The sequence below is a fragment of the Arachis hypogaea genome, chromosome 13 (genome assembly GCF_003086295.3).
Source record: "Arachis hypogaea cultivar Tifrunner chromosome 13, arahy.Tifrunner.gnm2.J5K5, whole genome shotgun sequence".
In the NCBI taxonomy this organism is placed as follows: domain Eukaryota; kingdom Viridiplantae; phylum Streptophyta; class Magnoliopsida; order Fabales; family Fabaceae; genus Arachis; species Arachis hypogaea.
In genome coordinates, this window is record NC_092048.1 from 136,128,480 (window position 1) to 136,248,145 (window position 119,666).

The 119,666-nt window shown below is 31.3% G+C and overlaps 10 protein-coding genes, 1 long non-coding RNA gene and 1 other non-coding gene across 21 annotated transcripts; 5 read left to right on the forward strand and 7 right to left on the reverse strand.

The window, feature by feature from the left end:
- Positions 1-553: 553 nt before the first annotated feature.
- Positions 554-5,411, forward strand: LOC112791841 (DEAD-box ATP-dependent RNA helicase 22). Of its 2 annotated transcripts, none has more exons than XM_025834840.3 (8): positions 554-955; positions 1,560-1,850; positions 2,200-2,313; positions 2,413-2,846; positions 3,210-3,537; positions 4,357-4,509; positions 4,749-4,800; positions 4,946-5,411. In XM_025834840.3, the coding sequence occupies exons 1-8, from the start codon at positions 650-652 to the stop codon at positions 4,996-4,998; spliced, it is 1,731 nt and encodes a 576-aa protein (XP_025690625.1). In that variant the 5' UTR covers positions 554-649; the 3' UTR covers positions 4,999-5,411. The 2 variants fall into 2 exon arrangements, 1 of the variants encoding a protein (XP_025690625.1); XR_011870251.1 differs by having other exon boundaries at positions 574-955; positions 4,619-4,800.
- Positions 5,412-5,620: 209 nt separating this feature from the next.
- Positions 5,621-5,693, reverse strand: TRNAR-ACG (transfer RNA arginine (anticodon ACG)). The gene has a single exon. It is a non-coding gene; the product is annotated as a tRNA-Arg (tRNA).
- A 3,865-nt stretch (positions 5,694-9,558) lies between these two features.
- On the reverse strand, positions 9,559-12,475 carry LOC112791843 (IAA-amino acid hydrolase ILR1-like 4). Its single transcript, XM_025834841.3, has 5 exons — positions 11,859-12,475; positions 11,114-11,239; positions 10,738-11,034; positions 10,197-10,325; positions 9,559-10,129 (listed from the first exon to the last, which is right to left on the reverse strand). The coding sequence occupies exons 1-5, from the start codon at positions 12,246-12,248 to the stop codon at positions 9,752-9,754; spliced, it is 1,320 nt and encodes a 439-aa protein (XP_025690626.1). The 5' UTR covers positions 12,249-12,475; the 3' UTR covers positions 9,559-9,751.
- Positions 12,476-28,686: 16,211 nt separating this feature from the next.
- LOC112791845 (uncharacterized) lies at positions 28,687-33,245 on the reverse strand. The gene is made up of 7 exons (XM_025834844.3): positions 32,636-33,245; positions 32,120-32,265; positions 31,778-31,815; positions 31,117-31,682; positions 29,956-30,045; positions 29,425-29,487; positions 28,687-29,073 (listed from the first exon to the last, which is right to left on the reverse strand). The coding sequence occupies exons 1-7, from the start codon at positions 32,687-32,689 to the stop codon at positions 29,017-29,019; spliced, it is 1,014 nt and encodes a 337-aa protein (XP_025690629.1). The 5' UTR covers positions 32,690-33,245; the 3' UTR covers positions 28,687-29,016.
- A 461-nt stretch (positions 33,246-33,706) lies between these two features.
- On the reverse strand, positions 33,707-38,304 carry LOC112791846 (uncharacterized). The gene is made up of 7 exons (XM_025834845.3): positions 37,703-38,304; positions 37,073-37,213; positions 36,616-36,981; positions 36,284-36,526; positions 35,103-35,195; positions 34,351-34,551; positions 33,707-34,251 (listed from the first exon to the last, which is right to left on the reverse strand). Exons 1-7 carry the CDS (start codon positions 38,027-38,029, stop codon positions 34,039-34,041), a joined length of 1,584 nt encoding a protein of 527 aa, XP_025690630.1. The 5' UTR covers positions 38,030-38,304; the 3' UTR covers positions 33,707-34,038.
- Positions 38,305-60,869: 22,565 nt separating this feature from the next.
- LOC112791847 (two-component response regulator ARR17) lies at positions 60,870-62,293 on the forward strand. Its single transcript, XM_025834846.3, has 5 exons — positions 60,870-61,232; positions 61,311-61,396; positions 61,511-61,591; positions 61,692-61,762; positions 61,862-62,293. The coding sequence occupies exons 1-5, from the start codon at positions 61,100-61,102 to the stop codon at positions 62,118-62,120; spliced, it is 630 nt and encodes a 209-aa protein (XP_025690631.1). The 5' UTR covers positions 60,870-61,099; the 3' UTR covers positions 62,121-62,293.
- A 9,530-nt stretch (positions 62,294-71,823) lies between these two features.
- Positions 71,824-73,968, forward strand: LOC112791848 (uncharacterized). 3 transcript variants are annotated; one of them, XM_025834847.3, is made up of 8 exons: positions 71,824-71,995; positions 72,101-72,275; positions 72,405-72,452; positions 72,533-72,579; positions 73,233-73,296; positions 73,382-73,425; positions 73,625-73,682; positions 73,776-73,968. In XM_025834847.3, exons 2-8 carry the CDS (start codon positions 72,201-72,203, stop codon positions 73,824-73,826), a joined length of 387 nt encoding a protein of 128 aa, XP_025690632.1. In that variant the 5' UTR covers positions 71,824-71,995; positions 72,101-72,200; the 3' UTR covers positions 73,827-73,968. The 3 variants fall into 3 exon arrangements, with proteins under 3 accessions (XP_025690632.1, XP_025690633.1, XP_025690634.1); XM_025834848.3 differs by having other exon boundaries at positions 71,829-71,995; positions 72,073-72,275; XM_025834849.3 differs by having other exon boundaries at positions 71,829-71,995; positions 72,090-72,275.
- A 5,174-nt stretch (positions 73,969-79,142) lies between these two features.
- On the forward strand, positions 79,143-81,931 carry LOC112791849 (formin-like protein 4). The gene is made up of 2 exons (XM_025834850.3): positions 79,143-80,319; positions 80,401-81,931. The coding sequence occupies exons 1-2, from the start codon at positions 79,391-79,393 to the stop codon at positions 81,560-81,562; spliced, it is 2,091 nt and encodes a 696-aa protein (XP_025690635.1). The 5' UTR covers positions 79,143-79,390; the 3' UTR covers positions 81,563-81,931.
- A 576-nt stretch (positions 81,932-82,507) lies between these two features.
- Positions 82,508-87,742, reverse strand: LOC112791850 (uncharacterized). 6 transcript variants are annotated; one of them, XM_025834852.3, is made up of 10 exons: positions 87,527-87,742; positions 87,046-87,142; positions 86,782-86,834; positions 85,897-86,565; positions 85,285-85,812; positions 85,117-85,181; positions 84,333-84,429; positions 84,149-84,220; positions 83,794-83,880; positions 82,508-82,891 (listed from the first exon to the last, which is right to left on the reverse strand). In XM_025834852.3, exons 4-10 carry the CDS (start codon positions 86,563-86,565, stop codon positions 82,862-82,864), a joined length of 1,548 nt encoding a protein of 515 aa, XP_025690637.1. In that variant the 5' UTR covers positions 86,782-86,834; positions 87,046-87,142; positions 87,527-87,742; the 3' UTR covers positions 82,508-82,861. The 6 variants fall into 6 exon arrangements, with proteins under 6 accessions (XP_025690637.1, XP_072069319.1, XP_025690638.1 ...); XM_072213218.1 differs by having other exon boundaries at positions 85,897-86,568; positions 87,527-87,665; XM_025834853.3 differs by having other exon boundaries at positions 86,929-87,142; positions 87,527-87,665.
- Positions 87,743-89,191: 1,449 nt separating this feature from the next.
- LOC112791852 (uncharacterized) lies at positions 89,192-93,235 on the forward strand. Its single transcript, XR_003197291.3, has 2 exons — positions 89,192-89,752; positions 89,970-93,235. It is a non-coding gene; the product is annotated as an uncharacterized lncRNA (long non-coding RNA).
- A 688-nt stretch (positions 93,236-93,923) lies between these two features.
- Positions 93,924-98,320, reverse strand: LOC112791853 (pyruvate dehydrogenase E1 component subunit alpha, mitochondrial). The gene is made up of 8 exons (XM_025834857.3): positions 97,259-98,320; positions 97,078-97,157; positions 96,184-96,261; positions 95,445-95,540; positions 95,256-95,327; positions 94,648-94,701; positions 94,449-94,514; positions 93,924-94,273 (listed from the first exon to the last, which is right to left on the reverse strand). The coding sequence occupies exons 1-8, from the start codon at positions 97,947-97,949 to the stop codon at positions 94,229-94,231; spliced, it is 1,182 nt and encodes a 393-aa protein (XP_025690642.1). The 5' UTR covers positions 97,950-98,320; the 3' UTR covers positions 93,924-94,228.
- Positions 98,321-103,115: 4,795 nt separating this feature from the next.
- On the reverse strand, positions 103,116-112,133 carry LOC112791854 (paired amphipathic helix protein Sin3-like 4). 2 transcript variants are annotated; one of them, XM_025834858.3, is made up of 26 exons: positions 111,918-112,133; positions 111,738-111,794; positions 111,527-111,611; positions 111,331-111,406; positions 110,855-111,010; positions 110,523-110,709; positions 110,189-110,287; positions 109,877-110,041; positions 109,469-109,796; positions 109,188-109,324; positions 108,957-109,032; positions 108,836-108,865; positions 108,432-108,706; positions 108,172-108,326; positions 107,883-108,010; positions 107,546-107,800; positions 106,771-107,451; positions 106,474-106,544; positions 105,073-105,702; positions 104,851-104,951; positions 104,620-104,758; positions 104,382-104,534; positions 104,094-104,257; positions 103,898-104,003; positions 103,610-103,789; positions 103,116-103,510 (listed from the first exon to the last, which is right to left on the reverse strand). In XM_025834858.3, exons 4-25 carry the CDS (start codon positions 111,402-111,404, stop codon positions 103,634-103,636), a joined length of 4,266 nt encoding a protein of 1,421 aa, XP_025690643.1. In that variant the 5' UTR covers positions 111,405-111,406; positions 111,527-111,611; positions 111,738-111,794; positions 111,918-112,133; the 3' UTR covers positions 103,116-103,510; positions 103,610-103,633. The 2 variants fall into 2 exon arrangements, with proteins under 2 accessions (XP_025690643.1, XP_025690644.1); XM_025834859.3 differs by having other exon boundaries at positions 111,945-112,121.
- Between the last annotated feature and the right edge of the window lie 7,533 nt (positions 112,134-119,666).

Consider the following 119,666-nt stretch of genomic DNA (forward strand, 5'->3'; position numbering starts at 1 on the left):
GGGGACTAAAGTGTCTGATCTAAAATTCTGTGAAGACCAAAATGATTATATACTCTAAAATTGATCATTTTTCTCTTATCAAATTTAAAATAAAATCAATTTTTTTAAGAAAAGAAGTATATCAGAACTAGAATTGTGTTCAAACTTCAAATTCATTGATTAACTAATCTATCAAAATATTCAAAATTATAATTATTATGAACGAGACTTAATTTAGGAGCATAGATTAATTTAATTTTTAAGTGTATTGACTATTGTCAAATATATTACTGTTATATTATTTTTATGGTTAAATTAGTGAAATTAATGAGTATTAGTATGCTTATTAATTTATCTTTTTATAAATTAAATAGGTAAATATATATTTAGAGTGAAAGTTTTCATAGAGTGATCTAGATGAAGGAATACAAAAAAAATTTCACTTATATAATAAATAAGAATTAAAAAAAATATAGGTGGGATAATAGTCTAATAGATGTAATTTTTAACAGAAATTATTTTCAACCGTTAGATTAAACTTCAATGCGAATCAACGGTAAGAAAGACATGACCATAATAACGAAACCATGAAGACGAGAAGCTATGCCTACGAAATTGGAAGTGCAGCGAAACAAAGCTTCCATTTTGCAGCGAGCAAGAGAGAACCACAATGATTCTAACACGTTCCGCTTTGAATTTGATGCTCCATCTCCACAATCCTCAAACTCCCTTCCAATTCTTCAACCACCGTGCTTCCACTTTTCTTCTCCGCACCACCACCACTTCTCTCCTCAAAGCTCGCTTCTTTTCTTCAACCCCTGTAGCAGCAACAGCAGCGTCATCATCTGCGAAAAGTTCAGAGGGTAGAGACACTTTCTTTGCTGAGGATAACGTTTCGTGGAGCTCACTTGGTCTCTCTGATACCCTTTCTCGTGCTCTCTCTAACATTGGCCTCAGTAGACCCTCTCTCGTTCAGGTCCCTTTTCTAGTTTTAACACTTACCACGATGCCCCTTTTTCGAATTATGGTGCCCTATGTGATTTTCTTGGAGATTGAATGACCCATTATATATATATTAAAAAAACTTTTGGTTCTTGTCCTTAAGGTGTTTGTGAAAATGCTAATGACATAAAATGAAATCCAAACTCAGTTGCAATGTCAATATTCTGTCTTAGGCGTGGCAGCAGTGAAGAGTAGTGTGTAATTGTGTAGTGCAAGAAAAGAGAGAGAGCATAAACTGAAACTCCTTCTGATATTAGTCATATTACTAATCAGTTTTTTGTCTAATAATCCAATATAAGGTTTGCTTTATGAAGAGTAATGAGGAAAGACACATAACAGATGCTGTCATTAGTAACAGAAAATAACAGAATGAAAAGTGAAAACCAATAAGGAAACTATGCCAACTAACCTATATCTACACCTACTCTCTTCATGCTGTCTTAAACCAAACTGTGAATTAGGATGCTGCCTGTATTGCAAGCTGATAACTAGTTTTAGGGCTTCAATTTAGTTTTATTTGCATTACATGCTATTGCTTATGATGTGTGCTTTGTTGATAAATAATTCTGTGGGTTCAGGCTTCTTCAATACCATCTGTGCTTTCTGGAAAGGATGTGATTATTGCAGCAGAGACCGGCAGTGGTAAAACATACAGTTATCTAGTTCCTCTATTTGATAAGCTAAGGGACACCCATGAACATTCTCAACACAATGTATCTGATCAAGAAGTTCCTCTGCCCCAAAAGAATGTTTTCCTCGTTCTTTGTCCAAATGTACAGCTTTGCGAGCAGGTAGTCAGGATGGCTAATAGTCTATGTGGAGACAATGGTGAACCAATTGTTAGCGTGGCAGCAATTTGTGGCAGACAGGTAGTGATGCATTAGCTTGTTAATTTGAAATATATTGTATTTCAGGTTGTAGTTGCTTTAGGGTTTTAGGTCAAGCTGTATTAATGACTTGAGTCTTGAGTTTTAAATCTTCAGAGTTTTAATGACTTGAGTGTTGACATTGTACACAATAAGACACTATGCGTTGTCTGTGATCTATCTAGCTGATCCTACTTGGTGGAACATGGCTTGATTGTATTTCAGGTTATAAATTTATGAAGTTGGTTATATGGAATTTGTGTTCTGATACAGTACATGGTTGGTTGTTTCTATACACACGTTTTAATAGTCTGATTTATTATACGGAGAAATTTTTCTCTTTTTGATGCAGGGATGGCCAATTCGTGAGCCTGATATAATTGTGACAACACCTGCTGCCCTTCTGAATTATGTAGACACTGATAGAAGCCGCCGCATGGAATTTATGCGTGGTGTTAAATATGTGGTATCTTTCTTGTTTTATGATTTTATATACCTATTCTGTTCTAGTAAACTATGAGTTGAATTTAATTATAACTGTATGTTTTCTATTTCTAACTGGCAGGTCTTCGATGAAGCTGATATGCTTCTTTGTGGGAGCTTCCAGAATAAAGTGATCCGCCTGCTAAACTTGCTTCGCTTTGATGAAAAGCTCTTGTCCCGTGCAAAAGAATCAACAGGAGATTTACCAGAGAAACCAGAATATTCCTTGTCAGCAGATGATGCTTTGGAAGATGAAGAGGAACATCCTCCCGAGGCCATGTCAGAAGAGGATGATGATACTCATGAGGATATTGTTGATACTAATAATGAAGCTAAATCTGTTAAACAAAAAGACTGGAGGAGGGTCAGGAAAACTTATAAGCGCAGTAAACAGTATATTTTTGTTGCAGCTACACTTCCTGTTAATGGAAAGAAAACAGCTGGAGCAATGTTGAAACATATGTTTCCTGATGCTACGTGGGTTAGCGGAAACTATCTTCATTGTCACAATCCAAGGTGCTTCAATTTCCCCTCAAATTTCTAGTGATTACATTTTTTTTGCCCCCTCTTTGTTACTCAGCTGAAATAATGTCATGTACATCAAAGTACTCAGGATAGTAAAGTTTGTTAACTAACACCATTATAGTTAGCATTTAAAATAAGATGATCAAGTCATCACTTTTCTTCTTTGGAAAAGAACATTTTGGCTTCACAATCAAGGCACAAAGTATTATAATGTCATGCTTTCTCTGTTGAGAATCATATGATGTATATTTAGTGATATTTTGGAATATCTAAGCTGTCATGGCCTGCTGATAAATATTGTTCCTGTTTTTGCATTTCTATTTAGATTCGTTATTGTGGCTTTTCAAATTTTAGGTTGGAGCAAAGATGGGTTGAAGTTACGGTCGAGTCGCAGGTTGATCAACTCATAAAGGCTGTGCGTCATCCCTTCAAGCCAACAGATCTGGATAATGCTGGTGGCATCCAGAGAACAATGGTGTTTGCCAACACTGTTGAGGCTGTTGAAGCTGTGGCAAAGATATTGCTCCGATGTGGGATTGAGTGTTTACGCTATCATAAGAATTGCACATTGGAGGAGCGAGCGCAGGCCTTGGTTGAATTTGAAGAGAAAGGTGGTGTTCTTGTATGTACCGATGCAGCTGCTCGTGGTGTGGATATTCCTAATGTATTACATGTTATTCAGGTACCTTTTTCTTTTACTATAGTTTAAAGTTTCATGTTCAGTTATTTTCTAATTTGTGGATTGCCAGAAAACTATGTTAGTTCTAGCCTTAGGTTTCAATACAAAATAAGGAGAATTCGAGATCAGTTCCAGTAGGATGACCAAATGGAAGCATTGAAGTATATGCACAAAATCAATATAACGCGTATAATATTAACATGATGGAAATAAATCTTTCCATCCAAGCAACCTCACAACCTTTTTCATGAAGACAACTCGTTAGTTGCTTCATGAAACACCAATCGATATCCTTTCCTTTCATAGTCCATATTTTGAGATTAGATTATGCATGACAAACAAGGTGCAAGGAAAATTGCATTTTGAATTCATGGTTTTTATGCAATGGTTTTGTTCAATGCAAGTGGTAAGTTTGTAATGAAAAGGAGCATTTTTGTGATGGAATAGAGTGAAGTATGTCAAAGAAGTGAATAAAGGTAAGTAACCACTGTAGATGTGAACAGAGTTAATAGATCTATTTTGTGCTTGAGGCCAAACTCCTTTAGGAACCCTGAAAAATAATAGTGCTATAACAGTAATAATACAGAAGATCGAGTGAAACGGTAATTTACTTGAGCTTTTAAGACCTTGAGTGAGAAGGGACTGATACAATATGGTAATGAAGAAATCATTCAAGTCAAGCTATTAAAAAAAATTTAAAAACCAATATCAAATGTTCACAAATGCTTTTATTGTATTTTTCTGTTTTAATGTTAATTTTTCGTTGGTGTTATGATTTATTGTATGTTGGTGTTCGCTGTTGCTGTTGTGCATTCATTTCAGGCAGATTTTGCTACTTCTGCCGTGGACTTTCTGCACAGGGTTGGTCGTACAGCTAGAGCTGGTCAATTCGGACTCGTTACTAGCATGTATACTGAATCCAACAAGGAGCTTGTTCGTGCCGTTCGTCGAGCTGGAGAACTTGCTCAACCTGTGGTAAATTTTGAAACCATAATCCTTGGCAAGCGCACATAGATGTGATTTATTTTTAGAAAAACATAATAATTTTCTAATGCTAAATTTGGATCTTCAATTACTTCTACAGTTAATGCTGGTCATGTATGACAATAAGAACCAATGATGGACTATAAATAATTCAGTGTATAAGTTCGAATTGCACATGACATTTGATGGATTCCAAAAATTTGCAGTAATAGCTCTCAATTTTACTGCAGGAGGCGGCATTTAGCAGGAAAAGAAGCTTCCGTAACAAACTCAAAAAGAGCGGTAAAAGTTTATTTATCTCCAGAAAGCTTTTATAGAAATGCCTTTGAATCATGGATCATCTACTATGCAAGCTTCTTAGAGAGATTCAAATTGCTAATGGGGTGTGTCTAACTTGACCAAATTGTCATTTTTGTATTTGTAGCAGGTGCTAGCAAAGTCAGAGATTCAGAAACTATTAAAGAGAGTGTCGTAGCATGATAATAATGCAAAGGCCATGTGATACTCAATATCTAAAACAGCAAGCACCAATGAAGTTCCATTAAAGTTTAATGTGTCATATGGCTGCATGCCTCAAGAGTAAATGCCACACATGCATGCAGCACCTATTGAAGAATCCCTACCAGCTTCTTGGGAATTACAAAGTTAACCTTGAACTCCCATCCAACGAGTTTAATCAATGCAAGACTTTATTGGGATCCATATTGTGGTCAGCTGGTCATTCATAATGAGGAAAGAAAAGTGTCTATTGATCAATTCTAGTTTTGTGGAATGACCAAATATTTCCGCCATTTTTGTTGTGTTTACTGTTTAGCAAGTAGTGGGAAGCAGTCTTTCATGTATTGCTATACTTTCCTTAATAATGTAAATCATGAAGCGTTTGTTTTTGTTAATCACTGATTGTAACTCATATAGTATTGTGGATACAAATAAGGTGGCAATTGAAGGAAAACACTGGTGTAAAAAGTAAAAATTATACTAGAAAGCAACAAAAGCAGCAGAATTTTGCGGCTTTTGATTGTTTATTTAGTTTTTTCAGGTGATGCATAATTCAATTCAGAATTTCAGATTTTTGTTTAGAAAAATAGTAAAAAAAGGACAACGACTCCACTGGGGATCGAACCCAGAATCTCTGGTTCCGTAGACCAGCGCCTTATCCATTGGGCCATGGAGTCTTATACCGTTTTGATGTTGATTTCTTGCAAAGTTTCTGATATAACCTATTTAAATTTGGCCAAAACAAGGCGTATTTTTTTCTTTCCAAAGTGAAGAGTGAAATTCTAATATGAGATCTTTATACGAGAATGAAAAGACTGTTATTTGTTATAAATAGATGGCAAAATAAGGCGTACTTTTTTATTATTAAATTTAACATATGTATTATTTAATATATTAAATGTTCAGTTAATCTTAATCAATGGGATAATAAAAATTAATATTTAAGGTGAAATTCGTTAAGCAGTGAAAAGAATTATATACATAAAAATTTCTCACCATAATTAATATTTTTCTCACTCAGACTGTACTATTTATTATTTTTGACATGGCTTAACTATTTTTATAAATAGTTAAGTTTCATATATTTTTATTAAAAAAGAAATGTATATTTGCTCCTAATTAACAGTTTTTTTAAACTGATAAAATTATAATAAATAAACTAAAAAAATAAACAACCAACAATTTTATAGTTATGCTAATTCTCATGTCCACAAAGTCCTTAGAAAAAACACGCTTTATTTATGTGTAAAGTATTATTTACTTTAACGTTTGTGATAAATTTTAAAATTGTATGTTTTTTAATATTTAAATTATTCTATTTAAATTATTAATATTCTAAAATTGTTTAAATATTATTCTATTATTAGTGATCTACTAATAGAATTAACAGTATAATAGAATAAAATATAAATTATACATATAGAATAAAATATAAATTATACATTTTTATTTTAACATTCCAAAACTTTTTAATATTTAATTTAATTAAATTTTATTTTTAACTTTAAAATAAATTTATATTTTATTTTTAATAATATTAATTTTTTATAATAAATATATATTTTTATTATTTTTTAATTACATCTAAATAAATTATTTTAATTATATTATTTTTATTTTAAATTATTTTTTAATTATATTATTTTATTCTAAATAAATTTATTTTTAATTAAAAATAAAATTTAAAAATTAATTAAATAATCATCTATCTATCATAAAAATATAAAAAAATAAAAAAATTATTTTAAAATTAAAAATAACATTTAATCAAATTAAATATTAAAAAAACTTTACGTATTAAAATTAAAAAATATATTTTATATTTTATTTTATATATACAAATTTTTTTTCTCTTTTTCAAAAATTTATCTACTATTTATTTTACAAACACAAATTTTAAAATTTAAAATATAATTTATTTTATTAAAATTCATTTTTATTTTATTTAATTAAATAATTCTTTTACAATTAATATATTATTTTTATCTTTTACATTTTTATTCTATTTAAATTTTAACGTTTTAAATTCATTTCAATCTTATCCAATTCTATCATTAATTTATTAACGAATCACTAATAACAGAATAATATTAAAACAACTTTAAAATATTATAAATTTAAATATAACGACTAGAAAATACTTTAAAACTTACTCTATACCTTAGAAATAAAATCCATACTTCTTTATTTATTTATTAAACCATTTATACCAGCAATCCAGCATTATCATTATGCATTACAGATAGCATAACATACATAAATATGATAAAACACGGTAGATAGATAATTACAATTTATCAAATACCAAGTCCAGAGGGAAAATAGATATATAGATATAACAATATTATAATAAGAATAGTAAGAAAAGAGGGTTGGACAGCTTGGCATGCATACTATCTTAGATTCTAGGGGCACTTGGGCTTGTTGCCATGAGTAACCATGTCAGTGTAACACCTTCCACACACTTCTCTGTTGCCATAAGTCCCTGGTGGAACACACTTGCACCTTGAACAGCATGTTCCACATGCTCTTATGCATATCTTCTTCCTTGAGTGTGCACTGCACCTAGCCTCACACTTTGCTCCACAATCTTCATTTTCATTCATTATTCATTCACCACCAACAATAATCATAACTATTTTATTTAAATCACAGTAATATTCTATATGATTCGTTTATCCGATTAATAAGTTGGTCTATATTACTTAAATTAAACATAGCTAATAGGTATAGAAGAATATATATCATACCCACAAATGGTAAAAGCTTTTTAGTAGGTCCTTTCACTATCTGAAAAATTAAAAGCACTATTTGTTAGAACACAAATTAACAATTAATTAAGTACCTTATTGATTAGAAGTTAAAACTTATTAGAACACAAATTAAACATGGGATGAATGACATGACATACAAACCTACCTGATGCATGCAAATTAAAATAAATAAATAAATAAATAAAGAGTAACTTAAAGATTATTTATTTAGATTCCTCAACTCATCAATGTTTTAGAACACTACTTGATTAAACCATTATACTCTTTACCTTTGCCATGCAGAAGAACAACATCACAAGCATGATAGCAAGAAGAAATTGTAGAGAAGCTTTCATTTTTTTCTTCATTATTATGAACTCTATGCAACTTGAAATGTGTCTTGCAGCTAACTACTACTAATATAGTTTTTATAGTGCTAGCTAGTTTTCACTGTTGCAATTACAATCACACCCTTTCTTTTTTATTATTGTGTAAAAAGTTGTATTATTACTAAGAATTAACTAATGAATGTCTTAAAAATATTAGACAACAAAAATTTAAAAATTTAATTAAATTCTGAAGGTACTCTTAATTAGAAAATTGATTTATGTGAATGAGTATTATTTAGCGCAAGCAGAAAATGACAGGTGGAATTATAAATGCATCAAGTAAGCATGCATGTAGATTATTAGTTGTACACACACAAAGACATATGTACCTAAAAATAAAATAAATTTAACGTTATGTATCATGTATGTACTAATAATAATATCAATATGTAATATGTATGTCCATATATAAGCTACAAAAAAGTCCTCCGCATGCTTTGAAAGGGCCAAGAATACCGATTCAGGTATTTGTATTTATCCAACTTAGAAACATTTTGTCACCAACCACTTATTCTAAAAATCTATATTGATAATAAAAAAATTATAAATATTTATATTTTTAACATTTATTTAAACAAAAATTTATTTTAAATTTATTTATTTTTTACATAATTCTTTTTATTATTTATTTTATACTATTTTTTATTTTTTAAATTTATTAAAAATTAAATTCTAATACAATATCATAAAATTATATATTTAAAAAATTTAAATTAATAAAAAATAATATAAATAATTATATTTCTAATATATCTCTTCGTTCACCGTCACCGTACCACCGATGGGTCCATATATACCTCAAATTTAGGCATACCACGATTTATTCCATGAATGAAAATATTCAAAAATTCAACAATATTACTATTAGGATTTAGGACCACTAACCGACCTCACATACAAACATACATACATACATACATCTATATCATCAATTTCAATATCCGACCGTACTGTAGATATCTCTTTCCTTGATTATTTCATCTGCCATGCATCCATTCTTATCATCATATCATTTCAATATCACATGTCTGCTTCTCATTAGTCATTAACATATTTTAACACAATTTTCTCAATCAAAGGAGATATATATAAGATCTTCGTACGACGCAGGTAGCTAGAATATCGATTTTAACATATTTTAACACAATTTTATGCATAGACTCTTTTTGGAATAAGTAAAAGTATGCTGACAGTACACAACTTTCCCATAACTTTATGTGGTCAATATTGCTGCTTTGAGATGCTGAACTAAATCTTGTTAATTTTAATCTATTATACATGGAATCCATATATAATTCTTTATAACTGATACTCCTTTAAAACTTTAAATAATGATACCTAACTCTGAATCTGGAAAATTTCCTTCAACCTCTTGTCCTTAATAAATACAAAACATCTGATAGAGTAATCGGATTTTTTCCATTTCTTTCATAAGCAAATTTACATGAAAGTAATCATATAATTCATTGATAAATGGACTGAATTTTACTAAAATACTATACAAATAGAAGAGCAACTGAAAAAGGTTAGCCTTAAACTCTTTCTGTTTTGAGCAAAAGTAGTCCTCCCCTGCCACTGTAAGAATGAATGGAATCAAATGTAAGAATTTGTTGAATAAGAATGGAAGGAGAGAGCAAATGCTGCATGCAATGCAGCACCAATCGGAAGCGCGTCTTCGTCGACGACATAGTAAGGACTATGAGCAGGGTGAATGGATCCAGTCTCATCATTTCTCATTCCAACCAGAACGAAAGCTCCAGGTACCTTCTCCAAGTAAAACGCGAAATCTTCACTTCCGGTGAACACCGGTGCTACTTCTGTGTTCTCCTTTCCTACAATCATGCCTGAAACTTCCCTAACCACTTCATATATTCTCTCGTCGTTTCTCGTCGGAGGGATTGTTGGATGCTCATCGCCGTTGAAAATGACCTCCGCGCTGCACCTGTGTACTTCTGCTTGCGCTATGATTACCTGAACAGGGCTAATTTTGTAAATTAACCATGCAGCGAATTCGCGAGTACAAGAATGTGGCAGTTACCTCTTCTATCCTTTTCTTTAGCCAATAGAAACTCTTTCTGCTGAATGCTCTGTAAGTGCCTCCAATGGTGGCTGAATCGGGGATTATGTCGAGGGAAGATCCTGCATTCACCATGGCCACGGAAAGCACCTGCCATAGCAATAATTTTTATTAAACTAATCTTTCATCTTAACCCATGACAATAATAAAGAAATCTTGCGATCCACAAATTCAATCTTACAGAATACATAAATTATCATCTTAACCCATGACAATAATAAAGAAATCTTGCGGTCCACAAATTCAATCTTACAGAATACATAAATTAAAATTCAATTACAATTTTAGTCTTTATTATCTTATCTTATCTTTAGTTGTTTTTATCTTTCATACGACAATGTTTTATATATATTTAGTTTTATTTTCATAGTTTATAATACAATTCAATCAATCAACAATTAATAAAATTCCTTCGTCTTTTTTTCCTATTTTTTTACAATTTTATCAATTTTTTCAAATCAAAGAAAGAATGGTTTGAATAATTGAGTGTTTGAAGATTTACCTGAGAATCTAAAGGATCTGTCTCCCTTGAAACGATGTTTTGCAAGCTAATCACTGATGTTGAAGCAGCCAAAACAGGATCGAGGCAAGCTCCGCCTTTTCCATTTATGTTAGCTTTGAAGCTTCCACAACCGGCCAAGAACTCTCCCGGCCGCGACGCCACAACTCCTAAGGGATACTCCGGCACCAGGTGCAGGCCAAAAACAGCTGCCACATCTTCCAGCACCTTTTCGGCGATAATGTCCCTTGCTCCTGTGCCTCTTTCCTCAGCTGGTTGGAATATTAGGATCACAGTGGCCTGCGTATGTTTTACAAAGTCAATAACATATATAACACATTTCCTAATGTTTATCGTTTTCAAGTTCTACTTTCATTACCAGCAACTTGTCCTTCATTTCTTGCAATATTTTTGCAGCTCCAAGGAGCATAGCTACATGTGCATCATGCGCGCAAGCATGCATTTTGCCATCAACTTTGCTCTTATGCTCCCAATCAACCAGTTCCTGTTGGCAGCCACCCATTCAATATACCATTCACTCATTTTAGCTTAAATAATAAAATTACAATCTGAGGTAAGAAATCTGAACAAAAAAGAGTAAAATGGAACATAGTATGAGGATACTATAGACTTTTTTAGGTTGCTAATAGATTCGCCAAGATGCCAACTCACACATGTTTAAGTGAACTAGTGAGTTGACCACTCAACAAATCCAAGTTGGTTTGAGGATAGTGATAGACTAATTGAATTGAAGACTTGTACAAAGCATAGAAAGGAAAGTTCAAAATTGATGTCAATGTGACCCTTTTCAGTTAATATAGCAAATTGAAAACTCTGGTAGAGCCGTGGAGATCTCAAATTGGAATTGTGGGAAAGAAAAAGAAATTTCAAAAATGGAGAACAAGTGCGCGTGACTTCAATGATTTTATCCCTACTCTTCCCCTTCTCTGAAAACAATTCTAATTAAAACTTCATGACACCAACAAATATCTTCCAAAGAATGTAGTTCTCAAATTCTAACACCTTCCACTCTACTCTCCTAAGTTGCATTTACATCAACAAAGGCCATAACTTGGAGTAAAAGAGAGAATTTGAAGCAATAATAATAGTTAAAAGCAGGGAACCTGAATAGGCAAAGCATCCATGTCAGCTCGGAGAGCAACAAAAGGAGGATCCCCAGAACCAATCTTTGCAACAACACCAGTGTTAGCCACAGGCCACTGGTAAGAGACACCAAGTTGATCAAGCTCATGTCTTATGAGAGCACTTGTGTTGAACTCTTCATATGCAACCTCAGGGTGTTCATGGATTTCCCTCCTTATTCTCTTCATCCACTTCAACATGCTTGCCCTGTTTGCAAGCTCTACAATCTCATCTTGCAGTGATGATGATGATGATGAATAATAATAAGAATTAGAAGAGGTTTGGTTCGAACACAAACATTCATTGGAGAAGCATGTGGGAACAAGGAAGAAAAAGAAAAAGAAGAGCAGAACGTGTCTTGGAGAGTCCATGTGTGGCCAAGTAGAATTGTAGATATGAAAATTTGTTAAAAAACGATAGATGTATTTGTATGTATGCTATGGTTGAAATTAAAATCATGCTTCTAATAGTAAATTGGATTTCATGAAACACCTCTTTTTTTGTACTCTTCCTATTTTCGTCAAGGATTCCAGTTTTTTTTGCCTCACAATTTTCACATTCGGTTACTGTAGAAAGGCAATAATTTTAAAATTATTTTATTTAATTTAATGTTCATACTTATTTTATATATAATATTATTTAATTATTTCATCAATAATTACTAATTAATGAATACAAATAAGATAAATAATAATTAATAAAAATATAAAATAAGATAATTTTGAGTTTTTTACATTAATTTTCTATTATATCGCGAATATTTTTTTTTACCTTAAAGTTAAAACAATGAATGGAATTAATTATGCTTTAATTAGGAACTAAGGTAGATGACCAAATGAGGCATTAACTAGTTAAAGTAGTAGTGAATAAATTTAACTGAGTAATTGGAGATCTTTTAAATGTATTAAAAGTTTAAAACAAGTAATGTTTTGTGTAAAGAATAACTAACCTAATTAATTAACCGTAAGTGTATCATTTGGAAAATTTATAATCTAAAATAGAACGTGTGTGATCAGTGTCTGACATGTGCATTTCCAACAATGAAAAATATATATTAAATTAGTGAAGTTCTTGTAGAGGGTTACATATATCGATGGCTTCTGCGATTTTATTCTAATTTTGTGGGTCTCAAATCAAATATTCAAAGGTGATTATATTCTTCCAAAAAGAAAAAAAGATTTCCTCCAAAATAAGAGATGCGAAATAAATCGAAAAGGACAGAACACCTATCAAAATGGCATCTTATTCAAACTCAATTGTTTATTATTATAAGGAAATGCAAATTAAGCATGCATTTCAATCACACCAAAAGCAAGTGAAACCTAAGCGCCAACCCTTTATCTTAAAGTAACTTATTATAGCATTTTCTTATTAACTACTTTTTATTTGTTAACAACAATATTAGCAACTTTCTCTGTACTGTACAAAAAAAAAAAGGAACTTTCTAATACTGTAATGCATGCATGCATGCATTCCATGCCAGAAGTGTTTTTTTTTTTTTTAAGTTAGGATTCCATGCCAGAATTTATTATAATAATAATAATAATAATGTAATTTACCTGCGTATCTAAATATATAAAAAAATTATAGTTAAGGATGTATGGGATAGGAAAATGATAATGTTATTCTATTTTATTAATATCAACTTTTTTCTATAAATTTATACAAGTATATAAAAAATATAATTATTAAAAATGAAAATGGAATTATTATTTTCCATTTTTATACAATATATTATCTGGATGATATCTTCTTTGCTTCAATTAATTGACGCTGACCTCTACCTCCATATTGACATTTCATGTCACCGCTTACTCCTCTGATCAATTATTCATATTTAGTAAATGTCGGTCTCTATATCTCATTGGATTGGATGCCTTCTTTTATATATAATAATAATAATAATAATAATAATAATAATAATAATAATAATAATAATAATAATAATAATAATAATAATAATAATAATATGTTCTTACTTATATATAGTGACTTTTAGTCGTTTACAACTCACCTAAATTTTCGTCTTATTCTTATATAAAACTAAGAAAATTACTGCACTTTAATTCATCAGTATAATAAGTCACCAAAAAAAAAAAAAATCATCAGTATAATAAGCATGTGATGTGAATTTGAGTTATTAACATTAATATATTTGGTGCAACGGTTTGCGAGTTTGGCGTATTCTTTTATAACCATAATGTTAAAAAAAATAGTCAATATTTTTTTATTTAGTATTAATTAATTAATAAATATTAAATAATTTTTTTATTATTTTATTATTTTTTATTATTAAATATTACTATTTTTATAAGACTAAATAGTGTTATTTTATTAGTTTAATTTGTGTTTTTTTGTCGAACTTTAAAACTTCTTTTTAGTGGTCGAATATCTCAATTAAGTATAGAAAGCTGCATCTGGTTCTAAAAAATAATAAGACAAAATAAGATATTGATCGAGAACTAGATACAAAGAACAAAGATATAAAGATTAGTATTTTTATATTTTATTTAATAATAAATTAAAATAAATTATAAAAATATAATTTATTTTATTTTTTCATTCAAAAAATTTAGAAAAAATATAATAATAAAAAACATAATTATGAAAAATAAAAAAATACTGAAAAAATAAATAATAAATTGTATTTTTATTAGTATTTCTATATTTTTTTGTTATAATAGATACAAAATATACTAATTCAGTGTCTTTGCACACAATATTTATATTCATATCTCATTATTAAATACAATTTTGTATCTTAATTAATGTTCTTATTTCAGTGTCACATGCCAACAAACAAACACAGTGAAAAAAACACAAATTTATTAACTGTGTATCTTCAATAATTAACCTAACTAATTAGGTCATTATAAAAAAATCAATAACAAAAAAAATTCTCCTTAATTTTTTTATAAAATATAATCTCTTATTATATATTTTTTAAGTGAAATCAAAAAAATATATGAAAAAATATTAAATAATAAAAAATAATACTTTACAAAAAAATTGAGACCATCCATCTTCCCCTAACGCCGTAACTGATCCTACATTATTGTAAGGGTGCCGTCTCTAATAAATAAACAAGGTACTTTTTTGTGTGGGTCTATCAAGCATTGTTCTTCTCCAGCTATCATGGTACGAACCAATAATTTTATGTGTTTTAAAGCCAAACATAGTCACACATTTTAATTTAAATAACATTCTTTCAAGTAGGTTGCAAAATAAATACAGTAGTTAGGAGATTATTCTGGTCAAACTTTTAGTCAACAATTACTTGTTATTTATAATTTTTCAATTTCGGAATCACTCATCAATCAATGTACAGTAATATTCACGTTTCATTATTTTTGCACCATTAGTTTTTTCTTTATGACGCGTAACAATTTCCATCTTTAATTTGTAATGACATTATAACTTTCAAATTTGGAATAAATCTAAAGAAAATAAGTACCTAGCCTAGCTGTAATAATCACGTGTAATTGTACAGAAAAATATAAATATCCACGTTTTAGAAAAAAAAAGCACAAACTTCATGCCGTTAACATATTCACATAAACGATTTAATTACTGACGACTATATCACTATATATTAATAAAGTTAGTTAAACTTCTTTAGGGGTAGCACTTTGACTATTCCAATTAAATTCGTTGATGATAAAAAAAAAAAAGTGTCAATGTCATGAAATAAATGGAGTTTGCTGTATGTGTGTGTCTTTTATATGAACATGACTAAGCTTATTATTCAATGAGTGTTCCATTGGCCAAACTCTAAACCCATATGTGTATGTCTAATTATTAATAACCCAACTACACAGCAAAAAATAAAAGAAGCACGTGCAACTTTTATTAATTATTTATACTATGTATGTACTACTTATATTAGATTTGTTTAGCTGCCTAGTTTGAAATTTGACTCAAGCACACCTATTGTCCATCACAACTTCACTCGTCAAGATTATTTCAAGTAATTAAACCAACGCTGATTATTTTTGTATCAATTATTTTTTTTATATATTTTGCTAAAAATAGTTAGTCCCATAAATTATAAAAGAGTGGACTCAATGTATCACTTTACGTTTTGATAAATTGAGTTGAATAATGTACAAACTATATATTTTTTAGAATATATTAAAAATAGTATATATATTAATATAATATTTAAGTATATTTTATATTGATTTTATATTTATTTAGTTTGATATTATATTAATTCCGTTATTATGATTATATTTTATTTTTTATAGATAAACACTCTTCATTATACATTTTATGACAATAGCATTTGATATTTATGTTAAAGATATTATTATCAATTTTAATAAGGCATCAGAGTTATGATTTTTTTTTTAATTTTCAGTTTTTTTTTTTGGTTGCTTTAAACTCTTTTATGGGAGAATTTTTTGCTTTTTGTCCTAATTTTTAATTCTAACGTAAAAAGAGTCATGATAGAAGATTAGACGTCTATATAAAATGCAAATGAAAATGAAATAACAGAAATGAGTCTTGAGAACTGTAGGTCTTCCATGAATGAATTATTTTTCCACAAATTCGTATTGAGTTTTGATACTTTTTGACCAATATTATCGTTACACGTGGCACCCTAATAAGATGGGCCGATAGGGTGATCCATATAGTGAAGATTTTTATTTGAAATAGGATTTGTGAACTGGTGCAGATAAAGCATTAGTAGTATCCGGTCCAAAAAAAAAAAAGCATTAGTAGTATATCTGACGATGGGTATTTTGGGGTGGGGATTCTCTCTGTGTTTAGAAAATTATCTCTTGTCTCCGTTTTATTTCTGTTATGGATTTCTATTTTGAGATAGATACTCACGGATATGGATATTTATAGATATTAAATTAAAAAAAATGGGATAAGTACGATTTTGGTCCCTAAAATTTAGTGTTAGAATCGAAGTCGTCCCTCTTGTAATTTTGGATTTAGAATTGTTGTTAACGTTTTTTTCGTATTAAAATCGTTTTTTTTTTTATTTTTTTGGACAAAAATTCTCTCACCACTACCAACACAATTACCTCCTCTACCACCATCACCACCAACACCAACACCACCGCCACAACCTCCACAACAGCACCACCAACACCACCACCAGCACCACGACCACCACCAACACCACCACCAACGCCGCCGCCATCCCCCGCCTCCCCTTCCACCCACCCCACCCCGATGTCCCCTCCCCCTCCTCGCCTCCCCTTCCCCCCACCCCAAACAGAAACAGAAACAGAGAAACAAAAATTTAAGTAACAAATTAACAAATTTAAGTACAAAGCCAAATCAGAAATTCAAAGCACAAAGAAGAGATCTGGTTCGAAGAAATTCAAATCAACAGAGGAGCATGTATGAACGGCAGTGGTGAGCTCTGATTCAAAGAGATCCGAGATAGGAAAGAAGAGAAGGACGGGAGAGGGTCGCGGTTGATCTAGACAGGAGAGAGGCAGTGGCGGAATGATAAGACTGCGGCGGCGGGACGGTGGCTTCCCTTCTCCTTCATCGTCATCATCACCAGAGTTCTGAAGGAGGCGGCGGCGACGACGAGGTCACGGCGGCGACAACGGAGGCTCTCCGACGCCGTCCCCCTCCCCCTCTTCCCCTCCCCCTTCGTATACCCTTTTTTTCCCCATCCCCGCCAACGCGTTTTTACGCGTTTTTTTTTTAAATTTTATAAATTTTATTATTAAAATAGGAATATGGGTAGTTTAGGAATAAAACAAAAAATTTTATTGAAAAGGACGATTTTAATACGAAAAAAACGTTAAAGACGATTTTATATCGAAAATTAGATGAGGGACGGTTTCGATTCTGGCTGAAAACTTTAGGGACCAAAACCATACTTAATTCAATTAAAATATATTAAATTTAATTTAATTTATTAAACATATTTAATATTAATAAATCCAATTCAACATTATTTAACTAAATATCTAACATATAAACTAAAATAAAACAAAGTCAAAAAAATTTTCAATATAGCGACATAAGAAATCTTTGTCAACGATTATAATTCAGTGATAATATTCTTTTTCTGTAATGATATAAATTTAAATAATTAATTAGTATATATTTAGATATTATACACATTATTTTTAATTTAATTTGTTTTTAAATAAAATTAAAAAAAAGTTAAATATATATTTAAATAATTTCACTTTAGCAGAATTTAACGAATTTTTATAAGAGTGGCACCTCAATTTTCGCTCCCATTTCTGTTTATTCGTAGAGACAGATCTTCTGTCCTTGTAAAAATTTAATGGATCTCCAATTTTTTTTTCTGTCGCGAGTAATTTTTACAAATACCCGCAGTTCGGATTTTTTTGTCATTCATAAGTATATCTAACTTGGTCCTAATTTGTAGTGTGTTGGCTTTTCTTATTGTTGTTATTCCTTTTCTCTACTAATCTTTTCAAATAATTGAAAGGACATAATTGGTCCAGCAATGGGCATAGACTATATACAGTATATAACTATATATAACCAATTTGGATTGGTCGAGTGGTTAACTCACTCGTCCGCTTAAACAAGTGTCAAATGTTTAAAACTTTAAATTATGTCTTGTGCATAGAGTAATTTATTGGCCAATGACAGATTTTTAAATAGAGTTTAAATTTACGACGAATTAATCTTTAACCTGTTGAATTGGGGGATACCGTGAGAAACCTAACCAAAAAAAAACTATATATATAGAAGGATCATTCAATTGAATTTAAAAAACGTGGACAATAATGCTACAGGACCTAACGCATAAGGCCAAATATATACATACAAATCCCAAATCATTATCCTGTCAAAGATTTTTGGGCTCCACTTTATGTGCATAAATGCTTCATCTCTTGTTGTCCACCACTCCCCCCTGCCATTCATTATTAGTATCATTACCTATCACATGGATTATTTGTTATTTTCTCCGATTCTCATCCAGAAAAAAATGTAATCTACACAAGTATATGAACTACCAGATTATCACAATGCAAACTTTTTTTTGAAATATTTCACCGAAATAAAATGAATAGTGTCTAAAATTATATAAATATCTTAAATAGAAATAAATTATATGTATATCTATAATACTTTTACGAGTAATTCGATTTAACTCTTTATACATAAATCAAATTATGACAATCCGATTTAGCATGTTATTAGAAAATTAAAATAGACTAGCTAGTTCAATTTACTAGAGAGGTGACACGAAAATGTTTGATTCACACTAAATTGAAATAGGTGAGTTTGATTTATAGGGTTTTATAACTCTGAGAATAAATTGAATTAGTTTGATTCGAATTACTTAGATACCTAACTCAAATTAATTTGAAATTGCCTAATTCAATTTAGTTATGAGAATATCTTATAAATACAACCAAAATATTTGTTTTTGATCAGAGTAGTATTCACAATGATTAGTGATAATAGTTTCTTAATTCTTGTACACTACAAAGAGACGATTAAAAAAAATGTGAAAAGAATAAAATTTATTGATAAGATCGAATGAGTGTCTTTATCAAACTGTCCACAAATTTTGTTCAGCTATAAAATACCATAGTATAGAAACTGGGAGTCCATGGTTTCAAACGAGTGGAGAAATTATTTTATTGAATTCTGATTTCTGTTGTGCGAGATGGTGTGAAGTACGATTCTTTTGTAATAGTGAGCGATGAAAATTTGCAAGTTTTGTTTCACTATCGTCGTCAATTTTTTAAGGTGAGAACTCATGAATTGTTGGCCAAGCTTGAAGATGTATTCGCTAGTTCAGGAGGATTGCATTAAAACCTTCAATATAAAGCGATGCCAGAAGCCTCTAGTTCAATGCCTGTTGTAGCCTCTACATCAGTCAATGTAATTGCACCTGAAGCCATGTTGGTGGCATCTCCATCTTTCGCAGTTGATATAAACTCTGTAAATGATAGAAAATTTGTGATAATCGTTCTTTTGGTGAGCTTGTGATTGCAATAGCTAGTTCTCCTGAGATGATATCAGTTTCAACGCGGGCTGGAGAACCATATCCCATGGAAGATATACTGTAAGATGTTGATGTGGAACCCACCATGATAGATGAGGATAACAATAGTGATTTAGGGAGGAGTATTTCAGTTGGTCAGGGTGGACCATCGAGTTTTGAAACTCAGTGATATTCGCCACATTTTTCGACTTTAAACCCTAAACCCATGACATAGTAGGGTTTTTTAGACATAGAATCCAAATTTGAAAGCAGAAATGCACATGATAGATCAACTCCAATTGATTTTCAAGTTAGTCAACAGTTTCAGGGTAAAAAAGAAGTTGTTTTAAGTGTCAAGACTTATATCATTTGTTGTGGGGTTGAGTATAGAGTGTTTGGAGTCAAATCACATCAAGTACTATAAAAAGTGTACAAAATTTAAAAAAATTTGTAGTTGATTATTCAGATCACTCTTCGCTAGTGAAAAGATATTTGGGAGGTCAAAAGGTATAATTGACCTCATACATGTCTATCTACAGAAATTTATAGTGACCACAGAAAACTTGATTATCATGTCATATGTGCATTCATCTTTTTTATGGTCAAAGCTGATGTGAGTGTGTCAATTAAAGTACTGCAGAATACAATAGAGACAAATTATAGTATTAAACTGAGTTATAGAAAAATTTGGTTAGCTAAGTAAAAGACACTTGTACAGATTTGTGAAAATTATAAAGAGTCATACAATGAATTGCCAAGATGGTTCTAAGTGTTGCAGTTTTAGGTGTGCACTTGCGTTATAGGAGGTGCTTGTCCTTTATCTCTAAGGGCTACATCTTCCAGAATTCCAATTGCCCTAGAATTACTGAGGAAGAATTTGGGTGACAAGAATCTTTATCCATACTTATAACACCACTCCAAGAATTCCTTTTATGAGCCTGGATTCAGGATGATATCAAATTGGAGTAAATGCTGAACTTTGTTGGCCTAATAAAGGTGCCAAGGCTAACTAGTACTGAAAAATCAACGATCACTGCCTCTACCATCTTTTGATATCAAGAAATTTATATTAAGTGCTACACGAAGTCGATGTTATACTCCCTTAATATGTGGTAGCACTCTATTCACCTAATGCCACTCTATCACAATATAGTATATCAATGCAGTTATCGTTTTTCACAATATTGTATGTCGTAGATCTAGTATATCATGACGAACTCTCTACACAACCTCGACTGCGTCAAACCCAACAATTCTAAAAGTAGAAAAATGCCAAGAGATCCATGACTGAAGTAGCTACAATGGACTAGCCAATTTAACGACGTTCTTGTTGGCAACACAATACGACACATGCATCGATATATCCATAAAGTCATTCAGCCTAGCTACATAAGGCAGTCACCGAATGTAAAGAAGTATCCTAAAAGTAGAAAAATGCCAAGAGATCCATGACTGAAGTAGCTACAATGGACTAGCCAATTTAACGACGTTCTTGTTGGCAACACAATACGACACATGCATCGATATATCCATAAAGTCATTCAGCCTAGCTACATAAGGCAGTCACCGAATGTAAAGAAGTATCCTAGACTTGTTACCAAACAACTGAATTGATAAAGTATGTCCTCGCATATTTTCTCACAAACTCCTCGTCTACATTTGAAGGAGGCTCACTGAATGTCTTTTGCAATCACGTGCACTTCACAGTAAACTTGTCAATGTAGTTCATAGAAAGTAGCACACCGAGCAGCTCCTCGAAGCCTGTTAGGCACTCACTCACATAGTCACCATCAATTGAAAGGTTTAACTGGTACATCACATCCTGTAATATAGTAATACACTCTCCAAAAAGCATATAAAACATATGCATCTTAGACACTATCTTTCCACAAAATTGCTAACTAGTAGTTCATCTAGGCTAAACCAATGGTTGTTGAGTCTCGTAAGATGGTATAATTTAGCAGTATGCAAATATGGTATGATTCGATCGTCCAGAAGCATACCATATTGTCTTCTCATATTGTTAATACATCAGGTCAGCTACATAACAATAAAAAATGACTAAAAATTCATAATAAACTTTTCATATTCAACACATAACTATACTAAAAATCGTATGAAGTAAATTTGAACCCTTATACAAAAAAATCAACATTAAATCGACTTAGCTTGTTTCAATTTATATAGAAAAATATTTTTGGTGAATCAAATAAGAATGATTCAATTTATCCTTAAATTATATTATATTATAATTTAAAAGTGGCTCATTTGATTTACTAAAGACCTAAATTTGCCATATTTTTCTTTAATAAATCGAGCTATACTATTTTAATTTACTAGTTCTCATGTTAAATCGAATTGATGTGATTCAATTTTCTATGTAAATGTATAAATTGAGTTACACTAATTCAATTTATATAGATATATTTAGAATAAACATATAATCTATTTTTGTTTAGTATATTTATGTAATTTTAAATTACATTTATTTTATTCAAGTGAATTATCGTACCAAAATATTTTATAAATACCAAAATATTTATTTGATGAATGAGTTTTTGCATTTATAGTATTTTTATTAGGGGTGTCAAAAATTTTCAGGAGACGGGGATTCCCATGGAGACCGCTTCGAATGGGCCCTGATGGTGGGAAATTTTTTCTATGGGAATGGAGAGGGGAGCGAAATTCTCCCGAGACAGGCGCGGGGACCCGAGCGGAGATTCCCGCCCCATCCCCAATAATTCTCCGAATGTTTGAAATTTCTTAAATAACCTTACTTTATTTCTAACATAGGGGTTTTTTAGTAATTTCACTAATTAAAAAATCCTAACCCTATTATTCAGTCTTCCCTACTCACTGTGTTGTTTGCTGCGCCATCTACTCTCTATTCCCAGTCCCAACTCTCTTCCATCTCCACTTTGTTCAAACTCCAAAACTCCCACAGCACCATACGATGTTCTCTCGCACAGTTCCAACTCTCTCCAGTTTTCACTTGATGTTAAAGACTATATCTTATTGCTTTTTTTAGAATGGAAATTGTATTTTAAGATTTTATTTTAGGGACTATAATTTACTATGTTGTATTTGTGGACTTATAATCTTGGATAAGATATGTTTGTGTTTGTAATAGTATTTTCTAGTTTATTTTTTATTTTTTTGATATTTTTTATTATAATTTTCATATGAATGTTAAACATAAAGAAATAGGAAATGGGACCCCAAAAAAATACGAAAAACGTGAGAAATGGAGATGGGGACAATTATCCCCCTACAACGAAAATCGAGACGAAAATAGAGATTAATTCTAAAAACGGAGACGGGAAGCAGGGAGGCATCCCCTGCCTCTGCCCCATTCACATCCCTAATTTTTATATTCATTAAGGAAGGATATTGGTTCTTTGAGTAGGCTCAATTAACCGTATATATGTATAGCCTCTATAAACATTGAAGAGTTCATTAGCTGGCAATTCGACTTGGACCTAATTAATCAGCATCTAAATTAACTCTCTTGTCTCTAATCAAAAGCAGAAGAAACCAATATCCGCCAACATTCTAAAAATAACAATCTTCTCCATCTCGGTAAATACTCTCTTCGACAATAAAATGCACACTCTATCCTCCTAACCTTAAATTAACGTAGGTGATTTTTCTTCCCCGTTACACAATAATTGTTAATCACTCTCTACCAAAAGTTAATAATAAAACAAATAAAATAATAATAACTACCCCCCCCCCCCCCCTCTTTTCTTTCTAGTTTTGGGCCCAAATAATAACTTGATGACCACAAGTCTAAGTTGACCTCATGCGATGACAACAATGAGAAATGACTCAATAATCTTGTTCCTAAGCAAAACAATCATAACATTTATATAATGGATCAACTTTTTGTAAAGTGAAAAAATTAATAAAACAAAAAAAATAAAAGTTTAATTATTCTTAAATCAAACTAATAAACTCTCACCCAATAAAAATTACAAATTTAATAATAATTATTTTTTTATATATTTATTATTTCATCCTCTCCTTATTATAGAGGATTTTTTTTTCTTTACAATCTCGACAAATTACTACAAAACATGTTCCAGACTCCCAGTTACTCAGAATTGTATGCGTTATACATATATGGTCACAGATCAATAGATCATAATATTCAACAATTGGTTTCTGAATGGATCATACTAACTAAAATGAATAACTGAAATTCCTTAGCTTTTGACTAATTTTCTATTATTTCTCAAACGTTTTTTATTATACATACATATTTGGTTACCGGTCAAAATATTCAATACTGGTTTTTGAATGGATCATACCAACTACAATGAATAAGTGGATATTCCTAGATTAAAAAAAAAAAAAAAAAAAAACAACAACAACAAATTAGTTTATCTACATAATATTCTTAACAAGAGAAAAGTAAATCTATGTTCTCCATAAAAAAGTTCTTGTATTTGACTCCAAGCTGAGGCCTAGCTGAAGATCCAAACCTTTGACATGTCCCTGATGATGATTCGAACTAGCATGGGAGAAATTGAACATACAATAATTTTCTTGTTGATCATGAGAATTAGGAACATGCCACTTTGAAACATGAATAAGACCATCATCATCATCTTGATCATTATTATTAAAGCTAATCTGAGATTCAGAATTATTACTAACAAAGGAAGAAGGATTATATAACCAATAATTATCAATAATATTATTGATATTAGAGCTTGCTTGCTTTAGAAGGTAGTGGTTGATTGTGGTAGCGTTTGTTTTTTGAAGCTGCAACTTCTTCTTCTTCATTCTCTCTTTTTTGTGTGCATTTTGGTGTCCTCCTAATGCTTGCGAATTTGCGAATTCCTTGTAACAATATTGACACTCTAATTTTTTATTATTATTATTTTTCTCATCATGGTCTCCCTCTAATAATAATGAAGCTGAATTTGAAGAATTCACACTTTCATCTTCCATTACTACTTCTGAATGATCCTTTGGGTTTATTAGTTCAAACCCAAATAACTTGAGCCTCTTGTGTTTTGATGAATGCCCATTATTATCTTCAACACCATCATCCCATGTTGACGCATCATAGACATTATTCTTTTCCATATTATCTCTCTCTTTCTCTCTTTGTTGGTGAGGGAATAATGAAGTATGTAAGAGGAGGTTGTTATTTTTGGAAGGTGAATTGCAAGGATTTGTTTTTGGATTTCTCCTCCTTTTATAATAAGCTTGTAAACAAATACTGTTGCTTCTATTTGAGAAAACAATTGAGTGATGTTTTTATTTTAATATTTGAAAGTGGGTGTTAATTGAAGACTAATAAAGTATATAATATAAAACTTTGAGTGTAAAATAAAATTATATTAAAATATCAAGATAGTAAAGAAAGGCGTTGATATATAATGACTTGTGATAATATAAATGTTTAAGAAATTATTTTCTTTTTATAATATAATGCATGCAAAGCTACAAGGCAAACCCAAAAGGCTACTAACAATGGAATATTTAATCATTTAAAGAATAAAAATATCATTAAAATCAATTATTATATATTTGTGCATAACTATATATAATTTAATTATTTTTAATATATATTTTATATTTTAATGTATATTTTATTTTAATAATTAATTTTAATGATTGATTTCAATGATAACCTAATATAATTGTTTAAAGAAAAGTCAAGTAAAAAAATGCCGTCTTTCATGCAATGTTTGTAATAAAATATGGGTTATTTTGTGGCGGTTACAACTTAAACTTTTCAAATATAGAAGACTTGGTATGATACAGTACCACTTGGATTTTCTCCTTTATTAAAATATCAGATATATTCATGCCTAAGGCACGTTTATTATTGTTTATGAGGAATGCAACCAAGCATCTAGATGGAAAGGGGGCTGCTATTCTTAATATTATATAAGATAATTTATCAACCATCAAGCGTAATTAATTAAAAGTTTAAAACCATACCAAGATTATTTTATCTCTGACCACCAGCCACCAGTAATTTAATATTTTAATGGCTTCATATGTATTGTTCTCTACCTAAGATTGTCACATTAATTATTAGATAAATATGATCTCTTTCATAGAAACATCTTTTTGTAATACAAAATGCAGCTTCTTTGTAATTATATTATCCCTCTATGCATTATACATGTACCAAAAAGAAGGGAAAAAAAAAACTTTTTTCTTTTTTCTTCTCTGGAATTGGCAAAATGTAAATTCTTAGTCTTCCTTTATATTGACCATATTTAAAAAACTTTTTTTATTTATAAATATAAATTGGATAATTTATCTAAATATCACATTTTTTTGTTAAATTAAATATAACACTTCATAAATAATATAAATATGTATTAGCACTTTTTTTTTTGAAGCACGTGCATATACACACACACTATAAGTTCAATATAACTTCAAGGAGTATTTTTCTAACACAAAAATCAAAGAATAGGTGATAAAGAGAAGTGGGAAATGATATGATGTAAGCATATATACTAATACAGGTTTTGCATAGGATATTTATTCTTTTCATATCCTCTTAAAGAACGCAATACCTCCATCTTTTATACTTATAATTAAAACAAATTATTTAAGGTGATTAAAGTCATCAACTAACATTATACTACCAATAATCTGAATTTTGTGTTGGACGTTTGTCCTAGTTATTGGACCCCATCTTTTCTGCTTTTATGACAATTATTTCAGAAAACAATTATAAAGGTGGTTTTATTCCGCTATCTCTACTTAATATTATATCTTTTGTTGGTGGACTTCTTCCACCAAATAAGCCTCTCATGTTGATCAAGCCCCTCTACTTTTTCTTAATTAATTAATTAATTTGAAGTTTATTCAAATATATTCTCTTTTTGTGCTATAGGGATGAAATTTTCCAAGTTGGCTTGCTGTTATGATGTATTTTAAATTAGTGTGAATAAAATGATGCTATAAGGTAGGAGAGACTAATTGGGTGAATTGGCTGGTTTCAATTGTTTAGTAGTTAATTATTTTCATTTTACTTTATTGATAGTCAATAATTAATGGAGTGATTTTCCCACTCTTAAAATTGATGTCACTCTTCTTTTGTAGATTTTTAAAATTATTTTTCATTTTTATAATTTTTTTTATAATTTTTCTATTGAAGATAATTTGAAAGTGACTTGTAATAAAATGAGTGAAATGACAAAATCATTATTTTATATATACGTTAGTTTGAGAGCACCGGAATATGGAACCTCTACCACCAAGTCTTGTGGACAAATCCAAAATGGGTCACTGATATTTAATTAACCTAATAGAATGCCAAAACTGACTAAGAAAAAACTAAACAATATACATTATAGTATGTGAAAATGACGTTATATATAATATACCCAAAAAAATGATATCTGAACAACTATTTTAATTTTTTACATAGAAAAACAAGTAGTTGATCGTATTGAAATAGTTGGCAATTCATGTAAGTAACTTTCAGAAAAGGTTGTAATGGCTTTTTTTTCCCTAAAGAAAAAAGCCTTGCATAATGGTTGTCTAGCAACCATATTGGTTATCCAAGTCTTATTATATAATATAAGATCCGTAGAAAAATCATGTTCTTTCAGTGAAGGAACATATTGATTTGAAATGTCCATTTATACCAACTTATGCATGTTCAAAGGCACATGGGGATTGAAAAAAAAATAATGAGGTAAGTAAGATAATTATATTGTCATTAACAGGTTCGTAATTTAGGTGTCTACGTAACTACTAGCTATAGTTCAGGTTCAAAGTGTTTGGACCTAATATGTTATTAGATGACATCAGAAATTACTGTGAAAAGAAAGTAATGGAGCTTTTAAAATTGGCCTTGTAAATGGTAGGCAACGATTTTTACTTCCTTTCAACCCTTTGAAAATTATGATTTTACCAAAAATTACTTTGAAGAAGCAACAAGAAAACAAAATATATCATTGTCACAATTGTTTGAGTCCCAATTAAGCTTTGGAATGAGGCTAACTTGGTTTGCAAGCCTGAAAATAATAATAATATGCAACACCTCATTTAAAAAAAAATAAATAAATCAATGAAGCTTAGCAACCTTTACCTTCTCCATGACCTTTGAGGACATAATTTTTTATTAAGAATTAAATGTGGCTATGCAAATAAGATAAGTGCGAGAATTTGAGATTAAAAAAAATTGAAAAGATGTCAATTTCTTTCCTCCAATTGAAATGCAAAAGTACAGCATGAGGGAGCAAGAAATGTAAAGGAAACGCATTAAGAAAACGCCAGTGTTTAAGGGCTCCAACACAAGACAAATTACATAAAACACTAAGCAACTAGCACAATTATGTATGACAAATGCAGCTGAATGGAAACCACATGATGGACAACCAAAAGCTTAACCCTTTTTTAGGTGAAACATCACTTTTTCTTTGATGGATGCCATTTGATCAATAGAGTGAACTAAAGTACCAATGTTTGATCTGACTTAGCTAAGCACAAGTTTAATGTTTATCCAGGTCTCATAAAGATGAGGAATAAAGATAGAAACAGAACGCTAGCCTTTTACTCTTTTAGTCCAATCTGAAGTATTTTTACTAAGGAAAGTTACACTTGGGAATTCCTGATAAAGATTCATCAATGTGAAGAGTTCCCCCCACAAAACACTGTGAAGTACTTGCCGCTGTTTCTCAAATCAGAATTGTTAAAGAACAATTAGGTGGGAAATTGAGATTGTTGGTTAGTCCAAGATATTGTTCTGTAACCATAACGAATCTAAGCAAAACCCTTCAATAGAAAGCATAACCACATCTAAAAGAGATCAAATAATAGATGTGCACTAGAGAAGCGTGTAAAGGAAGGGTAGCATCAATGTCAAGGACTCGTTTAAGGAAAATTTCTACTGTGTATCCAGTATAAAATTAATTATTCAACTTCACATTTCATCCAACAATAAGCAAAAGAACAATTGTTAGGATAGGATAGATTATAGATCAACATACCTGAAAGAAGAAAAAAAAAATCTAAATCTTTGGTCAATACTTGTTCTTGAGTGCAAACCTGTCATCGATACATGGGACATTCTCAACCCTCATTGGAGAAGGCATATGTATACAGTTGTACATATTCTCAAATGTATGTGTAATTGTGTATCATTATCACCAGAGAAAACTGGTGATCCAATATCCATCAGCTTCTGCATCATGCATTATAGATCATTGTTGACGTCTGACACGAGGCAACAGAGCAAGAAGAATCTTTTTTCTTGGGCCCTGAAACTCAAACAGCATTCGTAAGACAAATAAACTTGCAGATGCACACAGAACAAGAGAATTTAAATTTCCAATATATAGTTGTTTTGGAGTAGCCTGTAACAAGCTACTATGAATTAACTTCATATCATAATAAGCAAGAACAGGTGAACAACAACAAATAATGTCATGCAGAATACATAGCTAAGAAATTTACTCACAATTCCAGTAACTGAACTCATGCCAAAATATCGTTGATAGACATAACAGTGCTACATTAATCCATACATATTACGTGAGGTTTAATTTAAATTCCAAGCTCAATTGTAACAGGACCTGAACATGGCAATAAATGAAAAGAAAGATAATTACCATTGGAATTCCAAGCTCTTTGAGGTCATTTTCCCTCATCTGCTTCAATGCAGTCATATCAACCTGCATAAAATATCAGTGTGCAATATTAGCTCCAAGATAGAACTTAATCCAGGGTAATGCAGGGAAATACAAAGTATTCAGTCCTGTCATTAGTATATTTCGAAAGGAGGAAGTATACAAGACGGTGCTCAACTAATATACAGAACAAACTTATGACATAATAATGTATATTACTATTTCATTGATTCCATGTCATGAAAAGTTAATATAATCAGAAGCAAAACGGGAAAGAACCATGTCAAGAGGCAAGAGACTGCATAAAAATATAAATTCTATAGCAAAGGATTAAACAGTCAAAAGATCCTCAGATATCTAGTCTTCTCCAATCATTTTTCAGGGTTACCACTTTCGCAGCCATAGCATAATTCCAACATTTCATCCGACATGTTACAACTAAAAACAGAAATTTATTTTGAAAAACAAGATACCAGGGTAATTCATCATGTAAATAATAAATAAATCACATACTTCCTCAGCCTTGAAGAGAATTGCATATTTTGCAAGCCCCAGTGCATTTAACAGGCCATCAACAGTTTGGTAGGATTGCTGTTCATTGCCCTACATCATAACCAGTTACAGCAATTTCAGTACAAGGTTTATAATTGTTCCATTCATAGAATTTGACACAAGCAAAAATGCATCTGCTTCTGCTTAGTACTGAAACTCCAAAAGTGCAAAAGTTCAGACAATCTTCCGACTGACAATAATTATAAAAGCTTATATAAAATTTCAGCATTCAACTTCAAGCCCAGAGACCATTCTAATTCATATGTAATATTGACCCATTTGTTTGATAGGAAAGATCACAGGAAAAGATAAAAATCAAGTGTATCAATAATGCTTTCTATCAGAAGAAAAGAAAGAAAATCAATATTGACATTAACTTTTGAAAGGATGCTTGCATTTCTAGCTTCATGCATAGAATAAGATCATTTATGGGTATTCAAGCTTTCAGAAGATCATAAATTGGTATAATATCAACCAAATCCTTACCCCATTAAACAAGGACCAGAAAATTTCCTGATAAACTAAGGGCTAACAACAAGGAAATCCACAATTTTAGGTGATTAAACAGTCATGGATGATAGTAGGTTCTGACTCAGATTTATTACAGCATACTATACTGAGACAGCTAATGAGCTCAAATTCCAATTCTATAATTCTAGCAACAGCGAGACCAGAACTTTACCCTTAAATTGAAACCAGGATTAACAGAGAGGTGCTTGTCTTTTATCCAAAAAGAGGGTACTTGTATCAAAATACACAGCAAGGTGCAGAAGTAACAGTTCCAACCCATTATATCATAAATTAGTAATTGATTTGAATCACCCAAGATGTAATAATTTGCTGTGATACTGTTGTTACAAAATGCAAGGCAATAGTTAGAACATCTTTCTATATAAAGCCCCACATCACAGGCATTTCCATTTTCCAGTCAGTACTCAGAGCAACACCCAAAATGTCATCAAGTTACTAAAAAAACGAAGCATATGCAACAGCCACAAGGCACAAGAAAATCAAAAAACACAATCAAGAATTCATGATAACTAGCAGATGGTCATGACACACGCTTCCAAGCAAAATAAAGGAAACGGTGAAGTATTAAGCATAAAGGAAAATGAAATTCACCACATATGGAGTCCTTTGAGCAATGCTGCTTGATGGATGAATTTGGCCAAGAAAAGATGCCGCAGGCTTAGCCGTTACTGAAGGCAATGTGGACATTGTGGAGCATGCCATCATAGTGGAAGGTGCAGCACTTGGAGGCCTTGTAGCCCTTGTAGACTCGAGAACATTCCTAGTTACACGTGGAACTTGCCTGACACCATCCATTGTCTGGTTTGATGGCCTCCTCTGCAACTCTTCTGCATTTCTTCGAGGTGAAATTGCATGGGATGTGCTAGGAAACCCATCAGGTGATCTTTGTCTTGAAAGATTATGATCTAATGACCAAGGAGAGTAGGAGCATCTCATGGATTCCATCTGTGTTAAATCATTAGAACTTCTAGCCAAATGCGTTTGCCTGGGCATGCTTGACTCACTTGGCTCAGGCAAGAGCCGGCTGGAATTAACACCTGTTGACAGAGGGTGAGCCTTCAACAGTTTTTCACGGAGGTCTATGTTCCTTTTAGACTGTCTAGACGCACTTTTTCGCATGAGCTTTAATCGAAGATCATCTTTGCCAATTCGCCTATCTAAGTAAATTGACAACAGCATGGTTATAAATTTCAAATTAATCAATGGAGGAATATTAGAAGGAAAAGAATTCATTGCTGAGGGACTTTACTACCATGTAGCCCATTTGACATGCCTATATGGCCTCGATGTCTGCATCAAAATAATAGAACCATCAACAGAAGCAATTGCTATTTAAAATTGAACCTTATACAGACTTGGAGAAGTAGGTAGGCTAGTCTGAGTCTAACACAAATCATTAGAGTCTCGAAATGAAAACCTATTACCTTTTTTTCCTGATTTATACTGCCTACGCATATATTATTCATGGTGAATTTACAGAACAATCAAAGAATACAGTAGTGAAGTAATACATTCTTTATTCTCCTCACTATGCGGAGTGCCCACATCCGATATCATACTAGCGCTCCTGATACCAGGCGAATAGCAAACATACCTTTTATTGCTGCTGAATTCATTCCCATACCACGAGGAACTGTCAGCATTATTTCCGAGCCTGTCTCTTGCAGATCTCTTCGTCCCAGCAGAGGCATATGAACCTGAGAAAGAAGCATCAGTTGCTGATACATCCCTCTTCACAACCTAAATTCAAATGCAAAATAGATAGGCTCATTAGTATAAATGAAGTTATGCCGATCATAAAATAAAATGTGAAAAATAAGAGTGAGAACATGAACATTTTCTCCTCTAACAATCATAAACACAGAATTTTAAAATTAAAAATCATCGATAATATCATACAAGGTGTGTCACCTTCGATAGAATCAAATCAAAATTAGAAGCATCGTTCAATTGAGTAAGTAGAAAGGAGCCAATTCAAAGAAAAAACAGGGGGAAAATGAAAAGATAAAGAAAGTTCAGCTAAAAGCAAAGTAGCTCAAAGTACTCAAATCAGTTCATTTTACACAAATCAAAGACTTAGAAGTTGTTCCAAAGTTTTTGACACGATTACCTGACCGCTACGCCCAAGAGTAATGGTAACCCGGCCCCTGGAAGTATCAGACATAGCGAAAACCACCGAACCCTAACTTCACAAAACGAATTCAAGTGAAAAATCTTTCTCCGGTTACGAATACCCGCCAATTCGGACGCGAAGCACGAAAACAATAATGGAGCGAGCGAGAAAAGCAAGCAGATACGTCCCTGATCCCGTTGAAGTTGAAGGTTGAAAACCTTTCAAGGCTCTGTTCGGAACCGAAACGCGTGTAGAGAGAGAGAGAGAGAGAGAGAGAGAGAGAGAGAGAGAGAGTGAGAGAGAGGGAGAGTGGGGGAATTAGTTGTGGCGGAACTGAGCTTAAAGTTCGGTGTGTTCTGATGTTGAAACAGTAGCCGTTGGGGTTCGGAGCTGGGAGGAGGTCTGTTGTGGTGGTGGATAGTAGAGACTGGAGAGTAATCGGACGGCGTCGCTGGGAAACTGAGGCCACCGCCTTGTCGACCGAACGTCGCTCGGAACGCCGTTGAAAGTGTAGCGACTAGCGGGATGCGGTTCTCAAGAGAGTTCAAAAGGTATGGCGTTTCGGGAGTAGAGAAGCCCAATTAGGCCCAAACAAATGTACTTCAATGGGCCTTTTATTGCCCAAAAGACGCGGCTTTATATTCTTTTTAAGTTAGGATATTTGTTTGTCCAAAACAAGTGTGGATATTCAAAATTCATTTTGAACATGCAGCAATTTATTAGTCAATGTCTAACAATAAATTTTTAAATAGAACTCAAATTTGCAATAAATTAATCATTGATCTGTTGAATTGAGAATACCACAGAAAAAAAAAAGCAATAAAAGGTATGTTTAGTTAAAACACTAAATCACAAAACCCTTATTCTATTGTCTAGTTAAATCTTATATTTGAGTGAATATTAGAATATTAAATGTGCCAATAATTATTTTAACTATCATTAGACAAAATTTAATTAGATATTAGTGTAATAGTTAATTTTCTTGCAGTGCAAAAAAAATTATTAGGTTAAAACAAAACATATTTAGTGTAATGCTTTAGTGGGGGTTGTTTCCAGTACAAAACCATATCAGCACAATCAATACCAACTTAAAATATTAATTTACAACCTCTGAATGTACCTATTAATCTACAATTTTATTTATGTTATGGTCTCAACATAACTAAGATGTAATAATAATCAATATGAGATTATTAAAAGATAACATATTCTTTAATCTCATAATCACGATCATGATCCTGAGTTCAGATTCTGAATGCAATAAAGTCAAAACTTTATAAATTTTATTCCCCGTTCCGTGGATTAATATAGACAATTGTAGAATGGGGAAGTATCAGATGCCATGACTTGAAAGCAAACAGGCAACTCAATATGAAGATTGATAACTGATAGAGAAAGATCTAACATCGAGAAGGCCTATCATAAGTTGGAGGAAGAGAAGGACAGTTCTCATTCATGTTGGCATATGGCTCTAAGGTGTTGTAGCCCGGCAGCTCCATCCTGTATTCCCCGAGAATCTGGCAGAACGGAAGCCAGTCGTTCTCATTGTTGCACCAACTCGGCAGGCGTGTTTGGTTGTCCTCAAAAATTTTGAGCATGTATGCATCCCGAATCTGCAAATGTGACAATGAAGAATCATAAGAAAAACTGAACTATGCTGACTCATGGTGAGGGTCCATTCAAACAAGTCATTGAGACAAGGTGTGGCTTACAGTGAACTCGGTTACTTGAATGGAGCTAGAGACAGGACCGAAAATTCCAGCTGCTTTATACATTGAAAGAATGAAGGCAACACATGTTGTTGATTTTCCATCACTATATACCCATTCATCTTGCTCTGGTGTGGTCAGTAATTGATCAAAAGGTATCCCCCGCTTCTCGGTCTCTACTATAATATCATGCAAATCCAAACCCTACAAGCATACAAAAGTCAGAGGTTTCATAACTTTCAAAGAAGTAGTAGCAGCCTACATATTGTTGAGTAAAATAAGCCACCAGATATCATGTGATCTAAAAACAAAAGTAATTGCAATATTCGGTAGAATTTTATTTGCCCGTGAAGGGATGCCCAAACTTGTAAGAAATTATATTATATAATTTATAGTTTATACAAATGACATATCCTATCCGACCACTGATGTCAAGCAAAAAAAAAGCCAAATACAAAAAGGGTTAAGATTTAAGAAACTTGAAAAGATTTCAGCAACAAAAAATGTATTTGGGTATCAAACCAGTTTGAGCTTTCATGAAGATTACAATACCCTAGAAAGATTATGTATCCCATATTAAATAAAATAACATGCTAATTAAAAAGCATGTAAATTTTCTTCTTGAATGTTTTACTATTACTAACAAGAAACAGAAACAAACATGAAGGTCAATGCAAAACTTAAATATGAAAGTGTAGTTTCTCTTCTTGTTTTGACTGAGAATTGTTCCCATTAAAAAATTAAATAATACATACCTCAGTTCCTAACCGCTTATTCAATGCTTCATTCCACATATTTGCAGAATAAGCTGGTTGCAATCTAGTCCACATAGACATGACAGAAATTACCTGCAAAAAGAACAATGTTTACAATAAGATTATCATAGCAATAGAAGTCTAAAATAAATCTTAACAAAAAATAAATTATAAGTTTATGTGTTTTTGCTCGAGATCCACATGGATGAATGAAGGGTAGAGATTAGTTGCTTCATCAGCTGCTAGCCTCAGCACACACTAATAATGAGAAGAACAAACTTTTTCTTGTAAAATGGAAAGGAAAACATGCATGTAACACTAATGAATAAATGCAACACCAACATAATTCTCGATGCAGTGTTGATACATAGTCCTTCATTCCCATTGTCATCTTTTTGGGTATCAAATAATAAGTTACTTTGCAAGAGATACAATTTCAAAGAAATTTTAACTAGGGTAAAGTATATTTTTTATCCTTGAAACAAAATAAAACTTAAGGATATTTTTAAAACTTTTGACAAACTTCAAGGATAAAGTATACTTTACTCTAGTTAAAATTTCTTTGAAATTGTATCTCTTGCAAACTAACTTATAATTTGATACCCAAAAGTTTTATTTCTTCCCTAGACTTAACTACTTAGTGGCGTTTGTTTCAAGGTTAAGAAATATATTTTAAGGAATTATATTCTTGGGACTATTATACCCAAGTATTAATTAAAAAAAAAACCTTGGCTATTTAGTACTACAAATAATTGGGAATTGTTTTAAAATTCCCAATAATAAATTAAGATACATTTGTTTTATTATACATATTCATAGAATCAATTCTTAATTATTAAAATAACCCCAATATCACTAAAAGGATGAGCTTATTATTGTCATTCGCTTGACATGGGAATACCAAATACCCACCTTTTTGAATGGGAATAAAATTTTATATTTTAGATAAAAATTATTCCCACGAATTAGATTTTGAAACTTCAAATAAACATGGGACTAATATGTTTCCATGGACAATTCCCAGAAATAAATTGAAACTCTTTGAAACAAATGCCTACTTAAGGTTCAACTTTATTTTTCACAATCATAGGAGCTTAATTGTTTCATAAATTTTTACCCCCAATGCCTTGTTCAATTGCATACTTATGACGTATGAATAACAAATAAGGAAAGGTTAATACCAAGTGAGCATCAAGAGGAGGAGGATAGTTTTCAGCTACAGTGTCGATCCAACTAAATATCATATTATGATAGCCGTATGGCTGGCCAGACATGCTCCGAGCATACTCCCATGCAGCAGTGGAGTTAAATTTTGCACGCATTTCTGGATGCAAGGGGAGCAGGGCAATCTGTGGATTGGAATTATCTTTGAGAGCCAATTCCCACCATTCATCCCATGGAATTACCACTATTATTTCTTCACCCTAAAACAAAGAAAGATTGTGCTAAGATTAATTACAATAGAATGGAGGCAAGTTACCACCCCTTGTATGTGTACTATCTCTGTGCATACCTTCTCATTCTCGTGCCCTGATTCACCAACCCACAATTTGCCCATTTCATCCTTCAAACAAACTGCCGTATGACCAGCAAACGAACCAGTTACCCATTTTTCCAGAGTCTCAAAACCTCCCCACCTACCACGAATTTTTGACACGGCTAAGAAGTCTCCTGAATGAACATCTGTAGGATCAATAGTTGCACGCCAAGGCTGACTACGTTCCTCAAATGTAGCTCCCATGTGTTTCTTCAGGAAATCTAAGTTGGCCTTCTGACCCCACACAGAGTTTGAGAAGAGCGGCACAACATCGATTAGAGAAAGCAGGGTTCCCAGCATCCCTGATGGCATGAGAAACACAGAAACCCCATGCTGCTTTACCTGTTCAATTCAGTAAGAATATTCCAATGTTAAAATTAGGATGCAACATGCCACAATAAGATTAAAGGAAAATAGAGCCAAAAATTACTACATATTCCAATTCGGCAGGCTCTTCCCATGAATCAAACTTCAAGGTGTGCTCTCTTGAAGAGAAGTAGTAGTCCCATGTAATCCTGTAGGGAGTTGCAAAAACATAAAGATCCATGCAGGTCCAGCTATGTGCGGCATCTGTCTACACATAGAACAAAACTACTTTTCACCAAAACTGAAAAGGAAACTTACAGGCCAAGCCATATTAGTAAACAAAAGAAAGCAGAAAGTGGAAATTTCCAATCAAACAATTCAACCTAGAAGCTTGCATCCAAAAATCTACTGACATTGCCCTACCAGTTGCACCAAGCATCAGCAAATAGTAGATAAACATGCTCACAGTCACACTGAAATTGAAATAACACAAGCTATGCAGTTACAACAACAATAACAAGAACTCTTCACAAAGTGACATGATTCCAACTACTATCCAAATGTATTATATTTCAGTGAGTTAGACAAAAAATAATTAAAACATCATGGAAAATTTGACAGTTGTTTATTAAAAAAAAATTGAAAATACTAAGTTTTTCATATTTCTAAGACAAAATTAAGAAAAAAAAAATGAATACACAAACATGGCATAATGGAAAACGATAACCGAACTGTTTTGTAGAACAAGAGAGGGAACCTTGAGATGGAGAACGCCACCACCCAAACCAGGTTGATCGAAGTCAGAAGCGGTGACCTGAAGCTTGGCGGTGTTATCATAGAAGCAAGCACCTTTCCACTGAATGCTGCCATTGGAGGGAGTCACGGAGCCCACAAAATACGGCAACAAATCGACGGCGCTGTGGAACGTGTTTAGAACTGGCCACGATATGCCACGTGGCAGAACGGGAAGCACGTCGTTCACTCTAAACGGCATCTTCAGCGCATTCCCCAAACCCAAACCACCAATCCCTAACCCTATTATCCATATCGCAAGAAAACACACAACGCGATCAAACACTAACATTGCAGCTCCGATCAATAGAGCAAGGGATATTTCGGGAATTTCGGGTTTTGTGCTGAGTAATTCAGATTTCAGAGCGGATTATTGACCAGATTCTATTATTGATTCATTGTGGATGGGGGGGGAGGTTTGGGGATTCGGAATCGGAATCGGAATTTTTGCTGGGAGTTAGTTTTGGGAACTGTTGCTGGGACACGTGGCTAGCAGGGGATGATGGGAGTCGCTGACGGTTGAAACTTGCGACCTAGTATTGTTGACTTTTTATGAAAGCCAGTATTGTGTCACTCACCTTTCCTTTTTTATTGCTACGGATAATGGGCCAAATTGCGATCCACGAGGCCCAAATATATTTGGGCCAAAAATTGTGACCAAAATGAGGTGCAAAATTGATAGGGTACTTTCCTTCTTTCTTCCCTATCATGATTATCAAACAAAAATAGAAACCATGAATACCAAAAAAAAAAAAGACACTTGGACGCTCAAAAATAATTGTAATTTTTTTAAACCTAAAATTTTGATTAACTTTTTCAAATTTAAATTCTCTTTATCATTTTATTATTGTGATTTTGAAATTTTAATAATTTAAATAAAAAATTAAAACTCTAGCATTATATATTGATGTTGACATAGTGACATATATCTTAAAGTAAAGAACATCGACACATCATAGGGGGAGAAAAGAGATAATGATTAACGACTAGTAGTTTCTTAATTAATCAAAAATTAAGAAGCTAACAATAAGCATATTCTTGACCATAAGTTTCCTTTCCTCTCAACTAATTTTATGTCTTTTAGCGAAAAAGTGTTTGGCCCTTTTTTTTCTCTTCAATATAAAAGAGAAAAAATAAATCTTATCTATGATAATGTCATGACATTTTTTTCTTCCTGGTCAAGAATCCTATCAGAACTTGAAACAGTACACTGCATTACTTTAATAACACTTTTATTTTATTAAAAGGCCATTGATTGGGGTCCATTTTTATGTTCATAATCCTAAACAGTATACCATATATAATATTATAGCATATCTTTGAATTCTACCACGAGAATCCGATATCTCTTTCCATTGTTTGATTTGAAAAGATGAAGGATGCTCCCAACTTTTTGTTGTTTTCTCATCCAATTTCACATACCCATGAACATGCTTTGATTACACATGTTCGGTAAAGTGAGATCCAAAGTTCCAATGATATTGATATAGTACAACCAAATGGAAAAGATTACGCAAATCACAATCAAATTTTTGCACAAGAAGATGCCAAATCTTGGGGGAAAGCAAATAAAATACCTACTATTCGGTGGATATCCCTCTAATTAATTTTTTATATATAATATATTTATTTTAAATCCTTCACAAAATGGCACCTCCTAATTGTTATTATATAGCTTAATTGTCCTTGATTCTATTGACTATTTGAGCCTATAATTATTAATGGGATAAAATCCAGAAAGTTAGTTTAGTTGGTTGAGCATAATATTCATGCGTTACAAATATAAAAATCTATGCAAATGAGCTTAATACACGTATGTATAGCATACCTATTAGCCACTTAATTTAAACCCTAGCCAAACCACAGCCTCATGCATGCAAGCAAAGTTTTAATTCCCCAAAGAAAACTAAAATATCTACAAATAATACTAGTACTTGTGATTCTTAAGCATATAATAGGTGAGATTTTGGTTGACTAATTAGGAGAGTCGACTAACTAAATATAAATTAGGTTTCGATGGCTCTACCTTGACGTTATTAGTATCATATGCTTTTGCTTTTGCTTAAAGAAAAGGTCAAACCAATTATTTTGTTTATAAATATATGTATTGTTTAATTTATTTTTAATATATATTTTATATAAATAATTATTTTAATAGTTAATTTTTTAAATACACATAATATGGTTAAAAATATTATTTCGAGTCTTGCTAACATATGTTCTAAAAAGTTATTTTAATACAGTAATACTAAATAATTAACTTTTTTAGTTAACATCGACCAATTTTTTTTAAATTATTTTATTTATTTTAAAATTAAATTTTAAATTATAAACTTAAACACTCAAAATAGAATAGGAGGTGGCAGTGTTGTTTGATGCACTGACTAAGGTCTTGATGTCATGAATAGGCTCGAGTTGTTGAAATTGCCTTTCTTGTTGAAGCATCATTGCAAAAGTTTGGTCAATTGTTGAAATAGGCTCATCAGCATTTAAGCAACTATCATAAATTCAAATCTCGCCTTATACATGCAGCAATTTATTAGTTAGTGACAGATCTTTAACTGGAGTTTCGATCTCCGACGAATTAGTCTTTGACCTATCGAGTTGAGAGATACCGTTTTTCGATAGAAGAATCCCATACTTCTTTTGTTGAAGTAAATATAAATGATCTGATTGGAGATTTTCTAAGAATTGATCTAACAAAATTACGGATTTCTTATATTAGAAAAAGAAATGATCCACCCGATATGCATGAATCAGATATATCATAACGAATTCTTCAGATTCCATTGTGGCTTCCACAATAGAATCTAGAATCTGATAAGTGAAATTTTAAGTAAGTGTTTACATAATCTTCTATCCGAAGAAATTTTTCATCATAATAACGAGTCACCGTTGATGGCAACAAAAAAAAAAGCTTCATCAGCATCACTTGTGAGTGCACATTTGAGTATATTTCATTCAACCCTTTCAAAAATCTAACCGTGCTTAAGCCATATACACACTTCTTGCATCACACGTTGAGGAATTTGCCTCAAGTTGTCAAGCTCATCCAAACTCTTTTCAATTTTGTAAAATATGTTGTGACTATGAATTCTCCTTGTTAATTTGATTGAAGATAATTCATCATCTAACTCTACAATCTTAAACAAATCTCCTTGAAGTAGCGATCGATACTTCAAGTCTTATCATAATTTGACACGATATTGTGTCATATCACGCTTTGTGCAATTTTTGGAATCAATGTCAAATTGATCCAAGAAATTACATATATAATTGTTGCACCTGTTCTATGCCTTATAAAGTGGATCACTGAAATCAGGTTTCGAGATCTATCCATCAAAGAATTCAACCTTATATTTGGACTTTAGATCTCTTCACATAGCCTTCTCCCAATTGTGATAGTTGTTTCAGATCAAAATCATAGAAATCAATGGGATTCATCGGATCTGTAAGAAGATTAGAGTTGTTTCTGACTAATTGAGCTTGCATATGGTTGATCTAGCTTACCAAATTTGCCAATGTTTGCATATCAATGGTTGTATTTAGGAGATCTTGGTTTGATCGTTCCATGTTCACTCAGTAATAAATCAATGAATCTTTAAAAGATGTATATTCAAATCTTTTTCTCTCTAACTCGTTGATTAGAGCCACTACCTTTACTGAAATGTAGAATTTGTGAGGTGACATGCTCTCATAAAATTTTGTAGTGTAAATTTAAGAGGAGACAGAATGAACATAAGAAAAGAAAAGAAGAATTGTGAGAGAAATCAAAAATAGGAGGAGATGAATTTTTTGATGTTGAAGCTCTTGACATTGGTGCCAAAATCATTCCTGATCTAGCAAAAATTTAAAAATCTCTAAATTTGATTCAATCTTAATCAATCGTTTCTTTTAATGGTTGTTTAAATCTTTCACCCCTGCTTTTACACTCATTGCACCATATGAATGGTGTTTCGAGCTACTTGAAAAACAAGGGAATAATTAAAAAATAAGGAGAGAAAAATTTGAAACCTTGCTCATAGTTTCTTGAGTGAGAGATTTTATTTAAAAATGAGATTGATTAAGTAACTAAAACTATCGTATAAAGTGCTTTATATACATTAAAATGTGTTATTAGTTACTGATCACTGATAAACCCTTTTAGGATTTATCTTGTGTTAAATTTAGTGGATTCTATCAATTTATTTCACATTTATTCAATGAAATAGTATAATTTTGTGAATTTTTTTTAAATTGTGCTTAAGATTAAAAACATATTTTTTAGGTTCTTAAATTATAAAATTTAATTTCGTTTAATTCCATTCAACACCTTGATATATTTGTTAAGTGATTTCAGGCTTAAAAGACAAATATTGAATTGAAGAAATGAAAAAAACATGTGAAAATAGAAAATTCATGAAGAAATAAAGTTTTATAAATTTGCCGATCGCACATGTACCTGACCTTGCATGTACGCGTGACTTGAGATTTTGCCAAGTCGCGCGTACGCGTGACCTTTCACGTACATGTGACACGAAGCACATGACTCATTTAAAGAAAACAAGGCTGGCTATTTCTGGGCTCCTTCAATCCCAAATCCAACTTATTTCTGAAGTATTTGAGGCCAAATTCAAGAAGAAAAAAGGAGAAAGCAATTAGGGTAGTTTAGTATCTTGTTTTAGGTTATTTTTTAGAGAGAGAATCTCTCTCTTCTCTCTATAATTTATGGTTGTTAATTTAATTTCTCTTTAATTTCATTCTTCAATTCTTATTTTGTGTAGTTTTATTTATATTTCCATGCTCTATTGTTTTAATTCTCTTAGTCTCTCTTGTTAATTTTTCATTTTTGTCATTTTTAGTTTATGAACCCACTTGTTAATTTCAATTTTCTTTATACAATTTGATGTTTCATATTTTTTTGATGCTTAATTGAGTTGTTGTTATTATTTTGTTGCATTTGGTAGCTTTAGATTTTATTATTATTGCAATTTAATATGTTTTTCTTTTTATGTACATCAAGTGTTTGATAAAATACTTAACTTAGTTTTAGAGTAGATTTTGAACATTCTTGACTTAAAAAGAGAAATTTGGTAATCTTGAGTCATTAATACTCAACTTATGTTGGTGATCTAGAGTTGTTAGTTAATCTTGTTTCCATTGATGCGGATTTGGATCCTCTAAAGTTTGAATTTCACTTTAGAGAGTAAAGTGTGATCTTCTACCTTTGAATAGTTTCTCTTTCATATTTATTATTGGTCTCACTTAAAAAATTAATGGTGAGAGATCACACTTTATTTTCTAAAGTGAAATTCAAACTTTAGAAGATAGGATTAACTAGGCCTATTTGACTTTCTCTCAATATGGGATAACGTAATAGGATTAACTCTTGGTAATTATTGCGTTATAATTAATGACAAGAATAGAAGACCTTGATTCTCAATTCTTGCCGTGAATGTTATTTTAGTATTTGTTATCTTTAATTGTTTGATTTATTTTTTGTCATTTAAATTTTTACTTTTCTATCATCAACCTCTTTGATCTCATGACCAATAATTGAGTATTTGATTGCAGTTTTTAGAGAAAATGATCCAAAATTCTATTCCTAATTATTTTGATTTAAATTAGGTTGAACTTGTGACAATTAAATTAAACTGTAATAAAAAATTTATTGTTGGTCTAGACTATACTTACAACGAAGAGATTCTTTTTATCGAAAAATTCTAGACCAATATAAATCCTACCATCACTAACCTACACAACTTGAGCTTAACTAACTTAACACCTCAGCTAACAAACTAACTAATTATAACTTGATGGAAGTCTATATATAGAAAATGGATAGACAGTTAGTTGGGGTCACTAAGGGTCAAGTCACATATATTTTATATGAACAGTTAATTTGATAACTATTCTTCTAATATATAGTATGATTGAAAATTTTCTTATTTCGAATCTTGCTAACATGTTCTAAAAATAATTTTTAATAGAATAATGTTAAGTAATTAATTTTTTCAGTTAATATTAGTTAATTTTTTTAAAAATTAATTTATTTATCTAAAAATTAAATTTTAAATTATAAACTTTTAACATTAAATTTTAAATTAAAATCTAAACTCTAAAAAATGAGTTCTCTATTTTTTATTTTAGTAATAACATAAGAAAATATTTTTTAAAAAATATTTTAATATTTTCAATACATTAAATATATAAAAAATAAAAAATATATTATTATATTATTAAAATGCAAGATGGTTAAATTATATTTCCACCTTTTGTCTTAATGTTTGGACTTCGCATGTTTCTAATATGAAAAAGTATAGATGAACAACACATATAATAAATAATGTAAATAATGGAGTAAAAATAAAATAAAATTAATTTTAAAATTCAGATCTTTAATTAATTAATTATTATCAAATTTTAAATTTAAATTTTGAATTAATTAAATTAAATTATTATTTTAAATTTTTTTATTTACATTATTAGTTGTTCTTAATTTACAGGACAACCATGATTCAAAAGGTGAGCAACAAAGTTCTGCGACACAGACCAAAAGACCACCCCTCACAGTGACAAAACTCTGGAACGCCGTTGTCCCCTTCCCCGCAGCCCATGCAGACGCAGCGCCGCCACACTTGTCCGTTTTCAACTTTTCATCACCTTTCCATGCTGCCTCCGTCTCTCCCATTCACGTGTATAGGAGCGTCGCCACTGCAGTTGTTTTCTTGCTGTTTTCGTGCCCTTTTTCCCTGGCGGCGTTGGTATGGTGTTGCGCCACCCTCTCATGGAGTTGTTGCGGTGTCGCTGCCGGCTGCTGCCACACGAGTGATGCCATCCCGTGCGTTTCCCATGCGCCACTGCGGCAGTCTCGCGCTGTCTTGTTGCCGTCCTCTATTCGCTACCGTGGTACTCCTTTTCCTCCTCCTCTTCTTCTTCCTCTTTTCGGATATGGATGTTCATTTTATTAGGTATGTGGATGGTTATTTTTATTCTAAAGTGAATGTTCATTTAATTTGAATTGGTTTTAAGCGAATACAACGAAATTTGCTGGATGTTCATTTTATTAGGTGCGTGGATGGTTATCAATTAAATCCCTAGCCATCAATTAACCTTTCGAAACGGCGACCAGGGATGACACTAATAAGAAGCTTGGCAGTGAGCTTGGTGTTCGGTGAGGAAGAGAGCGACGTTAGTGGGGGATAGTTGGCGAAGCAGCAATGGCACCCACGAGTTCGGCGGCAACGATGATGTCCGGCTAGAGAGAGAGCAACGCCTATGCGAGGGCTGGTTACAGAAGCAACGACGACGCTGAGAGGCCAGAGACGACGATAATATCTGATAAAGTGAGAGTAACATCAGTGGGGCGTTGGTTGGAGAGCAATGACGCTGATAGCTTGATTGAGTTTTTAGGAGAGGCAGTAACGATAGATAATTAAAATTTGAAAAGGTAAAGTAAAAAAAATTTTTGTCACTTAATTTGGATGAGGTTTTTTTATTTTTAGTGGGCTAAAAAATTATCTCATTATTCACGTTATTTAAATTTTTTGTTGTCTACCTAACAGAACTCTCTTAACATAGCAAAACTATATTAGGAGACAGAGGCCAGCTAGGGTTTGGTTTAATTATTAATTTAGTTTGTTTTGGTCCACTCTGTTTTAAGAAGGGCGCACAGCCGCACACTGCCCACCATAGTGATTTAATTTTTGTATATGAGATGAGTAAGCAACTAAGCATGTATATGACACACAATCCATCATATTATAGACTTTTAGCAACAATAATCCTTATAATTAAGGATTTTCATGATCTGCTCCTATGTGGTTGGAACTTGGAATTGGAAAGCACTAGTTTGGTTTGACAATTGAATTCTTTATTATTTGGTTGAGTAGTCCTACATACATTATTTTTTTTTTTTAACTATCCATTTGGGCATTTTGATCCCCCATTAATCTCTCCTAGCATTTGTACATAAGGAAAATATTTATATTTTAATAGGAACTTGAAATGCATACTATATCTTTTTTAATAAGTAATTAAGTACAGATACTACATCTTTTCACCATTATTAGTTTAATTTTATATTACACTTTTAAATTTGTCATGAGGCCAACAATAGAAAATCAACAATGATAGATGTGATGACTATACGCAAATCCAATTTCATGTGTATCAATGTTGTTATAATAAACTAAACTATATGTACATATGCTTTAAGAGTGAACTATAAAATTTCTTCAAAACATAATAGAACTTATATATAGTTACCCCTTAAATATATTTTAGCCCGAATATATATATACCAAGTGTATGTGATGCTCCTATTTTTATATTTAGATATTTAAAAAAAATGTAAATGTTAAGGTTTTTATATAAATAAGAAAAAAGGGTGTCTTGGTTATTATGTACAATTTCTTCGTAAGCTATATATTACAGGTTATAACAATTTAGGAACAAAATAAACACTACTAATCATTCATAAATCATAACTGCTGCAGCGCCTAATCTAACAATTGTTGTTGTTTTTTTTTATTTTTAGTTCCACTTTAAACAATAATCTACATTCGTGTTTCACAAACTATTATATATTATGTGTTAAATAAATATGATATCGATATATAAAGCATAGAGAACTCCACTTCTGGAAAATGATGATCATTGAGAGGTGACAAAATTACAAACACCACATGGAGTAGTGTTGGCCTATGCTGCATCGAAATAGACATAAGAGGGTGTTTGTTTCTATCAACTTGATAATCATATAATGGATAATATAGATCATCTTTGCCGCAATATCTTTGTTTTTTAATGCCAATGGCTATTTAAATTAAAAAAACTATGATAATAAATGCATAATAGAATTCGATATGAAAGAAGTGGGTGCAGATTGGCTTTATTTATTGGTCCACACAATTTTACCCGATATGTTCGTAACATTTAGCAAATCAAATGTTAGGAGTGGTGGTGATGCATGGTCATATAATAACTTCAATTTGACTTCGCCTAATTAAATATGACGCAAACCAATTAAAACCAGTTCAATTTTTATATAGTAAAGATTTGGGTTAGATTCTTGCATGACCGCATCAAATCAGTCCTTTTACATTTTTTTTTTTTTGAATAACAAATACTCTTATACTTAAAAAAACGATATGATAGGATAATATTGCTTCTGAATGGCATTATTTTAAGTATTGAAGATTCCAAATCACTATTCTCTATAAAAAAATCTTTCAATATACATGTATAATAGGATAAGATTGAAAATAAGGTATCAAGTATATTCTTGGAACTTCTGCTTCAAAGTGATCGTGAAAAAGTTTTTCTCTAAATTTCTTTTTTTTCTTATCAAAATTCAAAGGATTTAGATTTATTCTCGTAGCAGTAGATTGATTTTTGAAATATGTTATCTTTATACTTATTTTTATTGATTGCACTATAAAAAAAGCAGTACGGTTATTCTTTAAGAATGTAGTGAAGTACTGAAAATTATCTAAGAGTATTATTGGTGATCGAAATTCACACTTCACAGAATGGTTATAGACAGAGTTATTCAAACTTTTCAAATCGGAATTTCACTTTTCGACAAACTTCCATCTTCAAACTGATGGATAGACAGAAAAAGTGAATGTCTTACCTAAGTGTTACTTGAGACATTTTATAAGCGGTAATAAGAGAATTGGACAAAACTCCTTGATATTGCTCAATTCTCATATAATCTGCAAATGAGTGAGTCCACATAGAAGAGTTTATTCGAGATTGTGACCGGACAACAACCGCTTACACTACACTCTCTTTCTTCCTCTTACTCAGGGAAGAGCCCTGGAGCTTATCATATGATTAAGTCATGGAAAGAATAAGCAAATGTCACTCATTCTTACCTCGACAAAGCTGCAATGAGGATGAAGAAATAGGCAGATAAGAAGAAAAGGCATGCAAGCTATTAAGTGGAAGACAAGGTAATGATTAAACTTCTTCACACCAATTCAAAGCCTTTCGCAAGGTTCATAAGGACTTAATCCGCAAATACAAATGGCCATTTAAAATCATTGGGCATGTTGGAGAGGTTGCTTATAAAGTACAACTCCCTCCCCCTATGAAGATCCATCAGGTCTTTCATGTGAGTATATTTAAACTATATCATGAAAAGTAAATTACAATCTGTAAAACATGAAGAAGATTGACTCTTCAACAACCTCTATGCTATATGATAAACCAGATCTGCATGACTCTGATTCAGTTCTTCATTTTTTGCGGAATGCTTCTTTAAAAGAAAACACTGTCCAAGTAGATGAACTTCTTCAAGGAGCACCTCTCAGAACATACACCACAAGAACACTGGTTATCTCTCCTTGGCTTCAAACTAAAGTGATTTTTCTATTTGTATGATTTCAGTTTTTCACACCATAGGCTTGCTTCACACAGTTGACTTCTTCTTCTCACAAAAATAGAGCAACAGCTACGCAGAAGAGAGAGATGGGACTGTAACAGAAATTTTAGATTTCATGCATTCATACATTCCATCTTCTCTTTCATCCTTTTTCCAATATCTTTAAGGATCTGAACCATTTATTTTTGCTTTGGCTCAAAGTTCCTTTCTTGACCGTTGATCCACAGCAGAACTCCATAACATCCATTTTCTTCATTTTACCAGAAATGGGTATGAGGGGAAAGGAAGCTTCAGCAAGTTACTTTGGGGTACCAATAATGGAAAGATCTTTCTGATTTGTCTAAGACCTGATTTTGCCCTAGCTTCTGATTTCTTCTTCTTTCTTCTTTGTAGCTAACCCCTTTTTCTAGGATGTCAGCCATGGCATGGCCATCTCTAATATAGCTTAGCTTGCTTTGATTAGGGTGATTAGACATTAGCTTTTTGTGATGTACCTTTCTCTCTCTTTCGTTCTGATGCTGACCGAAGCAAGTAGAGAGAGGAAAGTCTTCAATCTTGGATGAGAAGCTTGATGGAGTCAACTTGGACTTGGGTTAGATATGTTTTCATTCAGCCCAACTGATTCTATTGCTTAACAACCTTGGGTTTTTAGTACTTTATAGTCCACTTTGTTTCTGATTTGATTTTTCTTCCTATTGGGCTGCTGCAATATTCTTTCTTTGGCCTGCAACACTTTATTAAGCACAACTAAAAACTAATTGAGTGTTTAACCCACTAAAAATAATATTTATTATCATTAAATTAATTTAGTTAATTTTTTAACTCAACAACCTCCCCCTTGATGACAAACATAATTCTAACATAAATCAAAAGGGATTGAATTTGAATAAAGTTAAGAAACTTCCCTTTGAATGATGTCACTTGCTTTTGTATTGCTCTCCCTAGATTTGTGCTCTTCTCTTCTTTCGTATTTACATTATTCTTATAGAGAACACAATGAAGTACAACACACAATTCTTCTTGACTAAGGGATTATACACAAACAGCAACTAAAAAATTCAGCCTAATATTGAACATCTCATGTCAACACTTTACCAAGTATCCATTTCAAAAATTGTTCATGCTTTAACCAAAACAGAGCATCAAGACTAATAAGGGCATAATAGCAACAAATCATGTAAAGTAGCCATAGTTCACAGCAGTAACAAAATTAGCAAAATGCAGTAGCAAAATTAGCAAAATTCATATGCTACTAAATTCAATTCATACATACAACTACTCCCCCTTTTGTCATCAAGGATGGAAGAGTTAATGTAAGGTTCAAATCTGCAACTTGAAATGAACTAAAATCCTGCAATAAAAGGTTCAGAGGCGTTCCTTTGATGATACGAGATTAACTTGATCTGCCTCCCTTTACGTATGCTTATCACTTAACTTGAGGACACAGACAATAATGCCAACACAACAATCCAATGTATATACATGCTTATCTAGAATTCTATGGTTGCACAAAAGTCTAATAATTCATACAAGCACATATTGCAAACTACGGCAGCATGTAAGCAACAATTCACCAGCACAACATAAAGTTCAAATGACTTAAAGTCATCCAAGTTCAGTCACAAACAAATCAGCCAAGTTCAGTTCACAAATAAGTCAAACAGATTTCAGTTCATAAACACAAGTCAATTAACAAACACAAGACTAATCAAAACTAATATCCAATAATCTCAGTAAGTCTTATGTCTTATCAAGCCTTATATATGCATTTTCTCCCCTTTTGTCATTAAGGTGAAAAAAAACAAAAAAAAAACAAAACCTGCAAAATAGTGTGTTAGAGGCATGTTAAAGCTAAATTTTGCGTTTTGAAATACTGAGAAAAATTCGGGAGAGAAATAAAGATCATATTTCAACCAGCAACACCATAGATATATAACAAAACTCACAATGTGCAAAGACCAATTCTTGGTAAAAACTCATTAGGACCAAAAAGAGAGTTTCATATCACTTGAAGGTTTCAGAAAACAAAAAGAGACCACATGTGTAATAAGATTCAAGCATGGTCCATGTCCATTTTTACACTACAAAATTCAGATCTCTCATTTCTTATTTAACAAATGTCTCTTTGACCTGCAAAATAGAATTCTCAGACTAGACATTAGCACAATTAAAATAGAAGTTGCAGTTTTTCAAAAATTGAAATGATGATAATGAGAAATAAAAAAAAATGTGCATAATACATGAATAGGTTTGCAATTGCAGCAAGTTAAGAGTGTTGTTGGAAAAAGAAAGTTCAGAATCCTATTCCAAGAAAGTTCAGAGCCCAGAAGATAAAATTCAGAATGATGGTTCTTCTTCTGCCCAGAATTGTCTCATCCGAACCTATGAAACAAAAATTTCAACAAACACATTAGAAATCTTCAAACAATGAATCATGACTTAAAATTCTTAGACTAGTCCTAAGCATGCAAAATTTGTCCTCAACTAGTGATTTAGTGAAAATATCAGCTAATTGCTCCTCTTATTTAACAAATTGAATGCTAATATCTCCCTTTTGAACATGTTCTCTTATTGAGTGAAATCTCACTTCAATATGCTTAGTTCTAGAGTGCAAAATTGAATTTTTAGAAATATTAATGGAACTCATATTATCACACAACGAGAGAATATTTTCAGCATTTAATTTGTAATCAGCAAGCTGTATTTTTAACCACATAAGCTGAGAACAACAAGAAGAAGAAGCTATATACTCAGCCTCTGTGGTGGATAAAGCCACTGTTGGCTGCTTCTTACTTGACCAAACATTCAAGGACTTTCCAAGGAAGCAACATAAGCCTGATGTGCTCCTTCTATCAACCCTATCACCGGCAAAATCTATATCATAATAACCAACTGCAGAAAAATCATCAATCTTAGGATACTAAAGACCAAAATTGGATGTGCCACGGACATATCTAATGATCCTCTTAACTGCAGAAAGATGGGACTCTTTTGGTTTAGATTGGAATCTTAAACACATTCCAACACTTTGCACAATATCGAGTCTAAAGAAAGTTGAGTACATAAGAGAACCAATCATTCCTCTATACCTAGTCTCATCTACATCTTTCTCAGTTTCTCCCTTATCTAATTTTGAGTTAGGGTGCATGGGAGTTCCCACGGATTTGGCATTTTCCATACCAAATTTCTTAACTAGTTCCTTGGCATACTTCTCTTGATGAATGAAAATACCATTTTCAGTTTGTTTAATTTGTAGCCTAAGAAAAAATTGAAGTTCACCCATTATACTCATGTCAAATTCACTTGTCATGAGTTTTCCAAATTTAGTACAAAGGGATTCGTTGATTGATCCAAAAATAATTTCATCAACATATATTTGGACTAGAATGAAAGAATCATTAGAATTTTTTATAAAGAGAGTAGTGTCTATAGTGCCTCTTTGAAAACCATTTTTCAAAAGAAAAGTGTTTAGTCTCTCATACCAAGCTCTAAGAGCTTGTCTCAAACTATAGAGAGCTTTTGATAATTTGAAAACATGGTTGGAAAATTTTTTGTTTTCAAAACCTGGTGGCTGCTCCACATACACTTCCCTATCTATCACACCATTTAAAAATGCACATTTCACATCTATTTGATATAATTTAAAACCACAAAAGACAGCATAGTCTAAGAGAAGTCTTATGGCTTCTATTCGGACAACAGGGGCAAAGGATTCATCAAAGTCTATTCCTTCTTCTTGGTCATATCCTTGTGCCACTAGCCTTGCTTTGTTTCTTACAATGCTACCATCCTTTTCTAGCTTGTTCTAAAATATCCACTTGGTTCCGGTTACTTTCTTTCCAATTGGCCTTGGAACCAATGTCCACACTTGGTTCTTCTCAAATTCAAGAAGCTCATCCTCCATTGCCTTTACCCAAGAAAGGTCATCAAGGGCTTCCTTAATATTTTGAGGCTCCATTTGAGAGAGAAGGACAATGTTTGTTCCTTCAATTGCCTTTCTAGTTGAAGACCGAGTTTTAACCCCATGAAAGAAGTCCCCAATAACAAATTCCTCAGGATAATTCTTCAAGAATCTCCATTCCCGAGATCTGGTGGACTTGGAGGTAGATTCAGTCACCAAGGGATTCAGAGAGCTGCTGGTTTCAGGATTTCCTTCAGAATCATGAGATAAAATGGAATTGTCTCTTGATTGATTTTCAGCAGCTGCAGTTTCTAGTTCAGCTTGTCCAGAATTTTCATTTTCATAATTTTGTGCAGTCTTATTGTCCTTTTGAGCTTGATTCTCTGCATCACAATCTTCCAAAATACTTTGAACCAAGTTAGTATCACAAAATGTAACATGTATGGACTCCTCAATAATCCTAGCATCTTGATGATAAACTCTATATGCTTTACTAGTTGTGGAATATCCTACAAATAAGCACTCATACGCCTTTGGATCAAATTTTCCTAAATTATCTTTGTTATTAAGAATAAAACATTTGCATCCAAAGATGTGCATGTAATCCAAGTTTGGTGGGTAACCTTTCCAAAGTTCATAAGGGGTTTTCTTCAAAAATTTCCTTATGATAGTTCTATTCAAAATGTGGCAAGCTGTGTTAATCGCTTCAGCCCAAAGGAATTTTGGAACATTGCTCTAACAAAGCATAGCTCTTGTTATTTATTGAATACTTCTATTTCTTCTTTCCACAACACCATTTTGTTGTGGTGTTCTTGGACAAGAGAAGTTGTGAGATATTCCAAATTCCTCACAAAAGGATTCAAATAAATTATTTTCAAATTCGGTTTCATGATCACTTCTTATAGAAGAGATCTTTAAATTCTTTTCATTTTGAATTTTCTTGCAAAAGATTTCAAAGGCCGAAAAAGATTCATTTTTGTGTGCAAGAAATAAAACTCAACCAAATATAGAATAGTCATCCACAATCACTAAACCATAATGTTTATCACCTAGGCTTTGAGTTCTTGTTGGACCAAATAAATCAATGTGTAGCAACTCAAGTGGCCTTTTAGTAGAGATGTCTTCCTTTGGTTTAAATGAAATTTTTGTTTGTTTTCCCATTTGGCAAGCATCACAAGTGATGTCTTTGTCAAACCTTATCAAAGGAAGACCTCTTACTAACCTTTTCTTTACAGGTTTGTTTATTTGAAACATACTTGCATGGCCCAATCTCTTGTGCCATAGCCACTTTTCAGATTCTTTAGAATGAAAGCAAGCTACATTTTGATCCTTTAGTTCATCAAGGGTAAGTCCATACACATTATTAAAACGCTTGGCAATAAAAAGCATTTCATTAGTCTTTTCATTTATAATACAACATTCAAGTCTTTTGAAAGTCACTAAATATCCTAAATCACATAACTGACTTATACTCAAAAGATTGTGCTTCAATCCACATACCAAAAATACATCATCAATGAAAATAGAGTGTTCATTACCTACTTTTCCAACAGCAACTATTTTACCTTTACCATCATCTCTAAAGATTACAAAACCTCCATCATACTTGTTTAGTTTAATGAAGTAAGTTGACCTTCCAGTCATGTGCCTTGAGCATCCACTATCCAAGTACCACATATCCTTTTTGTTCTTGGATGCTAGGAAAATCTGCATTAAGAACTTCAAGTAATCTTAGGTATCCAAATTAATTTGGATCCTTTGAAGTTAATTCATCTTAGTTTCCCAAGTACATTGAAATCACACACAACATTGTAAATTTGGTTTCCTACAATTCTTTTTTCAATGAAGCATTGTAAATATGAGTGACCAAATTTTTTGTAATTAGTACAATGATTTCCAGATGCATGTTTCTAAAATTGAGATGAGCTGCCATGCTGGAAATGATTAAAGGGCTGAAATTTTTTTATTTTTGGAAGAGGTGCATTTCTTTTGACAAACTAATTTTGGTTATAATTGTTCCTCTTTATATAAGCATTTTCACCAGCTTTTTTGAAAACTTTTGGACTCTTCGAATATGAAGTTTTGTTGTAAAAAAGTGGTTTCTTGAAAGCAACCTCATTTTTCGAATTGAACCTCAAACCTGGTCTATTTGAAGTAGGTTCAGTTCTTGGTGAAGGCTTAGTTTCACTTGTGTAAACTTCATCAAATTTCTACTCAAATGTGGAAACATGTCCAATACCAGATTTGTTGAATGTGGATTTAATATTTGATGAAGAAGCCACAAATTTCATAGAGAAATCATTAAAAACTGCACTTTCCTTGGTTATATAACCTAAACCAGATTTTTCAAACAATGGTCTTTGACTTGCAAGTAATTTGTCCAAGTTACCAGAACTTTGAGTAAATTTTGCTAAGTCACCATTCAGCCTTTTAATCATATCATTTAATCTTTTATTTTCAGCAATTAACTCTTGAGAAGGATCCACAATGTGCTTTCCTTTTAATTTTTTAAGTTTAAATTTTAGAAATCTGTTTTCTTCAATAATGTCCAAAGCACATTCAGTTTCCTTCACTTTTTCTTTTAAAAAACCATTTTCAGCTTTTAACACATTTTTTCAGATCTGCACTCATTGTACTTATCTAACAGTTTTGAGGTGTTTAAAGTGAGATCATCAATAATGGCATGTAAATCATCTATAGACAAGTTATAGTAATTTACCTCATCAAGATTATTGTTTCCAACCATGAAGAAATCTTTATCTTCACCTTCAGAGTCTTCTTCTTCATTAGAGTCGTTCTCAAGATCCTCCCAAGCTGCCATGAGCACTCTTTTCCTTTCTTTCTTTACTTTGTCGTTCTTCTTGAACTTTGGACAGTTTAGCTTGAAATGTCCAGCCTCCTTGCAACGATGACACATCACCTTGCTCAAGTCCATCTTGTGTTCCTTTGAGCTTGAACCCTTGTACTTGACCTTGTTCTTCATCATCCTTCTAAATCTCCCAACAAAAAATATAAGCTCATCATCTGAAATACCATCACTAGACTCACTTTCTTTTGGTTCTATTTTTGACTTGAGGTCTATTCCTTTTTCTCTGAGTCCGGGTTTGAGTGTGTGGTTTCATAGGCAAGGAGTTTTCCTCTTAGTTCATCATAGGTTATAGGGCTTAGGTTATTGCTCTCGACTAAAACAGTGGCAGTGGTTTTCCATTCTTTTGTGAGGCTTCTAAGGAGTTTTCTCACTAGGGTTTGTTATGAGTAGTTTGTACCCATAGCATCAAGGTTGTTGATTATGATTGAGAATCTCTCAAACACTTCATCAATGCTTTCTCTATCCTTCATATTAAACATCTCGTACTCTTTTCGCAGTATATCAATCCTCGTTTCTTTGACCTATTTAGTGCCTTCATGTGTAATCTGGAGTTTTTTCTAGATTTATTTGGCTATCTTGCATCTAGACACCTTTCGATACTCTTCAAAGTTGATAGCACAGTGAAGAAGGTTGATTGCTTTAGCATTCAGCTCCATCTTCTTCTTATCGTCTTCATTCCATTCAACTTCTTCTTTTGGAGTCACCACTCCATCAGCACTTGTTTTTGTTAGGATCTTGAGACCACTCACAACAATCTTCCATATGTTATAGTCAATGGATTGGATGAAGATCCTCATTCTCTCTTTCCAGTAGGCATAGTTCTTTCCATTGAAGAAAGGAGGCCTGTTGTTTGACTGGCCTTCAGTGAGGGTGTAGGAAACTGTGGTTGTGCCCAAGTTGTTCGCCATTGGATCTTTGTTCCAAGCTGTTAAGCTTGATTCTTGAGACCTTAGCTCTGATACTAATTGAAGGTTGTAGAAGGCTTAGAGAAGGGAGGGTTGAATCTATGGCCTTCTTCTATGTTACTGAACTTAACCCTTTAAAACAAACTTTCAATCTAAAACTGTTTGAACTCAGCAGCAGAAACTTTATGAGACAATTAATTTTTGTCTCATGAATATCAGAAAATAGGACAGAGCAAGGAAGAGAAAAGCTAACACCATCATGTATCCTAGTTCGGTTGCCTTGTGCTATGCAACCTACGTCCAGTCTCCACCACAACAGTGGTTGAATTTCCACTATATTTAAAGTATTATATACACCAATTCCATAGGATTGGCACAATCCTTCCACACTCAAGTTCTAACCTAACTTAACATTGGTTATGCTAATATCTAACTCTTCACTTTTAGTGCTAACCCAACTAAGAAAGGGATACCTCACAGGTACTAGATACAAGACACAGACTTACCTAAAGAAATCTAAAATACTCTAGACTTTTCTCTCAAGTGTTTCACTCAGCCTCTTTTCACTCATTGGCTTTTACTTGAGCTCTCTCAATATGCCTTTTCACTCAAGAAATTACAGAAAGATAAATATTGAAAAGTAAATTACAATCTGTAAAACATGAAGGAGATTGACTCTTCAACAGCCTCTATGCTATATGATAAACTAGATCTGCATGTCTTTGATTCAGCTCTTCATTTTTGGCATTTTGGCAGAATGCTTCTTTGAAAAAAAGCACTGTCCAAGTAAATGAATTTCTTCAGGGAGCACCTTTCAGAACATACACCACAAGAACACTGGTTATCTCTCTTTGGCTTCAAACTAAAGTGATTTTCCTATTTGTATGATTTCAATTTTTCACACCACAGGCTTGCTTCACACAGTTGACTTCTTCTTCTCACAAAAACAGAGCAACAGCTACGCAGAAGAAAGAGATGAGACTGTAGCAGAAATTTCAAATTTCATGCATTCACACCTTCCATCTTCTCTTTCATCCTTTTTCCAATATCTTCAAGTATTTGAACCATTTATTTTTGCTTTGCCTCAAAATTTTTTTCTTGACCGTTGATCCACAGCAAAACTCCATAACATCCATTTTCTTTATTTTACCAGAAATGGGTATAAGGGGAAAGGAAGCTTCAGCAAGTTACTTTGGGGTACTAATAATGGAAAGATCTTTCTGATTTGTCTAAGATTTAATTTTGCCCTAGCTTCTGATTTTTTCTTCTTTCTTCTTTGTAGCTAACCCCCTTTTTTTAGGATGTGAGTCATGGCATGGCCATCTTTGACATAGCTTAGCTTGCTTTGATTAGGGTGATTAGACATTAGCTTTTTGTGATTTACCTTTCTCTCTCTTTCTTTTCTGATGAAAGAACAAGAAGAGCAAAGCTCTCTCTTTCTCTTTCCTTCTGATGCTGATCGAAGCAAGTAGAGAGAGGAAAATCTTCAATCTTAGATGAGAAGCTTGATGGAGTCAACTTGGACTTGGGTTAGATATGTTTTCATTCAGCCCAACTAATTCTATTGCTTAACAACCTTGGGCTTTTAGTGCTTTATAACCCACTTTATTTTTGATTTGATTTTTCTTCCTATTGGGCTGCTACAATATTCTTTCTTTGTCCTGCAACACTTTATTAAGCACAATTAAGAATTAATTGAGTGTTTAACCTACTAAAAATAATGTTTGTCATCATCAAATTAATTTAGTTAATTTCTTAACTCAACAAATCTTATTAATTAATTTTATAATAAAATTAATATTTATATACTAAAATATAAATAACATATAAAAAATAGCAAAATATATTTTTAATTAAAACTAACAAAATATAAATTTTAAAGAGTACTAAGAATAATAAAAAAAATTAATATTTATCTTAGTAGTGATTAAAATAATAAAAAAAATTTATAATATTTTTTATATAGTATATTTTTAGTACTTTTAGTACTCTTTTTTAATATGTTATTATTATTATTTATTATTATTATTATTATTATTATTATTATTATTATTATTTACAATTAATTTTTTGTTTAATTTACTTTATCTAATAGGATCAATAAATCATATTATAAAAAGATAATAAAAATAATATAAAAAAATTCACAATTATAAAAGTGTATAATGTCAAACAAATAAATAATAAATAATGAAAATAATAAATAATAGAAAAAAATAGTTCATGTAAATAAAAATTTTATAAATAATACAATAATATGTATAAAAGATAAAATTAGTGAAAGATAAATAAAGATTGAGTATTGATGGTTAAAAGTCCGTTGGTAAAACGCAGAAATTTAAAATTGTTCCTTCTTGTAAACGTCATTTTGAATACAAAATTATTTCTGTGTTCATGAATAAATAATTTGCTAAACTAAAAATTGAAATTTTTAAAAAATTTAAAAGCATTTTTTCTCTTCCAACATATTTGTTAAATACATTGTTTGTCTTAACTCAAAAGATTAAGTAAGTTTAAATGTAAACACAATAGTGTTAGAATGCGTCAAAGATCATGACAATGTCGTAAATTTAAAAACTAATATTGTGACTAATTATATAATCGGACAAAACAAGCACAATGCCAAATCTTTCTTTGAAAAATAAATAATAATACATTTTAAAATCCCCATGAAATCTTGTCACATATAGCTAGTTAGAATATCATTTTACATTCACATAAGCATTTATATTATCATCTTATTAGTTTTTTTTTCTATCAAAAAATGAAACTACCACTTCATAATTGGTATTTTTTTTAAGTTTTACAAGTACACCTTTAATTTGTTATTTTGATTTTTTTTATCTATATTGGCCATATTTTTTGAATATATTTTAGTAGTCTACGTTTTAGAAACTAATTCTAACACTCCAAAAGATTATAGATTTGAGACTAAATTAATTAATTGTAGTTTAAAATAATACAACTTACGTTACTAATAAAATTTATTATTTTTATTAATATTTAATTAATTTTAAACTTTAAATACTATATTTTAAACACTAATAAAATAAAAATAGATGTTAGTAGTTCAAAAATATTAGCTAATAATAATAAAAAAATATTGATCATTTAATATTTTTTTAAATATAATCTGTTAAGTTTAATTTTAATTCATTAATAATGTAAAATATTTTATATAATAATTTAATTATATTCGATCTTTTAAATAATTATTTATTTAATCAATATAAAAATTTATTATTTTTATTAATATAACACTCCATAATTTTATAAACTTGTAAAACTGTTTTAAATCTTTTAATATATATATATATATATATATATATATATATATATATATATATATATATATATATATATATATATATATATATATATATATATATATATATATATATATATATGGGGCACTTTACTATATACTATATAGATTAAAGTGGTATAAAAAGAAAAAATAAAATTTTTTATAGTTATTTTTTATTATTTTATTATTATTTAAAATGTGAGGCCTATCTTTTTCAATTTTTTTTTATCCCATAAAAAAATCTGTAAACCTATATTTTTATTGTATAATTCACCTATATATATATATATATATATAAATAAAGAAGAACAAAATTGCATGTAAAGGCAACACGTGCATGATATCCCCACCAAGAAGATTAGAGTAGATACTCTGCTCTCTTCTGATCCTATGCTTCAAACTCAAATCTTTCTTGTTTCCTCCCTCTTTGGCTTCTCTTCTTTTTTCACCAAACAAACAAATATGAAATATCACCAAAAAAATCGGTTTTTTTGGACCGTCTCTCGGCCACTTTAATTTGACGGTGCGGTTTTATTTTTCTCTCACTTTGATATAAAGTCAACTCTAACTACTAATTATTAGACTATTTTTCGATCGATCTTTTTAATTTGACAGTGCAATTCGATTCTTCTCACTTTAATGTCAGGTCAATTTCAACTACAAATCACTGCAAACCACGTCATCATATCACAAATTTTGAGAATTAGCATAATTTTGTCCATCACTCACAATATTTTATTTTGTTATAAAAAAATAAAAGAATTTAAATATTACTCTTTGAGATGCGAAAATGTCACACAGCGAAATAGATTTCAGCATCTCCTCGCCATCACTAAAAATTATTAAAAGTAAATAATAAACAACACAGTAGTCAACAGGTCAACAGTAATAATATATTATATACTAATATATAATTTTTCTGGGGAAAAAAGTAAAAGAGAGAGTCAGGCACATTTTTATTTTTAATATTAGATTAACAACGATATTTTTTATTTGTAAATTATTGTGGTATTTTTTTAAAATGTGAGATGATTTAATTTAGGAAATATAAATTAAACCGTTTGATTTTTATACTCGAACTCTCCGATTGGTCTTTAAAATTTAATTTGCGTACTCTAAATTTTTTAATTTTTTAAACATAAATCGAATGATTCAATTTATGTAATCTAAATTTTTAAAAAATTTTAAACACAAATTAAAAGATTCAAATTATGTACCTCTCATGATTTTAAAAAATACAAAAAATTATAATATTAAAATATATCATCCATCTCAAAAAAATTATAATTTACATAAGCTTAGGTAAGAGACCAAAAAAAAGATTTGATTTTTACAAAAAAAATTTTATATTACAGAAAAAGGAGAAAACAAAATAAAAAAATGACATTTTTTTAGATGTCTAAATAAATTTTATATTTTTATTTTATAAAAATATATTTTTTATGAGACTAAAATAATACGTTTTTTAATTCATTTATCCAAAATATTTTTTTTAATGATTATAATTACTTAATTGATTTAAAAAATAATAATAGAAAATATTTTAACTTATTACAAAATATTTAATTTAATATTTTTATATTTTGATGATTAATGATAAAATATTAAAAATAGATAAAATTTATTGCATTAATAATAAATATATTTAATTATTTATATTATTTAAATTAACTAAGTAATTATTATTTTATATATATAGCTAAAATGATTATTAAATGCTCTTTTATTTGGTTAAAAATAAAAAAAAATTATTTTATACTAAAAAATATCATTTATTAGACGAGAAGAATATATTTTTTTCTATAAAAAATAAAAAAAAATGGTGCGATACGATACGAGAAGATATGGTGATGGATAGAAAGAACATAACATGTTATTAAATACTTTACATTATACACTAAATTAAGGGGTATTTATAAGTTTTTGGGCATTCACGTTACGTTAAGGATTCCCTTTCTCCATTTTCTTTCTTTCTTTTTTTCCCTCTCTCTTCTCCTCCTCTGCTTCTGTTATGGATTGTGACGGCGTCGTTTCAGGGGTGAGAATGGGAGAGGCTTCCGAAGAGGTTCACGTGTTGGCCGTTGATGACAGCCTCGTCGATCGCAAGGTCATTGAGCGCTTGCTCAAAATCCTAGCTTGTAAAGGTTAGTTAGTTAGTTAGTTTTCTTTCTTTCTTTCTTTCCCTCTCTTTATTCATGAACTGTTGAATTTGAAAATTGCAGTGACTGCTGTGGATAGTGGACTGAGAGCACTGGAGTATCTTGGACTTGATCAACACAAAATTCCCTCTCAATCTAACGGTTTTGTTGTATGCATCGTTCTCACTTCTCAACAATAACACAATTTTCTCGAGTTTCATTTTCCCGGAAAATTCCAACTCCTCATTAAGGTTAATTAATCTCTTTTTTATATATATATATAGGAGGGTTTGAAGGTGGATCTAATTATCACGGACTACTGCATGCCCGGGATGACCGGTTACGACCTCCTCAAGAAAATCAAGGTTAGAGCAAAAATTTCTACGTTTTTGTTTCCTAATTTCGGTTAAACAATGAAGAGTGACGAGTGATTAAGTGTTAATCAACTTGGTTGGATCGGAGTAGGAATCTTCCACGTTCAGAGAAATTCCAGTTGTGATTATGTCCTCTGAAAATATCTTGCCGCGCATAGACAGGTACAATTTCATTTTTAAATTTTCTTTTTCTTTTTTTTTTTAATGTAATTATATATGAAGAGTTTACTGAGAAAAATTTGGGGGGAAAATAAATTGAAGGTGTTTGGAGGAAGGTGCAGAGGATTTCATAGTAAAGCCGGTGAAGTTATCTGACGTGAAGCGTTTGAAGGATTACGGCGTTGGTGGTAGGATCAACAAGAGGAAGCTACCAGATACTACTGAACCTGATCTCTCTTCGACACCACCGTCGGATTCCTCATCGCTACTTTCATCATCACCCTCTATTTCTCCATCTCCGCCGTCCATCGTTGATTCCCCAATCAGACGGCTCAAAATGACCACCGCCACCCATGATTGACTTACGTGTCATCTGCGTTTTAATATCTATCTATCTTGTGGCATCACCTTATCAGCCCCCCCTTTTTTTTTTCAGATTTGATTTTTTTTAATTACTGTTTTGGGGGTTGAAAGTTTAAACTCGAAACAGCAATTAGTATCCCGTTATTTGTTTAACGGTTTTTGTTGCACTTACTTTACCTGTTTCTAATTTACTCTTGCTAATTTAATTTTGTTTGTTTATATGAATACGATGGTGGGTTTAACTAATTAATTAAAAGTTACTTGAGAAATGATTAACCGTTTTTGTTTGGTTTCTTTAGGGAAAAAAGGTAAGTAAAGAATAAAGCAAAAGATTAGGGTCTTTCGTAAGGTTTGACTTACATGAAGGGGTAATCAAAGTGAAGTTGGAATAAAGAAAGGAATAAATAATGTGGGTTGGAAGAGGTGAAGGAGATGGAAAGAAAGTGAAGCAATGAGATTTGGATTTAATTTTGGAAAATGATGTGAAACAGATGGAATATAAGTTTGAAAGATCTTGTCTCCTATAAAGAATGATAAGGGTGTGGGAATGTGAATTGGAACAGTGTGAAGTGTCACCCAAATGAAGATGGATAGGAAGGAGTAGTGGGGTCACAGAACCTCTTTTATTTGCCTTGCTGTCTCTTATGTAATTCTCCACAAGTCCACAGTATAGAAAGAACCACAAAAAAAAAACCCTGTCTAGTTGAAAACAAATTTGAACAAAAGATTAACAGAATAGAGATCTAATTAAAAATTTAGTAAAACTATAAATATTAACAAAATAATTAAATTTAAATTAAACTATTTAAATGAGGGTAGTTCTAAAATCTAAGAAAGACGAAATGGAGTTTAGCATTTAAGGAGCATTAATAGGTTAACCAAAATAGAAAATACTTGGAAGTTAAAATTTTTAGTAAAAAAAAAAAAGTAAATACTTAGCTAGTGTTAGTTTAAATATTGATTATATAAAAATAAAAAATAGTGATAAAGTTAAAAAAAGAAAAAGTATTTTGCTTTTTATTTCATAATTTTGGATGAATAAAAAAATTGAATAAAACTTATTTTAAAAATAAATACATATATTTCAAAAATTATTTTTATGCCTCCCAAAGAGTTACCAAACAAACCCTTATTACTAGCCCAATTTCAAGTGTTGAAGAATAATTCCCCATTTGGCCAAAGAGACAAAAGACGAATAGGCATGGTTCTTTACTTATTACTATCTTTCTTCATATCTTTCCTATCTTCTTTTTTTTCCTCAATTGCTCAGCTTTTCTTTGGCCTCACTTTGAGAAGCATGGACCAGAATCTATCATCTTTTATGGTTAAAACCGTAATGACATTATCACAAGAAACATACGAGGGGAAGCAAAAAAAGGACGTTACTCAAGTAAAATGTGTCACACACATGGACAGGTGTTTGTGTAACCATTGGTTCAATTATATTTTTCAGTTTCCTCTCTCCAATCTAGTACCTCCTTGCATTAGATTTTGTGTAAATTTTTTTTTTTGGTGTTGTATAGCACTACAACTAGAAGAAAGTAACAATGATAGTCAAGATTCCTATAATTACTCAAAGTGTACTCATTACCCTGTTGAAACCTGATGACTATGATCTTCTACAATGAAACAACTAGAACTAAAATGGTTATGGTTTTATGTATGTCAGTAAGTCTTTTCTTCTTCCGTTGCTTCATTAGTTGCTTTCAATCTAGTTATGCAAGTTTAAAAATAGGAGGATGCTTTCGCAAACACGCATAAAACATTTTTTTGTAAAAATACTTACATACAGTATTGTTATTGAACGTATTAATGAGCCGATTATTTTTTAATTTCTTAACAAATTAGAATAAAATCGATTTTTTTAATAACAATAATAATAAACCCAATTTTTTTAGGTATTTAATTGTATTTTTAAATTTTTAGGGATTCAAATGTCTGCAAAACAAAAATTTAGAGATATATTTATCTTTTTATAAAAGAATTTAAAGATATTTGATAAAGATTGTGCAATTCGATCGGAACAAATCGGATCTAATAATTATAATGTAGACAATTAAGTTTATTATTGTTGCTATAATAAACCAATTTTATTCAAATTTATTAAAAAATAAATTATTAACTGATTTAATATAGATGTCTAATAATAACCTGACACATATAAATATCTTTTAAAAAAATATATTTTTAGTGTCTTTATTAAAATGGTCTCCTAAAAATAATATATATCATAAGTAACTCTTTATAGACAAAATGAGTCAAGTAAAATAGTAAATCTCTTCTATTAATTTAATATCAAACTATTCAGTTGTATGTGGTGTGTCTATATCTTGTGATCCATAAATTACTACACATACAAATTGATATCATATCTATGTATGTACCTATTAAAATTAAGCCATATCAAGTTTAGAAAATAATAACAATCATATACACTTGATCCTATGCTTTAAAGAGTAGTAAAATAACCATAGTAGTAAATTGAAATTTGAAGGGACACACATTAAATTAAATAGTGGGAAGAGCATAGAACTAGGTTGTCAAACTCTACATGGGGTTATGTGGGTTGGGCCTATTGATTTAGAAATGACGTATTTGGAGGGCCTTATTGGGGCCCATTAAACCCAAATTTAGCGAACCTTTCTAACGCCCATTATTGTTTTATATGCTGGCTGGTCCCATAATCCAGTGCACTTTAAATTGTCTTATCGGGGGTATTGTTTTTATTTGAATTATGTTGCTCATGGTTGGCAAAATTATGATACGTATACATGTTTTGTCAAAACTATTATGATACGTGAAATCTGAATTATTTGTTTGATTCTTCCACTACAACACTTTCTGGGCCATTAAATGTGGTGTTGTTATCATTGCGAAACCAAGGTTTTTTTTTTTTAAATTTTATTTGTCGTTTTCATTTATAGACACATTTCTTGTTACCTAATGGGGCTAAGTTGAACGGGAATGATTAATATCATTATGATTTAGTTTGTCTAATCGAAGATGTTAAATTTCATCGTAATCATTCTGTAATCTGCATGGCCAGCTACTATTTATCCTTCAGAGTTCAGAGGCATCTAATCAAATAAACATATAAATTAAGGAAAAAGTTGAGCCATTTTTTTTTTTAATTCATTCAAGATGTAACTCAAACAAAAATTATTTTTAATATGGAAAGAGAAGTAGTGTTTTAGTTGAATATTGACATTTAAAATGTATTACAGTGTTGTGGAAATTATTCAACACGCTCCCCACGTGTTGCACCACGTCTTCCATGTTTTGGCTAAGATGCTGCCACGTGTTCAACACGTCCCCACATGTTGGTTAGAATGCTGCCACGTGTTTACCACGCCCCCTCACGTGTTGACTTTCCACAAAAAATTTTACCCATCTATAATTACACTAAATATTTTCATTTTCAACAAAAATACCAATATTTTTTTCATACAAAAAAAACTAATCTAAAAATTTAATCAATAATCACGGCACGAAATTTCATAAGAAAGAGCGAAATAAGCATGTGATAGGTGCTTCACACTAAGAGTGTAAGTATTATTTTGTAATTATTAGTTTATAGTTTTAAGTATTAAAATATTTCAGTTAATTTTATATATTTTTATTTTATTTATTTAATTAGTAAGTTTTATGTTAATAAATTTAGAATTTTTATTTTAATTTAATATTAGGCGTATAAATATTTTATAAATTATTTTAACCGTAAAACAAAAATTAGAAGGTAAAAAATTATTTTTGAGTTTTGTGATAAAATTATAACATGAATAAGTAAAATTGAGTTTTTTTTTGTTCTATCAAAAAAATTGAATAATTTTCTTCGATTCAATTTTCAAATTATAGTTAAATAAGTTAAGTTATGTGATTTTTTTTATTATATCAAAAAATTAAATAAAAAATAGAATAATTTTTTTATATTTAATTTCAACTATTTATTTTATTTTTAGTTTTAATTTATTTTTTATTCAATTTCAATAGTTGCTTTGATTTGTATGTTATCCTAAGTTTTGTTCCATATTAGCATCTAATTAACCTTACACGATAACGATAGTTTTAAAGATTGTGTTTTATAGTTTTTTTTTTAATTAATTTACTAGTCCAAAAAACTTTAGAAGTTCTCGTTGTATGTAACTATGCATAAAAATCAGGATAAATCACTCAAATAAACTAAAGCACGGTAAATATTACTTATATCATCTAAAACAAAAAATATTACGTATATATTTTGGTTCGTGTTTTTATATAGATTAAATTAGAATTTATCGAATTACAAATTTTAATAATAAATCGAATAAGACCATATTAATTTAGTAAAAAATATGGTAAAATGATTCAGACCGTTTCGATTTATACATAAATGTTTAGACTTTTAGTAAATTGAATGAGTACAATTCGATTTACTCTATGCTATTATTAATCAAGTAAATCGATTGAAACTGCTTATATTTACATGCACCTGAATTATTAATAAATTGATACAATGCAATTCTATTTATTATAGTGTAAACGTATATAAAAAGTATAATATTAAAAAGTGCATTTAATAATACCTATAATAAACCCAATAAAAAGTATATTTAATAATAAATTTAAAAAATAATAATTATAAATAATTCTTATAAAATATTAAAAAATCTCATTATAAATTATAAATAATTATTTATAATTCTATTAATCTGTTAACATCCTTGAAAAAATACAAAGAGTTAACTCTTTTTATTGATATTAGTTAATATTTTGAGTTAATAACTTATTTTTATATTATTAAAATTTATATTTTAAAATTTAAGATTTAGAATTTAGTCTTTAATATTTAAAATTAGTAAAATATTTACCAAAAATATTATATTTTGTTTGTCGGTTAGCATTAAATTCATTAACCACGATAATATTCAAATTATTTGATTGGTTTCATATAAAAATATTTTTATTTTATTTAGTATTTAATTTTGGTAAAACATCAATTAATTTTAAATTTAGTTATTAAGTGTTCTAACTTTTAAAAATATTAAAATACATACTAAGATTGTTATTAATAAAAATTTTAAATTTTTTATTTTAATAAATGCTCAACAAATTATTAAAAATTTAACTTTATAACTTTATAAAAAAACTTTTTTAATTAAAAATTTTAACTTGACCAAATTTATTTTATTTAGTATTTATTAATTATAACAATAATTAATAAATATTAAATAAGATAAATTTAAACTATTTTAATTAATTTTATTTGATTTTCAAATATTATTATTATAAAATAAAAAAAGTACATTATAAAATAATTACATAATGTATACACAAAAATTATATAAATTATATGAATGTTATTTATGAAAAATACGTTGCTAAGATTAGTTAATAATTAATTACTTATATTTTATTTACTAAAAAGACAAAATATATTTTGATTAAATTAGTTAATAAATAATTATTTATAATTTATAATAAGATATTTTAATAATTTATAGAAAATATTTATAATAATTATTTTTTAATTTATTATTAAATGTACTTTTTAATAAATTATTATGGGTATTATTAGATGTATTTTTTATTGTATTTCTTTTATACATTTGCATTATAATAAATTAAATTAACATATATTTATTTATATATCTTAATGAATACATAATAAATCAAATTGTATTATATCAATTTATTAATGGTTTACGTACATATAAATCAAAGCAGCTTCAATCTTGATTCGATTTATATAGAAACACTGAAACACTAATGAAAATAGAGTAACTACCCAAATCTGTCCCCAAAAATTTTAAAAACGAACATTTTAGTCCCCGAAAAAAATTATACATAGATTAATCCTTTAAGATTTATTCCGGCGGACAAACTAGTCCTCAGTTCAGTTTTCAGCGTGACTCATCAAGAGAGACTGCTGAGTTGAAATATTCAGCATCCAACATGGCCAATAACATACACAGATGTCTGTCACAGACAAATTGGTCCCATCGTAAAAAGCAAAGTGACATGGTTTTAGGGTTGGAGAAACGTAACGTTGCAAGGGGATAGTGAAAGTCATGTTTTCTTTTCCCCCCTTTCAACTCTCTTCATTGCAAAAAGACCCTAATCCTATTCTTTCTTATCATTTATTACTTTTTACAGAGAGCCCTCTCCACGTTGCCTCATCACGACCCACCTCATCTCCTACCTCATCTCCCAACATTACGATCGTGACGGTTGTTGTTCAATTTTATCCATTAACGTTTGTATTCCGTTACCCTTCACGAGGTGTCTCTCCTGGATGCATCAGTACCAATTCGCAAGGAAGAGGCACTGAAGTGGATGTGATCACCATTGAAGACTCACACTGAAAAAGGTGAGACTCTGTTTGATTATGTTTCTCGTAGTTAAAATTGATATATTATTTTGCAGTGTATCTTGTAGTATAGAACACAATGCTATGTGTACAAAGTGTCTTTGATTTTGCAAGTATATTCCTTGACAGTTATTAAATTTGCTGAATGAACAATTTTTTGATTTATTTCTTTTAAGAAAATTGTGGCAATAGAGCTAATATTCTATGAACAACTTTTTGGTTTGTTTCTTTGTTTCGTACAGGTAGATGGAGGAATTTACGATTTTTATTTTTCATCATGGTGGACATTTTGTGAGGGATAACAAGGGAGTTCTTGTATATATTGAGAGAAAAGTTGAAAAATTTCTTAAGATGGATATTGATCTGATATGCTTCTTTGACCTGCAAACTATCTTCAAAAGTTTGGGTTATTTTGATTACAAGGCTATGTACTGGTTTAATCCTATGGCACCTGACTTAGAAAATGGGTTGCACCTTATAAACGGAGACCTTGAGATTAATCAGCTGCGTGAGAATAAACTAAAGAACAAGGACATGGAGGAGTTTTATTTGTATTTTGATCACCCAATAATGGTTACTCCTGTTGAGGATGTCGAGATGGACTTTGATATTGATGCAGATGTTGAAGAGGAGTCCAGTGATGATGGGTATGAAACGACAGAAGATGAACCATAAAAATCACCTCCCCAAGGATTTGAAGAGGATAGCAGTGATTCAGACTGTGTGATTGTGAAGAAACAGAGTAAGAAAGTTCACAAAAAAATAGAGAGTGTGGTGGAAAAGAAGAGCTCTAAGATGGTTAGTTCGAAAAAGAAGGCTTCAACAGTTGATAATAGATGTACTAGTGGGCCAAGTTCAAGACTTGCAAAGGTCCTCCAACAGCAACAATTAGAAAACTAACTAATCCGAACAAAAGAACAACAAAAGTTGGAGCAAACTCTGGAACCCCAACCCAACCAGCAGAAGAGATCCATATCTCTCAGTCAGCACCCTAAGTGCAGGTAGTAACCACTTTCTTAGCATATTGTTGCACATCACTTGAAGGGACTAAATAGGACTTTGTAATATTCAATAGGGACTACACTGGTATTTTTAAAATTTATTAGGACTATATTGTGAATTTTTAAAATAGCTGAAGGACTATTTTGTGTATATATTTTTTTCTGTTTTAGACTGGTTGAGCATCCCCTTCCGACTCAGGCAGCAACAAATTCACCTGATTTCGTGACTAATGTTGTGAGTAAAAGGATTACTAAGCATTCACATCGTGCTGCTAGTCCAATAATTATACTAACATGACTTTGTTTAATCCTTATAGAACACTGTCCCAAATACATTGAGTCAAGTTACAGGTAACTATGGAGCATCTAATCCACCAAGTACAAGGGCCAAGCAATCTATCATTAGACCTCATCATCCTGCAATAATCCATTCTAGCACATCCCCTCCTATTCCACCATCTGGAATCACTCATGGAGTCTCAACAGAAACTGTTGTAGCTACAAGTAAGGGGACTGCATCGAGGATGTTTCAGTTTATCCCAAATCCTGGTTTCAAGCATCCGAGAAAGAAGTGATGAAGAACTGCAAACTAAGGACAAATGATTTGGCTATTTTTATGTCTTAGTTTAATCTTTTTTTGGTTATGAAGAAAACTTGAAATACTATTAATGCTCCATTAGATGAGAGATTGTTTCGGACAAAACTCTCTTTTGTTTTTGAATCATGTTTAGACTGGTGTATGCATGAATGTTGTCTTTGGTTTAAGTAGCTATTATATTTTAAAGTTGTTAGAGCAACATATTTGGTAATGTAAGTATTGTTGCTGTTTTATTGTTAATTTCTCTTCTAGTATCTTCAGAGTTTGATATATACATCAAATGTGTATATGAATTTATAAACTAAAGTCCTAGGAACAAATCTATGAAAACACCACTTATGTTATTTACTAATTGCTTTGGTATTATGTTTTTTATTTGCCAAATAACATACCATCTCACTTTAGTGATTATGCTAGTATAAGAAACTATTAAATACTCTGAGAAAGATGATTGTGACGTATTAGCAGGGGAGATTTTACCAAGAAGTAAATAAGTCTTGTTTGTGAATTAAAGAAGGAAATTGATAGAATTCTAAAAATTAGTTTTCAGCTTCTACAAAAGACATATTTATTCAAGCAATTATGTTTGAATAATATTTTAGATACTTATGATTTTGTAATGATTTTATAATAGTCATCCTAAAAAATTTTTTGTTATCCTTATAAACACTAATATGTTGTAAATATTTTGTTTCATCTAATTTTGATTCAATTCACAAAGAAAATAAAATGCAAATGTGATTCACACTTTGAACTGAATCAATGCTTATATACCAGTTACAAAGAAGCAATTGCATCTCTTGTGACCAAAACCAACAATGCACACACGATAATAACAAACACTACATTAAAACATCTCGTCTTCCACTCAATCTTTGGGACTACATTTTGATAAATTTCTAACATGTCAACTCTATTATGAAATTCCATTATTTTATGCTCCAAACCAGCAATGTTAGCTGCAAACATATGTGAAACATGACTAGCAATTTCACAACCATCCATTGCAACATCCTCCAAACAATCATAATCCAAATTGATGTCAAATAATTGATCAATCCATACAAAGAACTTGCAATACAGTAGTTTTTTTCTATTTATCACACAATGACATTATTCATTAACGTTCATAGTACAAGGTAAATTAGTAGAAACACTAAAATTGATTATCTTATATAGTGGGCATCCAAAAAAAAGTCTACTAAGATTCTCTGGAGTCATTGAAATGAAGATTATTGCATACAAATCGCACAAATATTTTGGGTGTTACTCTTTCGAAAATTCAACTTTTTTTACTTTACTGTTTTCAGCGTGTTTGAGACTACTATCACTAGATCCACCATGTCTTCCTCCTCGGTGACTCCATGAAAAAGTGCTTCCTTTGCTTGTCGCCATTACAGCTGAAATAGGGTTTACAATGGATTACACAGTTTTAGTAATGAAAAATTTCAAATTTATTTGCAACGAAAAGTTTGGGAGAGAACATAAAAACGACATCATTCTTCGTCAATGTGCAAGGACTATTGTGTTCTTTTCGCATACATAGACATTTAGTCTGAATGTGCCAACTAAGCAGTCTCTTTTGATGAGTCACGTCGAAAATTGACTAAGAACTAATTTGTCCACCAGAATAAATCTTAGAGGATTAATTTGTGTATTAATATTTTTGAAAACTAAAATATCCGTTTTTAAAATTCTTGAGAATTGATTTAGTAATTACTCGTGAAAATATAAACGTAATGTTTTTGGCTTGGATGATGCAGGTAATATTTGCAATAGTTTGGTTTATTGGAGTGATTTATCCTCTCCCCCCCCCCTCTTGCCCAGTCACCGCTCTCATTCTCTTTGCCACGCCTCCTCCCCCTCCGTTGGTGCCGCCCACTCTGCGCCTCTGCATCTTGCCAACTCCGTCCATCTGCACCGTGCAGGTAGGCCCTTTCCATTACCTGTGTTTATGCTTAGGATTTAGTACTTTAGTGTTTGTGTGTGATAATGGTCATGTTAGGGTTGACTGTGTTAAAGCGTTAAAGCAGTGACTGAATGACTCAATCCATTGGGCAAGTTGATGAAAAGGCAGAATTTCCATGAAAATCAAGTAGTGCCATATCAAAATCAGAACCTTCACTTCTGCCAATGAGTTCAAACCCCAGCACTTTGCATTTCCCACAGTTTCCTGTACGCCACAATCATTTTTCTGTTGTAATCAAGGTATACATGCCTGTGGAAAAGCTTGATATTTGTTTGATACAAAAAATAATTTTTTATTAAAAACGGGGTGGATGCAATTATCTCTACTTGCTTTCTATATAACTGAGCCTGTTTATTTGTGCTTGCCAGGGAAACAAAACACAGATTATTGTTATGAGTTATGAAGATCATTTTCAGGTAGGTGGACTTTGCTCATTTGCCTCTTCTGCGTATATGTTTTCATGGCTGCAGTCTTAACCTTTTGACCCACTTATCAGGTTATAGCAACTCAAATAGGAACCATGGGGACAATACTGCATGCTAGGTACCTATACCATTGGTTTTGTTTACATTTTGCTTGAGAAATGAAGTATATTTTAGTAAATTTGTAAGTAATTAAGCCATGCCATTGTGTTCCTTGGATAAATTCATGGTACATGTTTGGTTGTAAACTGTGAAGTTCTCGTTACTTTTTCTCCTATTTCTTTCACTACTGTCTCCTTCTGTGAGTTTATGGAAATTCACTGCACCACCCTTGAAGTTAAGGTTTGGCTGTTTGTGCATAATGTGTTGTTATAGAATTCCACTGCAGATATTGCTGTTCTATAATTAGATACAAGAAAGGTAATCTATTTTTTGGCGAAAAGTAATGACTGTGTAGGATATGATAGGTCATTCTTTCAATGAAATTTGTCTGTAACTAGTAGAGACTGAGATTTTTTATACTAACAGAGTTTGCCGAAGATGGTGTCTTTAATGTCAATTTGGTTGGGATGACCTAGATAATACTCTCTGCATAATGAATGACTTAATTATATTGAAACTTTCAAATTAAACAGCTACACACAGAAAAATTGTTGTGAGAACTACGACTTTAGAAAATTCCATTTTCTATTTTGCCTACTTGAATTAGGATTGTCTTGCACTCTTGAAAAGAGTAACGCTTTGCATTATTATCACCTGTTTTCCCAATGCCAGGAAGGAAGGTGTGTCGATTAATCCAACGTTCAATGTTTCTGTTATATTTGGCAAACGGGATGAGGTAGGCTTTCTTGTCGCTATTATTGTTCACCTTGATATTCTAAATGGTGGTTGTGCTTATATTTTTCTAACTTCATTTGCTACAGCCAATGTTGGCTGCGTGTGCCCGTCAACTGATTGAGAAGATAAGGTAACTACTCTTCCTTGTTAGGAGAAACTTGGTTGAAATTGCACAACTTCTGTTGTGTTTCCCGTTATTGTAATTTCAGCCAACAAACGTTCAACGTTCAGAATACAAAGATCCATGAAAAGAGATGCTTTTAAGACATACTTGTGCTTGTGCAACTTAGCTAAATTATATTGACATATACCCTATTCCTGATTTGTAGTCTCTCTGGCTCCTCTAAGCCACTGGTGCTCTCGCTTGGTCTTAAAGACCATTCTAAGGTACATATACTGGTATATGCTTTTCTCTACTAAAGGTCCATTGAAAAAGAAAAGAAAGAAATAATGAGCAATGCTAATTTCCATGTCATGCAGGAAACACTGAAAGGCATAATTTCAGCTGTGATCGACAATGGCCTGTGGTGACAAATTGCTCATGAAATGCCAAATTTATGAATTTGTTTTTGTTTTTTGTTGCTATTTTTTTTTTTTTGTAATTTAGCTACAAAATGTGTTGAATATGGGTAAGCTGGATTGAAGTATATGATCATTTGATATGTTTTGCAAATTTGGACTAATTATACATGAGATGAGTGAAAGTAGTTACTGGATTTCATAGTGATGGTCTCATCATAAACTTTTCGTTTTTTAAGTGGTATTGGATGAAAATAAGCAAAGAAAATTGAGATTTTATGCGAAATAAAAAAAAGCAAATTAAATAGGTAAAACATGAAATTGTAACAAGTTTAAATAATAAAATTAATTGACTTATTTAAAATCATAATATCAGAAGATTTTTAGAATTAAATCAAACTTTTAACCATTATGAATAAAATATATTCTTTTCCATTTTTAATCCAACTAATGAAATTTATTAAAATTGAATAAATAAAAAATATATTTAATAATATGCATAATGAATACAATAAAAAGTACAATCAATAATAAATTAAAAAAATAGTAATTTAATTTTTAATAAGATTTTTTAATAATTTATAGAAAATATTTGTAATTATTTTTTTTTAATTTATTATTGAATGTATTTTCTAACAAATCATTATGGGTATTATTAAATATACTCCTTATTGTACTTTTTATATACGTTTGTACTGTAATAAATTGAATTAATATACATCCATTTATATATTTTAGTGAATACATAATAAATTATGTGGATTTATTAATGGTTCACTGGGCATGTAAATCGAAGCAGTCTCACTTGATTTACTTGGTTAATAATAGCATAGAGTAAATTCAATTGTAAGTTCAATTTATCAGAGGTCTAAACATTTATGCGTAAATCGAAACAACTTGAATCGTTTTATTATATTCTCGCTAAATTCTTACCAAAAAAATTCTTACTAAATTGATATGGCCTCATTTAATTTATATGGAAATACTAAGGGCGACGTACATGTAACGTTTTTAACTTTGGATGATATAGATAATATTTTACAATATTTTGATTTATTAGAGTGATTTACCCTAAAAGTTAGCCTAGTTAAATTGAAATAATTTACTTTTACATCTTAAATTCAAAGTGGGGAATCAAAATCCAAATTCATTTGGATTTTGAAGATTAATGGAGTTAACACAACAACAAATAAAAAAAAAAGGCCGGCAGGAGTCTTTCATTTTCAAACTTATTTAAAAAGAAAATAGATTAAGAAAAAGAGTAGTGATTGAGACACTTAACTATCCTTTACAATTATTATTATTATTATTATTCTTATTATTATTATTATTATTATTATTATTATTATTATTATTATGCAGGTAAGCACAAAAAAAAAACTGTTGGTATCCAAAACCGGAGGAAGATCAAAATTGAAAATCTCTAAGGTGGTTAATATAGTACATATAGCAAAAAGAAAACTTATTATTATATTGAACACATTAAAATCATTCAGTATTTTTTCTTTCTTAAAAAATTTCCTTAATCTACCAAAAAATATACAAAATCCTTAAAGAAAAGACGAAGTCTACACTCCTTTGAAAATTTGTACATAATGTTTCATAATATTCAATTCCGCCCCAAACAAACCCAGCATCAATTTTTTAAGTTGTAATAATGTTTTATAATAATAATATTGTAATCAAGTACAACATTCTGGCCTGGTAGCGTTATTTTCCTTTCTCTTTCAATGACCCAATATATTGTTATTGTGAAGACTTTTCAGCATCCTCAAAGCTGTGGCATCGTCCATTGAGACAGTTTATTAAGGTTTTTGGTTTTTCTCGTTTCTCCATTGTGGATCACCAACTTTTTTACATTCTTCTCACATTGGTCTGTTTCACAACTTTGACTTTGTATTTACCTGTCGAAATAAATGAATACATTAATTTGTCGAAGGTGTAAAACTCTCATACTCTTTATATATATATTTATTTAATTAATTTCCACTTTTACCTTTTCATTTTACGTTGCTGGAAATAGTCATAGGAGGTTTCTTGTTTTGTACATAAATAATAGTCAAATTGAAATTGTATGCGTTGCTAGAAAGTTTATGATAGAGTGGTTAATGTCTAGCAACATAAACTTTCTAGCATAAATAATAGTCAAAATACCTTTTCATTTTACCCCGGGGTATTTTGGTCAATGTCTCATAGTTACACCTATACACTTTCAAAGTTGCAACGAAGACATGTGCAAGTTAATGAAGTTATTACAATATATAACTAAAAGTAATTGGTAAAAATAGTTTTCAAAAGATTATTTATGTTTTAAATTAGTCATCGAAATTTTTTTTAATTAAATTCGAATTTTAAATATTTTAAATTAGTTATTTTAGTATTTTTGTTACTTTTATTACTAAAGATGTTAAAATTTATTGATAAAACACACTAAATGATATAACAACATACATTTAGTAGTCCTAATATCGGCTAATACGATAAATTTATGATAACTTGAGGGATTTCAATGTCTCAAACTCTCTCCTCAATTAGATTTTAATTTGTAATCTAATTTTATAAATTTATTATGCTAATAAACAATTAAGATTCTTATGTATGTTGTAGTATCACTTAACGGACTGTATTAATAAATTTTAATGTCGTCAACAAAAAAAATAATAGAAGGATTAATACGAATAATTTAAAATTTTTAAAAAATAAATTTAAATAAAATTTTTTTTAAAATTAATTTAAAAATAAATATTTTTTTGGGACAAATTTGATTATTTACTCGTATATTTAAAGTTGAACTTTATAATATAACGATACTGTAAGAAAAAAGAAAGAAAAGAAAAAGCAAATAACAATATCGTCACATGCATGCATCTCTTGATGAGATTATACTTGTGTTCTATATACATCAGCAAAGACAATAGTATCTTAATTAAGGTCATGCATGTAATATTATATATAATATTTTTTAATTTCTTATATGTTTATATATAGAAGAGGTAATTTATACTGTATATATAATGGAAATATATATGTCGATATTATATATAATAAGATATGAAAGAGAGTTGGTGTTGCATATTTTTTTTGTTAAATATTCATGTATAATCTATGCAAAATTATTTGATTTATGTAAAAAATTGAACACATGACCTTGTGATTTTAATATAATATATTTAATATTTTAGCTAATTTTTAAATTTTATTATTATTACTCATATTTAATTTATAAAAAAGTGAATTAATATAATTATATACATAATATCACCATTTATGGAAGGAAACAGTACCAAATATCATATATTTGACTCTCTATGAATGTAAATCATTTTAATTTTGGTTGATTTAAGATTTTCACACATTAATATTGGTCTTTATTTTTTCACCGATAAGTACTTAAAAAATGCATTAATTTAAACTTCATTATAAATTCCCTATATAATTTTTTTTCTCTTATAAATTATTTTTGACTAACATTGAATTATAAGTAGCTAGGGGCAAAAGGTTTAATACCAGAAAAAGGCCAAAAAATATAATTTATAGGAATAAAATTAAAATGAAATAAATTATATTTATAGGAATTTAAAAATATAGTTAAATATATAAGATTTAGCTATTTTGTATCCTTAGGATACAGTGATACACTTCAAGAAAATAATAATAGAAATTGTTTAAAATTTTAATATCTTTAATATATAAAAAATGTGAAAATTTTTATTTTTAAATTTTTTTTAACAAAATATTTTTTATGATATTTTAAAAATATACTCTTAGATAATATGTTACGAATTAAGATCCAAATATATAATCTATCTAGCCAATAATTATGATAAGCCAACTGACTAGTGACTACTTAACATTTTGACTTTAAACGTTTCTGGTGAAGTATGCATGGCCCTTCGATTTATTAAAGAAACACAAAGGTTGTTATTACTATTCCAAGCAATAATATATTAATATGTATATTTAATCTTTAATTCGGAGAAAATTTAAACCAATATACACAATAATACTTAATAATATGCACGGTTGTTAGTTAGGTTATATATAATTTGATCTCAAAAGGTGACCTAGAGTGCTAAGTGACAAACCGAAACCAAGCTTGGATTAAAAGGGTTTGATTAAGGTGAAAATTCAGATGAAGTCAATTTCACATAAAATTAATAATTGAGAATTAATTAGATGAAAATTTAGTTAAATTAATTTAACGATTTTTAACTATCAATTTTACATGAAGTTTGATTCCATAATAAACGATAAATTAAAACCCAAGAAAAACTTTTTAAAATCAAAAGCTAAAAGAGAAATCATAGAAATAGGCGGAAATAGAAAGAAAACCATATACAATCCTACTATGTTACCAATAACATTTCTGTGGATATATTTAATAAAAATATTTTTTTATGGCTGTGTTTAATAAAAATGTCTTTATAAATATATTTTCTAAATGTATCTCTTTATATATATATTTAAAATATAATAATTAATTATTTTTAGTAATAAGTTGGCAGATAATATATTGGTACTATATTTTTTCAATCATATATGAATATGAATTAATTAAGGGAGCAATTAATAACCACAATTACATTTTTTCAACTACTTCACCATATATGTTAATTTGGCCAGCATTGCCCTAAATATTAAAAAGTCAATTTGGTGAGCCACTTTACTCAACAATCAACGTTGGCCCCCATCAAGATTCAGGAACACAAAAGTCACAGCTCACAACTAATTTCTTAACCCTCTCAAAAAAAGATTCTTTAATGGAGTTGGTTCCCATTTCCCCTCTTATTTTATACCTTCACAAATCACAATGCATAGTTTAAGGGGGGTTGTTAGTTTATAATAGCTGCACACAACAAACTTAGTCCCAATTGGGAACACTGTACAAAAAGTTAATGGCATAAAAGAATTTAATGTGTATGTATTACAAGTGGAAAACAATTTTGTAAACCAACAATGTAATGAGCACAAAAGTATCTGTTATCAAATTAATTGTTATATATTTATGTATAAATATGTATGTTATTTTATATAATTTTAATGTGTATTTTATATTTTAATATATATTTTATATAAATATTAAGTATATATTAAAATATAAAATATACATTAAAGTGACAAAAATTGAAATGTTTAAGATATTCCTTGGAATCATGATTATGATAAATATGTATGAAAGTGGGAATTTCATAATATGTGACATAATGTGAAGTTTGACTAAGTAAAGCACAAGTCACTTTCCACCTAGCTGCATTTGCATGTCAAATTATGACTCAAACCAACACCAACTCTCTGTTCATATTAAAATTACCAAATCAACCCTGAAACAGAAACTGCATGGATAATATAATGAATGAATGAATGAATGACTCAAACTCTTGAAATTAGATATATCATGTTGGCACCATGAATTGCATGGAAACAATAGAAAACTAACCGCTTCAAAATCTTTTGAAACTGTCAGCAAACAAAACCAATAACATAAGACAAAGATCTTGCAGTTACCAAATGAAAATCATTAGATTTGTTTTTAGTCACAAACAAAACTTCATTATTTCCTCTTCTATGCTCTCTTCATGGCTTTGAATTTCATGCTTCTTCAACCAAGGATTCTTCTTCTACTGACCCTTCTTGTGTTTTCTGTTTGTTTTTTATTACCAAAATGCCATTCTCAAACCACTTCACCTCAAAACATTGAAACTTTCTATCCTAATGAAACTTCAGCTCCACCACCGGCGGCCACGCAGAGGCCTGAGGCTCCGAAAGAGCCTCAAACCTCGCTGCAGCCGCCGGTGGCTGCACCTAGAAGAAGTAGTAATTCATCATCAAGTGGTAAGGTGGCTAAAGCTGTAGCTGCAACTGCTGCAACCACCATAGTTGTTTGTGGTTTTCTCTTCTTTTTAGTCCACATGTGCTTAAAGGCAAGAAAGAGAGAGGAGGTAACAACCAATAACAATGCTCCGGCGGTGGCGCCTCAAGGGAACGCGTTCGAGAAAATCGAAGGGAATGTGAAGGGACTAATCGTTGATGAGGATGGTTTGGATGTGATTTATTGGAGAAAGCTTGAAGGGAAAAGATCCAAGAAGGATCTTCATAAGGAGATTCTCAGAAACAAAGAAGAAGAAGAAGAAAATAATGTCAAGAAATCTAAATCCATTCAAGAAACCCCTCTTCTCAGAGGAAAATCTTCAACCTCACACATGAACATAGTTCCAGAAGTGGATGAGCCATATCAGATGACAAGAATTCCCTCTCAAAATCAATCATTCATCCCTCCTCCTCCTCCTCCTCCAATTCCAGCAAGAAAATCACCATCAAAGAAAACACCACCTACTCCTACTGAAATGGTAGTTACCTCCACCAGCAAGAGGATGAACTCTTTGGGAAAAGGTGCAGTGGAATCAGGCACTGAGAATGTGAAGCTGAAGCCTTTGCATTGGGATAAGGTGAATACTAATGCTGATCACTCCATGGTTTGGGACAATGTTGATCGCGGTTCATTCAGGTAATAATCCAGATTCCAGATACATTTTCTTGATTCCTCTGGTTTAGACTTTTGTACTCATCATTCCATGTAATGCTTCAGGGTTGATCAAGATCTTATGGTGGCTCTCTTCGGCTATGTTGCAGCAAACCGGAGATCTCCTAAGGGAAAGAATCCGAGCAACGATAAGGCAGCAGGGTCGACGAGAATTTTCCTTCTAGACTCAAGAAAATCACAGAACATTGCTATTGTTGTGAAATCTCTGGCAATCTCGCGAGACGAAATCATTGATGCAATGATTGATGGTAGAGGGCTTAATGCAGATAGCCTTGAGAAGCTTGTTAGAATTGCTCCAACACAGGAGGAGCAATCTCTTATCATAGAATACAAAGGAGACCCTGCAATTCTTGCTTCAGCTGAATCATTCCTCTTTCACATCCTTAAATCCGTTCCTTCGGCCTTTAAGCGCTTGAATGCCATGCTGTTCAGGTTGAACTACAGTTCTGAGATTCTAGAAATCAAGGAGTCTCTGCAGGTTCTTGAACTGGGGTGTAAAGAGCTTAGGAGCCAGAGAATCTTTGTGAAGCTTCTAGAAGCAGTGCTTAAGGCCGGAAATCGCATGAATGCAGGGACAGCCAGAGGTAATGCTCAAGCTTTCGATTTGGCTTCTCTGAGGAAACTCTCTGATGTCAAAAGCACAGATGGAAAAACCACATTGCTTCATTTTGTGGTGGAAGAAGTAGTCCGGTCCGAAGGCAAACGCATTGCTCTTAACAGCCGCGAAATCAATGAGAAGAATGCAGGTTCAGATGAACAAAGAGAAAGGGAATACATAACATTAGGATTACCAATTGTAGGAGGGATTAGTTCTGAGTTTTCTAATGTCAAGAAAGCAGCAGTTATAGACTACAACACATTAGTTGCTTCAATCTCTGCTGTCTCCACGCGAATCATCGAAATTCAAGAACTAGTTTCCCAATGTGGGAATGGGGAAGGAGGCTATTTTGCCAAAGAGATGGATAATTTTGTTCAGAACTCTAAGGAGGAATTGAAATTTGTGAGGGAGGAGCAAGCAAAGGTAATGCAGGCTATCAAGAGAACAAGAGAATACTATCAAGGAGGAGCTTCAAGAGAGAGTGCAGAACAAAGTCTTCAATTGTTTGTGATTGTGAAGGATTTCATGGGGATGGTAGATCAAGCTTGCATCGAGATTGCGCGAAATATGCAGAAGAGGAAGACACACAAGGCAGCTTCTTATGGCTAGTTCATGATCCTACCAAATTGGTCTAACTGATTCAAAATATGCTGCTGAGTGCTGAGGAGGCTAAAAACAGTTTTGAATGATTGGAGTTTTGTTGTTTCATTCAAAATTCTTTAATGGCAGCACACAAATTATGATGGCATCATAAGAGAGATTTGGGTAAAATGCTTGCTATTCCATGCTACATTGAAACCATGTTTATGGGGTTGGTACCATTTTTTTCCAGTGTTAAATGTCAATTATGAAGAGTTAGTTATTATTGCCATTGAGCAATTTAATTTCTTGGTGTATATATCATTAACTACTCATTATTGGATTCTTTTGTAAAATATTATAAGGAATGGTTTTTTTATAATGTCTCTTAATTAATAATAAGATGAACAACTGACTTGACACAACTCAGAAGAAGAGAATGAGTCTATTGCAGAAACCTTAGAACTTAAAATATATATAGTTGACGTAAAGAGCCACAGGAAATTATGTCATCCAATAATTATTTTAGTTATTTAATCTTGTTAGGCAAGAGAAGAATGAATCAAGATTATTAGAACATTTGACATAACTATACTCCCTAACCCAAAAAACTAATTGCGTGAGAGATCAATATTCATAAAATGAAACTCCCAACAGATAATGATTTCTAACCAAGTTTTATTTATTTATTTAATTTTTTTAGTTGGCAATAGGTGGCATTCACTTCCCTGTGACAACAAAACATGCACTTAAGTACATGCAAGTTGCAAAGATTATTACACAACTACATGACAAAATTACAAATCCAAGCAGCAGAGATTTTCTTTAACCATAAATTAAGAATTTACCTAATACTTAGGTGGTTTTTTACAGTAGGTTTGACCCTACAACCAATCACACTCTTAACAGGGAAAATATCTTGTATTTGATTAATAGGGGTTCATATCAACTTTGCTTATGGTTTAATAGAATGGATGGAGAAGAATTATGCAACTAATCATAAGAAATATTATATTTTCTTAAATTACAGACACTATATCATACAATATTATTTTATCATATACTGCCTAAGAAGGGTGTAAAACAAACTTTATTATCCATAATTTGATGCTTCACTCCTTCATCCTACTAAACATTGTTCTGTTCATAAGCTCCTACAATTGCATACTAAACTAGATAATAACTCCTCCAATTTTTGCACACTAAACTAAAATCTTACAGATTAAGTTGCAATAAACATTTCTTCTGAATATGGATCTAATTAACCTCCCCTTCTGATGTATTTAATTTCTTCTTTTTCTCCTTTTTCTTTCTGACCCTTTTAAGGTGCTACCGCACTTTCTCAATCTTTACATTCCCCTGCATAAAAGTAGACAAGATAAATTTAACAGTTATGCACAGAAATTTTAAGGAGGAGTTGAATTGATGTAATAGTGCATAAATTAATGAGAATATAGCTCCTATGTCAAAGCTTTTCATCCTTTCCTATGTTTTATTTTTTCCATAATTTTTGCTTGTGGGTATTTTGGTCCATTTGTGCATAATGGTATAGCACTGTATTGATGTTTTTGGAGATCTCTGATTATTTTTAGCACAATTAGATTTAGAAAAACCACTCAAAAAATTCCACATATAAGAATAAAAAATATTAGGGTAAAATTATACTAACATCCCATGGAGTGTAATATGGGCTAAACTTGAGGGTGTTTAGCATAAGTTACCCTATATATGCATCAAAGTTTATGTAAAGGAACATAATAAAGTAATGAAAACCACCTTAGAATGGAACACAATATTAAGTTTCAAAGATTATGTATAAGAAAATTAAACTAAAGCTTAATTCAATGCTCCTTAGATTTTGCATTTGCAATTAGTGGTGAATAATGGATCAACCAGCACATAATTCACACAAATAATGTAATCCTCAAAATGATGCATGAATATGGACTACATGAAATTTCATCATAATATCTTGGGCTTAATTGTTTAGGCAAAATAAGACAGTGAGGTCCCACCGGTGCTCCCTAACTAGCCATTAGCCAACGAACGATCACCAGATGACAGTTAACAAGTTGTGTGGTACATAAGTTTTGACTAACCTCAATTAAAAATCAAGTTTAATCATTAAGAACAAAGGCAAAATTGGTAGATAAATGACAAGAAACTTGTTTCTTTCATATGTAAGAAAGTTGGCCATAATTAATTTTCACCCTGCTTGTTGATGTGGCGACTGGCAAGGATAGAAATGTAAAAGTGCGTACCTTTTCTTGATAACTTTTTGAAACCTTTTGACCCCGGTGAAAAGCTGGCTGGGGTGTGGCTTTGAAATTATGTTTTACCTTTTCCTCCTGTGTTTATAAAGGAAGACAGCTTTTAAGACATGCAATATAAGCTAAACATATAAATAGATGACAATAGCAAGAACGAGCTCTTAACTTAGGATCATATCTATTATCTATTATATATAATAAAGTAAAATCTAGCTACTGGATTCAATTTATATACACACATTTAACAATTAAACACATAAATAATTATCTCTAATGCAATATAAATATTTGCAGAAGAATTTAATGATGATGGCATGTGCAGGGAAGTAGTAAAGACCGAGAGTACCTTCGATTTCAATTGAAGACGAGTTCGTTCTACCTCTTTTGCATTTGGTTTTTCCTCTATTTTTCTCGGAGACTAATTAAGAACAAAAGACGAAGGAGCATTTCGGTCAGTACGAATGATGCGTAGTTTCAAATCTAACCAGATTTCTGTATTCTGGAAACATGCATCAAGAGTCAGTCCATACCTCTTTTCCCTTCTCAGCTTTGATGTCGCTCTTTAGGCCCAAGGAAGTTCGGACAGCATTTCCACTTCTTTTATCCATATTTTGAACCTTTGTGTCCCTATTTAACAATAAACTCAAGCAGGTCAGCAGATAGGAAACCAAACTAATATTTTCCATGAAAATAATTCATGGTATATTGGTATATATTTCACTAAGAAAGAAATGAACAAGGGACAGTAGTGGACAATCTTGCTGAATGTGCACTGATGATGTCAATCAAGTTCCTTATATATAGAAAAACATTCCCTCCCTCACCTACTTTCAATGATTCCCCGGCTATTGCTTTGATTTTCCTTATTCTCACATTCCATTTCCAAAAGGGGAACTTGTAAACATGGCAAGCTTATATCTTTGTTTTTGTGTAACAAAAAAGAAACTCCATAGGCAATTAGATGCAGTTAAGGTGATGGGGTGAAATAAAAGTTGATAATCATTAGCAGGAAGTTCCAACTTAACGCAAAACAAAGACGGTTTTTACAGCACTATCATATGGCTCCATTCCAACTTTCTTAAGTTACCTTTATTCACTAAAACAAACAAAAAGGATGAATTACTTTACATGAATAATTGCTTAAGTTACCTCTATTCACTAAATGAACTCCTCCTTTAGTGGTTATAAATGTAGTTCCCTAATCCGGTACTTATGGCTATTCTACTCTTATCATTTTAACAAGTAAAAGATGCTCATGAACTAGTAACATAATAAACATAGCCAAACACTAAGAATGCCGATTCAAAAACTTACTTTCCATTTTCTTTCCGCAAAGCTAGGGATGTTGGAGCCTTTTGCTCTGTCCCCATAGAAGAAATCTGCCCGAGAAATAATAGGAAAACATTTTCAGTTCACTACATGAAAACATGATAACTTATAAACAATATACAGTTATCCTTAATAATGTCTTTTCTAAAATACCTGTTTTTTCACCAAAAATTTGTCCTCGCCAAAAGATTTTGACTGGCTGAAACTATTCTGGAAAGTCTTAAATGCCCGTTTGACTATGTCCTTGTCTCCCATTTTCTCCATTATCAAAGATTTCCTCATTGTGCTATTAGGAACTGGAGCTGGAGTTGGATCAGGTTTGCTTGGACCCAAACTGAGGGACATGTGCAAAGATTTGTTAGGAACTTTTTTTGGTTCCCCAGGGGAAGTAGCTTTTTTCCCAGAGAAAGATGGTGAGTTTCCCCTTTTAGCTGAAGTAGCGGATGCTGGTGTTTTTGTAGGAGTTGAAGCACGCTTTGGAGTTGAACTTCTTGGTGTTGAAATTTGCGATGGAGTCGATGAAGGCCTTGAACTTCTTGGTGTTGAAATTTGGGATGGAGTTGATGTGGGTCTTGAACCTCTTGGTGTGGAGATTTGGGATGCTTTAGATGAAACCGGTGCCGATTTCTGCTTCAACTTTGCAGCACTGCTTTCCTTGTTCACAGGATTAACCAGTCCAAACTAGATGTCCAAAAACAGGAAAGCTGGGTAACCAAATAAGCAAAAATAATAAAGAATTTGATGGATACATGAATTAAAACATACCTTTTCAGATACTTTAGGATAATCTAATTTCACATCTTTTGCTTCAACTTCTGAAGCCTCTTCGGTCTCATAGTCCACATTATGTGAAATTTCCTTCACATTTTCGGCTTCGATGCTAGAATTTCCTTCTTGCTCCACACTGACCACTTCTTCAGGCTTATCTTTCTGGAAACTATCTGATTTGCCTTCCATTTCTTGGTTCTCTCCTTCAATTGATGGACTCTGATGATCTCTTGAAATCACAACATCATCCTCCAAATGATCAAGTTCGGTCCTAATTCCTCCACAAACTAAACTAGATTCTTGCTTGACCTCATCAATGGAACCTTGGGTATTGTTGGACACATCAAAACCAGCATCATCCCCACAAGTATCACAACTTAGATCTTCGCCATTCCGATGTGGCGATCCGAAAGGATCCTTCTCCAATTGCCTCCCTTGGGCCAACAATTCGGCTTTCCGGGCCGCAATGTTCTTGTAATGAGCTTCAAAGTAAGCCTTCTTCTGGGCAACCGATCCGGGAGTTGCGCACTTCTCAACTTCTTCCAAGTACTTGTTTGGTGAGAATGCAGACCATCTCTCCCAAGACAAGGAATCATTATCAAATCTACCAAAAGAAACAGAAACTTGCAAAGCATGATTCGCCGCCGCCGACGCTGTCTCTCCCATCTACTTACAAAAAGAGAGAAAACCAGAACAAATCAAGAAAAGACTGAGCAATAATTACAAGCAGCCAAAAGTCCAACACAAGGACAACTCACTATAACACCAAATCGAAGGAACAGCAAGGGTTTTAGCAAATCAATCAATACCAATAATTGAAAAAGAAAGAATCCATCTTTAATTAATCTTGATTTAAAAGGACAAAAGGGGTTTACAGCTTACCTCAATCTTCAACTATGGCTGCATCTACAACAAATTATCACTAGTGCATGTTCCTGCAATGGGGGGAAAACAAATCATTTGGGGATCTCAATGGAAAGAACATGATAGAATGAAAAATTAACAAGAATAAAATAAAGATATGCTCACAATGGGACAAAAAAGAAGACTAGAAAAACAAAGATGAAGCAAATGATGAGTAAAGGAACATGTGCATATGAGAGAGAGAGAGTGAGAGTGAAGAGAGGCACTGATTCTCATTCTCACCCTTTCAACTTCCAGTTTTTTTCTTTTTTATTCTGCTTCCTCACCTTCCACTTAACAGCATCATTTGTCTTATTGTTGTTGTACTTTGAGGAAGCTCCTAAAATCATAAAAAGCCAATGTTATTATTATTATTATTATTATTGTTCCTGAAAAGTTCAGGAGTTCTAGATCAACCCCCACCTGTATTATCACACTTCCAAAGAACAATTAACTTTCCTTAATGAAAATTAACTACATGCAGCAGTTAGAGATAGACATAGACATAGACTTCTAAATATAATAATAGAAGATCATAAAAGCCAAAGGAGTTACATAATTGAGATTCAAAAGAACACAAAAAGAAACAAACTTTATGGGGGAAAAAAAAGTTTAATGGGGTAAATGAGATTAGCTGGCACAAATTAAAACAAACAAGGGAAGGGGTTCACAGCTAATGTCATCAATCATTTCCTCTCTCCTTTAATTTATTATTTTACTTTACCTAATAGCTATAGAGAGTAGAGTAGAGTGTACTAGTTTAGGGTGGTAAGTTCCAAAGCATGTGTCCCAAGTGAAGAGGGTCCTCAAGACGGTGGTGGTGGTGGGTGTTCATGAGATTGGATCAAAACCATAAGGAGGCCCACATGAACAAAAGTTGAACAGTGACAAAGGGTGTGTGTGTGTGTGTGTGAAAGAGACATGTGATGGGTCTATATGCATTAATTAATTAACAACCTCTCAAGATAAAGAAGATATTCTTCTATTGCCATCAATTTTTTATTTTTTATTTCAGCCTCAAGTTTTTATGTGAGGATAACCTATAGTTATCTACCAAATTTAAAAAAAAATAATTATTTAAATATTAAATCATTTTAGATATTTTTATCAAATATTTTTATGTGAACAGTGTGTTAAATTTTATTCTATTATTGTTTTTATGAATATAAGTAAAATTTTAACATCATACTTTTTTGTATATTATAGTAAATAAATGTGAGGTATTATTAAGTATTTTTAATTTGCATAAAATTCTTAAATTCAATCACCCAAGGAAAAAAAATGTTGAAAAGAACGTTTCAATGATTTGACAAAATTAATCATTTTTATTGGTGCTAGACAGCTAAAGAAAATAAAAGGAGAAAATGATTTTATTTCTCAAAATTTCTTATTAGTAAATAAGATCGAAAAAATCAATTAGCTTTCAAATTTTAAACGTTGAAAATATTATTACCTTATAAAAAATGTTAGGTAATTAATAATTTTTTGTATTTAATTTACATTTGAAGTCATTTTAGTTAACTCTTCGTTTTATTTCACTAAAAAATTAAAAATATTGGTCTCGTGTGGATCCCTCCCAACATCATTGGTTCAACTAACATAGTAACATGGACCTAGTAACATTACAATATTACATGGGACACACACAGACACATTTGAGTTGACCATGCAGAAATTGAACCGTGTCTCATTTTACTTCAAACGACGGTTGTGCCAGTGCATAAATGGGCCCAAAGCCCAGCATGGTGATGAAGTTTGCTATGGTAGACTTGACTTATGGTTTCAACCTCAGGTCTAAAAAAAAAGATTTCAACCTTAAGTCTTTATCAATTATCAATTCATCATACACAACCAAAATTATGTCCTAATCATTTTAGAACATGCATTATTGCATACATACACATTTTCCCTTGGGTTGCTTTGTTTACTTGGCATCCAATGCTCTTAAGCTACTCAATTAACAACTAACACCCCTTTCACATGCTAAAGCTAAATAAACATCGCCATCCACCACCTGCTCTATCTCTAGAAGAATTGCAACTCATTGCTTACCTCAAATGGTATATAAAATGAGAACCCATTTTAGGTGTATGAACCTTTATTATTCTTATTCTTCATCGAGTCTATACCAAATATTATCAATCTTTTATGTGCTTGTATGTCTCAAAATTTGATTTTTCTAGACATTATTTATGTCAATATAATTAGATTCTGCTAATTAACTTTTACATAACAACATTTAATTAGATATCATTTAAAAGAATTATACAATGACGTTACATAACAATTAAAGTCTATTACTATTCGCCTGTTACTACAAGTATGTTACAAAGATACGCAAGTAAGTATACTCATTTCATTTCATATCCATCTAGTTTTAGAAGTGAACATGAATTGGATAAGATCTGCGTATTTGTGGTATTTATCTGTATTTGATCCGTAATTTGTAGATATAATGCGATCCGCACTCTAATAAAATCAGATTGCGGATGCTATATTTATATCCGCAGATTCACAACCAATAATAATAAATAATATATATACTTAACTTTCACAAATCTAAACCTAAAAATCTTCTTCTCCTCTTTCGGCGCCAGAGCCTCCCTCTCACCCCCTCTCCCAGACTCCTTCTTCTCAGACAACCAATCACCGCGTCAATGCTCTGCGCCGCCACGCTAGGCACTTTTCATCACTGGCCCTTTGCGTTTGACCGATTTTTCTGTGTGTTATTGGCCCTATCACTCCTCTCTTCCTCGTGTGCTACTTCACCGTTGTTCCTCTTTGCCTCGTCCATCCTTGCCTTGTCGTCTCTGTTCTCATCGCTCACCTCCTCGTCACACCGCTCGACGCTCGCCTCCTCGCATCCTTGTTGCAAGCTTTCTCGTCTCCTCGCTTACTTGTCGTTGTTCTGCTTGTGGTCGTTGTTTTGCATCACTTCTAGTTCTGTTGAGTTCTGTCTAATATCTAACATTTTTGTGTTCTGAGAATTTCTTCAGTTATGCATTTCTTGTATTAATTTTATTTTAAAAATATTTAGATATTATTAGAAAATCCTCTTTCTTTTCTAATGTGTAGTTTAAATTTGGTACTACTATCTAGTATCAAAATTTCTAGTTATTCTCTATTGTGCTAATAATTCAGATTCTTACTCTACTTTTTTTTTATAGTTTTTCTGATAGGCAGGACCCTCAAATAAGAGGCAAGTCTAGAGCATACGTGAAACTAAGACGCAAAGATAAAGTTTTCAGAGAGGGAGAGAAATTTAACAATCTTCCATGAGGCTGATCATATCCATGGGATTTTCTAGTGTTGGAAAGGAAAGGGCTCTGCTGGTCTCTTATAAAAATAATGGTCTTGAGGACAATCTGGAAGAGAAAATGTTGGTGGATTGATGGTGTTCATTGTTAAAAGATGGAGAATTTTTTATGGAGGTTCTTTATTAGGATGAGAGAGATAATAAGCTATTATATTGTGATTTTCCTTGATATGCTTAACTGTAAATTTATAGTGAGAAAATCAATCTTTCCATTTTAAGTGTTGTGAATCTGGACATCCAACATTGATAAAAATGATGTATTGTCCATTTTCACGATAAAGTGATAAGGACTCAGATGAAAACTGAATTTCTCTATCCCTCTTTTGACTGCAAGAATCTCTTTGTATGTGGCATGGTAATATTTTCTGATTTTTTGAATTGTCCATTGGCATGTGCACAGTAGTGTCTTGTTCCATTGATCTCTTAAAGTAGAACAGCTCCCCAATAATTATCGCTAGCATCAATTTGTAGAATGCGTTGTCATTTACTAGAGATTTTTAATGGAGAGGGTTTTGAGCTACCTCTTTTAAGTGCTTGATAGATACTGTTTGTTTAGGACCCAAGGTGGGGGTTACTTTTTTAGCATCCTTGATAGCTGATTTATGTGCATAGTCACATCTGGAATAAAGTCAAGGATATAGTTCACAATGCCCAAGAGCTGTTGGACTTGTTTTGTTGACAGGTGCTCAAGACCATCATTTTTATAAGAGACCAGCAGATCCCTTTCCTTTTTCAGCCAAGCCAACAAATCCTATTGAAGTGAAAACCCTAGCCCAACAATGTCTGTTTTACTGGTTATACAAACTCCTCCTTGTTACACAGATAAGAACCGATATTTTGATATCGATTTTTTCTACTGCATCATCCCCATCATCAAGGGATCAATTCCAGAAGAAATGTTATGGTTCATATGGGTACTCTCTGCTCAATATGACTGTGTCATAGTTATTTTCGCTCTTGTCATGTATCACCTGCTTTGTGATAGGCAATTATCGGTGTCATTCCTTGAACAACTTCTTACCATGTTTGCCCCTATCCCAACATGGCGAGGAAAACTTTACAATGCATTGAAAACTCATGGAATATGAAATGTCCCTCATAAAAAGAAGCAGAAATTCTATTGCTCTTTTGTCCTAAGGAGATAGTTCCATTACAAGCAAAAAGCCCTCTATACAAGATGCAACATCAACATAGTAGGGTACTCAAAGATGCGGCCCATGGATGAAAAAATTTGTCTCAACAATTTTGCCAAACATCTTACTTTTTGTAATAACCTTGATATCTATACGCTCTCAGGAATTATTGAAGGACTTTCTCTCTGTCAAGAAGAAGATGGTTCTAGTTCCTCGAGAATGACCAGAATAATACAAGAAGAGTTAAGGCAATTATAGACTAATTTTCTTACTGGATCCATCTCTTTTCCAACCCCATCACTCGCTCAAGACTCAAACCCATGGGATAATCCACCACTTTCTCAAAGTGCTTACAATTATGAGGAAGAAGCAGATGCAAGAGTTTATCCACTTTTATCTAACCCAACACACGTGGATGCATGAATTGATGATGGCACTGAAGAGCCGTTAACTGCTTATGAACGACTTGGTGATTACTATTTTCATCAAGAAGATGTGACCATATTTGCTCTACATATGGAACACATAGATGATATTTCGGAACATGAGTCCATCACTAAGTTTGGAGCATAGGCCCATTACTAAAGTTCTAGTTTTGAGTGTCTAAGTAATGGAGTTGTTATTCTTATCCTCCACGTGTCTAGATCCTAATAGTTTGTTTAAAGTTGTTTGTCCTTATGTAATGATGTGGCAGGAGATAAGATTCCTTCTTATCTACCACATGTTCAATTTTTATAGGTTGTGCAGATTTTTGACTTATCTGTAAACTTATATATATAGAGACCTTCATCCTTGTTAGAACTTAGAGTTTCAAAATAAAAACTATTGTGAGATATTTATCATGAATACTTGTTAAATTTTTCTCTCTCTCTAAAAACTTGATTTTTTTAATATGTTTATCTTTGCGTCTTAGTTTTACGTATGCTCTAGGCTTGCCTCTTATTTGAGGATGTGAATTTGCAGATCAACTCGGATCCAATCTAAAAAAAAAACACAAATATGATATCAGGTTTGGATTGGATCAAATTTTCGAACATATTTAGTTCGGTTATCAAGTTGGGCTTTGCACGTCACAATGACACCCTTCCCAGCACGGCTAGTAGGCCCAAAATATAATAGGCCTAAAACTGGCCTTCAACTTTACTAATCCTCTTTCCTGAATACAAGGAACGGTGAGAACTGAGAAGTCATTGTGCTTGGTGCATTGTAGCTTTTGCAGTGAACCCAACAAACGAGATCCACTTGCGCTTATAGCCTAATAGCATCACTTGCCATATCTCCAAGCAACCTCCCATTCTTAGCTAATACTAATACTAATTACTAATAATAATAAATTAATAATAAGTGGCAGCTAAGAAGGGGACATAATTAGTGGAAACTAGTACTAAAGCAAAAAACAAGAATGATTATGCTTGGTAGTGACGGAGCAAGGAGGTGATTCAATTATGGTTACAAAATAGTGAAAATACCAAGATGGTTTAGTACTTCATTATTACTGCCTTGCGCAATTACGTTACTCTACTTGGGACTCATTATTAGTAAGAATAAGAATTTGCCCAGCGGCCGTTACATTATTTGTTTAATCAAAGTGATGATGTGGTTCATGCATTCAGCTGGCATGAATAAGTCCCTGACAGTAACACCTCTAAAGGCGTAGACTAAAGCTGAAAAGGACTACTAAATAGTATTTATAAAATAATAAAATGTAGAATGTCAACAGCTGCTCCTCCCGAATTTTAATTTGGCTTCACTTGATCAATCCATGCAAATTCACCTTCTTTGAACAACTTTGGTATTATAAAGTACGATATAATTTGTTAAAATTCGAGTAGTCTTTTGAAAGAAAGCACAGATTGGATTGGGTATTTATTCTTAATTTTTTTTATTTACTATTGGTTTTTTAATTACTTAATTTCTATGAGATATGTATATTTTATTGAGTTGTCCTATCTACATATCGAATACATTTTAAACATTACACTCATCTAACACTTGCCTAGTTTATATCTAATCTGTATGACTTTTATTTATATAATATTTAATAAACAAATCAGATAAGTTTTTATATTTTATTCATTTGATTTTAATATATTATAATTTTATTTTGTCAAAATTTATCAAATCAAATCAATCAATTAGTCACCAAAAAAAAAATCAATCAATTTAAACCAGAAAACCTCCTACCCCATGCAACATCACACAATGCTTACCAACTACAACTGAATAAAGTTTAATCATCAAATAAAAGGAAAAATATATTTTTAACCAAGCTATTCAGTTGATTTCTGTTTTTATTTTTCCCTCAATTGAAAGTAAGGAAGCACCGAAGCATTAGCATAAAATACATAAATTCTAAGGTAAAACACACTAATAAATCATTTCAACATCAAAATTACGCTAATGTCCTATTTTGATTTTCATTACAAACATATCCTCTTGAATGATTCTAGATGACCAATATTTCTCCTTACTAATCAACAACTCATTTTTCTCCCATTTTTCGGCTAAAAATACCATCACCTAACATTCACCCTAAAGGCATATGCGTCAATAGTTCATAACGGAAACCACAAGCATGAATGTATGTTTGAAAATAATCGAAACAAACAATTCTGAAAACCCAAAAAATGGTTTCAATTGCAAAACAATCTAGTAAAACGGGAAAAAAGTAATGGCGAAATCTTGCCACCAATTGTGGATGTAAGATTCATGTAAGTTGCGAACAATGAACTCCCAAAATTTGCAGGGCACCTAGTTGCATGCATGCATTATAAGGGTAGGTATCAGCTCCTCCAAAATTATAAGACAAAATGAATTGATTTCCGCCGTCATTGCTACCCAAGAATCAATTTCATATACAATTAGTAAAAACTAAACCAATAGGCAGAGAAACAATCCTCTGCGGTAGATTTTTTTTATTCGCTGCAATTTTGATCAGCACGGAACCAAGGAAACAAAATATTGAAACAAAGATTCTTTAGGGCAGAGTAGCTCTAAGTTCTTTCCTATCAGCACCATATGCCTGCAGTTCAGAATATTGCCAACCATAAGATTTGAGTCAAGCACACCATGTACCAAGTAACATTGGTGGTGAGTATTAATTGCATGAATATAACAGGATCTGAATCTCTTTTTCATGTATTTTAAATTTTTAATAACTAGAACAAGGAGTCAGGACTAGATGAAATCATCATTACCTCAACACCAAAACCCTTAACGTACACATTAGTAAATAGTTCAGATGGATCTGGCATCTCACTCTCCTGGAAATCATAAATGAACACAAGAAATTATAAGATTTTAAACCATATTAAAAACAGCCGCAACAGGAGATGCAAATACATGCGATACCAAAAATATTATGAGAAGAATCAATAATTAAGCTATGATTTTAACCTTTGCTTTTGAAATGGCGTTGTCAACTTCTTTTCTGACCTCCTTCTCGATGTCCTGAAAGAAGAAAACATATAATATCGTCATCAATAAATTCTGATGTTTCAACAAAATAATATATATCTAAACAATAGAGGAATAAGCAGGATTGATAGAATATTAGAATCCAATCAATCCATGGACAGAAAAAGTGTGGAACTTATATATATACACAGTTCAAAGTCTTTGCCATAGTCAAAGGTGACTTTCATGCAATGCATTGAAAAAAATAATGATTGGTAGTCTTTTCAGTCGAACGATAACTACATAATAGAATGATTGGTAGTAACTTATGAGGTCAGGAGTCAAAGACGACGACACTAAATAAGTATTATAAGCAAGACAAAATAGATAACTCACGAGAAGGACAACCCGAGTCGTATAAACTAAGACATTGAGTTTTTCATATCTAGTTGCGCATAATATCCATTCAGAACTTGAAAGTATTTTAACTATTAAAGAAGAGACGAAATGAAACACCAAGAAAAAATTGGTCCCAGACAAACTTAAATATAAATTTCACAATTATATGATCAACCATGAAGGCATGAATCAAATGTTCATTCACTCACCTTTAGCTCTGTCTCAGTAGAAATCTCATGAGACAGCAACAACTTTCTTATTCTCTCAATTGGATCACGCTCCTGTAATCAAATTAGCAAGGAAAAAAATTAACAAACTCGTCAATATTAATTATTTTGTTTAGGATACACTGTATTGATGTGATTTGTTAGGATATTTGACACTAGTGACTGGAATACCTGTCTAACACCACTAATCTCATCACGTGTACGGTATGTGCTACCAGGGTCAGACATGGAGTGACCATGATACCTGTATGTGTCCATTTCAAGAATCTGGATAGAATAACCAAATAGAGAAATCAACCAAAATCTTATGGAGAATAAACTTTGACAAGTCTAGCCAAACTAAATATAGTCCAGTCAGTTTTAAGATTTATCTATTTAGATAAAATAAATAAATCCTTTCTTAGGCAACCAATGTAACTGTGCGATAGGTTAGAGAAAAAACAAAAGTCATGCTATCGGACTCGAACAGCCTTTATCTAGTAGGATAACCTTTTTTTTCCTGAATGTACGGCAATTTCCTTCACAAAGTACATTTTAAAAAATAGACAAAGATCAAAGTCACTCTGGTCAGATACTAGACAATAGCAAATCATGATCTCTTTCCAGTTGCCCATAATATAAAGGATGTTATAATATCTACGTAATTCTAAGGGCCTAATCTAGTTTGATGAGTAATCAAGTTTTGTTGGCTGATTCCGCGGTCCCATCAGCTCTGACATTCTCTATCAAGTATTTGCACATGAATGAATATCTAGAGAACATTCTTGTGGCCGTGAATTAATCTGACGATAACTGGATTATCACAGTTGATCCATCCTATTCCTAACATGACCTAGAAACTTATATATAAATATAGCATCAATTGTTAAATACTAAATGGCGCATAAATAATAGCATGTAAATTACTCACAATTGGTCCATTCTTTAAAGCATGCTCCTTTGCAAATTTGCATGCTTGTTTCACAGCAAAAGCATCCATGCCATCTACCTGTACAAAGTTTATTTCAGAAACACTGTAAAGGAAAACAACAATGTATATGTCCAGCCAAAAACGAGCATCAAACATAGCAACCATTGTTCTACATACTTAGACATCAAGGCAAAAGCATACTCCAAAGACATGCATCCACACAAGAATAACAAAATTTTCTAGTATACCATGTTAGTGTCAGTCCCTCAGAATCTCTTTCGATTCTTATTTTGAAATGAAATTCAATAAAAGCAGCAGTGGACCATAAAGAGTATCACTGATTTATAAAACTTAATCTTTCTGCCTATACGATCAAAGACTGTAACTTACACATCCATGGCAAACTCAATTAAGCAAAAAGCATACAAGCAAAACCTACGACGTAGTACATCATTAAGGTTTCAGAAACACTTTGCCTAAATAGGCTAAATCCTTTCAGAGCAGATAACACAAGAAGGGGGGAAAACCTTCTGTAAACTATCTGACTGTGTTCATCCAACCACAAGTTACACAAAGGTATTAGTACGTAAAGCATTTATCTAACTTTCCTTCCTTCGTAATCAAAACAGGATCTGGTTCCACAACAATCCTTTCCAAATATGCTAATGTTGCATACATCATCACAATGAAAGAGCTTGTCTGTTTTACCTTTGGAGAGATGACGAAAATACTTCTAGTAGAAATAACAACATACACAATTATCTTTTCATGGTGAACAAAATGTAAACCACACATTACACAGGCACATAGCAATAGTTTCAAATGCATAATAAGTAACAAAACTCTAAAATAGACAACATTGAAGTAACACTAATCAGGAGTTCTTAATCTCACCTTCAATCCGGGAACATAATCCCCACGCTTGTAATAAGCAGGACTCTTTGCAGCTCTCCACTCAGCAGTTCCCATTCCATCTGTCACATCACGCAGGAAACAAAAACAGAAACCAAGTCCTAATTATGTTCTTGATATTCTAATTTTCGAAACGTAACGGCATAAGCAATACAAAACTCACAATGGTTATTCTCGCAGACCAAAATTGCAGGCAAATCCCAAAGCGCAGCAATGTTAAGAGCCTCAAACAACTGTCCCTGATTAGCAGCACCATCACCATACATAGCAAAAGTCACATTCTCATCCTTCGAGTACTTCTGTGCGAACGCCAATCCGCAACCGAGCGGAACCTGAGCTCCGACGATGCCGTGGCCGCCGTAGAATCCGCCTTCCTTGCGGTAAAAGTGCATGGATCCGCCCTTGCCGTTGGACATTCCGGCGCGGCGTCCCATGAGCTCGGCGAAAACCTCGACTAGGTTTCCACCGCGGCTGAGGAAGGTGCAGTGGTCGCGGTACGCGGTGATGATGCAATCCTTCCTGGTGATGGCGGCCTCCATTCCGACGGCGACAGCCTCCTGACCGTCGTAAAGGTGGCAGAAGCCGCGGATGAGCTTAGCCTTGTAGAGGCTGTCGGCGGCGATCTCCATTCGGCGCATGAGGGCCATGTCGCGGAAGAAAGAGCGGAGCTCGGCGGCGGAGGTGGTGACGGAGCGCGACGGAGGTTCGCAGTTGTGAGCGGTGAAGGGGATTGAGGTCTCGACGGTGATGGAATCATTGGAGGAAGAGATCGAACGGCTGAGAATCGATGGGGCGCAGGAGAAGAAAGGTGAGATCGGTTTCAGGAGATTGGATCCGGAACGCGAGAGAGCCATTTGGATCTGTTAAGAAAATGAATAATATTCAAGATTATAAAAATAAAAGAAATATAATATTTTTTTTTGTTTTCGTTCTGTGTTGTTGATTCTGTTTGTGTTGGTGTTAGGAAGAATGAGAATGAAGGAAGAAAAGTGGTTGGTGCTGCAGCTGCGTGGTTTTGTTAATGTTAGGTGAAACCGTGAAAGAGTGGAGGGAGTGCAAGCTACACGAATGGAAGAGTGAATGTGGAATGGGCCAATGGTGTTTTAGGGAATTTTAATTTTTCCTTTTTTTTTTATTTTTACTTTGATATTGGTCGTAAAGAAGAATAATATATTTATTTTTTTTGACCAATTAAAGGGATCCCTTCTCTGTTCTCTCTCCTTTCTCCTTTCGCCGCCGCCTTTAAAGTTTAAACACATTCGCATTAGCGTACCTTTTTCACGGGTAAAATGGTAAGAGACTCGAAATCTCAACACGGGGTATGCCTCTTTCAAATAACAAGTCTGTTCGAACTTCGAAGTTTGAATTTGTGTCCTTAGTTTTAGTTTTGGGTTTAACTTGGAGTAACGTTAGTATTTTTTATAAATAATTTATGAAAACTAATTTTTAAAAATATATTTTTTTAAGCGTAAAATATATTTTTTATCTCTGAAATTTGATAAAAATTTTAAAAAATATTCTTAAATTTTATTTTGTTTCAATTTTGTCCAGAAATTATCGATTTGCATCAAATATACCGTGAAGGCTAATTTTTTAAAAAATTTAAGACCAATCTAATAATAATGCATAAAAATTATGCTTGATTTGTTTTTGTTGAAAGTTATTCTTATGAAATTGTTATTGAATTGGTCTTAAATTTTTTGAAAAATTAACAATTTTTGGGACAAAATTGAAACAAAATAAAACTTAGGGGTATTTTTAAAATTTTTGTCAAACTTTAGGGACAAAAAATGTACTTTACCCTTTTTTAAAAGTATAGAATTTAGTTGTTTGATAAATTAAACTACAAATGATTTTTTATAAACACAAGTAAGAATAATAATATTTGATAAAATAATTTTAAAATTTAAAATAATCTTAATACACATAAATAGAGAAAAAAATTATTGTGAATAAAATTTAGCATCAATAATTAATTAAAGAGAAATCTAAAAATTTATTAATATATGAAATTATGTTAAGAATTTTAATTTTAATACACACAAATTTTCACTTAAAAAAACCAACTTTAATAAACTACTCGTAAAAATAAAAAATTTACTAAATTAAGTTTTAAAATAATCATAAAAGAACAATTATTTAGCATTCATTCGATGAGTAATTAAAAAAAAGTTCTCTATTAGTATAATTTTTAAATTAATTTACTTTAATAAATACATTGAAGACTTAAATTTATATTTTTTTTATAAATTTTCTTTAATTAGTAACTTAATATGTTCTTTTAAAGCATACGTTAGTTAAAATCTTAAAGAAAATATATAATAAAAAATTGGCTCATCTTTAAACGCTTCTTGTTAAGTATAGAGTGCTGCACACCTTATAAATTCGTTAAATCTGAACTCTTTATTTGTTATATTTTATTTGAATGGTCTGAATTTAAAAAAGTAACCTGTTAATCAAGTTAATTATTTTTTTATAAGTTTTAAATTATTTTTGTAAGTCTCAAATATTGGGCTGAAGTTCAAAATAAAAAAATAGTATATAAATATTAAAAAAACATTTTTATAAAAAAAAATTATTGGACTTTATAATTAAAATAAATAATACATAAAAAATAAGTTGAAAATTCATGTTCTAAATCTAAAAAAAAAGATATATTGGAATCTTAAAAAAATAATATTAAATATATATTATGTATATAATATTAAAATTTAAATAAATTTTGTTTTATGTGAAATAAAATTATAATATTAAATATAAACATAATGATAAAAAAATTTTGTGTTATATATATATTATGTATATAATATTAAAATTTAAATAAATTTTGTTTTATGTGAAATAAAATTATAATATTAAATAATGAAAAAAATTTTGTGTTATATATATATATATATATATATATATATATATATATATATATAATTTTATTTTGTGAAAAATAAAATTAAAACATTAAATATGAATAGAATGATAAAAGATTTTGTATTATATTAATTTAATTAAAAAAACATATATATAACGTAAAAAGCAAACAAACATATAATAATTTTATTTTGTGCAAAATAAAATTTATATAATTTTTTATTAATAATTTTTTTATTGAAATATGTCATTTTACTATATTTATAATATATTATTTGGGATAATTATATTATTTTAGTTAATATATATTATTTTAAAAAAATATATAAAATTTATTATTTTGTATTAAGAATATTATTAAAAATATATTATTAGTTTTTCTTAAAATAATACTTTCTTTTTTTTGGTTCAAATACTATGACAATAAAATTTTTTTACGTAACTACGTCTACTTAATAAGTATTATATTCATTTATTTCTATATTGTATCTAAAATAAATAATTAATGTTTAAAACTTAATAAAAGAAAGAAGTAATCTTTTTTACCAACTCTTAGGTGAATATAGAGACTATGTCATTTGAATAACTCATTGGCAAGGAAAGAAATACTCTTAATTATATATTAAATAGAATAATTATTTATTAGGCTCATTCTTATACAAATAAAAAATTTTCTTAGTTTTATATCTGTAATATTTTATATCAACTAACTTCAAAATTTAATTATTTTTTTAATAAATTAATAAAAAATAATACAAATAATTGTTTAAATATAATTGTATTTTAATTTTTCATTCTATTACGTACATGTTGAGGATAATTTGAAATAAAAGATAATGGACATGTTGTAACTATCATGTATTTTATGCTTTGACTGCGTCGTCATCTGAGAATCATGGCGCCTTCATGGAGACCGGGTTCTTCTGCAGAATCAGTTTTACGTTTGGAGTTAGCCAACCAGCAGCGGCGACAAACAATGACAGCAATTTTTCGGGTTTTGAAGATCCATTTATGGTAGAAGTGGAATAGGGTTGGTCTAAGAGCGTCAAAATGGCTAAATAGAATAATAGTGGAAGCACCTGCTAGCAAACAAAACAGTGAAAATGCTTGATAACATCACATCAACAATAACAGAGTAACGAAAAAATTCGATCAAATTTTTCTGAGTACTTTTCTGGTGTAAAGATAGTCCTGTGTTAAACGAACGAATTAGTTTTTTTTGTTAGTGCCAGTTTGTTTGTTCAGCCCATGACAAAAAAATAATAACAATAATAAATAAATTTAATTTACCTGATCACTTTTGATAGTAGATTAACTTTTAAAGAGTGCTGCACTCCCTACTTTACCTGGAGTGCACTAGTTTTCACCTAAAAATTTAGAGTTAATAAAATTTTCAGATTCGAATACTTTGATGATTAACAAATCTATATAATAATTTTAAAATTTATACATTCATTAATATTATAAAAAAAAGCTTTACTCTACTATGAAGAATTTCTTAATGTATTTTTACCTGTTATGCAAACATCTTTTAAACCTTTTTGCCAAATTACACGAGACAAAAATATGACTTTTTTTTTTATGCAAAATCATAACTTTTGAGTGATCAATATAAATTTTCATGACATGAAAAAAATAGTTTATAAGTAATTTAAATTGTGTACATGTACATATAATTGGCAAAAACTCGTGAAAAAAAAAGCAAAGTTTCTTTCCTCCTATATAAAATTAATTCATATGGAACAAGGTCCAACCATACATAATAATAGGGGATTTTTTTATTTTAATAAATTAAACAAATATAATGATTACCCAAATAAATAATTTAAAAAATTATTACCGAAATTTGTTTCCCGTAAACGAGATAATTTTGCACATATCTCGTTTACACCGTAGAGGCATAAACGAGAGAAGACAGGTGAATGCGGCACTTGTATATCTCGTTTATAAACGTATATTTATAAATATAAAAATATATTTTTTGAAAATAATAAAAAATATTAATAATATCAATAATTCCTATTTTTAGCATGCAATTAGTACTTAAAAATGTTAGTAGAAGAGATTAAAATGGATACGTTTGATCAATTAGTACCAAAAAAGAGTGCATAAAAAATTTTAAATTAAAAAAATTTTAATCTAAAATTTTTTATGCACTCTTTTTGAATATTAATTAATCAAATATATCAATTTTAATCTCTTCTACCAATCTTTTTAAGTACTAATTGCATGCTAAAAATTTGGATTATTGATATTGATATTATTAATATTTTTTATTATTTTAAAAAAATATATTTTTATATTTACAAATATATATATATATATATATATATATATATATATATATATATATATATATATATATATATATATATATATCCCATTTACATTATAAACGTTTATAGTGTAAACGACATGTCGTGTAAACGAAATAAGACAGAAGAACGGATTTCAATAATAATTTTTTAAATTATTTATTTTGATAATTATTACATTTATTTAATTTATTAAAATAAAAAATCCTAATAATAGTTTCTTTTACAATAGTTTAGGAACCCTCTCTAATTATTGAGCACAAGATCTTGAAATTTAGTTCTTCATGGTTCACGATTGTTCAGATTGAACTAGGACGAGCAACTGATTCAATGACCAGTTTAGATCAACTCGATTTAAACCATGAGATTCAAAATTATAATTCATATTATGACCTTATATTTAATTCTTAAATTTTTTATTCACATCTATATTTTATTTGTATAAAATATAAATACAATAGTGTTCAATTAAAGTCTAAAATAATTAAGTTAATATTAATAGTAAAATTATAAACAACAAAGATAATTCTAATAGCAAAAATAATTACAAAATTAACTATCATAAATTGTGTTAATTTAAACCAAATAATTTATGTAATAAAAGACAACAAAAGAAGCAAAGAATCAAATTAAACAACCTAAACCCACTGCAACTGGCGTCACCCACTCGGGCCCCAACAACAGCTGTCAACGTTATTGTGAGCAAAATAGAATATTTGTCAACCGCACCTTCTTGTTATACAAACACAACTAAACAAAATATTTTTGATAAGTTATATATACGGAAAAGGAAATATGGGGTTAAGGGGTATATTAACCTTCTTGTTCATGCACTGCGAATTTGAATGTGGAGGCCAGTTGCAGCCACCAAATACTTCATAAAAACATCAATAACTTCAAACAAGAAAGAAAAAGAAAGGTAGTACTATCTAAAATTTTATTATCAAGATAACAAAAATATGGATGAATGGAAAGAAAATGGCTCCTAGATACATCACAAATTAGAACTCTATATTTACATGATCGTGAATCATCAACCACCAATGTTACAGTATACAACAACTCTCACTGCTTCATTCATCCCTCCCCTTTCTTTCTCTGCAAAGTCTTATTTGGTTGCTGTGAGCATTGCAACGAAATTAAATATCACAAAGTATACATCCTTTGCTCTTGGAGGGAGATCTGTCATTTCGGTCCCGTCCGGCGCCTTTGCCGATGATGCACGACCAAAAATGCTTAAAAAGGAAACAAAACAACGAGTGTGAGATGTCTTTGAATGGTTGGCGTGGCGGTTAAGATTTGATATAACAGCAAAAGGAGTATGATCAAATTACCATATTCAGCTCAAATGGCTACCCTCATGTGATTGTAAACAACTGGTGATACCGTTGAGCTCTGCTTGAACATTTCTCTGAAGGCTTGGCCTTTTCATGGAATGAATTGTTATGATGCAAGGTTCTCCTTCTGCTTCTTGTTCGTATTAAAAAGTCTTCGGTATCTAAAACATATGAAACCTAACATCGCGCAACGTATTCAAGGAGAAGACAAAGAATGGAATTCAGAAAACGTAACTGAAAACGACTTGAAACTCGAAATATATGCATCGCTGACCTACAAACTACCTTAGACGAACTGCAAGCTATCTTGCACTCCAAGCCATTGAAAACGTCGACTCCATCCATGGCCTGGCTGGTAAATTCATCGACAGTGGCATATTTGCGTTTATTCCTGCGAAAAATATTAAAACAAAATAATTACAAATGTTTACCTAAGCATAGGCATGAAATGGAACCAGCATTATACTGATTAGTGAAATACCTATTCAAGAAAATTCCAGACTTCTTATTTTGGTCAGGGACAACAGCTAGGAAGTCATTGTGCAGATATGCTGAAAATTTTGGGTCAATTGACACAGCAGTCACTTCGGGCTTATCACGCCCGTAGTCCATCAGTTGAATAGACAAACGAGTAGGTGCAGGTGACTGCAGTTGACAATGAAAAGGAACTAAGGTTTAGAACATGCAAAACCTTATATTCAAATATCTCAATCCTAAGTTAAACAATCAAAAGCTGATCCAAGAGGAGCAGAAAGATAAGAACTTTTACACATTCAACTCGATATATATTGTCATCGTGAAGAAGAATGCGAGCATTGTCATGATAGACTGTATCAAAAAATCTTTCAGGTTTTCTTGATTTCTCATGTGCATATAATTGAAGAAGCTTGTTATCCATCTCATCATCTGCAACAGCTTGAAGCTGTAATGAAAGAAGAAATTCAGCATCCAAAAGAATTAAAATAGCACAGATAAGATAGAGAAAAGGAGGATTTCATGGCTGTTACATGTTTAACAAGTTTATATATTAGCTTGTCTATTGTGAACAAAACATATGACTGAGTTCCAACAATAGCTCGACAGTCATCCTCAAACTTCGTATTATCAGAAGAACCGTCCAGGAAGTCATAAAGAGAATTCAAGAACCTGTAGCACAAAGCGCACTCTCAGTTTAGCACAAATATGCATCATGCTATTTGTAACAGAATGTAAAGACTATGATTTCACAGGCAAATCACCTGCCATATTGTTCAGTAGAGCTAGTATCATTTGTAGTCCCCCATTTCCTTTCATCAGAGGACGAGTTAACCTTTGCCGACCGAATCCTCTCGTACAATTTCTGTAAAATTGGAAAAATGGAAAGGCAGTATAAGAATGCATAATAAACTACAAAACCTCCAGGACATTAGCAACCATGGTCATGCATATAAATATGTAAATACTAGTAGATAATGTTGTACCTGATGTAATCTAAACAGCACATAAAAGGAATCATTTCCATAAAAGACTCTATAATGTTCTTTTTCGTGCAACACTGGCATGACATATTTTGCCAGAGGCTTTGCCGTGAGAAGAAAGTGTTCTGAAATTGGTACCAAGGAACTATCTCCCTCAACATCATTGCCATCAGCCATTTCTTCAGCTTCACCTTCACTCTCAGCCTTGTTATTGTGTTCTTGATCCCTACCCTCTTTTTCTTCTCGTGTAAAGTCGTCACCATCAGCAGACTCACTACCAGAAACATCACCATTTTCCAAAGCATGGTCACTGTCCTCTGACGACCTATGAGGACTTTCCTCGCCTTCATCATCAAGATCATTTCTTCCTCCGGCTTCACCACAAACTTCTTCTCCATGTCTACTTTGGTATTGTCGGCTTGTACTACTATCCTTCCCTTCAATCACTCCCTCCAAACCAGCTTCTCTATAAACTGCAAAGTTGTCCTCTTCAAAGTCTCCATTGGGAGATAATTCTCCCTCTTCTCTATCACTTTTGAAGTGTCCAACTGATTCATCTTTGGGTCGGTGAACTTTGGTGCCTTCAGTAATAACCCCATTTGAAGATGTAACAGGTTTTGTAGAATCAGCGGGCTAAGTCATGATAAAAAGACAGAAAACAAAATATCTGGTCACTTTGGCAATAATGTGCAGTATAAAAGTTTATTCGGGTTGCACATTAAGCCCACACATTTATTCATCTATTTCTAAGTTGAGGAACAACTATTAAATGAGACAGGCACACTAAAATTTAACCAGCAAATTAATACTTTCTATACATATTGCTAGCACTTAGGCTCAACATGTATCTTGGCATCATGAAATGAAAGTTCAAACTTACAGAAATGTGCAAGTATATGTGTAGCATCAACAGCATGGTGAGATGGACCTCTAAACCCAAATGCAAAAATCATATAGTGCTTTTTAGTCTTTTGAAAAGCCAACAACTTATGGCACAGCATTTACATCAAAGAATGGAAATTAAATGAAGATTGAAGTTGCCAAAAGATAATCATACAAATGATAAACCATCTACATGCTATAAAATCCATGAATCGGTGATTTGAGGCAATATGCTTTTCAGGAAATCATCTTTACTAATGCAAGGGGAAAAAAGTAACATCAAGCAATATGAGGCTCCAGATCTCTGTTAGTTAACATTAATTGAAAGTTTGTTTCACATGAAGGTGTCAATCAACAATCAGGAGAATGCCTGTAAAAGATGAAACAAAATCTCATTCCAAAAAGCATCCATTGTCCTCTAACATAATTCACACTATATATTTTTCATTCCATTGCATCATTTGCATGTTACCGTCTTAACTTGAAAATTAACTGAAATAAGTTGAAAGACTTAAGCCGTACCTTTGATGGAGGTAAGCCAAGCCCTCCCTCGCCAGAAACATTACCAGGACCAGATGGAGGTGAAGTAAGTCCTTTAAGGGGGAAAAATATCTCAGAATTCCATTGATATTAGAGTAATAAATGAATGGTATAGTAAATGTAAAAACTATGGGAATGAGATAGGACTGAAAATGATTATGATTATGTGACAATAAGAGATGTAACAAGCACTAAATTAATATGCCTATTAATGCCAATATGCAACAAAGTATTTAAGATAGAACTGCAGTGTCCTCATTCTTGATTCATGTAACAAACCTGATGTGTTATCTATGTTAGTTCTTCCATTTTGCTCCATTCCAGAGGCCACTGAGATATTAGCACTCGCCAACTTTTCAATCGGATGGTCTTGTTTATTGATTCTTGATACTTCATCAGGGATGGATGCAATCATATGTATTTTACCCTGCTGTGTATTACTGCCCAAAGTTTCAATCTTGTATGAAGTGCGGTCTGAATCAAGATGACTACTCTCTTTAACTCCACTATCCCCATTTGCTAACCATTCTTTAAAAGAATTTGACTGTGCTAACAGAATACTCTCATCCCTGTTTTCGTTAGTGTTTAAATTATTAGGAGTCGCACCAAAACCATGACTATCATTACCATTAGAATCATTTGAAGTGCCACTTCTAGAAGAATTGCTCTTAGCCTTAACAATATCATCTGTATCTTCACAACTCTGGGGTCGAGAAGGAACACCAAGCATGGGTTCTAAAAAAGTAGTCCAAATCTTTAAAACTTCATCCATCTGTTCAGTTGTACAAAGTTCTCCACAGGAGTATTTTATTAGCTGATACAAATCTTCATGGATCTCTGGATCAGGATACTCAAATTCCAAGTTTGGAAGAAGAGGCCGTCTATTTCCAGCAGCAATTGCAAGAAGAACATCATCTTTCCATTTCTTCTCACTAATTTCTTTGATTTCTGTCAGTAAGGCTGTAGAATGTACAGCAATAGCAAGGAATCAGAAGTGCAGAAAAGTAACTTAACAATAGCATGTTCTTTAAGTGTGAAACAACCCATTCATTACCTTTATTACTCAAGCTTTTCTTATCCTGCTGCTTAAAGTAGAAGCTACGGTGATCAAGTGATTTATGATGATTCGCAGCATGTACTTTAGCCCACTCTGGTTTACAAGCAACACTCATCCTTACACATTCTACATGTTTCTGCCTCAAGCGGTTTAATATGACAGGCAAAAAGCGAGGTGCATCCTTTCTTAGCCAATCCATTGCATCAAGCCCATGGTCACCATATAATCGTTCAATCAATCTAAGATTTGAAGCTAAAAGAACAAAAGAAATCATATTAGAATAGGAAAAACAACAAGAATTAGCTCATACCTTAAGATATTCCATTGATCAAACCTGTGAAGTGTTCCTCAATTCGAATTGGACTGTCTCCCTTTATAATATTAGTATTAATCTTTTCCAAGAGCTCTTCTACTCGCTTGATTGCTACATTTACAGACTCGATCAGCATATCAAGTTCATACCTGCCAGCATAAGTTAAAAAAATCAGCAACAATTGATAATAGAGAAATTGCATACATGAATCAATCCAATTATGTCAAAAGCACAATAAATAGCTGCAGCATTAAATGACTAAAAGAATTAGTTTCCAAAGGGGAAACAGAAATCAATGATAAGCTCTAACCTGTCATCTTCACATCTAAACAGAATATCTTCAAACTGATTTTTTCGCATGTGTTTAAAGGAATAATCTTCACTTCCTGAAGTGACAGACACCCAGTGGTCATTCAATACTTCTGCACCAAGTTCTGTTCTCTGGCTAGGTATTTGTATTGGGTACTGTGGGAGCAAAAAGTAACACATAAAGAACACAATCAGCAAGAGCATCACAGAGATTCCATTAGGACATGAAAAATAATGACGAGATAGGTAAAGCAAGTATACATTTTTTGGAAGAAGACGGTAACTGGGAGTGCATTGTTCACAATTAGAAAGGTCTAGCTCATTTATAGGTTTTGCCAAATACTTATCCTTGGTGGCATATGGAGACATCTTAGGAACGAAAACATCTTTATTTGCAGCTGCTGCAGTGGATTTGTCCCTTTCTCGGCACTCTCTATCCCTTTCTTTCACCCCTTCAACCTTATCACGGTCTCGATCTCTATCCCTCTCCTCTACCTTCAATGCTTTCAATCCATGTCCTTCATTCCGCAAGGACTCTGGATATATAACAATCAGACAGTTTAGCCACAAGGTGAAGCTAATATTGTCATTTGAGTTATAATAACAATAATAAATGGGGTGCATCTATTATAAGATAGCAGAAAGGAGATAACCATGTTACATACTTTTGTTCATGACGCCAGCAAGAAATCCTTCTGCATGACAGAACTTGATTAATGAGAAGAAAGAATTTAAAATAAAAAAACGAATTCAAGGAAAAAGAAAAAATAATAGGTTGAATATTACCATTCTTCTCGCATTGTGCCAAAAATTCATTAAATCCCTCCATAAGATCTGGAAATTTCCCCAGCAAATCACCCACCTGGAATAACAAATAGTGACATCAGATCAAGATAATCCTAGCCTCAGCTTTCTTCGCACCAGATTCACTAATAAGTAATAACTATTGACAGGATATGGCAACAAAACAAGTAATGTAGCTAAGAAAATCAATATATATAAATCTATCAACCATACCAATGACTGCAATTCTTGTCGGGTAATTATTTCCCTGCTGTATATATGTAGACACTTCAAAAATTCTTGATAAACCTCAGGAGTTCGTAATTTCTCCTTGACTTTTTCAAGGAAAGCAACGACTTGACTGCACATACCTGTGATGATAAGAAACTGGAGTCTATTAACTTCAAACATTTAAAACATGCATATAAGAAGTTCAAAGCATATGTTTCGCAGGGTAAAAGAAATTCTGAAAATGTTAGAACATACATCCATGATCAAAGTATTAACAAACTCACTTTTCAAAGAGCTTTTATCTTCACAAGTAGATGACATAGGGCGCAGGTCAAAATTTTCATCTTCTTCATGGAATGGTTCAGCACCAGAGTCATCAGTCCTACGACCAGATTTTCGCTTGTGGGATAAACTGTCTCTATTACAATCAACATCATAATCTCTATCATCCCTTTCCCTTTCTCTCCTATCTCTCTCTTCTCGACGGTCCTTTTCCTTTTCAGCACGCCTTTTCTGGTCCTTATCAGCCCTCACCAAACTTTTATCAAGTTCTTGATCAGGATGATCAACGCTGAGATCACGTTCACCATGAGAAGCCGTGGTCCTTTCTTTCTGTCATAGAGAAAGGGAAATATTAGCTGCTTAATAATTAACTAAAATCAAAGGGACACACAATTAAGCTGAAAGATTACCTTGTCAACATGCATTGGTCTAATAGTTGGCATTGCAGAGCTCTTATCACGAAGTATAGAATTTCGGGCAGAAGTATAATGAGTTGAAGCTGATACTGAATTATCAGGAAGAAAATGAGTAAACTCCTCAAGAAGATCTTCATGGTCACGGAAAAGTGCAGCAACCTATGTAAATACCCAATATATGATTAAAATTAGTATCTAAATTCATAACCTATCAATACTCCAAGAAAACAAACCACAAAAAAGAGAGAGAAATAGAGGCCAATACAAATTTGCCTGATGGCAACACCGGACATATACAACACAAACCTCTAAGTAAACCTCAGAGATAGTCTTGGTTTCCTTTCTGTACATATTCAATATATCAAGAAACGACTTATACACACGGTCATCGCCTTGAAACCGACTCTGCATGAAAAAAATTCAATCACAGTTAAAAACTGTCCATTTTGTGTTGAATTTGCAAAAAGTATAAGAGCCTTAAGCAAGATGCAACAATTGATTGTTTAACAATACCAATATCAATGCCAACAATATGATTGGCAGCCTGAACTCTATCATTGGCCAAAACTCCTTTTTTTTTTGGTTTCTTGTGCAGAAATGCAACTTGAAAGCCTTACAGTCAAATTCAACAAAAACTTACCTTGATCTTGCCCACAAAATTTATAGCTTCAACAAATTCAACAGGCTTCTTCTGCTGAGGTTGTTCATCCTCCAACGGAAGTGTAATTTCATATCCCTTAGGCAAGAAGGTATTAAACCCTAAAATTAGATTTCTATGCCCTTTAAAGAGCTCCTTCACTCTTGCTATGACACCCGCTGTATCAATTCTACGTATGAACAAAAGATAGACAAATCAATTTTGCTAATAGAACCAATATCTCTACTCCTAATAATACAGAATGTTTCCACGTCCATAAAAGAAAAGCTTGGAGGAACTGCAAGATGTAATAATGAGGTCCAAAATGATCAAACCTTTGGGCCTTGAAATCTTTCATTACTTCTAAAAAGTCATCATACTTTTCCTTCTTATCATGAAACATATCCTTCACGGCCTTCAGGTATTGTAAGGCATCATCTGTGGTCAGTTTCTGACCAGCATTACCAATCGTAACCTGGGGTTGCCCGGAGCTTCAGTCCAAAAAAAAACTTTAGTTAGACAATTTGAGAAATCAACAAGAAGATTTCGGCACATTATCAACCCTATTCAAGCACATTTTAGTAAAAGAAACATCTGATCTTATCACACTAAGTCAAAACATCAACATAAGGGACTTAAAAGTTAAAGCAATAAAATTGAACCTCCAGAAGAGACTAAATAGTTCTGTAACAAAAAACAATTAAGATTCAACCGCTTCATCAAGCAAAAATGTACCCCATCACACCAAAATAAAAAAGAAAAAAAAAGAAAGCCATGAAACAAGACAAGCCAGAAAGCAAATTGAACTTACGGTTCTCCTCTAGAAGATACCATAGGTCGTTTGAGCTGAGAACTCATGTAAACATCATCTCTGGACCTCTTCATCCCTAAACAAAAATCAGAAGAAACAAACACACGCTTTCAAACTTAGAACACAATAGAAGAATCCCCAGAAACCGGACTTGCACATTTGAACACAAAAGTAACAACCAAGAAGCAGATCTAACCTCAAAGAGTCATCAAACCACGAGCAGCAATTCCAGACCCGAATTGCAAACAGATCACCACCCACAACAAAGAGCCAAACAAATCCTAACAAAAACACAATCAAAAAGCATAATTTGCATTACTTCAATGTAAAGCAACGTGGTCAGAATTTGCAGCACATAATAAAATAAAATAAAAAAGGAAAAAATGAAAACGAAAAAAAAAAATTACAGAGTGATTGTGAAGTGCACGAACTGCAGAGTACCCTTCCACACCAAAGTCTTTTCTCTGCACAAAGAAAAACAGATAGATATGTGAAAAACAAAACAAAACAAAACAAAAACGAAGAAAAAAAATTGAAGCTTTGTGTAACAGTTTTTTCATCTGTGATTATTTTAACACAATCAGAACCTTTGATTGTACCAAAGAGAAACACACCACTGTTGCAGCAAAGTTATCACTTCCGAAGCTACAAAAACCAAAAAATTGAATTTTCTTTCTTCTCTTCTAATTCTTTTTCTCTCTGGCAGAAAAAAAGGAACAGGAAGAAGGAATAGAGAGGAAAAAAAATGTACAAAAACTAGAGAGGGTGAAGGTTGAGATTAGAGAGTTCACAATGTGATATGTGTATGTGTATTTATATCATGGGTATAAATAAAAATAATATAATAATTATAATTATAATTATAATTATAATTATATATTAGCACATATATTATATTATGATGAAAATAATGCAAAGGACATACAAAAGTAATTGGACCAAGGAATTAAGAAAATTTGATCGTAAATGTTTTTCACTCTATCTAATCTTTTTCATGGAGATTAATTTCTACATCTATATCTTTTAAATTTCAAATTTATATGTATCACTACTACTTCAATATATCTTCCATGCTTCAAATTTATATAATATATCTTTATATCTTTATATCTTTATTTTATATAAACCCGTATTGTAAAAAAATTAACTGATTCTTATCATTTTTTAAATTAATGTTTTTGGTAAATTGAGATTAGGGCTAATCAAAATCAGAATTAGATACATGTGAGTGGCATCATGGGATTCAAGTTTACATGATGGTGAGGATAATAAAGGGCATATTAGTCAATTAGCACGAAAGATTGTGAGGAGTGCTTGATTCGAATTGGGGATTGGTTTTAACACTTTTTAAGAAATTAGGGTTCGGACCAATTCCGAATTTTTCTTCTCCGCTAGATTGTGCTGCGTTAGTTGCTTTTTTTAAAAAAATAAATAAATAAATACTTGAATACGTTTATGGGAAAAAAAAAAAAAACTTAGGTCACTTTAGCACCCATTGTTTTACTTAAAAATTGAGGATCAAATTCTCGTGAGATTCAAGAGGATGACTGATGAGTTGCCTTAAAATGAAAATTACACTGTCTTTATATAAAATTAATATTTAAAAATAATTATATTATAATTTAATCAAATTATTTAAAATTATTTATTTATTTGACAATTTTTTATTATTAATTTTACATAAAAATAATTGTATATAAACTTTTTACAACAGTCTTAATTGAGTGGTTAAACTTTATTTTTTTTTTGTCTTTTTCCTATAAATAACATTGCTTGAATCAAACTTAATTATACGTAGTCACCAAAAAAAAAAAAACTTAATTATACGTGACTAGTGATTCACTTCTATTACGAGACTTTTGTTCCAAAGCATTTAAAATTGTTTTAGTAACATGTGAACTTTATACTTTCACCTTTAATTTATTTTTACATTTTTTTTAATTTTATTTGTAGTATCATTAATTATATCTTTGGATTTCTTATTAGCAAAAGCCTAATTTTTATAAAGACTAAAAACTGAAAAACCAATCATTATTTTAGAAGAATGTTTTATATACCATTTTATATATGTTTCAAATGTATACATTCAACTTTTGTATTAAAAATAATTAATAAATTTTTGAAATTTTTAATTTTCAAGTATCTTTACATTAGAAGATTTTATGATATTTAAATTTAAATTATTATTTTATTATAAATAAATTACTATATTACCATTTATTATTATTTATTTATTTATTTATCTCTAGTATTCTAAAAAATTAATTATAAAAATATACACTAATCATTCAAATTCTCCTTTTTTTTTCCCTTATTTTAAACTTGTAAGCAAAAATGGTTTAAGAATCTTAAATTCTTCTTTTCTTAAAATATATCTGGAGGTCTAAGCACATTAGTTAAGAAAATAAAAGAGAAAAGTTTTTTTTTCAATATATAGAAAATTTAAAAGACTAACATTTAATTTACATTGTTATCAAAACTTTCTATTGTAGTATCCTTAATTAGTATCTTTAGATCTTTGTTAGCAAAAGACTCAATTTTTGTAAAGACTAAAAACTAAATAAATAGTAATTAATTTAGAATAATGTTATATGTATCGCTTTTATTATGCTTTATATTATACTTTCAATTTTTATATTGAAAATAATTAAAAAAATCTATAAATTAAACTTAACAGTATAACAAAAGAATAATACAAATATAATTTCTTATTTATTTATAAAAAAATATAATGAGACCCATATGATAATAATTTTGGGGGGTCTTTCAACGTAGATGCCATCATGGCAGATCTTGTGACCTATGATGGGGACTCGGCTTCCCATGAGTCCATGACCACCACTACAATTCACTTTCTGACCCTAAACTTGGCCTCTTTTTTGGGCCAAGCCCAAATTGTAGCCTTTTTTTGTATTTTCTGTTTTTGGCAGAATAGGCAAAGCCCGCCCCAAAAGCATCAAGGAAGCAACCCCGGCATTTAGCGGAAATTTTGCGTGAACGGTAAAAACTCAAGTACAGTTAATTTTATATAACTTTATATAAAATTAATAGTTAAGAATTATTAAAAAATTTAATAAATAAATTGCTATAACTTAAATAATATAGTTTCCTATACTCATCTAAAAGGTTGCGGATTCAAGTCTTCTTATTTTTTATAAAAAAAAGATTTAATAAATTTAAATAAATTAAACCTGAATTTCTACCAAAACTAATATAATGAACCACTAAGGTGATTCGAAATTAATTTCAAATGCAAATATATCTAACTATTTCTATCACTAATAGTAATAATAATAAGATTCTCAACGTGTGTTAATCTCACATTTGGGGTGATTTATTTAGCATAGACTTAATTTCACCAACAATCATATTTTGTATATATCAAAAATTAATTATTAAATCAGCTATTATATATATGTGTCTATATTTTTTAAATATTTTAAATATATATTTAATATTTCAATATATATTCTATATGTATATATATAGTTGATATATATGTATTATTTTACACATTAAATGTATATTTCACACTCTAATATATAGTTTGTCACAAAATATAGAATTCCAAGCACAAGCAAACTAATCAAGAGGAGTAAAAGTTGAAAGTTGCGCAAAATAGAGGCAAAATCTTCAACAAGATCCATATGCTCTTGATGAAAAGATGTTTGAACCTGTTCAAATCCACATATGGTTAGAAAATTATAGATACTAAAATAATAAATAAGCAAAAAAATGTTCTAACGATAAAAAAATTATTTATATAAATTTCACAGATTTTTCTAATAATGTAATAATAATTAACCACTCAAATAATAAAATACCAAATATTTATCTTATACTATGAATAACTTTTGGTAGCCATATAACATTATTAAAATAAAGATAAGATTTTAAAAATCCATACTATAATCAATTTCTTCCAGGACCAATAATAATTTAATTGTGATGTTTGACAATAATACATTACATAATTATTATGTTTTATCAAAACCATATGTATCAAATATTATATATGTTATAGTCAAATAATATTGATACCCTTTACGGTAAAATAAAATCCAACAGAATAGATCATTAAAATCACTTTCAACTGCATGGTATCTAAATGTAGTATCGCTTTTAATAAAGTTTTTACCATAATCTTGTTCACAAGATTTTTAGCTACTTTTGCATATTTAAAAGACTTCATTATTTGTGGAGGTTGTTCTCATCATATCTCTCTCGCAATTTGTACTTAAACATCAAAAGATATTTGTACCCATTAAGAAGGGACTGTACTCTAACTTTTTCATCCACTATATAAACCCTACGCCTGAACAAAAATAGAATAAATCAATTTCTGCTAACAAATTCAAAATATCCACTTGAAATCACACAGGACACTTTCCTGTTCGAGAAAAAATATCTGATCCAAATATTTATTTATTTTTATAGGATATTGTAATTATCATCCACAATTAAATAAATAGGTTGAGAATTCTATTTATATTCTATTTGTAGTAGAATAACATTACTCCATGCTAAAATAGCATGATTTGAGTATTTGACAAATAAAATAATAGTTTAACTAATCTTTATAGTTTTACTAAATTTTTAATTAAGTTTTTATATTTTTTAATTAGATTTTTATATTATTTTTATTTTGTAATTAAATTATTTTTATATCAAAAGCGTTAAAATTTACAGTATATTTTTTTTAAATACATGCGGTCAAAGATTTAATTAATTTTTAAATTATGAATACCTTCAATTTGTAAAAAAATATTCAACTAATTCAAATATTTTTTATATTAAAAAAAATCTAATTATAAAATTAAAAATAATAGAGACTCCATTTAAAAAGAAAATATAAGAATCTAATTAAAAATTTAGTAAAATTATAAGAATTAATGGAGTAATTAAATCTAAAATTATAATATATTGGTTTATATATGAGTAAGTTTGATCGTCGGTTAAAAAAAATAATGTCCCTTATTTTTTATTGGTTTAAATTTTAAACCATGCTTTATTATAAATATAAAATTTAAAATACTACTTCAGGATGTATTTAGGAAGCTAAGAAGAGAGATTTATACGAGAATAAAAACGTAAATTTAAATCGTATAATTATATACAAACCGTGATTTATTAAAATGTTTAGTTAAATGGGTAAAATTCAACATCAACCATAGTTCACAATCCCAAATAGGAAAATAGTTGATGTTTTGGGACTTGTAGTTTTTTGGTGAATTAAAATCAGGGCTAAATCTAAATGGACACATTATATTTGAGCAACAACTTATGCATTGAGTTTAGCTAATGACGCAGGAGGGTATATATTAATTAGACGGATAATATTAGAAAAACAAAAAATAATCAATTTAAATAGCCAAAATTTATCTCATTTAATATTTATTTAATAGAAGATACATTAAATAAGTCAAAAGTAATAAATTGTAATAATTTTTTGTACTAAACATTTTTTATATTTGTCAATTTGAAAAAAAAATGGTAGGGACTCATATTTATCTCTGTGTTGTGATTTTGTTAGTTTTTGACACTTTGAAATCTGAATATAGGAAAATATTGCTTCTTTTATTCAAAATTCAATTTGAAGTTAAAGATTCGTCTGAAAGCAATAAACTAATAATTTAAAGATTCTTTGAGAGTAAGCAAATATCAATTTTTAAAATGTTAAGATTAAAAACACTATTTATTTATAATTATACAAATAGTAATGATCTTTTATTTTTCTTTTTCAAAGACAAAGTGATATTTATTTACTAATGGAAAATGAACAAAAATTATGGGTCCAAATCGGACAATTATACAGCAATGTAAAAGAGGGTTTCCAAAGCAAATACCATCACTTTATCTAAACATAACTAAACACTCTTAGTAAGTCTCATTTTTCTTCTGAAATTAAAGTCCTTCATGAGTTCATGCTCCATGATCTTTTAATTTTTTTCCTATATATATTTAAATATTTATCAGTGTGTGAATATTTCAAACAATTAATGTGACTTTTTTTAAATATTTTTAATTTTATATATTGTTCTGGACAAGGATGTAATGCTGAAAATTTGGTTAAAAGAGTTCGTATATTACTAACTTTATGCAAGGATAACGAATAAAGTAGCAATTAAAGAAGTTATTAAGTCGACAAAATGATAAATTATGATAATAAAATATATTTTTTTGGGATATCTATAAAAAAAAGTATAAAATTAAAAAAAAAAGAAGAACTTGAGAAAAATGTAGATATACTCAAATCTTTTTAAGTACGCATTATTAACTTAAGTTTTGGAGTGTTTTTTTAGATTGATCTCTCAACTTAATGTAGACACAATCACACAATTTAAATCTGAATTTTGGACTCTTACAAACTCATAACCAACTAAAAGATACAAACATATATAAACAAGTAATTTTAGTTAACATGTGAATATGAATAATATTATTATTTTAAATATCTAACAATTAATCACAAATTTATTATTATTTTTTTAAAAAATTGACATGACTTTTGTGCCTAGACGTTATAACAATTGAATTGAAAAAGAGCCGGGTCAAATTTTAAACTTTAAAACACTACTCGAATAGTAATAATATAGCATAAGTCCATAATGCAACAAACTAAAAAGAGAAGAAGATCGATCTGACCCAAAAGAAAAAAAAGTTCACAACTCACATAAAGAGCAAAGGATGAAAAAAATATCAACTTCTTAATAAAAATAATAGATAAAGTATATTTTTTATTTTTAAAATTTATTAAAAATTTTATAAATATTTTTAAATTTTATTTTAATTTAATTTAATTTATAAAAATTTTTATTTATATTAAATATATTTTTTATAACAAAATTTTTAAAAAATTTAGAACCAATCTAATAACAATGTATAATAGTTATATCTTGTTTATTTATATTAAAAATTATTTTTGTAAAATTATTACTAAATTAGTTCTAAATTTTTAAAATATTAATTGAGACACTTGATACAAATAAAAAATTTTTAAAACAAAAATAAACTAAAATAAAATATAAATATACTTTTAAAATTTTTAACAAACTATTTAAAAATAAAAAATATATTTTATCTTAAAAATAATAGTATAGGAGTTAATAGTCAAAATTATCTTTGAAAGATACACCGATCTCCATTTTCATTCCCAAAAGATAAATTTAATCAAAATCGTCCTCGAAATATTTAAAATTAATCATGTTAGTCCCTCCGTCCATTCTATCACTAACGGCGTTAAATTAAAGTCCCAACCCAACTATACAACAACTTTCCTTCTCCTCTACGCGTCTCAACCTCCATGCTAGTTCCAACAGCTTCTGCCTCCTCGTCGATGCCATTTTTCCAGTAATGGTTTTTATTCCAACTTGGCGGTGTCCATGAAAGAGCACAGAGGAAGACTGACACAAGCAGAGCAGATCGGTGCAAGTTGCAGTGGAGGAAAAGACCACGTTCCACCAGAAGCCAACGGTGATGATTGAGGAAGAGAACATAAAAGAGTTAGAGGGCGCAGCGCTTGCGATCTCTGCATCATTGGGTGGAGGGTATTCCGCAAAGCAGCAACTAGCTATTCCCAAAATGCCAACCTCTCAATCGGAATCAAATGCTTAACATAAAACTAATCAATATTTTGATTACCACCAACACTAGTCCCTGCAGCATTCTCAGCACCACGTTTCTGCTTGTTAATGTCCTCCTTCATGTGAGATGCAGGTACCAAATCAAAAAACACGGTGATCTTGTAGCTTTTATAATTTTTTTTGGTTCCATCTGTGGTGGCAACCACCCTATCACTACTCTTGGGAGACTTGAAACAAAGACCCATATATTATATCAAAGTTTCAATCTTTGAGCAACTTGAGCATCTAGCAGCACAGTTAAAATCCTAAAAAAAAAAGAAATGGGTATAGAATAGCAAGTTTGTATGTTCATCTAAATCAAGAATCAATAGAGAAGAAGGGTTTCGGTGTTTGTGGCGAAAAGAATAATAGAAAGGGAGAGAAGAGGAGGAGAAAAGGGATTCTGGGATTGAAACAAAGAGAAGAACTGTGGACAAGGACCGGCAGCATCGTGGTAGAGGAATGTGCAGGAACTGACGGCGACGTGGAACACCTTGCAAGGTGGCAATGTGGAACACCTTGCAGGGCGGCAGCGTGGTGGAGCTTCAGGTAGAAGATGAAGAAGCTGTTGAATGTGGGAAGAAGGAACGTTGTTTCTTGCTTGGTTTGGGTTTGGGTTGGATTGGAAGCGGATATAATCTAAATCTAGTTTGGGTTGAGTTGTCAAGCTAATTGCCACGTCAGCAAACTTAACGTCATTAGTGACAGAATGGA

Bases quoted from the DNA above. Each gene is read 5' to 3' on its own strand.
- LOC112791841 (XM_025834840.3), top strand. From the start codon at position 650: ATGATTCTAACACGTTCCGCTTTGAATTTGATGCTCCATCTCCACAAT. The intron at 4,510-4,748 runs GTAAATTTTGAA...ATTTTACTGCAG, and splicing joins GAGAACTTGCTCAACCTGTG to GAGGCGGCATTTAGCAGGAA. The intron at 4,801-4,945 runs GTAAAAGTTTAT...TATTTGTAGCAG, and splicing joins TAACAAACTCAAAAAGAGCG to GTGCTAGCAAAGTCAGAGAT.
- LOC112791843 (XM_025834841.3), bottom strand. From the start codon at position 12,248: ATGGACTCTCCAAGACACGTTCTGCTCTTCTTTTTCTTTTTCTTCCTT. The intron at 11,240-11,858 runs GTTCCCTGCTTT...GGCTGCCAACAG, and splicing joins TGGATGCTTTGCCTATTCAG to GAACTGGTTGATTGGGAGCA. The intron at 10,130-10,196 runs GTAACTGCCACA...AGCCCTGTTCAG, and splicing joins TAAAGAAAAGGATAGAAGAG to GTAATCATAGCGCAAGCAGA.
- LOC112791845 (XM_025834844.3), bottom strand. From the start codon at position 32,689: ATGTCTGATACTTCCAGGGGCCGGGTTACCATTACTCTTGGGCGTAGC. The intron at 31,683-31,777 runs GTAGTAAAGTCC...CAATTTACTTAG, and splicing joins CATGTCAAATGGGCTACATG to ATAGGCGAATTGGCAAAGAT. The intron at 30,046-31,116 runs GTGAATTTCATT...GTTATGATGTAG, and splicing joins CTCAAAGGACTCCATATGTG to GGCAATGAACAGCAATCCTA.
- LOC112791846 (XM_025834845.3), bottom strand. From the start codon at position 38,029: ATGTTAGTGTTTGATCGCGTTGTGTGTTTTCTTGCGATATGGATAATA. The intron at 36,982-37,072 runs GTAGTAATTTTT...TGAATTGAACAG, and splicing joins AGCCTGCCGAATTGGAATAT to GTAAAGCAGCATGGGGTTTC. The intron at 36,527-36,615 runs GTATGCACAGAG...TCTTTGTTTTAG, and splicing joins CAGGGCACGAGAATGAGAAG to GGTGAAGAAATAATAGTGGT.
- LOC112791847 (XM_025834846.3), top strand. From the start codon at position 61,100: ATGGATTGTGACGGCGTCGTTTCAGGGGTGAGAATGGGAGAGGCTTCC. The intron at 61,397-61,510 runs GTATGCATCGTT...ATATATATATAG, and splicing joins CTCAATCTAACGGTTTTGTT to GAGGGTTTGAAGGTGGATCT. The intron at 61,592-61,691 runs GTTAGAGCAAAA...GGATCGGAGTAG, and splicing joins ACCTCCTCAAGAAAATCAAG to GAATCTTCCACGTTCAGAGA.
- LOC112791848 (XM_025834847.3), top strand. From the start codon at position 72,201: ATGAGTTCAAACCCCAGCACTTTGCATTTCCCACAGTTTCCTGTACGC. The intron at 72,276-72,404 runs GTATACATGCCT...TGTGCTTGCCAG, and splicing joins ATTTTTCTGTTGTAATCAAG to GGAAACAAAACACAGATTAT. The intron at 72,580-73,232 runs GTACCTATACCA...TCCCAATGCCAG, and splicing joins GGGACAATACTGCATGCTAG to GAAGGAAGGTGTGTCGATTA.
- LOC112791849 (XM_025834850.3), top strand. From the start codon at position 79,391: ATGGCTTTGAATTTCATGCTTCTTCAACCAAGGATTCTTCTTCTACTG. The intron at 80,320-80,400 runs GTAATAATCCAG...GTAATGCTTCAG, and splicing joins GTTGATCGCGGTTCATTCAG to GGTTGATCAAGATCTTATGG.
- LOC112791850 (XM_025834852.3), bottom strand. From the start codon at position 86,565: ATGGGAGAGACAGCGTCGGCGGCGGCGAATCATGCTTTGCAAGTTTCT. The intron at 85,813-85,896 runs GTATGTTTTAAT...TTGGACATCTAG, and splicing joins ATCCTAAAGTATCTGAAAAG to TTTGGACTGGTTAATCCTGT. The intron at 84,430-85,116 runs GTAAGTTTTTGA...ATTGTTAAATAG, and splicing joins TTGCGGAAAGAAAATGGAAA to GGACACAAAGGTTCAAAATA.
- LOC112791853 (XM_025834857.3), bottom strand. From the start codon at position 97,949: ATGGCTCTCTCGCGTTCCGGATCCAATCTCCTGAAACCGATCTCACCT. The intron at 96,262-97,077 runs GTGAGATTAAGA...AACTTTGTACAG, and splicing joins ATTATGTTCCCGGATTGAAG to GTAGATGGCATGGATGCTTT. The intron at 95,328-95,444 runs GTATTCCAGTCA...ATTTGATTACAG, and splicing joins AGATTAGTGGTGTTAGACAG to GAGCGTGATCCAATTGAGAG.
- LOC112791854 (XM_025834858.3), bottom strand. From the start codon at position 111,404: ATGAAGAGGTCCAGAGATGATGTTTACATGAGTTCTCAGCTCAAACGA. The intron at 107,801-107,882 runs GTTTGATCAATG...TTGTTCTTTTAG, and splicing joins AATTGAGGAACACTTCACAG to CTTCAAATCTTAGATTGATT. The intron at 104,535-104,619 runs GTAACAGCCATG...CTTTCATTACAG, and splicing joins TATATAAACTTGTTAAACAT to CTTCAAGCTGTTGCAGATGA.